General features: G+C 27.7%; 12 protein-coding genes across 18 annotated transcripts; 6 read left to right on the plus strand and 6 right to left on the minus strand.

The window, feature by feature from the left end:
* Positions 1-148: 148 nt before the first annotated feature.
* Positions 149-12923, minus strand: LOC112679321. 2 transcript variants are annotated; one of them, XM_025549091.1, is made up of 10 exons: positions 12196-12923; positions 11918-12122; positions 11661-11840; positions 3708-6638; positions 3442-3619; positions 3183-3377; positions 2856-3019; positions 2637-2778; positions 947-1282; positions 149-858 (listed from the first exon to the last, which is right to left on the minus strand). In XM_025549091.1, the coding sequence occupies exons 2-10, from the start codon at positions 12010-12012 to the stop codon at positions 355-357; spliced, it is 4725 nt and encodes a 1574-aa protein (XP_025404876.1). In that variant the 5' UTR covers positions 12013-12122; positions 12196-12923; the 3' UTR covers positions 149-354. The 2 variants fall into 2 exon arrangements, with proteins under 2 accessions (XP_025404876.1, XP_025404867.1); XM_025549082.1 differs by having other exon boundaries at positions 11918-12923.
* Positions 12924-23265: 10342 nt separating this feature from the next.
* On the minus strand, positions 23266-57980 carry LOC112679953 (IgA FC receptor-like). 3 transcript variants are annotated; one of them, XM_025549916.1, is made up of 13 exons: positions 57843-57980; positions 57591-57763; positions 56271-56380; positions 55969-56168; positions 55614-55814; positions 55395-55544; positions 53714-53810; positions 53331-53495; positions 32312-32572; positions 27210-27346; positions 26823-27066; positions 24202-26597; positions 23266-24135 (listed from the first exon to the last, which is right to left on the minus strand). In XM_025549916.1, exons 2-13 carry the CDS (start codon positions 57737-57739, stop codon positions 23293-23295), a joined length of 4953 nt encoding a protein of 1650 aa, XP_025405701.1. In that variant the 5' UTR covers positions 57740-57763; positions 57843-57980; the 3' UTR covers positions 23266-23292. The 3 variants fall into 3 exon arrangements, with proteins under 3 accessions (XP_025405701.1, XP_025405694.1, XP_025405707.1); XM_025549909.1 differs by having other exon boundaries at positions 57591-57980; XM_025549922.1 differs by having other exon boundaries at positions 55614-55802; positions 57591-57979.
* A 200-nt stretch (positions 57981-58180) lies between these two features.
* Positions 58181-62528, plus strand: LOC112679972 (protein pelota). 2 transcript variants are annotated; one of them, XM_025549936.1, is made up of 9 exons: positions 58181-58432; positions 58519-58611; positions 59626-59776; positions 59835-59948; positions 60005-60145; positions 60211-60433; positions 61953-62145; positions 62204-62310; positions 62365-62528. In XM_025549936.1, exons 2-9 carry the CDS (start codon positions 58553-58555, stop codon positions 62478-62480), a joined length of 1104 nt encoding a protein of 367 aa, XP_025405721.1. In that variant the 5' UTR covers positions 58181-58432; positions 58519-58552; the 3' UTR covers positions 62481-62528. The 2 variants fall into 2 exon arrangements, with proteins under 2 accessions (XP_025405721.1, XP_025405715.1); XM_025549930.1 differs by having other exon boundaries at positions 58181-58416.
* A 6920-nt stretch (positions 62529-69448) lies between these two features.
* On the plus strand, positions 69449-71412 carry LOC112679628. The gene is made up of 4 exons (XM_025549515.1): positions 69449-69585; positions 69661-69771; positions 70801-70921; positions 71023-71412. The coding sequence occupies exons 1-4, from the start codon at positions 69449-69451 to the stop codon at positions 71410-71412; spliced, it is 759 nt and encodes a 252-aa protein (XP_025405300.1).
* A 3645-nt stretch (positions 71413-75057) lies between these two features.
* Positions 75058-78978, minus strand: LOC112679333 (pescadillo homolog). The gene is made up of 9 exons (XM_025549103.1): positions 78867-78978; positions 78566-78799; positions 78127-78498; positions 77923-78061; positions 77729-77868; positions 77407-77669; positions 75653-75840; positions 75440-75591; positions 75058-75375 (listed from the first exon to the last, which is right to left on the minus strand). The coding sequence occupies exons 1-9, from the start codon at positions 78885-78887 to the stop codon at positions 75106-75108; spliced, it is 1779 nt and encodes a 592-aa protein (XP_025404888.1). The 5' UTR covers positions 78888-78978; the 3' UTR covers positions 75058-75105.
* A 482-nt stretch (positions 78979-79460) lies between these two features.
* Positions 79461-80578, plus strand: LOC112679635 (26S proteasome non-ATPase regulatory subunit 9). Its single transcript, XM_025549526.1, has 3 exons — positions 79461-79574; positions 79762-79861; positions 80448-80578. The coding sequence occupies exons 1-3, from the start codon at positions 79461-79463 to the stop codon at positions 80576-80578; spliced, it is 345 nt and encodes a 114-aa protein (XP_025405311.1).
* Positions 80579-88790: 8212 nt separating this feature from the next.
* On the plus strand, positions 88791-90774 carry LOC112679342 (ubiquitin thioesterase OTU1). The gene is made up of 3 exons (XM_025549115.1): positions 88791-89277; positions 90070-90392; positions 90464-90774. Exons 1-3 carry the CDS (start codon positions 88884-88886, stop codon positions 90677-90679), a joined length of 933 nt encoding a protein of 310 aa, XP_025404900.1. The 5' UTR covers positions 88791-88883; the 3' UTR covers positions 90680-90774.
* A 274-nt stretch (positions 90775-91048) lies between these two features.
* On the minus strand, positions 91049-92702 carry LOC112679349 (methyltransferase-like protein 23). Its single transcript, XM_025549127.1, has 3 exons — positions 91960-92702; positions 91580-91825; positions 91049-91508 (listed from the first exon to the last, which is right to left on the minus strand). The coding sequence occupies exons 1-3, from the start codon at positions 92506-92508 to the stop codon at positions 91152-91154; spliced, it is 1152 nt and encodes a 383-aa protein (XP_025404912.1). The 5' UTR covers positions 92509-92702; the 3' UTR covers positions 91049-91151.
* Positions 92703-94484: 1782 nt separating this feature from the next.
* On the plus strand, positions 94485-96221 carry LOC112679839. 3 transcript variants are annotated; one of them, XR_003148260.1, is made up of 3 exons: positions 94485-95071; positions 95631-96038; positions 96111-96221. XR_003148260.1 is itself a non-coding variant. In XM_025549776.1 (2 exons), the coding sequence occupies exons 1-2, from the start codon at positions 94749-94751 to the stop codon at positions 95647-95649; spliced, it is 342 nt and encodes a 113-aa protein (XP_025405561.1). In that variant the 5' UTR covers positions 94485-94748; the 3' UTR covers positions 95650-96221. The 3 variants fall into 3 exon arrangements, 2 of the variants coding, with proteins under 2 accessions (XP_025405561.1, XP_025405552.1); XM_025549776.1 differs by having other exon boundaries at positions 95631-96221; XM_025549767.1 differs by lacking the exons at positions 95631-96038; positions 96111-96221 and adding an exon at positions 95138-95535.
* A 3195-nt stretch (positions 96222-99416) lies between these two features.
* LOC112679703 lies at positions 99417-112514 on the minus strand. Its single transcript, XM_025549598.1, has 5 exons — positions 112166-112514; positions 111865-112100; positions 105020-105201; positions 99937-100143; positions 99417-99678 (listed from the first exon to the last, which is right to left on the minus strand). The coding sequence occupies exons 3-5, from the start codon at positions 105050-105052 to the stop codon at positions 99487-99489; spliced, it is 432 nt and encodes a 143-aa protein (XP_025405383.1). The 5' UTR covers positions 105053-105201; positions 111865-112100; positions 112166-112514; the 3' UTR covers positions 99417-99486.
* A 98-nt stretch (positions 112515-112612) lies between these two features.
* LOC112679692 (uncharacterized protein CG3556) lies at positions 112613-137605 on the plus strand. Its single transcript, XM_025549588.1, has 8 exons — positions 112613-112943; positions 134080-134400; positions 134533-134670; positions 134786-134946; positions 135753-135936; positions 136025-136298; positions 137102-137327; positions 137414-137605. The coding sequence occupies exons 1-7, from the start codon at positions 112628-112630 to the stop codon at positions 137316-137318; spliced, it is 1611 nt and encodes a 536-aa protein (XP_025405373.1). The 5' UTR covers positions 112613-112627; the 3' UTR covers positions 137319-137327; positions 137414-137605.
* Positions 113335-125845, minus strand: LOC112679715. Its single transcript, XM_025549606.1, has 3 exons — positions 125688-125845; positions 123113-123274; positions 113335-113660 (listed from the first exon to the last, which is right to left on the minus strand). The coding sequence occupies exons 1-3, from the start codon at positions 125736-125738 to the stop codon at positions 113475-113477; spliced, it is 399 nt and encodes a 132-aa protein (XP_025405391.1). The 5' UTR covers positions 125739-125845; the 3' UTR covers positions 113335-113474.
* Positions 137606-144179: the final 6574 nt, after the last annotated feature.

Here is a 144179-nt window from a genome sequence, read left to right on the forward strand (position 1 = left end):
TAGTTAACAAATTTCACCAAAACAATAATTTTGATAAAAAATTTGAAGGAATTGTGTACTAGAGGCAAATAATTAAGAGTATAATTTAAACTAATAAATAATAATAAAAACAAAAACAAAAATAAAATTTTTATATATATAAAAGAAAAAAAAGAACATAAGATTGTAGTTGTAATTTTAATGATTAAAAGTAATCTTGTTCATCAACATATGTGTAAAATGTATGAGTATTTAGATTATTTAGTAATGGTTGAGTATTTTAATTAACAAAACACAATCGCATATTTTTCAAAAAAATTAATAAATATATTTATCACCAGTATTTATGTATAATAGTACCCCACTAAAACCTATTTAACTTGTGATATCTTTACTATGCATAACAGTAGGTTCATCTTTACAAAATGTACCTGACCTAGATCCTATAGTGGGATGCCCATTTGGTAATAATTTGGTTTTTGGAGTAATAGTCTGTTTTTTTGTACCATTTAATGTTCTAGCATTGGGCAATATTTTAGCATTAAAATTCTTCTGTACAGGTTTTCTAGTGCTTTTAGGTGTGATTTTGGATGCAATGGATGATGTACGTGTATTAGATGGTAGAGGATCTGTTTTAGGCAAGATAGTTTTGGTTTTTAGTTTAGGAGTAGACAAAGATAATTCAGAAGATGTTTTGGTTACTCGGTTAGTAGACAGTCTTGAATTGGATACAGTATTTCGAATATTAGGAGATGATGTCAGTGATGTTGATGATGACATAACGCGACGGCCACGAGGTAAATCTTTATGAACAGTCAATATCTTTTGAGGTATAGGTGTAGTGATTTGTGGTTTTGGTTCCATATATCTTGATTTAACCTAAATAATATTATTTTAATTTGTATGATATTAATAAAATATTGATAATATAAATATAAAAATAAATATGTTATAATTAAATTAGTACCTCAGCAAATTTTCCAGAAGTTTTAATTTTGGTTATTGGAACATGTTCAACAGAAGATTTTGGCTTAACTTTATTTTCAAATGTTTTATTTAATACTTTAGTGCTAGTTGATATTTTTTTAATAGGACTTGATGTTATTAAAGTTCCATTAGCTGCTAATTCTAATCTAGATACACCTAACTCAATAGCAATTCTTTTAGCAAGAGCTTCAGACATACGATAATCATTTGGAAGACTACCCATTGCTTGTCTTTCTCGACCATTTCTGAAATCGGATGCTAGACCTTTAATAATCAGCTCCATAATAGCATTTACTAAAATTTCACCTCGAGCATGCTAAAAAATAACAAATAATAAAATAAGGTATACTGAAAATAGTAAAAAATAATATTTGTAAAATAAATAATTTTAACATAATAGATGTGAATCTGTGAATAATGCAAACTGGAATCTTAGCTACTGACCGTAATCAGAAAATACTAATTGACATCCTCTATAGATTTTCATACACTTTACATAAGCATTAGATATTATTTTTAATTTTGGCCCATATTATTGTAATTTAAAAAATTGGTAAAATATAAATACTCAAAATAAAATCTAAGAAAGTGTTTTTTATAAATTTCTCAAATTTTTTTTAAATACAGAAAATAGTTGCCCCTTGGCCAGTGATTGTGATTTTGATACAAATTTTGCCAGACTCTTATTTAGCTTAGGATTTTTAAATCCTAAAAATAGACTATAATTTTATTTCATTTTATTTATATAATTTACTTGTTAGTATTAGTAACCAATACACATTAATTTAATTTTGTCAAAATTTAGTTTAATATTAATTTTTTTAATTTAATATTTATTTCTTTAATACAAATAAATTAATAACAAATTAAATTGTTTCATTAAAATATATATATTTCAAATGTATAAAAGAAAGTTCACAAAACATACATCATTATTTATAATTTATTACCAAATATAATTTATCATCAAAAAAGTACACTAGTATTATGACTTGTATTATGTCATTAAAATAACAGCACATCCAAGGGATTTGTGAATAAAGACCTATGTTACTAATGCAATTTATTTTCAAATAAAAAAGTAATGCTAACTACATAATCATGCCAATGAATGCATTAACTATGGCAACAATCAATAGTTACACAATTTAAAAGTAATATAACTCCAATAAAATTAATTTAAGTAACACTGTAGTAATTTCAAGAGTACAACCAATACATGAATTTATATTAATAATATATTGATATTTACATAAATAAGCAAATAGTTTATATACAGAAATAAATAAATACTTGGTATTACTATATAATTGTAAAGTATGACCGATTTTGTATCAAAAATTTATGATCAGGTATATACAAAGTCAATAAAATTGTGACTATTATATAGTAATTATTTTATTGCCTTTAATATACTTGATAACGAATTTTTAATTAAAAACCAGCCATACTTTACAAATATAATAATATTAAACATTTATTTATTTATTTTTTAAATGCAAACTATTTGTTTATTTATTTATATATTAATTTACGAGTATTAACTATTTACGAATTTTTAATTTAATTTTTTATTATTTAATTAGAAAAATAATATAAGCTATCCCAATTTTCCAAGTTACATTTCAAATTAAATAATTATATTAAATAATTTAAAAATATGATTTTACCCAAAAATTATTTGATGACGACTTGTTTAAGTGATCATAAGCTTGCCGTATTTGATTTCTATTCGCACAATTACAAGAAGCTAACAAATGTGTAGCAAAACTGTCAGCAAATACATTTTCATTTTCAAGTATTTGTTTGAAACTATGAAAAAATATATTTTGTTATTATATTTATAATAATTATACAAATGTACCTATAGCTTATAGTAGACAACTTACTATTTTGAGGTGATGGTTGAGTAAAAATGTTTGGCTAAATATTTTACTACACTATTTGAAAGATCTGTAGTTAAGTCTACTAGTTCTTTGGCCCATTCTTCATTTGGTAAATTTTTTTTTATTTTTTCGCAGCCTTCTGTCACAATCAATACATCATTCAGATCCTACATATTTTAATTATAACAAAATTTATAGTTCTAAACAAAATGCAGTTATATGAGTCAACAAAAATATCCATTTTATTAAACTGAAAATTTGTACTAATTATAAAAGTAGATTCAATTATGTATTTTTGTTGACTATACAATAAACTATTTAATAAATTACATCAATGTGTGCAACTTTATGTTTGAAACATTTGACTTTTAAATCCTGAGGCAGTGATACAAAGTGGTTTGTAGGCCAGACAACTGAAAAGTTATCATTTATCCAAACAATACAAGATAAATAAAGATCATCAAGTCCATATGCAACACTTAATGTCAAACACTCAAGAATACCAACAGTACAACGCTCACAAACCTAAAAATATTTGATATCAATAATATGGTGAATACATAATGTAATTAAAAAACAGAATATTAACCTCTTTAAAAAAATGACAATATTCTGCAGCTAAATACAACATTATGTTATCTTTTAAACCTTCAAGACATAACATATCAGCTAATTTGGATAATTCTGCAACATTTTTTATCTCTGAGAAATTACATTCACCACTATAAATGTATCGTAATGTTAGATGAACAGTCTTGTAGGAGAACCTGAAAATATAAAAATAATTAATCAAATAAAATAGTAAAAAAATAAAAATATAAAAAAGTCACATAGTATAAATTATATTTATTTTACCCTTTTAAATATAATACATTTCCAGCACTTTGTACCCATCCACCACTGAACATGGCAGCAAAATATTGACATCTTGAAGTTAAAACACATTTATGAGCTTTAATTCGTCTTCCATTAACATCAATAGTTGTATCAGCACCAATTTCTTCTAAAAACATACGCAATAAATCTTTTCCAAGACCTGTTTTAATTTCTTCTTTACTGTTGAGAGAATGAGGTGGTTTAGAGAGTAATATTCGTTCTACTTCAGTACTTTTTAAATAGGGAAACATTCGTTTTAAACATCTACCTAACTCAGTATTTTTTAAATCTCGTCTCAATGACTCTGATTTTGATTCATTTTTATTCAAACTACTAATAATGTCTTGAGAAGGTGCTTTATCCATATCAGAAAGTCGAACAAAAGAGTCAACTAAACCTATTCCACTGTCCTTAGCTCCATTTACCGTAACTGAAACATTACATTCTACAATATCAAATGAATCTTGAGGTTTATAGAATTCTTTAGACCCAGTTTCTATATGACTTTGGGTCATCCTTGCATCTAGGTGACTTTCTTCAGATAAATTTATACTATGAGTTCTATGATGAGTTTTATGAACAACTGTACTATCAACATTCCAAGAATTTCTTTGAGATTTAAGTCTTGAACTCTGAGGTAATGATCTTCTTTTAACTGGGGTTGGTGAATCATTTTCAATAAACATAAATATACTTTGTTTTTTACATGATTCAGAAATGTCAACAGAAGAATTTTCTACAGTTGATGTCATTCGACTTGGAGGAGGAGTCACAGTATCTTCATTGTCATTACTTTTGGTATTACTAGCTTCTTCACTGTGCATTCGGACAAATCGATCAGCAAGCGTTTGGGGCTTACGATGTTTAGTACCTTTAGATGACGATTCACTTGATTCAGAATCTTCATTAAAATCGATAAACATTGAGAATATTTTTTCTTTACTATTAGAAATCGTACTAGAATCTAAGGATTTTGTAAGATTTTCAAAACGTTTTGGTTTATTTTTTGGCTTATTACCTTCATTGAAATCAATAAAAAATGAACTAGAGTTCTTTCGTTCGCTTTTCTCTTCTACAGTTGATAATATTTCTACATCAGGAATATAAGCGTTGGCTGTTATCACAGGAGAACTTTCCATATATTTCCTAGACAAACGTGGACTTTTGGTATCTTTTAATGGTGTTGATTCTAAAGGAACAAATTCTAGCTTATTAGAAACAACAGGTTTTTCTTCCAAACCAAACACTTCATCTTCATTTAATGAATCTGGGGAATTCATTCCTTTGTTATTCTCAAAAATTTCAAGATGTAAACTAAGTGTACTATCAGATTCACCAGTACTTTTGAGTTTTTCTGAATGCTGATAATTTAAATTATAACTTCTTTGATTATTTTCAGAAATAAAATTTAAATTTGTATTATCATTATCTATGTATAATTTACTAGATATTACTGCATCACTATTTTGTATCATGTTAGAACATAAGGTATTATCATTTGATGTTAATGAATCATTAAAATTATTTGTATTGAAAACTTCTTTTTTAATAGTTTCTTCTCCTTTAAGATCAATTGGATAATAAAACTCATTAAGTATAGAAATTTCTTCCTTTGCAGGAACAATATCATCATATTTATCTAAATTATACTCATTCTCACCATTCTTAAGACTTATAGATAAATCTTCTTCTTTAACTACATTTTTGTCTTTTTTGTTAAATACATTTTGGTTTGACGGTGATAAGAATGCCATTGCATTAAATTCAGATGGTGTATGAATTGATGGTAGTAAATCTAAATCTATGCTATTATTACTATTTAATGTTTTACTATCTGGTAAAATTGAATTAAATGAACTACATGGTTGATCTTGTAAAAGAGATACACTAATTCCATTCACAACAGTAAATGTTTTATAATCATTTGAAGTTTCAGGTTCAAATAGATCATTGTTTACAGTTATGTCATTATGAGATTCATTATCATTATCTATTATATTTTCGTTTATTACAGTAAATGTCTGAAAGTTATTTGATTCATTTTTCAATGAATCCTGCTCACTTTTATTAGTACTGTTTTTTATATTATATTCACAAGAAATGTTTCCGGTTTCATTATTTTTATTAATTACAGTAAAAGTTTCAAAATTATGTGGTGATACAACATCTAGATCATCATCAGTTTCTTGATTCATTTTATTACTTTTATCATTGTTATATAAAATATTATCTTTATTTAAATTCTTATTTAACAAACTATCAACATTTGAGATATTAGGTTTACAATAGTTTAAGTTGTTCTTTTCATTTTCAATAACTAATGAATTTATTTTAGGATTTTGAACATTAGCTGATGAATCTAATGTATTTTTGAATTCAGTAGCAAGCTCCAGGTTTAAAAAACTCTTTGTAACATCAGAAATATTTGGTTGTTTAACCAAATCATGTTTTAAGTCGCAAGATTGATTTTTGACAATTTCAACCTTAGTGTTGTCAAGTTCTGATCCACTAATTTTTACTGAACATTTTTCATCTACATAACTTTCTCCAGTTGTTTGAACATATGGCTCTTCACAAGTGCTATTAGTTTCAGATTTAATTAGATGAGACTCCACTGAATTATTTAAATTAATATTCATATTGTTCAATGAAAGATTGCCAATGATCAACGGATTTAAAATGACTGATTCAATATAATCTTGTGTACATTGTTCAATATCACTAAATTCACTTGAAGAAAAATCTTCATAATGACCTAAAGAATAATATAATGGATTGATATCACAAGATATTCGTTTAGGTTCACATAAATCAATTGATAGGTGTTTCTTTTTTTTTGAATTATCAATATTAATTGATTTAATTAGTTTTTTTTCATGTGCAGTAACATCACTGTCAGAATAAACACACCTATAAAATAAATAATTAACTATTAAATTTATACATAACAATATTTTAGACATGGAAACGATAATTAATAAAAGTAAATTGTACAGTAATTCTTTAAAATGTATAATTTTATTATCCTGAACCATAAGTAACTATTACACCTAGAAGTATAAAGAATTAATGAAAACTAACTTTGTCAATACATATTTATGAATATTTGTTGGTTTTAAAACGACCATATTTTAGGTTTTTAAATGCCATAATTATAATTATAAAAGCTTTAAGAAAATAGCACCTTAATAAAAAAATTAATTAAGTTACCTGATTACCAAACCATTTTTAGTAATTTTATTACATTTTCTAATGTTAAATTAAACTTATATTATTATCAAAAATTATAAGCTTTTGTCAACTTTGTTATAGATAATAGTTAACTTTAAATTTTTATTAATTAATTTTATAGTTAGTAATATTACAAGATTAGAAATTAATCAGAAGAAAATTAGGCTTTTAATTTTATCTATTAACAAGGTATCATTTAAGTATAACAAATTTAAATATAACATAAGAAACACTAAAATTGAATTAATTTATATGTAGTGGAAATAGTTCAAATTTTAAAGTAAAAATCATGCAAAGGGGTACATGCGATGTTATTCGCCAAAGTGATATTTATACAGCCCATATCTTACCTAGATAGTTAAAATATCATTTTTATGATCTATATAAATATCACTTGCACCCTTTTAAAATTGTATCACTTGAATAATTCTTGATTACATGTAGAATGCTGAAATATTTTATTATAAATTAACAATATATACATTTGTTTATTTTTTAATGAGATTTTAACATAATATTATAATATCTCCACAATTATGAACATTAATGTTTAAATAAAATATGAGTTGGTAAAGCTCACACTCTTAAATTTGGAGGCCTGATTGAAGTATAAAATTGATCATATGTGCAATTATGTGAACATTGTCAGTTGATAAAGTGTCAATGAGAAAAAGTTAATACCAAAAGTAGAAAAGAGTCTTTAACTGGGTTCTTTGGGTGGAGAAAGATGGACAATTTATAAGAAGATGTTGGAAGTAACAGTAATGTACATCACAGTTGGGTAGAGGAAAATATGTACTATTGTTGAGTTCCAATTTAAATGAGTAGTGTGATAGTAGGCTGTGACCAGTGTGTAATCTGGTGTGTTTGGTTATCGCAGCGCGGCTCAACTTAAGAGATTGAAAACATAGTTAAATAAGGATGCTTTTAAACATTGACCTATATTATTTATATATACCTATATTATATATATATATAATACCTATATTTTATAAAGCATAAAATTCTAGTAGGGAATCCCATTTCAGCTTCCATTGTTCCTGCATAGATGTGCAGTGAAGCGTGACTAAATCAGTATAGGGATACCACAGAGGACCCGAATAAGACTGGTTAGCGGTGGAGAAAACTAACGAATCGGCATGCTCATTGTAATTTATGCCTATATGCTCTGGAGCCCATAAGGAGATAGTGAATGACGTAATTTTGAAGGATAGTAGTTAAGCACGGATTTTTAGAATTATTGGCGAGCACTTTGAAAGGAAGGGGTTGTTGATAATTGCTTAAATACTGGCTTAAGAGTCAGATACAATTAGGAAATCTCTGCAAAGTAGAAAACTTATGTATGTGAGAGCTTCTAGGATAGCCCAGCATACAGCCGTGAATGAGGAGACGAAAGGAGACAGATTGAAGGATGATTATATATGTAATTCAGGAAAAATGTAAGCAAAAGCAACTCCTAATTGAGAGACTGAACCATCATTGAATACCAAGGTATACAAATTAAAATTTTCGGCAATAAACTATCTGAGTAAATTGTTAATTATGCATAGGGGCACAGGCCGTAAATTATTAGGGGTGTGGCCTAGGAGGTTGGATGAGTCCATCACGTCTGGAGTGCATCAAAGTTTATGTCATAAAGAGGTTATTTGTGGACTTTGTAAATATGGGGAAAGACCACTGAGAAAGCTTGAATCATGGATGAAAGTAACGGTGTGAACCTTTGAACGAATCTCCATTTGTTGTTAATTGAGGTCAAGATATTAATTATTAGAAAGTTTGATAAAGATGAGTATTTCTATATAAATTTACCAGTAATCCAACAAAATCTAATTGATAGAGGTGGACAGGAAGACTCAACATTCAGTACAGCAATAAGGGTTGAATTTACCTCCCTCCTCCAGCGCACAGTGTGTAAACAGTCAGTCTGTAGCAAATTTAATTTTTTGTGAAGGGACAAGGCGGCGGAGTCAAAAAAACAACAACCATATTCAATCTTTGCTTTAATGATAGACTTGTAAACTTGTAGTAGAAAGGAAGGATGAGAACCCCACCAACTACCAGTTAAAGACCTTAACAAATTCGCCCATTTGTAGGCAAAAGAAGTTATCTGAAAAAGAAGAGCCTTCCATCAGCAATTACTATCCAAATTGAGACCCAAGTATTTCATTTCAGAAACCACAGGTAATAAAGAGCCATCTAAAAAAAATTGAGGGGAACGAATTGACGTTCCTTGTAAAGAAAACTATCTTGCATTTGTGAGTCACAGCAGAGAATGGAAGTTGTTCAATTTGATAATTTATAAATTAACGAAATGTCTTTTAAAATACTAAATATTTAAACAATAATTAAAAATAATAATAGGTATTTATAATGTTTATTATCTAAATACTATAGATCAACACTTTTCAACCTGTGGTACGTGGAAAGTTTATTGATAGTAGGCTAAGAAAATCTCCTTTTTCATAAAAAAAAAATCGGAACAAATCAATATGAACATAAAATATTATATGGTTTATTTGATATTAACTGGTTTTATATATATCAATGGTATGGAAGCCGTTTGTAATACTTTAAAAGATTCTCACCATGCTTATTGATCTAAGATCGGAAGTTTTATTACTTTTGACTGCCATGCTGAAGGAAAGTCTAAATTGTTTTGTGATGGCGAATAGCTATCAAGACAAGCGTACATGGCTGACATATTTGACCTATTAAATGTTCTAAATATGAGTCTGCAAGGCTCAAACAAATACAAATTTTATACTAGTGAGAAAGTTAATGCATTTATGCAATCATGAAAAAGTTGGCTTTATTTATTTTTAAAGTACGCAAGAATGATTTTTCAGCATTTTAGATACTAAACAAATTTTGGGAAATGTAAATATTAAAAGGTTGAGAACTGCTGCTATAGATCAATAATTCGTTTTTTTTATTTTTTTTTTTTTATCCAACTTGAATTATTTATGTTCGTTATTATTTACGAATAAATAACAGTATAAAATGAAAAATTTATATTTTTAGATTTGAAAGAAATTGTCAAACAAAATATACTCATTTTCTAGGTATTTTGAATTTAAAAAAATAAGTGAAAAGAGAACTTTTTATCTATGTAAACCTATCATCTTAGGTTATCAATTAATAATGGTGATTATAATTTAATTTTAATTTTGTAATAAACCTTATTCTAATTTTTTATTTCTTCAAAACCCACATAATACTAAAATTAACGAAATAACATTAAGTACTGAATTATTATTTGGGAGGTTAACTGTAATCAACAACTTTCAATTAGAAAGAACAAAATATAAAAATGTTTAGAATATTTTACTAATACTAAATGAAAAATAATTATATTTACGTTAATATGTAAATATCACATTGAACTTGACATTACCATTTGGACTATGTATTTAAATTTCCTAATTAATTATACTTCATTTATTTTTTTCCGTAGTTCTTTTAACTAAAGTTTATCATTTGTAATAATAAAGGTCTAGAAAAATGTTTAGAATTCACAAGTAACTAGATTACTTGTCTAAACAGAATGTATTTTAATGTATTTCTACCTTGAGTTAAAAATGGCTAATTACTTATACATGAAGAGTTATAAAAAAATATATATATATAGTCTAATTGAAAGATTAACTGCCTTAATTTTGATTAAAAAAATTACAATTTAAATAAAAAGAAAAAAAATCATAGTAGTTAAATATTTACTGATCATATAAATTATTAGATACATAATCATAAATATAATTTAGTACTACACCTTTATTTCGCCTACTTGGTCACAAATGACTCATTAATCCATAATAGTCTACCTGGATTTGTAACTTTAACTGACAATTTCAGGTTATTAGTAAATCTAAATAAAACATGTAATTGGAATATTTATTTAAATTATATAATTCATAACAATTTTCTAAATTGAATTAGTATATTATTAACTAATCACTAATGTTATATACAAACAACATAATTTAATATAAGTTTATCATTTTAAAATGTGTTCCTATTCATACAGATTAATCAACTTATTACATTTTATTTATTATTATTTTTTTAAGAGAACTAATATTACAACTCTAAAGACAAAATTTGTTAGTTTATAATGAACTAATAATAAAATTGATTATTCAAATATATAGTATTTGATAAAAGTAAAATAAATAATGTTCAATACATAATAACTGCTAATAATAATTACCAAAATAGAAATTATTATAAATTATATAACATACTTAACGAACATATTTTAGTCATGAATCAATAATTTTCATTACTGATTTCTGGAGCATAAAATCAACAATTTTTACAAGAGAGAGTGATGATTAAATGATACACAAACGTCTCGGGTTAATAGAATAAGATAACAAAAAATCAACAGGTGGAAGTTAATCTTTTTAATGAGAACTGTGTTTATGTGCTTCAGCGAAGATGAGCCAAGTGAAAGTTAAGTTTATCTTGGTCACCATGACAACTTGTATATGATAATTGATAACATAACTATTTTACTGTCACCTACATTATGTTAAATCTACACAATGGAATGGATAAATTCAAATATACATCTAAGATTTACATAACAAACCAGCATATTAGATATTATACAAAATAACTTTAATATAATTACAGTTAAAAATAAAATAAAATAATAATCAAGAAATTATAGCAAAATATATTTATAGTAAATTCACTTACTTGATGAAATCTGAGATTTGTTCTAATAAATATAATGGCAAATTACCAATATTAACTTTCTTAATAACTTCATAGTAAAATTGTGGACAACGACAGCGTAATATACAAGTATTTGCTCTAATTGTGATTCCCTTCGATTTAATGTAAAAGTCAAAGGAATCTTCGCTGTTTGATAATAATCTACAAAACAAAACAAATCACAAGAGTATATAAAACACATATCGCAAAAGCAAGGTGAAAAAAATCAGGTTACTCACGAAAGAATATCTTGACGAAGCTTGTAGTGATCAGCTTTCCTCTGAATCAAGCTTATCCTTTCAAACCACCCATTTATGGATCGATCAATATCCATCAGTCATTGTAGCGGACCAGACGGAAATTAAAAACACAGCGTACATTACCAGCCCGTGTAAAAAACTAATAGCACCGCAGACGTCACTCACGCGGTACACTGAAGCATGTCTGAAAATCGCAAATATAGAACGTTCCGTGGTTAGTCGTGTACAACAGCAGTAGACGACAGTGCAAAGTTCACATTTTTTTTTAATCTTCTCCTTCATTTGTTTTCAACACGCCAAAACGATGCGGTCGTACCAGAAACGCGATTTGAATTTTGAACGGCGCACCAGAGAATATAAATTATTATTCTTGTTTTCTTCCGATTATTATTACTGTTTATTATTATTATTATTATTATTCGGAGTGCCACCACCTACTACTCATACAGAAGCTGCTATCGCACACGATCATTTGTCCCACTTGCGTGCATGCGAGACGGAGAAAGAGAGAGAGAGAAACAAGAGGAAAAAAGAGAACAACAAAACTATCGGCGTAGCCGAACTGTTACCATCAGACGATACGAAACACAGTTTGCTCGAACGCTACGTAGTTAGGACTAGAAAATATTGCTGAGTGACACGAAAATCATGCAACGGCCCATCCAGCAGATTCACTGTTTGTCGGCCACCGTCACAACAACGACGACGACAACGACGATAACTCAACCACTTAATCAATATTATACGTTATCACGGGGGGGAAGTCCGACGCGTTCTTCGGTGTTTATCAGTGAATCAGTAATAATAATAAAGTTTTAAGCACCTATTAATATTATCATTAATGTACCGGTTACGATCACATCAATACATTGCTACGATTAATTAATAATGTTGAATAAAAATATTGACCGCGTGTGAATTATGTTGTTTTGAGTTTCTGGAACGAGAGTTTGGACACCAACGTCTACAAGTGGCGCTAGACAAAGTTTAAATAATGTTATTATTTAGTACATTACAGTAGCGTATACAGAAAATATTTTCGGAGGGGCAACTATGGACAGAGTTAAATTACCACTGCTATCTTAGAATTACTAACAGGACACAGTAGGTACTTATCTATATTTAATTTACAGAATGTCCCAAAACGATTTGACATGGGACGCAAATTCTAAATAAGCATAAAGCACCATTAAAATATAACAAGTTTAAAATAATTTTTAAGTTTTTTAAAACATTTCGGGGGGAGGGGGGCTGTAGCCCACTTGCTCCCCTCTATATACGCAACTGGTACAGTATAACAGCGAAGTTTCAATATTTGAAAAGGAAATATGGCCGTGTAGGTATCGGGATCAAAGTTCAAATTGGACAATCCTTTAATTATGCTTTCGTTGATTTTGATTATGTTGTGATTTGGTTATTTTTTATTCTACGTAAATAATACAAACAAATTTTCGCTTTTTGGTAATTTAAGTTCTCTGTGCAGGGGCGTATTTAGACTTACTTCTAGGGAGGGGGGCGACTCAAATTATTTCTTTACTTTATGCTCAAAATTTACAAGTAAAATTTTTGATAATATTTAAATCTGGCGAATCATTAATATTTATAGTTTTTTTTAACACCTGTCTGTGTTTTGAAAGTTACGCTTTTGTTTTATTTGATTTTTCACTGAGAATGAACCCGACAAAAAGCCCAATTCATTACATTCAACATTGACCGTGATGTTACCACTAATTATTGGTACTGATACTGATAAAATTTAATACATACATCCAGTGGCGTATCCAGGGGGGTTAGGGGGTTATAATCCCCCCCCCGAAAATGTTTAGTGTATGTATATTGTTTATTGATTATAATAAAAACACACAAAATTCAAAAAAAATTTAATGTTCCATTTTTTATAACCCCCCCAAAAAAAAAATTCTGGATACGCCACTGCATACATCATCATACGCGTTCATTCGCCTTTAATTATTATATTTCAATATATTTTTCGATAATTCTTCTTATCACTCTTTTTAATGACGTATTTTATGACAAATATTTTTGTAGAAAATCAAAATTGTTAACTAATTTGATTTTGTTATAAAATGATACACATTAAAAAAATTTGAAATGAGCTTCTCACATATAATCAATTTCTTAAATACGGATTCAGGGAGGGCGATCGCCCCTTCGCCCCCCTAAAATATGCCCCTGTCACTGTGTATCTTCATTAATTACAATTATAACGGAGGCTTATTTTTAGTTACCCACAAATATTTTTCTATAAAATAATTATAATAATGTATAACTCATGTAAATGGTTTTTTATCCAATAACATATTCTTAAATATAGGTAGTTCAACTTAAATGATTCATTTTCTACTTTTCTAGAATATTTTTCAGGGGGAGGGTGGGCGGGTCATAATTCTAGAAATGCCCAAAATCTTCCATTATCTATCACCCATGATTGTGAATTATGACATCAGAATTAAGGCGACTTACATCTGAGTGGACTGAGAGTACTTCGGCCCGGGTGGAGAAGATTTGAGGGGCCCACATTTTTTTTTGTACTATCAAAAAATTTGCAGCTCGCTGTGCTCGCTTATCATAGACTAAAATCTCCTAAAAGGGTGTTTAGCACCGCCAATATATTCTAGAAATAAATAATACTTATCATCATTCATAATATTATATTATATCATTTACTTAAAATCTTTTATGTCTAAATTTAGATATTACTGAAACAACAATTTATTAGGTATTTATTTTTCAAATAACTAATAATATACTAGTGATCATTGTGCATTTGTGCTGTTTTGACCTACTATTATATAATAAAATTCTTGATTATATTATGTACCTATTATTATTTTATAAGTAAATTTTTATTTTCATGAATTTGTTTCTGTTTATTTTAATATTTGTTTTAAAGATTTGGTAGAGTATTTGAGATTTATGTGGAGTGCGAGTGCCAAAGCCCCCCACGGGTTACTGATAAGTTAATATTGGAGGGACTTGAGCACCCCCAGAGTACTAAGTGGATTTACGCCTATGTCGCTTATGTTTGGTCAAGCCCGGATTATGATAATTTAGGGCCCGGGGCCAAACAATTTTAGAGGCCCATAGCCATAATCAAAATAATGATGACCCTCACTTAAATATATTTCAAAGACAAAAAAAAAATTATATTCTAATTCATAAATTTATTTCTTGCTTTTTTTAATACAAAAAATAAAAATGTTATTTATATAAATAATTTTTCTTACTTTTTGGGAAGCAAACCCTTTAATTATATCATCGGTATTAATTACCTCTAAGACATTATTCTGAACACAAAACCATAAAACTATATACTATTTTATACTTGTTTTTTAGACGAACTAAAAAAATAGTTAAAAAACGAAAAAACCTACTATCCACCAGGGGCCTACTATTGTTTGATATTCGTTGGTGGCCCGGGACCATGGCCCCCTCTGCCCTCCTTAATCCGGGCTTGTGATTGGCAAATTTAACAGCCTCTACGTACATTTATAACGAACCTTAGATGGCTAGATTTAGTCTTTTTTTACGTCAAATATAATTGCAGCACCAAAATTCATCAAATACATTATTACCACAAAATAGTGAATTCCTTATTTTCGCATAAATAGTTTATAAAAATAATACGAGTATAATAGGTAACAAATAAGTGAATGAAATATCAATTACTTATTATTTAAATTTAAATTTATAAATTCAACACTTGATGCATAACGGTGGATGATTCTTTTAAATAGACAACGATTTCCAACACATCTATTTCATCCAACAGCTCTTTTTTTACTGACATTAAAAATAGAAACTCCAAATTTTCCTAATTTAAATTGGATCTTAATCTAGTTTTAATGAGTTTCAGCTTATTACATGTATGTTTACAGATAACTACTGTAACTGATAAAGTTAAAAAAAAATGCATACGCTTCGCATAGTGTAGTATAAGCAAACATATGTAAATTTAAATTATATATCAAACTTAGCATTATGCAAGCAATTTTTCTTGTCGTGGTTACTGTAATCTGCATTACCTGAAACCATCAACAACAATTTTATTGATCATGATTAAATAAACATTGTAAATAAAACGAATATTTACACTATCAATCTTACAAAGAATCATATTTTTATAGATCCCATAAACTTCTTTGTTTTCTATGTCACTTTTTTCTTAAGTTTCGGACTCTGAGTATATTAATTTTCTTCTTTTCTTTACTAGATTAGATATGTTTGGGCAAACTTGTGAAAAATGTTGAAGTTCCAGTTTTAATTGATCAAGATATATACTTGCTATAGATTACTAGGTATATTAGCAAAATGTAGATATATCTACGATATTACAAGTAAATAATAATACTATGTAAAAAAATCCGTGCCCCAGGATTGTGTATTTGTGTTTTATTATCAATTATTGTTAATTTAGTAACTATAGCATAATTTAATATCAAATTATAATATAGTATATTTTTATTAAAAGTGCACCATAACGAAGGGGCTTCTCACGACAGCGGCCCAGGTGGATTTCTCCACTCTCCATCTGGGCCAGTCCGCCACTGACTTATATCATTCATATGCGATTTGTAACATTTTCTATTATTATGTTATAACAGTTATTCGCGTACACGCGTACACGCTATCATGACTCGTGTCTAATCTCGATTCATCATAATTCGTTTAAACGTATAATCGTTATTATATTGAATCCCCCGTGGTTTAGATTACATGTATAAATGATAAACAGAAAATCGCAATAACAAAAAATTTTCAGTATCTACGTACATGTATAATATGTAATATTACTTATAACAACATTGTGTAAGCAGAATAAAGAGAAACGTTAGCCTCGCTTCACCTACTCTTAAAACTTTGAATAGTTTCATAACAGTTATGATAGTTCATAAATATTAAATACCTACACAATTTTGCCATACCACTTAATATATTGTTATGCTATCAGTAACTGCACATAATTGTTTTGTTTTAAGTGATGCTAAAAGTTGTTAAAATATTTGTTTACTTTTCCGCCGTTTAAATATACTTGTTAACAAAAAATTTAAACATTTCGATAAATAAAATTAATATAAACTCAGAAAAATAAATAAAATAATTTTAATTCCAATTCCAATACCTATGTAATATGTGTTATAATAATATAGTGTATTTTAATTGTAATGTTGATTTTTTTTTTTTTCATTGGCATCACAACTCTTCAAGAGTTTTTGCCGCCACCGACAACTCCCTCCACTCTTCCCGATTTTGTAATTTTTCTTCCCAATTTGATATCCCAAGTTTCTCTAAATCCTGCTTTATACTATCTATCCATCGCTTCTTTGGCCGTCCTTTTGGTCTCTTCCCCGTGGGTTTCCATTTGGCCACCGCTTTAAGGTAATCGGAGTTTAACCTTCTCATCACGTGCCCAAACCATTTTATTCTTTGTGTTTTTACAAAGTTGATTATCTTTGGTACTCCTATCAAGTATCGGATCTCTTTGTTTATTCTTCTTCTTTATTATTCTTTCATGTTCATTTAAATAAATAATTACAAAAATTGTGTACTACATTATATCATTATTTTTTTAATTATTTTATAGCTAAATAAATAATTTTAATTAAAACTAAAAGTTAAAATTAAAAGTACAATTTAATATTTAGATATGATATTGTATAAGGTTATGACATTTCCCTTTCATATCATATTTTAAGCAAGTTTATATTATATATATATTTTAGAGTTTTAGTTACCTATATAAACTGTTGCTGATATATCCACAGGTACTTACTTCATGTTGACTTGGGTTAAATTGTAAGTAATTATATTACCTATATTAGGTTAATAAAATTATATTAATATATATTAATTTAACTTGTCTAATATGTTATATTATATACCTATGACAAATTAATCATAGAAATAGAACATTTATTAAATTAAACATTTTATTAGACGTTTTAAAATGAATGAAATCAAATCACATATAATATGGCCAAAAAAAATTATTCGATTTCTGGCTTTTTATCAGTGGACCACTTACAGTAAATTCATTTGTTAGACCTAAGTATTGGGAGGAGAGAGTTTGAATAATATCTAGAGACACCATAGGACAAGGAGGAAGACGAAAAGTGAATGTTGTATAAAGTGATTTGAATTGGTTAACATTGATACGACATTTGTACACTTGATGAGTGGGTTTTTTTTTGTATGTACAAGGTTTCGACCAGAAGGTGTGCTCCAATCATTACAATAATAAAACTAGTAGGAAATTATGTCTAATTGGCTCTTTGAAAAGATCATTTTTTTTTAATTTCTCAACTGTTTTTCGAATAAATGAAAAAAATAGAGAATAAATTCCAAAAAACTTCAACCGAAATCGGGAAACTCAACACCGTCTAATATTTTTTTACGCACTAATTTCTTGGAATTTGTGTACATAATTTCAACCTGAAATATTGCTCCGATCAATACAATCAAATGAAGTTTCTGTTGGTAAATGTACTCTGGAGGTTGATTTATCAAGATTTTCAATAGGTTTTTTAATAATTGAAAAAAAATGACGAAAGGTAAAAAAAAAAAAATGCAGTATACTGTTTTTAACTAAATCGATTTTAAATTTGACCTAATAAACCTTATTAAGAAATTTGATTCTACTACTATAGTTATTATAGCTTGTGGCCTTTGCAATTGATCAACACTGTGGTGCGCCTGTCATAACAATCTACAGAAAGTAAGAATATAACAGTTGTGCTTTCTACTTCAATACTATATCGATACAGCTAGTTTTGATGTAATAATAATGCATGAAAACATACTGAATACCACCGCATTTGTGTGTGTAAATGATATATAATGTAGATGGTCGTAATAATTATTTTCATAAAATATTTACCCATTTATGAATAAAATTACGTAAAAATAGCGTCGTTAAAATCATTTGGTCCTTACGGCGAAAATACCGCTGGTAGCGTAAATCAAAAAGACAGTTTACCTGACACACACGCACAATTTATTGTTTTCGTCGATGTCTCGCTACGTACGATCTGCTGTGTAATGTCAGATGTAAACAAATTATAGTCAACAGGTAATCAATATTCATATTTTTTATTTAGTTAATTTGTACATAATATTTTGGTTTCTTATTAGTTATTTATAATTAATTCCGTTATCTGGTTGTCTTAATAAATAAGTAGTTAGTAAAACACAGTATTCCTATATTATAGGCAGTGGCAGCGTGAAATAATATATTCCCCAAAAAACTTTTCAAATAGTAAAAAAACGTCAAGCTCAAAATTAGAACAATTATATTCTTGGAACGAAAAAAAAACCTGTCCAAAAAATGCACTGATATTATACTAAGTTATAATACTAAATACATATTAATTTTATTTAAATTCGCTAAAAATCTTAATTTTATTACTACTCAAACCAAGTGAGTTAAGGGCGCTAAAACATGGTTTCACCCAAGGCGCCAATACTTCTAGCACCTGATTCCAGTACCATGGCAATTTAATTATTTTCTTTTATTTTGTACACCAGAACCTTTTAAACTTGTTCAGTTGCAGTGTTTAAAGTAGGTAGGTACTGTAACTGTTCACAAAAAAAAAAAAAAATGTACAAATATTACACAAACGTATGAAAAATTTTGAAATTTCACAGTGCGAATAATTAACGTTCTAGCTTCAACTGTATATAATGAGCGCGTGTAAGATTCCAAGAATTATTATTCATTATTTTTTTTAATTTTCTTTTTCCGGGTATTGTTTTTTTCTTGCGCATTTCACGCATTATAGATAAAAAAAAACCAAATTAAATGGTTGAATTATGTCACTGTTTGGTCTGTGTCGTCTTAGATATCATTCGGCACGTGAGCCAATTTACTAATTTATGTACACCAAAGATTTGTTAATATTTATCATATTTTTAAAGAAAACTTGTAAAAGCACAGCATAATTATACTTCTCTCACACCTTAAATTAGACTTTTATAATCAATGCTCGACTTATGGAGGGACGCAAGGGAACGGAGTACTCCAACTAATTTTCAGAAATTTTAACGTCCCCCTTCTATTATTACGTTATAATTATAACGCTTAACAAGTTTTGGGATGCTTTTTTTTTAAAAAAAAGCAAACAGAGTCCCTCTTCTTTTTTACCTAGTCAAATGCTACATATTATCAAATAAACTTACACTAACCGCACCTTCGGTATTTGTCATGGCATCGACAACTGGTCCCAGCGGCTCAAAAAATCTCAAATTCGGATGCCATTTGCAGTATAACCGTTCGGGTGGTACTTGAAATTTGTACCCAATATGATAGATAATTTGACGTATTTTCTACAAAATTTATATTTTATATTAAAAATGAGTATTTAATACTCATTACATGTATTGATATTGTTATCTGTTATATTGTAGTCTGCTAAATATTTAACGCCGTAGTCCACGAGGTTCTATAAAATGCACTGACTGTTAGCATTCCCACAACCACTAATAATAACGCTCATGTACTACCAGGCCTGTACTGACCCACCGGGCAACCGGGCAGATGCACGAAGCGCCCATGAAAATTACTATGCATGATGCGCCCATAAAAATTATGGCTACATTAAGATTTTGGAGAGATATTCATTGTTTCTCATTACCTAACAAGTAATAATTCGATGGTCTTCAGTAATACGTCATTGAAAAACGTTTATATTTTTGTGAAGATAAGCATTACACCTAAATTATGATTCTTTAATCTGTAATTTATTGGGCCATAGGTAACCTGAAGGATTAAAAAACAAAAGTTAAGGTGCCCTTAAATATTTTCGTAACTACCCCATAAGATCAGCCAGTACGGGCCTGTGTACTATTATATTTAGTACCGATACTAGGGATGGTCAAATAGGACTTATGTACCCCGTGCTTGTCTTACATGTTTTAATGGGCCTTGTGATTTTAATTAATATTTTTTATTATAAAGCATTGACCAGGGCAATGAAAAACCGAGCACCAGTTATATATATATATCTGTATAGAATTATATAATATTATTCTGTCTGCATTTTTCAATAATCACAGCAGTATTTATTATTTTTCCGGTATGTGTTTTGTAGTCATCAATTTATGAGAACTTGAGGAGGCATTCCGGTGAAAAAAAAAAAAAATTTTTTGGCGACGATCATTATCATTCATACAGGAAAGTAATCCAGTTTTTAGTTTTCCACTTTTCTTAGTGTCAGGCCTGTGGATTATGGTAAAACATCGTTATCAATTGTAATGGATTCCTCAAAAGATAAGATAACGTGGTACCAAAAAAAAATAACAAATAAGTTGTTTGTATTAATATAGAACTCAGAAATCGTTATGGACAATAATTCTTGCATAATTAAATAATAAATTGTTTGTGTTGACAATAATTGTTTCACATCGTTGATTTTCATTCGTAGAATTTAATAGTTATTATAACAAGTTTAATTCTCAACCCGACTGGAAATTCGTCGGGATCATGAGTCATTAATTACCTTAATTATTTTTACCAGCTATCAGCAAGTGCATAATTTAGGGATTTCCAAATGCTGTGCTGCAAAATTATTCAGGTGTGCTATATAAGTTTTGTAATTTTATAATTTTTCAAGCATAATTAAATATAATAATCAAAATTGTAATTTATATTTATGATAGCATTGACTTCAAAATTCCCTTGAAAATAAAAAATGATAAAATGTCCTGATAAAACAGCTATAATATTATATGGGATCCGATACTACCCGATACTGGTATTACAAGCAATTTCGTTGATTTTTACCACATACTAAAATGACTACATGAAAACATAGCCGATGCTCATTATAATGAAAATTGAGCGCCTGTAATTGTAATGCATTTTACTGTATAGATATTTTGATCAAGAAATATTGTAAGTTAAATTTAAAAATGGATAGATTTTTAAAAAAGCGTAAATTAACAAATGGCAGTGATGTTAGTGCAAATGACAATTTAATTACTGAAAATAATATTAAACAATCAGCTTTAATAAGTGATAAAAGTTTAAATTTAAAAATTAAACGTAAATATGTTGATAATTATTTATGTTTTTGATTTACGTGGATGGTGACATTGATTATCTAGTTTGTATCGTTTCAACTGTTTCACCCGTAATAGAGGAATTATGTAAAAAACACCAGTCTTAAATGTCAAATTAAATTTGTATTATATATATTATGTTAATATAATTATATTATATATAATTATGACATTATTCATTATTATTTAAGTGCGCTGTGAAAATTTTTAAAATTATCAAGTGTGCCATTAAGTAAAAAAGGTTGGGAATCCCTGGCATAATTCTTCTATTTCAGTCTTTAAATACCAACCAGTTAATAAAATACCAAAATAAATATATAAAATTATAAATAAATCAGTCTATAGGTACCTACCCAAATTTGCTTCTAATAGTTTTAAAAATCAGAGGTAAATGAATAAATGATTGTTTCTATTTAAAAATCCAAGTATTTTTTAAATAAAATGTATTTAATCAAAAAAAATTTTTAACCTTTATAATACTTATTACCATATAAAATATAGGATTTTATCATTTTGATAAAAAATAAGGAAAATAAAAACATGCTATTAGCGGTAAAGATAATATTGTTGATGTTATTAATGTAGTCTAAATAATATAATGCTAACATAACATTCATACTTAGTAAAAACTAAGTAATAATAGCTAAGCGTGGAACAGTCAGGATATATTATAATCAAAATAATAATCTAGACCAAATAAACATCAAGATGATAAATAATACATGAAATTGAAAATTTTACATTTATAGAAAAATATTTAAAAAAATAAAGGTGAAACTTTTAAAATATTATACATTGAAATAAATAGGTCATTTGTAAAATGTTTGAAAATATAGTATAATAATATTTGAAATAAAATATAGCACCTAGAAAAAAATTACATTTAAAGCTCAATTTTAACCTAGTTAACAGATTTTTTTTGGTACTATAGGTAAAAATAATTTTTAAAACAATTAGTATCAATAAAAATAATACTTTTTAACTAAAACCGTACATATAAAATGTTTGTAAGTTCCTTGATAAATAAGTATAAATGTATCACTTACATATAAAAATCATAAAACATACATTTTTAAAAATATTTATCAATAGTGTTGCTAAAAAGCGAATAACTTCCAATTTTTAAACCGCTAAAAGAAATTAAAATTTTTACAAATATTTAGTAGCACATTTTAAAAATCACAAAAAATAAAACATGATAAAAAAATTAATAATAAATCAAATTTTATAAAATAACTATAAGTTATGTATTTTTTTTTCAATATGATATATCAAATCTAGGAAGTGGCCGTCTCAGTCTTTTTTTCAACTTTTGGTCTTCTGATTGGCCCTGGCATCGCAGGTAGAGTTTCAGTTTTAGGCACAGCCTTTGCTTTAGGAGGCAACTTGGGAGGTGCCAAACTCATTCTTGTTGCTAAGGAGACAGGTGGTTTAGTTGTAGTTGATGTCTTGGATACAACACCATTGGTTAGTTTTGTAGTACCATTTGTTGTTACACTGCTTAAAGGTTTCTTCAATGGTGCAGAAATTGGACGGTTCAAAGGTTTAGGCGAACCATTAGTTAATGGCTGTTTAGTAACCAATGTAGATGTTCGCGGAGTAGTACTTGTTCTGGGAGTTGAAGCTGACTTTGTAGCTACAGGAGTTTTTGGAGTAGTAGGAGTTTTCGGTGATGATATTGGTGTTGTTTTAGTTAAAGAAGTTCGTGGTGTAGTTGATGTTGTTTTGGTTGATATTGGTCGGGATGCAGGAATTGTAGTCTTAGAGGCAGGTTTTGGAGCAGGTTTAGTTACAGTTGTTGTTTTTAAAGTAGAAGTAGTAGAAGTTTTTGATACTGTGGTTGTTCGAACTTTAGTAGTTGGCTTAAAAGTAGATGGAGCAGTGGATGGTCTTAATAATGGTTTTGATGTTGTCGTAGATGAAGTAGTCTTTTTAAGAATAGGAGCTGATGTTTTTGAAGCTAATGATTTTGTTGAAGTAGTACTAGTTTTAGTTGTGGCAGTTTTGGCTTTAGATACAGTTGGTTCTAATTGTTTAGATTTCTTGGAAGCTAAGCTAGATCCAGCCACAGCTGCTATAGCAGCAGTGCCAACAGCTGCAGCAACTGCAATTTTAGCAACCTAGAATTTAAAAAATTGTTTGTAATTAAATAAATGTAAATTCATAATATTATACTTATAATGTACCTTATTATTTTCATCTTGTGTATTAACTATTTCCATGGGAATTGATTCAGTTTTCACTGCTTTTGTGTCATCTATTTTTGTTTCAGTAACTAATTCAGATTTAGCTTCTGTAATAATTTCTTTTTCAATTTTTACAGGTTCAATATCGTTATTAGTATTTAATGATGACTGCTCTTCAACTTTGGTCTCATCTATAGATTTGTTGATTTGTGAAGTTTGTTGAAGTTCATCACCAAAATAATCTGAACTTGTTTCCATAACATACAGTGAATCACTCATGTTTCTGTTCTGGAAATTTTCTTCAAATGTCATGCTAGTACACATCATATCAGATTCATTAAGTAAAGTATCAGATGCTGAACAGTATGGCTGAGGCATATTGTTTTCTACATCAGAATGAATTATCATTGATGAATGCATTTCTTCTTCACTATCTGTTGTATGATTTTGAATTGATTCAACACTGTGGTGCTCTGGTTGTAAATCTAAATTAAGATTTTGTACGATTTCATTTGCATCACTTTCTTGTTTAAAATCTTCAACATGGATTTGGTGGATTTCAGTATTATCATACTTAATATTGTCAATATGATTATTTTCTGGTTCAGCAATCACATTTTGTTCTTGTTTCAAATCTTCGCTGATATTTTCTAACACTTCAGATTTATGTGTTACTTCGATATTTTCTGCTTGATTCTGTATTGCTGTTTCAACATTTTTTTCTGCATGCTTTTGAACAGCCTCAATATCAAATTGGTCTTCTGATTTCAAATCTTCTACAATTTTATCTTCAGTAATATGGTTTTGATACTCATGTTCAAAATCTTTGGTTACAAAATCTCCATCATGGTTTATAATATCTGTATTATCACTATATTTTTTTTTTGAATCTCTAGCATAATCATTCACACTGTTGGTAATATCATTGTTTTCTAGTTTAATATCTTCAATTTTTCGTTCAACAATTTCAAAATCTTGATGATCTTCAATATGACTTAGAATATTATCACTTACATCATTTTCTAGTTTGAAATTGTCTACATACTTTTGCTCATCATATATCTCATTATGTTCAGAAAACTCAGACTCTACATTTTCACTTATATTGTGTTCAGACTCAACATTTACATTTTCTTGTTTAATATTGCACATATTATCATAAAATTCTTGTTTAAGATTTTCTACGTGAAATTGAGAACCATATACATCACTAACATTCTGTTTTACATCTTCTGTATAGATTGGTTCTTTAACATCCTGGTTATAATCATCTTGTTCCAAATGTTCATCGACATTTTGTGATTCAACATATGCTTGTTTATTTTCATCATGAATTTCAACAATGTTGTGATCAACGTGATCAATATTTTCAGTATTGATACGGTCTTCGTGGTAATTAGATTCATTTTCAGAAGCATTTAATAAAGCTTCATGAATACTTGCTGAGAAATCAGATTCTGGCAAATATTGTTGTTCATATACTGAACGAATAGGCTTAGCTTTTTCTTTAATACATAACGGTTCTTCTACAGGTTCATGTTTATTTAATTCGGATACCTGATGTTCATCTGAAGAACTATTATTAGGGTTAACACTGTTGCTATTGCGGATTGATTCAGAAATTGTTTCATTAACTTCATGGGTAACATTAGGTATAATTCCAGCAGGATCATCAATTTGTTCAAAACAAAAAGGATCATGGTTTTCCTTATCGTTATTTTCATCATATTGCAATAATTGTTGCTTGAATGATTCTGAAAACTGATCATCATCATTTTCAGACTCAAAGGTTGATTGATTATCCATACGCATTGGTGTATGAGGTTCAGAACCTAAAATAGCATCTGTTGTACTTACACTATCATTTAATTTGCGATCTTCATACTGACCAAATTTCTCATTTTGGAAATTATCCATAAATTCATTTTTGAAATCATCAACGATTTTAGAAGATTCATCATCAAATTGTAATGCTGATCCAACAGTTGCAGTAGTTGAGTTGATTGTGTCATCAATATTTTTTGAATTCATGTCCAATTCATACTTTATATGTTCATCCATTGAATAATCATCATTTAACTTAATATTTGATACATTTGGTAATTCATCATCGCCGCTTATAGAATTAATATCATTATTTTTGGACGTTTCCATTATAGATAAACAAGGATCTATGCTGTCTACTTGAGAATCATCTTTAATATACTCAGATAAGTCTTGTACTTTGTTCAATTCATCCTTATCATCAGAAACAAATGGATTTTGATATGTATCTAAATTTCCATTAGTAATATGTTCATTTTGAAACACAAAATTATCAACTGTTTCATCATGATCAGTTACATCATCATTCAGAGATTTTACACCATTCAATATAGAAGAATCATCATTTGGCTCTGAAAAAAAAATAACATTTGTTGAATAAAAATTTATAATATTGTAGGTTATTGGAACAATATTAGATACATTTATTTTACTTTATGATTATAAATCATAGACAATACTAGTTAAACTAGGTTAAATTTGTATGATAAAATGAAAAAAACATGATTTACATAACAATCTAAAATTAATTTATTTAAAATTAGAATAGTATATCTGTTAAATAATAAAATGTTTACCACGTGGGTTGTTGAGCTTAGATAAGTCTCCTGCGTGCACTTTAATTTCATTGGTAAAGTCATTCTCATCAGGTACAGTTACATTGTCTATGGACTCTTTAAACTTTTGAGGTGACGATGATATAAAGTCATCATTGTCTATTTTCAAGAAACGCTGTGCTTGATTTGTAATGGACGATGTTGGTGAAGATACTGGTACAAACTCAGGTGCATCTGGATTCAGTTTATAATCCATGTCCTCAACCTGAAATAGTTTTACAGAAATTATATAAAAAAAAAAAAACAATTTTATTATACATGACAATTAATAAGAAATGTATGTGAATCACGACTACCACAGAAATATTTTTTTTTTTTTTACATAATTAACTATAAATATTTCTTTACATCAAAATTATTTTCAGCTTTGTCCTTTTGATGCAGATTTTTTTCTGTGCCTTCAGTTGATTTTTTATAATAGTTCCATCCACCGTCTTCTTCAGAATCTTCTCCACTTTCGTCAACTACGTTAGCTTCTCCTTCATCTATAAATATTATACACAGATAATATAATTAAAATGTACATATAACATTTATAAGTTTTTTTTTAAAATTTTATACACATTTTAAATCTTATTTTGTTAAAATTGTATAACAAACATTAATAGAAATCATAATGCTTAAAGTTTGTTTTAAATTGTAATATACAAATACAAAAAATAATCGTAAATTTGTTTAAAGACATTTAATATAAAGAGTATATTGTATAATAATCTACATCTGAAGATCATACATTTAAAATTACTTTAATCAAATAGTGTTTATAATAAGAATTATGAATTATGATGGTAAGTATACAGTTCATCTACAATTATATTGTAAATGTTGAATGTAAAAACATTGAAATCATGGAAAATAATAAGGATTCAAGTAAATTATAATAAAAAAAATATTTTCAGCATTATGAATACATTGTAATATATGTTATTAATAGCTTTTAAACTTCTAACAATGATTAATAAAATTATTTAAATGTTTTCATAGAAAAACCTGGGGGAAAACTATAAAGACTAGTGGATAAAAACAATAAAACGATGAATTGTACTCATTTGTGAATTGTACTTCATAGAATTAATGGTAATATAATATACAAACATACAATAAGTACTATTCAGTAATTACAAATAATATTTTTATTATGCATAATTACAAATATTATCTCTCGCAACAGTCATTGCTAATATATAAGATTTTAAGCAATTAATAGTCAACTTTTTGCACTTTTTACATTGAAAAATGAAAATAGTTTAGTTCTCATTTTTGGTCTTATGTGTTAATCACGTATTGATAAATTATTGAAAATGTAGATGCATAGAATTTAATTATAGCGTACATTTAATATATTATATAAAAATTAGTTAATTAATTTAACTAAATGTTAATAAACCAAAATCAAATATTAAATTAAAAATTAAGCTCCAAAAAAATGATGATAAATAGATAAATAATACTAAACATAGAAGTCATATTATGTATTTTTATATTCTGAAAAAAAAAAATAAAGTAAAATATGTCTACTATCGGTCACTGAAATGCACAAACAAAACAATTTATTTTATACTAAGGAATTTTAATCCATAATAATGAGAAATTATTTTTGAAAATCAGATTTATTTTATTATTTTTGATAGAACCGTAAAATTCTTAAATAATAATAACTTAATCTTGACAAAGGGTATACATTATTATTCAATAATATAACGCATTCTTGTAATTGAAAAATCATGGAATTGATGAATTAACAATAGCACTAGATATAAGAAAAAATCTTATAACAAATCAGTATGTAAAACGATAATAAAAAATAAAGCCACCAAACAATAACTAATAATTAATATATAATTCTATCATAGTACAAGAATCATTATCTAATAAAAAAGTTTCAATTGTTTTTATTAATAAAAGTAAAAGTAAAAATAAGGACAATTAATATAGTAAAATAATTGTAAATAACAACAATAACTAAACTTAAAAATCACAGAATTTTTTTGTATATAATACATAGGAGTTATCTATTTAAAAAAAATGTAATTGTTAAATATATTAAATTAATACTAAAAATACCTGAATATCAGCTAGCCATGTATAAGAGTAATATATATATATATATTTTAATTTTTCTTTGAAGAGTAATATTATATTACGCTTATTATTAACTTATTTTTTCAAAGATAAAAAGCGTTAATTTATTGACGATTTTTATTATTTCATAATTAAAAATGGAAAGTAATTAACATAGAAACGAGAATTTAAATTAAGAATAATTTTCAACCAGCAAGATAGACACAGTAAGGTATAAGTGTAATTGGGTAAAGGGCAACGACGCGACCACCACACGACTACGAATGGGCCAGAAATAAAATTAGAGATCGTTTTCTCTCACATTTCGTGTGTCAGTGGTTACCATTATTGAAGAGATATTCATAACTTTTTTGATTTTTCAAACAAAATTACAAACCACTTGACCAAATTTCTGATTCATATAGTTAATATTTATTAACTAGATCATTGTTATTCTACCACCTACGACTTAAGCCCACATGACGTACGAGATTTTTAAGTTAGACGGAGATTATTCAAAGTATAAAAAAAACTACAATAAATAATTAATGCACCTTAAAACAAGGTTTGCTTAATATGGACACTAATAAAATGTAATATGATTGAAATTTACGTTTTTTTCAATACATCAAATTTATAAGTAACGTCTGTGGCTTTTTTTTTTTTTTTTTTGTAAATATACTATTAAATATACACCCATGTAGGTACTATAGTATTCATATTAATAAATTATTAAACAAAATATTACATTTTAAACTTTTTGGCTATCATTTAATATAACAAACATATTTGCGAGTAAAAATAACTATACATTTTTATAATTTTAAACTTAAAAAGTCATATATATATATGGCCAACGAATAACTTTTTATTTAAAAGTTTAAAATTTTTATAATATCAGAGCTGATTTAAGAAAAATATTAAAACTAATTTAGTTTTCAAAAATATATACTCGTATATTGATCATATAGAATTAATAGTTTAATCTTTTTAAATCGTGTAATTAAAGTTCGAAGAAAAAAAGAAAAAACAATGACTGTATAGACTTGTTTTCGTAATACTTCCTTCCTCTTAATGAAAACAAGTGTTAGAAGTATTTTTAGAATATAATATGTGTTAAAGAGGGAGAGCCAAAAGGGACATTACACTATCCTATAGATGTCAATCGTTAACTGGTAGACCCTTATATTCACCACGCGGATGAAAAAGGGGAAATGCAATTTTTCACTCGTTACACCAACGATAACATCGCCCCGCTGGCGCCAGTTTTCCATTGTTAGGATACTGTAGAATGTGGCGAAAAGACAAGGGATGATTTTAAAAAAAGGATAACACATTAGTGAAGAACAGTAGCGAAAAAAGTACATAATCCTTATATGCAATTTTAAGTGTACGCATATATATATATATATATATATATATACAACTGAATCAGTATTTGTGCACACCGTGAAATCATTATGAACACAACTATATTATAGTAGGTGGTTCAACGACCCGCGGACAGGGGATATGGGGGCAATCTAAGGGGAGGGGATAACATTAAGGATAACAATGAGACCGAAACGAATTTCAATTGGAGCAGAGTTGGAAAATACTGACCATTGAGGAGAGAATATTATTCAAGTCGGGCATCAACACATACAACTACTACAATAGGTCTACTAGTCTCGTTATCATTAGCTAAAGAATGAAATGTGTTCATGATGCACAGGAATTTGGTGAAAATTCATGTGAACATACACTTCATAAAAATTACTTATGAAACAGTAATAAAACCTTGTACTTTATTAGCGTTAAACATCTACAATTTCTTTTTAAATATTTAACATATTTCGTTAGTATTGAAACTTAAAAACACTGGTATATAGGGATTAAAACCATAAGCATTAAAAAAAAAAATTAAGAAAAAAATAAGATGCTAGTTTAAACACTAAGTTAATTTAATGAGAATATTTTTATAGTAACTGAGAATTAGCAGTAATATATCTTAAGAAAATACAAATATTTAATTTTTATATTCTTTATATTTTTCATTATATTTTTATTTTTTTTAAATAGTTACTAAAAAAATATAATTACTATAATTTAAATATCAAACTCTAACATAGAGTATATATCATCACAATTAATAAGTTTTTGAGAAATATCTAGTGTATTGTAAGTTAGTAGAACTTAGTGATGTATTGGTAAATATATTTACGGGTATAGGTACGCACTAATAAAATATGTTTAATAATCCTAAAAAAAAGTTTTCCCTTCGTTCGACCATTTTTTTCTCTCGCTAAACTCGAATAAATTCAATAAAATCCTTACATTTTTATAACTTATAATAAGACAATAAAATACTACACCACAAGATATACTTTTGCTGCGCGTTATATATGGTTTGGTGCAGATTTATGAACTATAAGCTAAAAATCCATATTCTATATTATATTTAATAATATTTATTTTTCAAAATAATACTTACTAAATTGAACTTAAAATACATTTAACTATAAATAAACTGTAATTTTCAACATATAAATATTTAATTCAAACTTTTTAGTTTATAATAATTTTTCCAATGAACTATTAAATAAGTTTTTTTTGGTCTACGAGTTATTTTAGGAGCGTATACCCGTAAAATATTTTATTTTAAGGTACCTGTACACTGTAGAGAAAAATACAGCTAGAGTTAGATCGGTCTAGCTGGACTGCACTAGAAGCGTTTTTTGCTTGTCCCACACAACTGCGGCCATTGTACAAATAATTCCAAAAAAAATATGTATACAAAATAAAACAATATCGAAAACACTGGTGATAAATAATTCAAATATGTCCACGTACTCTATTTAGTCTATTCAACTGAACATATAGATCTAGACTGATCTAGCTATAGTGTAGAATCTCCGTGTACATTGTAGATTTTCGTTTACTCTATTTAATCTACCTAGACCCTAGAGTAGCAACCGCTAGAGCGCTCTAGATCTTGTGTACACTTCTAGACTGAATGTAGAGAGCTCTAGCTAGAGTAGCTTTACAAGAAAAAAATCTACAGTGTACAAGCACCTTTAGGTATATGCAAAAAATCGAAAATCTGCCGACAGGTAAATAGCGTATACGTACCAATACACCCATGGTAAAACTATGAAATGTAAATGATAATTTATATTTATAAGTAATAAAACACTACTCAGATATTACAAACTCTAATCCAAAATTAAATGATCTAAAACAATATATTTAGTATTTAAATAGTAAAATGTTAACAATTCACCAGTATTATATGTAACTCAACATTTCCTTTTAATATTTTGAAGTAATATATGAATTATAAATAAAATAAATTATTATTTTTATATTGTTATTTGCCAACTTATATTTCTTCAATATTATAAACATACCTTTAGGTTTGGCTAAACCAATTGGTTCGTCGGGTGTGTCAACATCCGTCTCGGGACCAAAATCAGTAGCGTCTTGACCGTATGACGCGAGCGTAGAAGTTGCATTTCTTTGTTCCATAGCTGTTTCCATTATAACAGCCCTTCTCTTGGCTACTAACTGCTTAGGATCCTGAAGAAATACCGTTATCACTGATATATTATCTTTTGAACCCTGTGCCTTAGATTTAAAAACAAGCTTTTTGGAAACCTCGGACACGTCACCTGAAAAAAAAAACTATTTTGAGTAAATAATTCAGAAAATTATCAAAATAATGTATTATAATGTATTATATAATGTATTATATTTGCTTAACCAAAACATGTGCATTTTTCGATTAAAGAAACAAACATTATTAGTAGGGCGAAGGACTTTTATCACTAAAAAAACACTAAATATGCAAGCACTTAAGCATTAAAAATATGTTCTTATATTTAATACAATGATTTATTTAATAAATATATAAATCATTTAAATTTTGCATTACATTAAGTCGCTTTTTATCTCCTACTTTAACGTCACAATACTTACAATATAGGACTTTACCGTCAGTCAAAACACACATGAGATACCGAATCCCGATAAATAACTCTTTAAACGACTGTTAAAAGACTTTATCTTTCGATCATAGGCGGATATTTGGTCAAATACGTGTCCCTCCACATTAACATTTTTGTCTTATCCATTAGCGTAAACAGACATTTTTAGACGCTTCAACCTACAAACTAGTGGCTACTCCTACTTTATTATAGTTGAGGCACCAAATATATACAGGTAATGGGAACATAAAAATATAAGGTATTGAATAACTACTCATTTTTTCAAATTTTAATTGTATAAATTTATTCTTTTATTTCCTATATTAACCACAAAATATTGTTTTCCCCAATAACGATAAGCCGTAAATATTCTAGACCATTCTCGCATACCAACAAAATAAAATAAAAATTATAAATGTCAAATATTAAAATATACAATTTATTTTAACGTCTGGTGTGGTTTGATTAAGTTTGGAGGGCTTCAGCCTCCCAATATCAACATATGCTTTCGAAATTTTAATATTAAAACAGTACACATAGATCAAAAGTTGACACAAATTACGAATAAACAGTAGAATTAGACTAAGTGATTAAAATATTAAATTAGTAGCGAACAACAATTGACATGTCGGTGCAATAAAATCTTTTGGTATCGTTTATGCAACCATTAACGCTTATCTAAAATGTTATGATGTAGACAATGTGTTTACCGTTTATAAATAAAATTAATCTAATCGGTGACCCTCCAGAAGTATTTCTTAGAACAATTTTTAGAAAAACATGCGTCTATAAACATATAATATTATATGATTGAAATATGAAGTTATTTTTGATTCAAAAATATTTTGTTTATATAATAAATGAAATAAAAACGTCAACGGAAAAGTATTGATAAAATTATACTTTATTTAAAATAGGCATTTAACAGTATAAAAAAAACTCGAACATGCATTTATATGCAAAATTTCAAAACTATCTTTAGAAATAATGAAACGTACTTGTTTCGTACTGGTATTTATGTGATTGAGCAAAACAAATAGCAAATGCTATAAAACAAGTTATAACTTACTAAAAATATAAGGTAAAGGGTAACTGTAAATGGGTTTAAAGATATTTTAAAAATTAAATTTTGTGCTTTTAAAGATAAATGTAAAAAGTAATTACTTTATTGTTTATAAACCCGATTATAAGACCTAATTAATTCCTTCAAATTTTGTTAATTTGAAGTTAACTATGTTTCAATAGTTAAGTGATATCAATGAAAGGTAAAATAAATTAACGTAATTTTTTAATTGGTAGATAATATTTCAATGAGTAAGTAGACCAACAATAATTTTTTTAAAGACATAAATTAGTCTGTAACATATAGCTTATTTTAAAAATATACATAATTAGTTGTACTTTATTATGATAAACATTTTAATGAACACATAAACCATTAAAAACATAATTTACCAAAATGAATGTCAAGAAAATATACGTAAATTTTTTAAACAAGTATAATAGTTTTCATCTTCAGCTAATGCATTAAAACATTTATTTTTAAAATTAGTCAAATTTTAATTTACTTAATCAATTTGAAACTGTATTGGTCGATTTTTAAAGAGAATATTTCAGAAAAATGTTTCTAATTAACGCAAATTAGAATAACAATCATAAACTCAATGCCTATGAAATTTTTAATACTTAGATTACTATTGGTAAAATATTGGAAAATAATATTAAATAATAAGATACACCTAATAATTGTGAAGATATTAATACATTTAATATATATTGCATTATATTACAATCAATAATTAAAATTAAAGTGATAGTATATTGATTGTTAATACATTTGTTGCTTATAATTTTAAACGAATATACATAATAAAATCAATATTTTAAAATATTGATGATAATAGTTTAGGCATTAAAATTCATCTGCTTAGACATATACTTTTTTAATTAATTTCAACGTTCAAATATAACAGAAATTACATTTTATATACCTTATCAAACAAAACTCGAAAGACATTTAAGATAAGCAAAATATGGTATGATAAGCAGAAAAAGTAAACTTGGAAAAATTGTTTACGTATTTATACTCATAATCACAGCCTTTTTTAACTTATCAGCGCATATGACTCACACATTATTACACTGTTTTATTACGAATACATTTTTAAATATATATCACATAGAATCAAAATCAGTAAATAGGTACATAAAATAAAAAAGGATGTGCAAAACAAACTTCCATGAATATTAATAATTTATCTTATTTTTGTTTGTTAACGATAAGAGAGTTAACAATACAAAATTTATTAAAAAGGGTGTGATATTTTATAGTATTTGAATTATTGTTTAGTTAACATTCTGTTTCTCTAGGAAAATTTTTTAATACTTCCCATTTTCAATTATTTATTAAAATAACGACCAAATTAAAAAAAAATAAATTTATTCCTATATAATAAACGAGTATTATCCTAATTTTGCATAAAATATTTTTACATATTATTTAGCATAACATAGTATGAAGGCCGTTCTTAGGGAAAGGGACGAGCAAGGCCCTGGACCTCACAGTTTTTGCTTAAATGTGGGGCCTCACGGATGAAAAAATTAGCAAAATAGGTTTTAAAAATAGTTTTATATACGTAGCATTTCTAAGGTTTATTTAATTCGTAAATATCAAATATAATATAAAAATAATAAAGTAGGTTAAACATAAATATATTGAAATAATCAATAAGCTATTAAAATATCAAATGTTATTACACTATCATAATCGCAATATATAGCGGGTAGCGGCCGTCGATCGAATTTTTTTCAGTAGTAATAGCAGTTACTACTATTACCGAAAAAGTAGCAGTGAAAATAGCATTGATAGCTACTTCATGTAATATCATAATATTCTGTATATATATCTAATATCATAAAATTATAGTATCTCAGTATCTGAATAGCAATTTGTGGCTGCTACTTTGAAATCATTATGAATTGGGAACGGATTTATATGTAAGTATAATTTATAAAATATATGCTTAAAACATCCAAATATGCGGGGAAAAAATTGAATTAAAAAAAAAATATATATATAATTATTAAATTATGAAAATGATTTGTTGCATTGAATGATTACAATATCTTTTAAATTATCAAATGTTAAATATCATCTATTAAATCTCAAAATATTTTTAAAACAGCTAAATGATCTTTCCACATCAACCGATGTAATTGAAGCATATTTAAAGCGCATAATACCAGAAAGCGATAATTCCAAATTTTTAGAAGGATGTTTGCACTTATTAAGTCATTGGTTGTTTTAAAATCAATATAGCTTGGACTTTTTTTTTGTAACAGCATAATTTTTTTTTTTTACATCTCCTATAGGTCTGCTCACGAGTTTAAATTTTTCAATCGTTGATTCGACAATTTGTATACTATAATTTAAGGACATATTTTTTGTTTCTAATTTTGTAATTGTAATTGTATGTGCAATAAAACTAAAATTCACTGAAATGAAAATTAAATTATTTTTCAATGTTTCATTTTTCATAATATTTTGAGCTTTTCCAATAGCGATAGAAGTTTCTGGATCTAAATTTGAAATAATTTCTTGTATTTTTGTACGAAGAAGATGTATGAATGATGAAATGATAAAATATATTTAAAAATATTTACAAATTGTTGAAATATGCAAAAATATACAAAAATATGTAATTATATCAGAATATGTAAAAATATGTAAAATAAAAGTATAATCACATTAATAGGAATGATTTAAATCATGAACATTACTTATCGAATTTGAAATATCTCGTTTATAAAAAAAATATGCATTTAAATATAAATCCGTTCCTTAAAAATGAAAAAATCACTGCTATTTCATGCCATCACCAGTTTTTATAGGTACATTTTTATAGGTATACAATAACATTATAATGAGTGGTCGACTACATGATAAATATCGAAAATTTAAAAGCAGTGCTGAAAAACGTAAACTTAGAAAAACTATAAAACATCAACATGAACATCAAATTCGAACTTTCAATTGAGTGATAGTGACGATATTAATTCTAAAAAAGTGGAAGTTCAATCCAGTTATATTGATACTAATGAAAATGAAGGATGTTCATAATATTAAAATATTTTTACTGCATGACGTGTAGAAGGATTCAGAGCCAGAAAATTAATAGTTAATTATCTAACTTAATATTAAAATTTGGGTAAAATGCATACCTTGATTGTTTCCCTAGGGTTTGATGTTTGAATACAATTTAACAAATAAAAATATCTTATTTTTTTTTTAAAAATTTAGTAAAAGTTAGCACCTAATTATTTATAATTTAAAAATAAATATGAAAAAAGGTTTTAAAGATTTTTCAATGAAGAATGAAATATGTCATCAACAACGTATTTGTTCAACAATTATTAACCATACTTAAATAATTTTAAATAATAATTTTAAATTAATTATACCTGAGATTATATCACAATTTATTTTTAACAAAATATAACATTTTAATTTAAAAATTTATAAATTTAATTTTGGTTCAAATTAATCATTTAAATACGTTTTTGTTTTAAAAAACTCAACAAAAATGTACATTCACAGTAAAAAAACTATCAAAATTACTATATTGTTGCCTTTTAAAGACAAATATTTATTTGTAGGAAATATCAAGAAAACATTTCATAAAAACATTTAAATTTAATTTGAACACGATATAATAAACAATTAAGTAAAAAAAACAATACTTTTTTAAACTCTTGTTTATTATTTATAAAGGCTTAATTATTTCCAACTATAAATATATAAATCAAATTAAAAGAAATAACTGCATTATTAATTTCCAAACACATTAGGTGAAACGTAATTCAGTAATTGGCTAGTTATAAAATCGAAATACTGGTAACTGTATTATCTAATTACATGGTTATTCCAGGTAACTCAAAATAACATACAAGACCGAAGTGCTGGACATACAGTGTCTAGCTTATTGCAATCTGGCGGCAGACCAACACAGGGCGTTTGCTTGGAAATATTGATCCTGCAGTCGTCCTGAATACTCGTGGGGGGCTACGCCCAGTAAACGGGTAGGTGGAAAATAATGACACGTTGAACCTTAAGATTAAAATTTTACTTAACAATTTTACTTGATAATGTTATATTTATATCGCATATTTGATCGATTATTCAGATTATTTGTATGAAATAAAAATAAGAAGTAAATATTTATCTGTAAAAAATTAAAATTAAGTTTTTTTTCAACTCGTGTTCTTTTAAGTAACAGATGTTCTAATGGAAAAACTTATTAACAATAATAATTAATATTCCATAAAATACTTATAAATTTTTTTATTAGCGAAAGTAATACTTAAATAAAATGTATTTAGATACTAGTAAAATGACTCCTAATTTTGTTTATTTGATATAATAGGTAATAAGAGTATTATAATATATTTACATAAAAATTTTATTAAGTTTATATTTAAACAAAATACTATTTTGTATAATTTGATGAAATAACAATTATTGTGATGTATAAGTTATAATTAACCGTAAAATTATTATAACTTAAAATTAATATCTAATAACTTTTAGTTATATATGGAAAGACTTATTTACAACACATTTGTATCTAACAGCAATACGACAGAAATTCTAAACAGCAAAGCATATTCTCACAAATATTTCTCATCAGTTTCTTTTCCCCTTTGAATAAATTGTTTCCACAATTTTAATAGCGCATTGACATATATGAACAATAAACCACGGAGAACGGAAAGAAAAAAAAACCTATGAAAAAACTAAATACCTACATATGGACTTAAGAGCCATACGCTTTATGTGTTGACCAATTAACGTAAAGCATTATGTTCGTAGCATAAACGATTAAAATAATTATTGTTAAACGGCCCGAAGAATATGAAGTATACTACAAAGTCATTTCAAGTGACCCGATACTCAAACCACCATAATCATACATGAATATGAAATTAATAATAATAATAACAATGTAGAGTTCTTAATTAAAAATAATAATTGTTGTACCTTATTTTAACTAGGTTTATGTAATGTACTCATGGATTACTATCATTGTTGGTGTTTAATGCTACGTTTCTATAACACAGGTTTATCAAGTGTTAACAAATAAAAGTTCATTTGCATTAAATTACCAAAAATTATATTTTCATATTTCGTGTAATTGGTTTATAATAAAATAACGAAAATATATCGTGTTAGTTTCCATAAAAACGATGGAAGTGAAAACATATAACTAAAATAGTATACACAAATGAATGCTTCAAATTGAATTACCATAAATAGAAATATAATTAATGTAAAATATTAAGATCTATAATCACATTCTAAATAATGTAAGAAAAGATAGTAGCAAGTGAACATAATTATAATTTTATATTAATATTTATTTAAATTACAACCAAAGTTATAGTTTGCTTATGTTTGCTGTGTATCAGTTTTGATAGACTGCAATTAATTATAAATTTAAATATAAATTTTACTTTAAATAGACATTAATACAAGAATTAATAAAAAGGTATAAATTCAGGTTTTTGAATATCCATGCCGTAAACTTGAAAGGAATGGATAAACATGTATATTTATTTCCCATATTAATTTAGTTTGTACAATTAAGTTATCTCCAGATAAATAAAACCATCGTGCATTATATGTTTAACCATCAGCATGCAAACGTTATATTAAATAGTATAATTTTCCGAAATAGTTACTTTTATATTTCTAAGAATTTTAATCTTAACTATTTCATAGTAAAATATAATATAAGTTATATTAATATATATACGTCACAAGCTAGAAACGAAAAAGAAAATATCTATTTTTAAAAATAGAATTGCATATTTTTTAAAAGAGGAAGAGAGTAATTTTAGTTTTAACGTGTTGTTAAAATTGAGTGCATTTTTTTATTGTATCATTTTAATAAATTCGCCCACCGAGTAATTTTATAGCAATTTTTTTTAATACCTACTGTTAAGAAAATTATAAGAACAAATTAAATACCAGTAGAAAGTAGAACAATACTCATTATTTAGATAGTAAAGATTAATTAATATATCTGCAGTGTTCCTGATACGTTGATAAAAGTATATTGAGTGACTTAAAGTTATTGATCGTTGTCCAAAATAATTAAACGCATCTTTAATTCAATTCATAAAATCGTAAGAATCGGCAAATGATCAAATGATAGCGGTAACGGAACATTATTTAAGCTATAATTACATATTTTTTTTTATTATACAACAATTCAATAATATCTAAAACGTATACCTGCGGAAGTCAAAAACCTACACAATTAAGATGCATTGTGAGATGAACAAGATAAGTGTTCAACTGCTTTCAAAATACGGTAGATATTAAGAGTCCGTAATCCTTTCACCATTATTATAAGTTGCTACACACCGAGAATAAACCATTGTTCTGCAGATTAGAAAAAAAAACGCTACCGCTACATTAGGTTCATTCCGAATTGATGTAATAGGTTGTTCTTCATATCGTTTTTTCTTTACTTTTTTCCATACCCAAAGAGATTTTTGTACAGTGAATTTCTCTGGCAAAATAATACGAAAATAAGTCAAGGGTTCTATAATTATTATAAAATGTTATTGCATATTTAAATATAATTTTATGATATGCATACTGGTGGTTCATACACGGTATTCTCGGATATTCCAATAAACCATAATAATAATAATAATAATAATAATAAATAATAAAAATAATAATAATATTGGACTTTGAATGTAAAATAATATCCCACCTCGGTGTAGTAACTGCTAAATGATGTGAAAAAAGAAAATCACTGCTCGGACGTAAAACAATATTATAATAATAGCATTAACGCCACAATTGGGACGGACACGCAAACGCGATCGAAAAACGTAATCGCCAGTATTAATGTAGTTAACACAAGTGTGCGAAAGTCGGATTTCAATCGTACAGCGGACGAGCGGATGGGTAAACGAAAAAAATTAAACCGTGAAAAATAAATAAACAACACACAACAATGCACAAGTAATAGGTGTACGTTCGGGAGACCAACTACTGCAGCAGCGATCGTCGTCGTGACGGCCAGACCGTTGCCGGCACTTTTCCACCGCCGCCACTACCAGGCCAGTGCTACCCACGACACGGTAATATTTGTCGCCGTTTCCCACCCTCGTAGCACTTACAGTTGTCGGTCACGTCGAATTATAATTATTATTTTCACCTCGAAATGTGCAACGGTACTGTTTTTCGCGCCCGCACTTCTAATCGGTAGTATCTGAACGTAGGAATTATGTAGCTGTAGCAACAGCAGTAGGCAGAAGGTGTGCATGCTGCACATTGCGATTTCGTTTTTTTTCTTTCAAGGCAGCGGGGGAGGTGGTGTTTTCTTCATCTTCTTCTTTCAATCGTTATTTTACGCACCGTAACCTCGAACACACCGTAGATTGTTATGGTATTTCGTGACAGAAATAAAAAAAAATTAAAAAAATGGTCTCTGTCGTTTTAGTAGAGTGTATGCAATGAGTCATCCCATTACCAGACGGCGCACGGCTGTAGCGGCAGCGCTGTCTTGGACGAATGCAACGCGCTAATATTGTAAACAACTTTTCTCGCTTCCCTCCGCCCGCGCCTACTTCCTCAATCATCATAGGGCCGTCGAGTGTCGGCTGTCGGGAGTCGGCTGTCGCGAGTCGACCGACGTCTGCACAACGACAAAGCCTTGTGCGTTGTGGTTTGCGACCGTAGACTTTATAATATAATATACGATTTATTATATATTACACTAACATGTGCTTACCAAGTGGTAATGATGTTATAATAACGTTAACGATTTATAATAATGTCTTAATTTGTAAAACAAAACTATAAATACTGTTCTGGTATATGTCAGATTAACAAAAATGTTGCAACACCCTATGAGTCAAGCTTGCGTACTGTAACTGGTAGGATGGGTTAGTTCGGTTTTCCAAAGGTTCACGCAATCGTTAAGTCTTATATTTTAGATCACGGTCAGCTTGCGTTATAAATAAAAATCGAAAAATGGTCGTACAATACCATATTGCCGTCATAACAAGGCATAATATGAATATCAATATGAACCAACTGTCGGGCTTTGGCTAGTAGTTCTTTTTTTACCGGAAATAACTCGCGTGTTCGACTACATGAAACTAATAACGTATCCAAACGAATATACGATTAAAGAAAACAAATAACTTTCAGCATTGTACATTAAATTTAAAACGATATTATCGAAAAATTTCACGTTCGATTTTCACTTCCATCATTGTTAATCAATTAGACATTTTTTCGACAGTGATATTTTAAATCAACGATAAATAATTTAAACCATTATTAATTCAGAATACCAGTAATATAAAGAAATAGATACACATTTACGTTAACCATTTTTTTAATATATTAAGTTTTAACATCTATAATGAGTAATTATACTGCAGTAATCATACAACATACAACAAATAAATGTACTAATGTACTAATTAAACACTAATTATAATTATAAAATTATAGAATTATAAGTAATTATAAAAACAAGAGACTGTGATAGTCTCTTGTTTTTATATAATATTATGAATCCGGTAACCTATACTTTTTTATTCAATATTTTAATAATGATATGACAGTCAAAAAGTTTAATTATTTTTAAACAAACAATATAACACGCAACTAGTAAATTATGTATTTTATACATGACAAAAATGCATTAAAAATGTCAAAATTATCACCGTTTCCTAATGTTATGACACGGAAGGAAAAACTATTTAAATTTTATTTGAGAACTATTTACAGATTAAAATAATTAAATTACACTGAACAATAGTATAATCTAAAAACCATACCTTATAAATAAAATAAACAAATATAAGAATTTAAGATTTTTGTTTTATTTTAGTAGAATTAAGTACAATATATAATACACAAGGGGAAATACACGTAGCCGTAACATAATATAGGGATCAATACATTCATAAAACTGTCCCTAAATAATGAACATGGATAGTATATTTTTTTGGGGGATGTATAATACAATTGTGCTTGGACAAGTCAATATTTTAAATAAATAAAATATTATTCGAACGTTAAATTGATCATTCGTTTTACTTTAATTAAATAGAAATTTTAATACAAAGATTCTAAATAATTTAATTAATGATAATAAATATATAAAGTGATCTATATTATTACCATCTTATTTATTTAAGGTTATAATAAATAATAACAAAAAAAAAAAAATATCTAAAATAATTGACAATTTTAATTAAAACGCATCACGTAGTGAAATTATAAATTATATAATGTACCTACAGGATTTTATTAAAATTAAAATTCCCAAATTCCAAGTTACTACAAATCTAATTAAGATGAAAAATTATTAATAAAATTAAAAATAAAATAGTTGTATTACAGATCATAAATCAAGATTTGTACAATAAAATATTAACAGAGCTAAATATTCTAAATATTTTTTTAAATTAGTTAAACATAGATTCAGGAAATAAAATACAAAATTACATAAACATCTATAAAACCATCAGTGTTCAATTCCCTACAAAAAAAATCCTAAATAAAATATATTTAATGCCTAGAAAAAAATAAAATCATAATAAATCTAATAAACAACTTGATTTTCTCAAAATCTAAAATGTACCAATTTTATATTTATTAAAATACATTTTTAAACAAATATAATGAGTAATGAAAAATTAAATTATTCTATATAATTGATTGCGCGGTTTATAATTTTGTTAACTTAAAAACTTATAGCAATAAATTAATGCAATCAGTTCTTACTCCTATTTTATGATCAACATTAAAGTGCCGAACATATTTTTACAAATATTTTCAGACCAAATTAGGTAAATTGCCAAAAAATTATTTTTAATGAAGTTTCTAAAAATGCCAACTTCAATTTTAAATGATATTGCTTATTTGATTAGTATTCGTGGTATTAAAAATTTTTAATTGACATTATATAATAGTTTTCACCTTTAAACTTACTAAAAATGAGTTATTTACTTCTATAAAATAATAACAGTAAGTATTATATATGGCGTATTGATCTTCTGGTGATTAGTCATTTGAGCGATATTTAAGAAAAACGCTCTAATTTATAATTGAAAATATTATTTAAAAATGTCAAAAATACGCTATAATCACCACATCTGTTTTTATTTCCATATTTCATTTAATTATGTTGTATGTATAATGATTAAAAAATATTATAAAACATAATACATAAAATTGTTTAAATTAATATAATATAAAGTAATTAAATGTACAAACATTACTGCCCGGTATTAATTATTAAAATATTTTTATAATAAATAAAATAAAGTATTAGATATTATAGATTAAAAATTAAAACTCAAGAACTTAACATACTTTCAAATAGGTATACAAAGTACCAAATTAGAATTTCACTCTCAATTTTCAAGAATATTATTCAGTATTGGACTGTGGTAAAGAAAAAAAACAACTGTTGCTAATGATAATACCTAATAAGACCAAACACAATATTTTAAATAATAAAAACGATGAAAAACAATCGGATGATTTTTTTTTATGGTTCATTTTACGAAATATATTGTAGTTAACGAATAGTTCTTAATGTATATGGCAGTTTTACATAAACATTTTTTCAATTTAATTATAAATAAGCACACCAATTGTATGATAATAATTAATCGAATATGTTTATCTTAATAAAAATTAAAAACATATAATTTTGAAATTTTTTAAAAAAACTTTGAAGTATGTGTAACAAATAGTTTGATTTTAAAATAACATAATCAATTTCGAAATAGAAATTAATTTTGCAATATGCGGTTGACCTATTATGTTTTGCGGTTATAAATGTTATTCATAGGCTAGCATCTAGTATAGTTATGAAATTAATACAATTTTAATATTTTTGAACACTATTAAAGGAGAAAGTTTTAAAAATACGTTATTTCAATTTTAAAATAAAATTAAAACTTCAAGGCGAATTGTTTCAAAATTTATAATTTCTACAATAAATATACAAAATCCAAGAATAGATATTGATATCCAACAAACATATTAAATATTAATGCATTAAATAGTGTACAAGAAAAATACGTTTTAGAAGTATATCAACGAGTTAGCGATAAAAATCATTATAATTTATAAATAATAGTCAAGGATGAACTCATAAAAATAGATTAAATAAATAAATAAACTTCAGAAGTCAATTAAGACAAAAAAAAATTCATGTTTATTGACAATAATTTTGTTTTTTAAAGATTTTATTTAACAATAACATATATAAATATACAGTTAAGCATAAAAAGTAATAATTATAAAGAGATTTTTTTAACAAGGAAATTAACACGATATAGAATCTATAGAACCTACTTTGAATACTAGAGAGGAATAATTTTAATAAGGGAGATCTCATTAACAATAATTAAGGTAAAATATATCAAATATATGTATTCAAATTATTTATATAATCCAAGCATAGTATATTGAACCCTTAGTTTTAAAACCCCTAATTTTGGTTTCCATTATTACAAGGGTGATTTGATAATTTAACCATAAGGTTCCTTTTCGTGTTTAAACCAAACAGTGACCACTGAGACCCCTCCGTCATTACATAAGGTTTCCATATCGTGTTTAGGTCGGTGTTAGGTTTCATGATACAAAAAAAAACTATCTACTGCATCTTAAGCCTAGACTAGTGGTGACATACGGCAACTAGTGTTTGAAGCATAAAAATGAGATGACCGACGACCGTTATATGCTTTTGATACGGTCTGGTTGGTATATAACGTCAGTTGTTATTATGATTAACATTTGTTAATTTGATTGTTGGATTGTGTACAGCCCGAACCAAATAGAAAATGAGAGAATAAATATTTACGCAACTCCAATATGAATATAAAAAACTTGGAGAAGAGGGAATCCGTTACATCAACTGTAACAGAGTATAGGCCGCAGTTATAACGGTATGTTAGAAAAAAATGTAAATCTATATGCATCTATATGTATAACCTATTATTTGAGTGTGTCGAATACCTATAATACATTCTATCAAATACCTATAATATAATAGATGCTTCAAATACAAGTCAAGGGCATTTTTAAAATACATTATTTACATTTTCACTTTTGTTAGTCTAAATTATAAAATTTTTAATTTTTATGTGATTTGAATGAAAATAAAATAACAAAGAATATATTTTTTTCTGAAAATAATACATTTCTAAATAAATATTTCAAGGAATATATTTTTATATACACGAATGTAACTAAAAAACAACAAATCAACTTATTCAATAATAAAATAGCAAAAATTATGAATCTTCATATACATTAATTTTAAAAGTATATTTCAAAATATATAATATAGAAATGGGAAAATAGTACAGAGTTATACATTATTATAAATATTATCAACGTTTATTTCTTAATGTACGCACATGTACGTTTTATGAGATATATTTATTAGATACATTTTACTGTTAATTAATGAACTTATAATCGGTAACAAATATAAAACTATTTTTAAGTGCAAATCATTGAATTATATCATTATTATTAATCATATTTTAATTAATATTTAAATAGATAAGAATAACTATTTATAAACTGATCACAAATATAATTAAATTCAACATTTTATTTTACTACTCTTAGTTGCAATAATTTATACAATATTTTATCTAAAATAACCATGTTATTACCTAATAACTCCAAGAATATACAATTATGATACCTATCTATACAAAAAATGTATTTTATCAAACAAATACATGCATACATATATTATGTGTGTCTATTGTGCGAAAATAAAAACACACATAAATAACCAAATATTTTAATTAAAACTATTTTAATGTAATTAATATTAAAATTTTTATTAAATTCGATAAAAACATTACTTTCCCTAATTATAGCTTATAAATTACTTTTTAATTTTAATAGTATAAAATTTTAAAGTAATATTTTTAAAACGAAAGTTTATTGCCTACATTCAGGAGCATTGTGCCGAACAAACATTAATTAAAACATAATTAAAATAAGTAGTATGTGTTTATTTACTATTTAATAAAGAAGTATTAATATACTAAAAATAATTTGTAAAATAAAATAATTACTTATTATACAATAAAAAAATTGTGTTGTTTTATACAAACTTATATTAATTATTTTATTTATATTTAAAAGCTAATAGCCATTATAACTATTCCATTCAACATTTTAATTATAACTTCTTTATTATTGTAAGATAATAAATGTGAAAAAAAAAATATATAACTTGCAAGTGCCATATCCATATTTTTTCTGTAACTAAACTAGTAATAGTAATATTTAAAATTTACATTCTGTACAGTGTCGTAGCAACCAAACATTGCGCCCGGGGCGAAACTTCAAAATGCAAAAATAATTTTAAAATATTACACTCATTAGATATTGATTTCAACGATTCCTTTAATTGATACAAAGGATGTTAAAGATTTTGTAAACAAAATATACGACATTGACCGTTGTAAATTTTAACATAAAATGCTAGATTTTAATTTTTGCGCTCTCGCAGGAATTGCGTCCGGGGCGTAGGCACCTCTCGCCGTCCCCTTGCTACGGGCCTGATTCTGTATAAAGGATATTCAATAGCTTTGAAATGTTTAATGATATAATGAAAAGTTAAATTACTTATAATTTAATTTAATTAATAAAATTAAAAAATAATTGAATTACCGATGGACTTTCGACAATTTTTTGATAATTATTTTTTATGCCAAAATGTATGAATTAAAATATATTATTAAATTATTTGTATGTTGTATTTGTAGAATAAAATTATCTAAATAAACAATAAAAAAATAATCGACAAAATATTAAAAATAATCTTATAATAATTGTATTTGTATATTTTCTATAATATTTAAATAAATTACGAATTATGCAAACCAACGTGTGTGTTAAGACAAAAACTGAAATATGGGTGTAACTTTCTCCTAATAATTTCATACTTAAAAATGTAGTAAATAAATTTTTTTATGATAATTTTATTAATATTATAATAATAATACAGGCCAATAATTATGTACTTTGCTTTATTTAAAAAAGAGAAAAAATTATTTTAATTTTCATACATAACTACACTGATAGTAAAAAATAGAAACTATATATTTTATTTAATAAAACCAATGATATAGGATAAATACTAAAAATAACGAATCTTAAAATTTAAAATGTCATGAGGTTGTTGTAGATAAGACCAAAATAGAACAATTGAACTGGAGTCGCTGGTTCATTTCTACAACGAAATATACGTATGTATGTTGGAACATTGCATTTATAACTACCGTCCATATACACCATATGGTACTAAAGTAACGATGTAAATATAGACGCGGAGGATTGAGGGAGAAATTCCATTCTGCTATAAGTTTTTCGAAAAGAAAAAAATAACCATAAAGATAGCATCGTCGTTTGAACCAAGATATTTGATAAAATGCCATGAACGTAACGTAAATAAAAAGTATGTAAAATGTTTAATCGTGTATAAATATTTACTTGGATATACTTAAAATTGAATGCATCATTAATTATAATAGTAAGTTAAATTGAACATTATTGATGATTAGTGAATTTAAAATATTAAAACTATAAGAACAAAAATATAATCAAATTTTAAGGTGTTATACAATTTAATCATTTAACTTACTAGAATAGTATTTATTAAAAATATATCTAATTCGTTACCACAGCAATAGTATAAGAACAAGTTAGTATAGTAACATTAAAATAATCAAGGGAAATAAACCTAGATGGCTAGATTTAATACTTTTTTTACATCACACGTTTTTCATTGATCAAACTATATATTTGTACAGTGGGGACATCCAACAACGACAAATTACACAGGGGCCAAGGGCCATTTGAACGGAAAAGTGACGTCACTGTTAAAAGAGAAAGAGGGTGTCCGTGCGAATGAGTCATGAATACTATTAACATGGATCATGAAATTGTTTATACTACGAGCGAATAATATATACATGTATATATTTGACAGTTGTTTTTCATTGTATACATAGATCGTATCGTTTTTGCCAATGACACATTATACAATCAGAAAATAATACTAAAAATAAAGAAACTTATGGCAAATGGTACTTAGTCAAAACAGTGTTAAGGTGTAGGTGGAAATGTGCGAGCGTTTTAACTTTAAAACAATATTAAAAATCATGAAGTGTCAAATAAGTAAAAATATAAGTATGATAACAATGTAAAGATACTATTTATAAATAATAATCGTTCGTTGCACAATTGAAAAAGTTCAAACAAAAGAGAAAGAAAAGAGAGAACGAAAGAAAAATGCAATGAACCAAAGATAGACTAGGTACTACAAAGATATTATACATGACTAGTATTTATTTATGTAAATTGTTTTATTGATTATAACCATAAGAATCAACACAAAAAATATTTAATAGATTCAGGCTGCACTATTGATGATAAAGAAAGAGAAATTTCAAAAAATGATTGCTTATCGATGAGATTTAATAATAAATATGTAAACTATATATAATGCATGATAATTTTTCGGATAGAAAATACTTCATATTTGGTTAGTTTTTTTCCAAATTTTTCTAAATACACAATGTAAATATGACAGTTATAAACTTATTTATAATTATAATGCGTTGCCTTAATAAATATTACGTGATTATAATTTTGAATTTAAATTCCTATTATACAGCTAATATTGTTTTTTTTTTTTAAACACAAATTACAGTTATACACTACTCCAAAATAACAATTTGAATTCTATTGAAAAATTGATGATAAAATTTGCATCCTAAAACGTGCTTAAACGCGTGTTGAGGTCATCTACCGAAATAAACAATATAGAGTCTTAAGTACGTGATATCCGGGTTAATCTTTGGAATGCGGCGCCTCATAAAATGTTTGTCGTTAGTCGAAGTATATAAAAGGACATCCATGCACATAAAGGAGTACACACAGTATACAGCACTCGCAAATACTGATATACAAATACAAAAATGTACAGACAACAATTTTCTCAAGTTAAATATATATATAATAATATATATTTTAAAATATAAATACTTAATGTATGGTATTTGTTTTTCAAAACTTCGAAATCGATAAATTATAATGTTTTTACTTCGTCCATTGTTTATCAATATTATTTTATATTCAGAAATAGTAACATGTGTAGTTATATATTATAATCAAAACTAGAAGCTAAAATAAAAATTGAAACATTTTAAATTTAAATTGTGCGATAAAATGTTCCTAAAACTCTACGTAGGCGTGGGCGCAACTAGAGCTCAAATATTGGGGGTGCTGAAATTGCTGAAAATATAATAAAATGGTAGTATTTAACTGTAATTACTATAGATTATATAGATCTGAAAAAATAAAACAGGAGTACTACATTTTAACTCAGGGGTGCTAAAAACCCTATTACGCCCCTCTAATTACGCCTATGTACGTAAGTAAAAATAAAACAGGTATTATGAGCTTAATTGTAGTTAGTATTGTCTATTGTAGTTTTAATATATATAGTAAAATTAAAAATTATTATTAAATAAATTATTATAACATAAGTAATTTACAAAATTGTTAAAATCTATCTGCTATCATAGTAAAATGTATAATGTATAAATGTAAAAATATGTTTGATCTGAATTATTTTAAAAAATTGTGTTTTAATAAAATATGTTGTAAAATTTAAGAGCTTCGTCAAAAAGAAGTAATTAAATAGCAATTATAAATGCCGAAATTGATTGTCTTTCATTGGTTATGGCATTTTTATTTATTTAAATCATTGATCTTACTAATAAAAATAATTACGCCTTTTTCTATCTCCTCCCATCTTTAGCTAATCCATTATAAGTTATAATAATTATAACTAGCATAGTTTCCAAACTTTTTAATTACCGTATTTTGTTATAACTAAAAATTTGGTATAGTTCATAACATGTATCAAGCAATAATACATTTTTTTTTTGTAATAAAATATCGTAAAATTTAAATGTTTTAACTATCGTGTTTTTAGAATACATATTTTAAAATAAATTTTTTTACTAGGAAAAAATTATTAATATTTAAAATATTTAGACTATAAAACAATTATAACTGACAATTTGTCATAAAATTGAAATAATTAAAGTAATTTTGACTTTTATGAATATGATGAAAAGTTACTAGTATCCAGATTTTTCTTATGATGACCAATAACCACAAACCACTGTCTCCTTTAGTACTTATACATTATACGGCTATATGAATAGTCACAATGCGCACTTCCTGTGTTTGCCAGTGGTATACAATAAAATACTGATAGTATCAATCACGGTTGGAGGACATCCTGCCAATTAGGATACTACACAGACTTTATAAAACAAAGTAGGTACCTATATTGGTAGTCGTAATTATCGTTATTTAATTTTAATTTTTAAAAATTCAATGTGTTTTAAATTATTTACACAGTATATCAATTATTGCATACACTCTAATAAAAATGCAGTATTAATTGTATGACAAAAATTTTATAAAATGTAGTCAACTCAATCATTTTTAATTGTAATTTCGAAATATTAATATTTTTCTATAAGTACTATAAATATTAGATTATTAATTAGATATTTATATTATAATTATATAGGCGATTCAGCTAATACAATCAAATTAATCTATAATAATTATTAAAAAACTGATAAACCATCAAAATCAAACAATAATTGTTATATGTTTGTAAATAATTAATATTTATGTAACATCAACTGGAATCTACTGAAAAATTAATTTACGACTACTTAGTTCAAAAACATTAATTTTTTCACAATTCTTAAATTAATTTATGAAACCAAATAAATAGTGAAAAAATTGGAATGAAATCAAAATATGTTTTGAAGGTGGATATTAAGATTTGTATAACAAGAAGGTTATACACAAAGTATAAAAGAAAAACTACAATACAAATGATGCGTGACCAATTACAATAGAGATTTGATGAAAAGACCTTGAACATATGTAATTTTCTCATGATGCCCTAAAAATCGTTTAAGAGTGGACGACTTAACGGGTCGATAAAATCATGTAATAAACATGTTATTTTGAAGAATCCAGGAAATTATAAGTAATCGTAAACAAAGTGATTGGTATACGAAGTATCAACAATTAGAGTATGGTTCATTATTTAATGATAAAAACATATTATTGTTCTCGTAATTCATGAAGATTTAAGATTATAATGCACTATGATTTGAAAAATGTGTGGAAAAATAAACATACTAAAAACAATAATTTGTATAAATTTAATCACGAAAATAAAAAGCTACTTACACAAAATGACAAGCACACAACAATTATAATACAGTTATACAAATACAATTTTTTTCTCGAATATATATAAGACTTTATGAATACTTAATCTATGGAATAGATACGTAACAGAAGTATAAGACGTTTTAATTGCCTGTAGCTTAAAAATGTAGGTAAACATTTTTTTATAATATTTTAAACATTAAAAATAAATATTCAATTTCTCAAGATAATATAGGTATATACGATAACAATATATTATATTTTTAAAATTATATAAATCTAAATACAAATCTCTGACAAGATTAGTTTTAAATTTTCATGTGCTTAAAATAAAAATTACTAACCCGGTCAAAAATCAAATCCAGTGAACTAACTTAATAATATTAATTGAATCACAAATTAAAGAAAAATATCACGTAGTTATTGGAAAATGTAAAAATGAAAATCCAAACAAAAACACTCTATGATAACATTTGATCAATGTCGTATTGACGAAAATTAATGTAAAAACCAAGTGGTAAATAATGCACACCGTGGTGGGAGATAACAATAAAAATATTATATTCTTTCAGACCTCAGTCTTCATTTAAGTGGAAGGAAAACGATCGACATGACTGGTGCATAGGACTTAATACTTTCTGAATGCCAGCCCCCTTAATAATCAAACAAGGACATGCAACCAAGGTTATTTGGAGAAAATTCTCAATATCAATATCAATAGAGCCTTTTAAAAAACCACAATCTATTATCCAGTTATTTAGATTTAATTATGAAAAATATAACTAATGATTAAATAAATAATACAGAAATTGTTATAAAATAATGTTTAATAAATACTAGAATAGTTGTAAAGAACATGTATTGATTTTTATAAGACATAAAGGATGGACCCTTCTCAATTAGTCTTTTATTACCAAAGAGCTATTTTGTGGGGAAAACAAGTCAAAAATGACTATTTATCTTTTATGTAAAAGCTTTAACATTTGACTAGGGTCACTTTTATGTACTGACATTAACATGGCGTCCAGGGACAGTAGAAACTGACTAAATTCACCCTTATGAGTATATAAAATTTATTTCACTCACCATCAGTTTCAAGCAATTCATTGTAAATAGTTTCTGATACATCTTCAGGTGTTGTACTCTCCCAAAGGCCATCACTACACAAAACTAGAAATTCTTCATTCCCATCTAAAACTAATGTTCTCATTTCTGGTTGACATGTAATATGTGGCTTATACTTGACATCTCCTATAATAACCAATAAAAACTTTATATTTATCAATTGCAAAATAGTAGATTTTGGGACTTTAAAGTGATATAAAAACTAAACTAATTTTAATACAATAATATTTCCATTTCAGATTCTTAGTAAGATTTTCATTATTAAATAATATAGATGGCATTATTATATAACACAACGATAAACAAAAAATGTATAATATATTGAGTTTAAAAATATTACTTACCAATAGCTCTGGATACTGCCAATTGACCATCAACACGCCAAATACCTTGACATTTAGAAACTATTCCGCCTTCGTTTTCAATTCTTTGAGTTTCATCCTAAAATTATTTTGTAGATAAAATTATTAAATATTTCTCATTTTATTAAACAAGTTTACATAATAATTAAAAACTACCCTATTCTTTAACTATTTCTATAGCAATACATGTTGTTTAATGAGTAAGTTTAACACTAAACTAAATTAAAAAAATAAATGTTTATAATTTTATTATATTGCCCTATTATCATGCAAAAATTATAAAACATTGCTAATTATAAAATACTGCTTAATTCAGTATTATGTACGAAGAACTTTTGGTTTTTAACTTAAGAGGACGCCACACCCGCATGTATTGTCTCCATCTGATATATGTACAACATAGTAAGTTTGCGTTCAGTAGTTCAAATGTAGTGAAATTAGCTTTAATATTAAAGTAAATTGACCTATAATCAAACTTTTAGGAAAGAACATTATCTGTGTTTTGGTGGTCAGTTTTTTTCCGATATTTTAATTTTTAAGCATGTTATGAATATGTAAAATATACCATAACTCGCTAAAAAATTAAAATATAAGAAAAAACCGACCAACAAAACACAGATAATGTTCTTCTCTTAAATTTTGATTATAGGTCAGTTTACTCTTATACTAAAGCTAACATCACTACATTTAAGTCACTGAACGCAAATTTGCTATGTTGTACGTATATCAGAAGGAGACAACACATGCAGTTGTGATGTACTTTAGCTAAACTCTATAACAAAGCAATATTCAAAAATGTTTAACAATTTTTTTTTTGTTTATTATAATAACATCTCTAAATGAACTACACAGATCTATACGAAAGAAGTTTTGAAAATTTAAAATATTTTATATTTGAATGTTTACAATAATTATTATTTGGATTTAATTAGCAATTATTTATTATTTAAACCTATTATGTCTTAAAGATTAATGACACAAAAATAAAGTTTAGAAACTAGTAAAGGATAAAAAATCGATAATAAAAAAATTGACAGCTATTTACAATACAATATAAATCTTATTTAATTATGCTAGTACTTTATTATTATTTTATGATTCAATGAGTTAAATACCTACTCTAAATATAGTTCTAATAAAAAAATTAAAATTGACATAATGTAGTTAAAAACATTGTTTTCTTTTATGGATTTGTTCATATTTTATTATTTTTTATATTTTTTTTTACTTAAACTGATAACTTTATGTTTGTAATAATAGTCAATTATTATTTATAAAAGTGCTTCCACTTTACTCAGATATAAAAAAGTAAGAACAAGAACATTTTTTATATATAAGTGTTATAAGTTATATATATGTTTCATGAAATATTAATAGTAAAATATAATATATAATATAATATAATATATAATATAGTAAATATTTTTAATTGTCCTTAAGTATTCTCAATTAAAATCTAGTCGAGTTTAAACATCTACAACAATAAAATTACACTACATTTCAATGAGTTACATTTTACCACATGAACATTTTAATTTTAAAGTAATGAAGACTTACAAAAAATTTATAGATGAATATCCAAGAATTACAATATTTAAAAAAAATAGGAAAATATACAATTTTTAATAGTTACAAGTTATATTAAATTAAATGTATAACATACATGTCTTTCAGGAACATGTTTATTTACTAAACATAAAGGAGTTCCATTCTTCCATAGAGTTGCAATTGAATCACCAACCCAACCCACAAAAAGTTTTTTCTCTTGAGGTCTATGTAATGCACAAACAGCAGTTGTTCCACTGACTAAATTCTAAAAAATTAATAAAAAATAAATTATTTCATAATAAAAATGTTAATAAAAAAGAATTTAAAAACTAACATATTTTTCAGTTTTTTGAGTAAAACCATTATCTGTAGTGAAAAATGCTTCATATAGGGCTTTTTCAGGATCAGCAGGATAATGCATTGACTGTACTAAATGTTGATGTAAATACATGGAACTATAAACAGCAGCATCTAAACCATTATGACCATCATAAACTGCATAAAAAGAAGCTTCACCATAATCCTGTTGCACATACTTTCAATATTAAATCAACATTTTTATCATATACGAAAAAAAAAAATGTTTTAGTATAAATTAAAGCATAAAATAATAATTAAAATTTTTCTCAGTTAATCTATAAGTATAATTGTCAGTAAGAAGGTTATGAATTATAATATATGAAACATACTTTAACTTCAAACAATGTGTGTAGATAAGGAATAACTGATATATAATCTTCCATTTGTCGTCTAGCATTTTTTAAAACAAATGATGACCACCAAATAGGAAATGATATGGGTTGATGATATGGAATAATTGTAGCATGATTCAAACAAACTTCATTTAATTCAGCAATTACCCGTTGCATTAACCATAATGCTTGATAATCTAATATAACATATTTCATTATAATAGTATTTGATTAAATTGTAATAAATAAAATATAATATTTTATAATTTTCAATTAAATATGAGATAAAAATTGCAAACCTTCTTTTTCAGATCTATATCCAAATAATTTCCGATCTACTGCCCATTGTACTCTTAAATTGTTAATGGTTTTCTGAGTTAAAAATGTAATAAGATCATAGGGGCATTTTCTAAAAAATAATAAATATAAAATAAAGCAAATTAAAGATCAAATGTAAACGTACATGTTTCCTTTGCATTATATTTAATTTTCTCAATATATAAGTCACACAAAAGTATTACTAATCAAAAAAAATGTACCTGTCAATAATACTGTTCATAAGGTTAGATTATGGTTAAAGGCTACGATTAAGTTTGTTTAATTTGTCAGGATTTTGGAAGTTGATCCAATTTTATACATTTAAGATGTGTTTCACTATGAATTATTTAAATAAATACAGATTTGAACTAACATTTTTTTTAATTCTACAACTTATAAATTATATTGTTTTTAAAGTTTAAGTATAAATAATAGAAACAATCAGTGGCGTCTAAGTCCATGTTCATGTATAACGGTCATCATACATATAACATTTTATTTCGAGAGTGAATATTCTGTGGCCAGGATAATTAAATAAAGTAGAAATCTATGAAAGAATATTCCTTGAGAAAATATTAAGTTAAGAAAACAAGTTATAATTGGTACCCTTCTAACATCTGATAAATATACTGTATACTAAGGAAATAAATTGTTTACATTTAGTAGAAAATTTCTACATTTTCTGTTAATAAGTGAATGGGTGAGTAGGTGACTCACCGGACATATAAATTTAGATTTCGATACCACTGGATTCAATACATATAATATTTTCAATTATTTATATTATGGTTATTAAATAGTGAAAATTTGTTAAATTAAAAAAAAAAAATGTGCTATTAAAGCAATAATTAAACTATCAGAATTTATAATATAAAACACAATTCAATAATTTTATTTAATTATTCCAATAAACTAATATGTTTTGAAGATAGGCAAAAATTTCAATTTATGGATAGTTATTAATTAATCAATTAATTTTACAACAAAAATAGAGTGACATAAATTACTTTGTCAAATTATTGATATTTCTAACATATTCAATATTAAAAAAAATTTCTAATAAAATAAAACAAAAAATTTTAAATGTACCAATCTACTTCTAATATAAATACTAATTTAATACAATGAGATTGTATTAATATTTTATTGGAAAATAAAAAGTTTGTAAAATATTATTGATATTTAATTTTTCTATTCTTTGCTTAGACATGACGATTTTTTTATATCATTCATTAAAAAAATTATTTTAGAAACTTTCATGATGGATTAGATAGATGGTTAATGATATTTATATAAAATACCTGTCTTTCAAATACTGATTACACCAGTCGGCTGCAGCTCCAGCTAAATCACATAAATCCAAGTCAAATCTAGGTAATTTTACCGGCAACTGTTCAGTAGTCACTGTATCTGGAAATTTCTCAAAAAAAATTTGCCAGCGATCATCCATGGTAAAATTCAGTGTGATTTATCACTAGAAATTAACATTACTTTTAAAAAGTATATTTCAACTGTCAATGAAAAAAATTGCACGAATTTTTAATACTTCCTACTTAGGAAACTAAGAGTGTCTGTTAGTTGATTTCCTTTTTGCAAAATGTGCGGTAAAAATAAGAAAATAAAAAACCAGGGCTTAAAAAAGTAAATCAGTGCATCCAAAACATTTGTTGATTACAAGTCAGATTTAATAAAAGATCTTCGATTTATAAACAAAAATACATAAGATTATACACGTACAATTTCAAATATATTTCAAAGTTTCAAAATGCATGGATTAATATATTTTTAAAGTATAATTTATTGACAGTCTATTATAATTAATAATTAATGAACTTTATCTTATCACTTATCATGTTGCATGAAATTATCATTTAACTATTATCCTCGTGTATTATCTTTTTCTTAACGTTAATCGTTCCGTCAAATTATGTTCAAGGGTTAACTTGTTTAGTATTTAATAATCATGATAAATCTAAGTAAAAAGCCTCGCAAAACATTTTTAAGAATAACATGTAACGTATTGATTATATTAATTGTCTTGTGATGACTGATGACTGTTTCCAATAAGAAATAAGTGAATAACAAAATGAAACTTGTTCATAAAGACATTGAAAAAGATGGCAAAGGGTTTGTATTAAAAAAGGTTCCACGCTAACGGATTTTATACCGATAATTATATAAGAAGCAAAAAAAAAGAAAAAGAAAATGCATTTTGAATATATTTTGTAGGGTTGTTGTACTTATACCTGAAGAAGCTGAAGATATGTGGCAGGCATATAATATTATTAGAGAAGGAGATAGAATAAGAGCATCTACTATAAGGTAATGATTACAAGTATTTCTAAACTGATTATTGTTACAATAACAAGATCAATAATGATTGAAGATATGATAAAAAAATTACAGAAACTAAAAGTATTATATAATAGCAGTAGCGGATTTTACATTTTTTCTGGAGGTGCCCTTTTACATTATTTTATAATATATAAAAACAAAAAAATTTCAACCCATTAATAATTTATTACTTAAAGTCTTAAAATGTAATTCTTACACTAACAAAAAAAAAAAAAAAAAAATAGCATAGCATTATAGTTACAAGACAAAATATATAAAATGTAATACATCACAACTTTAAGGAGACATACATGCATGTGTTGTCTCCGTTTGATATATGTACAACATAGCAAATTTGCATTCATTGATTCAAATGTAGTGATGTTAGCTTTAATATTAAATTAAACTGACCTATAATCAAATTTTAAGAACATCTGTGTTTTGTTGGTCGGTTTTTTCCGATATTTTAATGTTTAAACGTGTTATGAGTATGTAAAATATAAATTTAAAAAAACATCATAACTCGTTAAAAAATTAAAACATCGGAAAAGAACCGACCAACAAAATACAGATAATGTTCTTCCCTTAAAGTTTAATTATAGGTCAATTTAATCTAATACTAAAGCTAATATCACCACATTTAAATCATTGAATGCGAATTTGCTATCTTTTACATATATCAGACAGAGATAACACATGCGGGTGTGACGTCCTCTTAATGTATGACTTTTAGGGGGATCCAGACCCCTGAACCCCCCCCCCCCCCCCCGTAAAACCACCTCTGTATAAAGTTGTAGTGTATCAAATTTAAAAATAACCTTTATGAAATTTATAGTTATTAATTGAAATTAATATGAAATTAATCAAGGTTTCATAGTTTCTGTATGTAAAGTTAGAGTTCAGATTTTTTTTTTTTATGATATCTTTTATGCTTTGACAACAAGGGTAATTTCAGTTAACCTTTGTCTACAAAAATATATATTCAATATTAAATAATTATAGAAAAGTACAAAATGAATCATCTACTGGATCATCTACTAGCCATCGAGTGAGAACAACATTAACTGTAAATGTAGAGTCAGTAGACTTTGACACCCAAGCTTGCTTATTGCGGTTAAAAGGCAGAAATATCGAAGAAAATGAATACGTCAAAGTAAGTATTTTTTCTTCTTTAACATGTTTCATAATATATTTTTTTATTTTTTATGTAGATGGGTGCCTATCATACCATTGATTTAGAATTGAATAGAAAATTTACACTTATGAAAGAAGAATGGGATTCAATTGATTTAGGAAGAATTGAAATGGCTACTGACCCGACTCAGGTTTTTTTTTATGCTTTATTTTTATACTTTAACAAATATAAACTAAGTAATTTTAGACAGCTGATGTGGCAGCGGTAATAATGCAAGAAGGTTTAGCACATATTTGCTTAATTTCTGGAAGTCGGACAATAGTACGTGCCAAAATTGACCAAAATATTCCTCGGAAGCGAAAAGGAGATATTAAGCAACATGAAAAAGTATTTAAAAATTTTTTTCTTCTGGAATACATAGTTAATGACTAATTATAATCCTTAAAATATAGGGAATTTTAAAATTTTTTGACTTAGTAATGCAAGCAATTTTGCGTCATATCAGATTTGATATTGTTAAGTGCACAATAATTGCAAGTCCTGGTTTTGTAAAAGATCAATTTTATGAATATATAATACAAGAAGCTGTTAAAAATGATAACAAAACCATTTTAGAAAACAAATCCAAATTTATTACAGCTCATGCATCCAGTGGGTTTAAACATTCACTAAAAGGTAATTTCTAACAAGTTTATTTTTTTTTTTATATTTATTTACACATGTAAAAGTGTCATATATTCCATACATATGATTCCAACTGTTTCCATAATCAATAGGATTAAATAAAAATAAAAAATATTAACAAAAATAAAAAATTATTAAATGGTTAATACTTATAAATTAATACATAAATAAATAACTAAATAAAAGCATAGTCTGAAGTATTATTATATTTGTATAAAATGATCGGTTTCGAATTAAAAAATCATCATTAATAGGCTTAGGGAATTCTAGCATTTGCATACTTTTTTTAATTATTGTTAAATATAGCAGAGTGCGAAATAAATTTGTTTCTCGTTGCTATGGTATCAGATCTAAAATTTGAATGTTCATATTTTTGCATATTTGATAAATTTTGCATGAGAGTGCATATTTTAAAATTTTTATGCTTATTTTGCATATGTTGACAAATTTTTCAAATTTATTATTTAAAATTAAAAACTTTAGATACATATAACATATATACATATTTCAACCGATTGAAAAAAAAATGTATTTAGAGGAACTAATATTTCCAGTAATATGCTATCTGCAAACTACCTCTCATATTTCTTTATAATTTTTGTGTAAATATAAATAATACTATAAACTCTTATCTACTATATAACCCATTAAATATCGACCAGATTTCGATAAAGATAATAGTCGATAAAGAATAATAGATTATTTGTTTAGTATTCAGTTCAGTTGATTATTATTTGTCTTTGTTTTTGTGTCTCGCAACCACACAACGTCGAATCATACGTAAAACATTGTACGCGTATATTTTATAACATTGTGTAATGCCAAAAGTACAACAAGTCTACGAGTAACCGATTACAAAGTTTTGTTTCGGAGTTTAAAGATACATTTACATCCGATGGACACGTTTTATTTTGTGTATCATATAGTCTTTTTTTTTTTTTTTTTTTTTTTAATCCATATAAATGCATATTTTAGTAATTTTAGAAGCATATTTGTGTAGGTTTTAGAACTATAAATCCCTAAACCTAATCATTAGTTATGTACAAAGTTAATAAATTTGTGACTGAATATGAAAAAAATTAAATCACCACTCTTTAAGTCTTAAGAATTATTTTTATTTCGAAACTAGTCATACATTACAATTATAATAATACTCCAAGTTAAGCTTTTATAAATTTATTTCTACACATAAACTATTTGTTTATTTATTTATATATTAAAAATAATTGAATTCTATTATCTTTCTTTTATTAAAATTTACAATTTACCATCAACACTACACAATATACATCCTCTATTCAGATTTAGAACAAGTTAGTTTGTGTACATTGATCAAGTTCTAGAATATAATTAATCTCCCATGTTGGCTGCAATATGATCATGTTTTAGTTAAATGCACTGACTATAATTATTTTTGGTTGATTGTTTAGTGAGTTCTTAATTATTTGTAAATTTTGAGTATGTTTTAATTTTTATTTAATATAATTTCATTATGGTTTTAATTTTTTAGAAGTGCTTACAAATCCATCAATAGCTTCTAAACTTGAAGATACAAAAGCACTAAGTGAATTGAAAGTATTAGAGAATTTTTATAAAATATTGCAGTCTGAATCAACTAGAGCTTTTTATGGAATTAGCCATGTGGAAAAAGCCAATGAAGCATTAGCAATTGAAACATTACTCATCACCGATAGTCTATTTAGGTTAGAGTACTCGATAATGTTGTTGGATATATGTTTATAACATTTTTGATTTATTTAGGAGCCAAAATATTGCTGAGCGAAAACGTTATGTCAAACTAGTAGATAGTGTTAAAGAATCTGGAGGTGATGTCAAAATATTTTCAAGCATGCATGTTACCGGAGAGCGTAAGTTATTATATTTTCAAGTGTTTACATCTTATAATTGTTTTTCATTTTTAGAATTATCTCAAATTACTGGTGTGGCAGCCATACTCAGATTTCCAATGCCTGAATTAGAAGATGACGAAGAGGAAGATGACGACTCTGATGAATGTATATCACTGCCACAAAGTTGATCAATTGTATATTTTAATTAATTTTTATTATAAAAAAAAAAAAAAAAAAATATGAATTATGAATTATTATTGAAGTTATTGTTAATTTATTTATATTTTTTCTGATTAATATATTTATTTAATTTCTTGGCATATTGTTTACCATTTAAATTCAATCCTTAAGCAATTGGATGTGGAAATGTCACTATTTTGTAACATAATTATCTGTAACTAAGGCTGCGCAGTTATTTTATTTCTATATAATCGATATGTAGAAAATTATTTAGGTTATAATTGGTTATTATTTATACAAAAATTACAATCAATATTAATTGGTACATAAATCATAATCAATTAAAATTGATAACATTTAAAGATATATAATCTGAGAATCAACTGGAATAACTAAACTGAATATTTGATAGTTACATATAATTAAGAAAACAAAGAAAATTCTTAAATTTTCCTTGTAAAAGGAAACAGAAACAAATTAAATTTTATATTTATTATATATTTATGGTGACTGGATACAAAAATCAAAAAAAAAGTACATTTTAAAATTTTGCTCCTCTTATAAAAAAAACCTTGAGATAATTGAACAATGCTACCTAACATATACTATGCTTAAAGCCACATCTAAAAATTTTTTTCGGGAGGGTCCAAAACATGTATATTGTAATTTTATTGAATTTATATTTTAACTTTTGATATTTGGTTAAAAATAAGACAGAAAAAGATTTAATCTTCTTTTATTAAAATTAATATCATATTTTCATATGATATTATGATATAAAATTAAAAGCAGTCAATGATTAATTGGAGCTTGAGTCATTTTTGATAGAAAATTTATTGGTATTAAAAATAAATAAGTATTTGAAACATTTGTAAAATATTAAAGAAATTTCGGGGGGTCCAGGGTGTCTGATACGGGTGCCAGATACGGCCTTGACTATGCTACCCATTTAGCGCATAGGTTAAATTCGTATCGACAACTAATATTATTTAACCATCTCTACCATTGCCGGAAGTAGAGTCATTAGCACCCTGGGCCAGTGGCGGCATAAAGGCGTTATATTTGAATCACATGATTTATGAAAAAATGGGGGTAGGTGGTATTTGTAAAAAGAAAGCGAAGGAAATAATTATTACGGTAAAATACCCATACTCTGAATATGTTATAATAATAATATGAAAAATATATATATATATAAATAATATTGGTGAGTGATCCTTTGAAATTGGTATTTGAGTGTAAAAAACTTGCAAAACTGTGTAAACAAAAAATGAAATCTATGAGTAAATCTGAGTGGGGAGCAGTTTGTGAAAAAGTAAAAAACTTAGAAGCAGAAATGTGAAAGAATGAAAGTTATATGAATATCGAAATCGATAATTTAATAGTAACGTACAGAGAAGATAATATAACTGAAAACAGCGACACAATTAGTAATTAAGATAAAGACTATGATTTAGGTGTGACACCATTAGAGCCATAAAAAACTATTTTTATTTAAAATATTATAATGTATGTAGATGTTATTATTATTTTATTTTTATTATAATTATTAATTAATACAATTTTTATTTTTTATTATAAAATAAAAGAACATTATCAGGATATATGATTTTAAGTTAATAATGTAAAATCAGTTTTAAAATGTTTTACAGCTATTGTTGGTTTATCTCTTTTCGGCACGGTGCGATACAAGTAATCCCGCAAAAAAAAATAACCCATTCGACACGGTGGGAAAAATAGCATACCACCCATAATCCATTTTTTTTCAATTTTTTAGTCGTCTGTTGGTTTTATTTAAGAAATTTAATATGATTTCCATTATTTATAGCTAATTCATTTAAATTATTAAAAGGCTAACATGATTAAATATAATTTAATTAACGTTTTCAAATAATTATTTTTAAATAAGACCTAATGTTTAGTTTTCTTCTTATTGAATCGATCGATTTGCTTGATTATTATTTCATTGAATTCCAAATATAATATTATTTATTTTCGTTTTAACTTGAATTAGCTATTTTAAATATATAGCCTAATATTTGTGTAAAAGTGAGCATCTATTATATGTCTCACCATGCAATAACATGATATTCGTAGTAGACACTATTGGTGGTACATGTACTATGCAAATTCGTTTATTGTTTATTATACGTTGGAGTGTACGATTTTATTATTTTATTACAATGGCTAAACGTTATTCAGACCACGAAAGTAAATTAAATGTTATTCGAAGATCTACCGTCAGATGACGAAAGTTTGTCGTTAGTTGACGATATCGATGTCAACGAAACATATATTCCCGAACCTAATAATCATACATTGTTCATAACGGAGTCCGATTCAGAAATTGATGAACATGTATACATTTTAATTATATATAGAAGAAAATGTTACTTATATTCATCCAAGTTGGTAAAAAAATCGTTCGTCAAATCGTCGAAAAAATCCAAATAAACGCACACCAAATATTTTTTCCAAGTGTCGTGAGCTTTTTCCTAGTATTGAAAATAATCAAACAAATGAAGAACTTGCAGTACATATACTGAGAGAACATAACAGCAAGTGAAGTATAAAATTATGATACAAACTCAAATTTTCAAAACGAGTTCATAGAACTTGTTTGGTTGTCTAATGAAAATATAAATATTAAAATTACTTCATTTTCAGTTTTCAAATTTTTACAGACAGACGAATTTATTACGTATATTACCTTTCTTAATTTCTATGCAAATCAAAATTACATGCGAAACGGAAAATCATACACGGAAACAAATAATAACGAAATAAATGCATATATTGGATTAAATCTACCGATGGGGATTAAAAACTATGCAGTTATAGAAATTATTGGTCAACTGCCCTAGATTTAAATGATACGTACATTAGTAGTATTTTGCTATTAAATTAATTAAAAATTAATTAAAATTAAAGAAACAGAATCCAACTAAAACAATTGTTTTAGTTGGATTCTGTGTCTTTGCATTTGAACGATAATTTGGCTATTCCAAAGAGAAGTAAAGTAAACTTTGACTAATTGTTCAAAGTAAGACCGTGCATAAATTTTATTTTATAAAATAGGCATTATTCTAATCGAATAGTGGATATCAATGTATGATTAAATTTAAAGGTCGTAATTCATGTAAACAATATATGCCTAAAAAGCTCATAAAAAGAGGTTACAAAGTATAGGCTTTAGTTGACAAACATGGATACTTATGGAACTTCGATGTGTACACAGGGAAATCTGGTGACATGGCTGAAAAAGACTTAGATGCTCTAGTGCATCGGTTCTTAACCTTTGTGTAGTGGCGACCCAAGATATTTACCAAATTTTTCCTGCGACCTTTTTATAAATAATATTCAAATGCAGAATAAAAAATAACTATTTGGTACTCTTAATTGAATAACATTTTTTACTCATATTACTTGTATTCATAACAAGTCATAATATTAATTACATTATATTTAAAAATAAACATTTCTTTTAATAATATTGTATTGTTTTTTAAATAATTTTTAATTTAATGACTTCCTTGGTCTTGATGTTGCTTTACCAATGAATCAATTTAGAGTTCTTCTATGGAGTTAGTAAGTGAAATACGCATCGTGGGTTCGACATCAAGCTTGTTTCTTGATTTGGTTTTGATTGTAGTTAATATCTTTATTATAACAAGTAAAAATATTAGTTAATGGCTTTTGCATACTCAAATTTAACTCATTTAATAACGAAAAAATATCTGATAAATACACAACTTTTGTCAACCAAATTATATCTTGAAAACGGATGGATAACATTACATTTTTTTCTCTTAAAAATACTTCTATTTCAGTTCTTAATTCAAAAAATCTCGTTAAAATTTTTCTCCATGATAACCAACGTACATGAGGTTTCATTTATTATTTATAAGACTTAAAAATAAAAATATTATACTAATGTTTTATATTTTTATCCGACCCATTTAAAATTATTGGGGACCCAAAATTGGGTCGCGACCCTATGGTTAAGAACCGCTGCTCTAGTGGTTAAAAATTTGTTCCACTTCAAAGTAAAAATTATTTTTTATACTTTGATAATTATTTTACAAGTTGTCCACTAATAACTTATTTAAAATTAAATGGTATTTATACATGTGGAATATCCCAAGAAAACAAATACCAAAGTTCAAAGATGACAAATTGTTTAAACAAGGAGATATATTGATCAATTTCCAACATCGTTCAACTAGGCGCGCACTCAGGATTTTTGTTTGTTTGGGGGGGGGGGGGCGTAATCATTTTCTTACTTTCTTTACACACAAGTAAACAATTGCCATTAATTTTCTATTAACGTATAACTAACATAATAATAAAACTTGAAAAAAATTTTACCTTTCATACCTATCATTGTAATACTACTCTTGTGATGATATGATATAATGTATAATTTAATGTAAAACATATTTTTTGGTGGGGGGGATACAGCCCCAAAGCCCCCCCCCCCCCTTTGGGTGCACTACTGCGTTCAACAAATGGAAAGAAAAACGCATGGTAAGTCTTTTATCAAATTTTTATGACCCAAAGGATACTGAAAATGTTCAAAGGCGAGCTAAAGATGGAATGATGATTTTGAATGATGTTTCAATGATACCATGTCCAAAAGTTTTGAAGATTATAATCAAAATATAAACTGCGTGGAAAAACTGAATTAAAATAAGAAATCATACCAAATATATCGCAAAAGTAAAACATGGTGGCATAACATTTTTGAAGTGAAAACTTCTTTAGCCACGTTGGGCACCCCGTATAAGAAAGCATTTGCGAGTGAGGAAAAAAGTATGATCTCGCGACACCGCCACCGCCACCGCGAGTAGATATATATACAGTGGTGTATATATTTGCGAGCGAGGAAAAAAGTATGATCTCGCGACACCGCCACCGCCACCGCCACCGCGAGTATATATATGTACTGTGGTATATACATTAGTGTATCAAAGCTGCGCGCAGCAGATGGCAGTTACGGGAAAACAACAACGCCCGCCTGCGTTAGTATATACGTAGTTCACGCAGTGTAAGTACGTGATTTTATACATACTGTTAATATTCTTCAATATAAAAATAGTTTATCCAATTTGGGTAGCCGCAAGCATTGTGCCGTATCATAGCCACTCAACAGAAATAAAACTATACTCGCAAAAAGAAAACATTTTCCGTTAATTTCCGCTTTGGCAATGACAATTCACAAAGCGCAAGGAGGTACTTTCGATGTTATCGTTTACGAATACGACCATTGTCACTCAAGAGAATTGGTATACGTTGCATTAACAAGAGTTATTAACATAGAAGGTTTATTCTTAGTTACTAAAGAAAACACAAAGGAGAGCTGGATATTTCATCATGGCAGAGTAGGAAAAGCACAGGTAGAAGATTCAAATGCAACCAAAAAAAAGAGATCAACAACTCATCGAGATGATTTATCGATTGAATTGAAACGTTTGCATGAAAATCCTCTGCAAACCATCACCAAAACATTTCTTGATTTCATCAATAAGAATAATAGATTGTCTATATTTTCATTCAATTGTCAAAGTTTACGTGAGCATGTGAATGATTTAGAAATTGACGCTCTTGTTAAGAAGATTAATGTATTAATATTATCAGAAACTCATATGGGTAACGACGAAAAAATTGACATTCCAAATTTTAACTTTGTGGCGAGTTTCAGAAGAAATAATCGTCCAGCAGGAGGAGTAGTTATATATCAAAATACCGACACAGTTCATTATTGCACAAATTATATGGATGTGCATGCCAAATACGTCACGATGTTTAACACTTCTACTTCTGATATCGGCGATATGTGTATAAGTCGTTGCCACTGCGGCGCTAATCAATTCATCATTATGGTTGCCGTTTACATTTCTCCTAATAATTCATTGCGTGTTATACGAGACTTCTTTTATGAAAATTTATTTATTTATTCTCATGGCGCATCTGCATTGCTTCATCAAAAAATTGGAAAAAGATTCGATGATTTGCCAATGATTTTGATTGGGGATTTCTATATAAATTTTGCAGACGATAAAAATCTACCATTATTGGAATTTTTCAAAAATGAATTTGGTTTGAACATGCCAAATGATCGCAATCTTAGCACAAGATACAAAACTACTATTGATGCGATCTTTACAAGATATTTGAATAAATTCGAATCAAAATTGTTTGTATCATACTTTAGCCACCATTAACCGATTGTATCAGTTTTAGAAATTGGCGATGATGCTGGCAGTGATGATGGTGCAAGAGTTGGTGAAATGATGGATGGAAATTGATTTTTCTAAGTTTACTTTTTGTAAAGCATTTGTAATAATTTTGATATGTAATTTTTTTTTCTTTTATGTAAAATAACTGAAATAATTATGTATAGTATTTTATATTGATAAATAAAACAATTCGTGGTACATTATTTCCTAAGCATTACAAAATTTTTAAAACCGAAGTGAAATTGTTACAGTATATATGTCGTAGCCACTTAGTGAAATTAACCATTTCATGAAATGGAAACGACTTTTTAACACTTCGTGAAATACGGAAATATTTCATGATATGGTCACTTTTTCATGAAACGGTCGTTCCAATTTGACATCGTGTAATTTTTTTCACAATCTGGTCGTTCACTTTGTGTACCGAAAATATATTTAATATTTATCATGGTCTTATAATCATTTTTATTGGTAGATATGAAATATGTTATAAGTTATAATTTATAACTATTGATTTAAGCACGAAATTCCTTTACCACAAATTCTATTATACAATAATATCTATTAAATAAAATTACTTGGTTATCTGAAATGAGCCGGTTATATTTTATTAATTTTGATTTATCATATTAGATTTTTGTTCAAAAGTGTATAGTCGGTGAACGGATTGCATTGTGCTCGAACATTCACGCATTATAGATATTTACTTTAAAATAATTTTGTATAATTTTAATAATATGGAAAATTTTAATCCAAAAAGTGAATTTTACATTCGAATGAACAAGTATTATTTGGACAAACCGGGAAAAAAGCCATATACAAATATGAAGATTGAGACAATTATAGCCGAAATTACTGATGCTAAATTAAACAAGTACCTACAAAATAGATAATTTGACCACCCATTAATCGTGAGTATCGGTAACTAATTTAAATTTAAATTTCACAGAGGTGCAAAGAAAATACGTGATTATTATATTTTACAAAAATATGATGTATTAACTGTGGCCGAGAAGAAATATTTAATTCATAAAAAAACGGACGACAAAGATGATATCAAGTAAAATATATTTATATCTATAAAGTAAATAAGTAATTAAAAACAAATTGCGTACGAAAACCATACTGCGATGACCGCGGCGCGACGGTCCAAGAGCGATCACTGTGCTCGACTGAAGGCTTGCCAATAAATATTACGAATGTGCGCTACAGAAAGTGGAAATCCGACGCTATGGCACGTTGCACGTGAACATTTATACGTGTCGTAGCGTCACGTAGATAAAATAAATAAATAAATGATAATATACAATGATAATTAATTTATATATTTTATAGGTATGTTGTGTCATACGAAGACTTGTTCGAAAGACTAAGTAATTATCATATACGTACTGGGCATGGTGGTGTGGGGAAAATGCGTGCGGCACAATTAATATTCGATTCCAAGACCAGCTATTGAAAATTTTCTATCAATATGCGCAATCTGTAATAGTAAGAAAGGGTCAAATCGTAAATTGGTTATCAAACCAATTGTAAACAAAGACTTCAACGAGAAAGGTCAAGTTGACTTGGTGGATTTCCAGTCATTACCTAACGGAAAATATAAATGAATTTTAAACTATCAAGACCACCATACAAAATTTATATCTTTATTTCCACTTAAAAGTAAACGAGCGGTCGAAGTAGCATCTAATTCACTCACAATTTTTTTAATTTTTGGTGCACCGAAAGTTTTACAAAGTGATAGAGAGTTTGTAAATTCTGTTATTAATGAAATTAAGGAACTTTGGCCGGAATGTATTATTGTACATGGGAGACCAAGACATCCTCAGAGTCAGGGAAGTATTGAACGTATCAATCAGGATGTCAAAAATATGCTTTGAGCATGGATGAAGGACAATAAATCTAAAAAATGGTCTGTGGGATTGAAGTTTGTCCAATTCCAGAAAAACTTTTCACACCATCGCATAATTGGCCGATCTCCTTACAAAGCATTATTTGGTTGTGAGCCTAAGGTTGGATTTACAACATCTAATTTACCACAAGAAGTTTATATACAAGAATAAATAAATGTTAAACGATATTGCAGAATTTGTAAAATTGAATCCACAGAAGACTTTTGTGATTTGTGTAAAACAAATCAAAAAATAGAAGAAGAACGTGAAGCAGCGCATATAGGTCAAAACAAAGCCGCCAAAAGAATGTTACAGGTATCTAATTATTTATTATTTATAACAATTCGACATACATAGTAAATAAATTGGATGTGTACAATATATTTAAGTAATTTTTTTTTTGTTATTTGTTATAGGTTATAATTCCTACGTTCAATATTAATGACTGTATCACAATTCCTGTTCCAAAAGTCGATAGAGGGCCTTTGGACCCAACACGCATAATTGCTGTTATAGTTGAGAAAAGAAATGAGTTGTATAGAGTAAAAACTGAACATGGTTTAATTAAAGGATGGTTAAGTTCTGGAAATATGCAGCGTACCACATCATATTTCATATCTGCTAATCAAGTTGACAAGCAAAACGAATTAACTTTGCGTGAAACAGTTAAAATTATATCTGGAGGTCAAGGATTTTTGAGTTGTACATGCAAAAGTGCTTGTCAAACTAAACGTTTTGCTTGTTTTAAAAGTAGTATTAAATGTAACAGCCGTTGCCATAATTCATTGAATTGTTTAAATAAATAATTATTAACTATACGATAAATTATATTATATATAAGTTATTAAAATTATTATATAATTTATTTAATTACCTACATATTACTACTCGTATTATTAATTATATCAAAACTAAACTTAATATAATATACTAACCATATTACACAATGTAACAAACAACAATTATTATAAAATTTTGATAAATATAAAATATTTTTTCGGTACACAAAGTGAACGACCAGATTGTGAAAAAAATTACACGATGTCAAATTGGAACGACCATTTCATGAAAAAGTGACCATATCATGAAATATTTCCGTATTTCGCGAAGTGTTAAAAAGTCGTTTCCATTTCATGAAATGGTCAACTTTTCATGAAATGGTCAATTTCACTATGTTGCTACGATATATATACACATACACGTTCACACTTAAGTATAACAGTACATACCACAGTATATATATACATGTACTCTCGGTGGCGGTGGCGGTGGCGGTGTCGCGATTTCATACTTTTTTCCTCACCCGTAAATGCTTTCTTATACGGGGTGCCCAACGTGCTTAAGAAGTTTTCACTTCTACCGGCAGTCCCCCGACTGGTTTTTTTTATTTTTTTCATTTTCTTGATATTACAATTGTAAATTCATATAAAGTATATACACAAGATACCGAAAATAAATGACAATGAAAAACTTTAGACGAAAATTACGAGACAGCTACCAAACACAACAATTGTTAATAAACGTAAATAAAAAAACACAACAAAATCGCCAACAGAAATAAGAAAATTCAAGGCATCATTTCCCGATTATATCCAGCCAAAATTGTCGACTAGAAGATGTACTCGATGGACCACAAAACAAAAAAAAAGTTAGAATAGAGTAGAATTGTTCAATATGCGATATTCCCCTCAAGTTACATTAACTTTTTTAACCATTGGAGCCATTTTTGAATTAATGCAATTTCTGTGCCTCCGATTTATTTGTTAATTTTTTGACATCAGCTTGCAAAATTAAGGAATTTTAAATATTTCTGGTAAGGGAGGCACGTGCAAATCGGTTTAATTGATTTTATGAACCAATGGATAACACTAGAGGTTTAGGATCGGCTATGCAAATACATGCTAAATATTGACATAAAAAAAAACATTTAAATTAATTATTTATAATAAGGGGGGGCTGGAGACAAATGTCTCCAGCCCCCCTACCTTTTTTTTTATACCAGGCCTTTATAAAAATCATGCAAATTACAAAAGTTAGCATGCAAATTAAGGATCTCATACGTTCCGTATTTTACAGGATTATCCCGTATTTGAATAAAGTGTTCCGACACAAGTATAAAAATAACACTTTTGTCCTGTATTTTGTATAATCAATTTCGAATGTACCTTATTTTATAAATTAAATTTTTTAATATCATTAAGCTTTTTACATTGTATATTACTCATAAGCTATAATATTTAAAATCAAATGATAATTAATATTTATTTGAAGTATTAAATATTGTGAATAAGTTTATTTTATTGTATATTTACTAACTGTGAGGAAAATGAAATGTTAGATCGAGACCAAATGTAATATTAGCTCCTAAATGTTTACAAAGAATTTGTAAAACAAATATCATATATTTCATAATCATCGTAGTCAGGGCCGCATTTAGGGGGGAGCACTGGCTACAACTGCCCCGGACGCCAAAATTTTGTGATCGGAAATTTGCTCACTTGTGATTTATTGAACTTTTAAAATTATTTTGAAATTTTTATTTTTTTTTTTGTTTTTAATAACAGTATCATAAATTAAAGATAATGTATTTAATTTATTAATATATATTATTAATGTATTTATAGCAATATAGCTATCAGCGATCCAGAATATTAATAATATACCTAATATTAGTTCCCTAATTTGTTGTTGTCGCGTGCAGCGTGCGGTGGCGTGCTTACTACACAAAAATAGCATTGATTTTAGAATATCTAAAAGATTCACGAGAATCTATCTCCTATATTTTCCGTGGGTAGACCCCTTAGAGGTGAGGGGCACCAATTTTTTTTTTTTTGCGCCAGGGCGCAAAATATCTAAATACGGCACTGATCGTAGTTAACATAAGTCCACTCACCCTCATCACAAATTAACACCAATATGAATTTCAAAAATAAGTATGATTTAAAATGTCCCATATTTTTAAAAAATAAATCTAAGATCCCTAATGCAAATGCATACTAAATATTGGCAAAAAAAAAAAATGTATAATTCCAATGTGGGGGGGGGTCGAGGTTACGTACGTAAAATAATTATTATATTCCAATCATTTTTTTCAGTTTTAACATTTTATTTTTGAGGTAACCCCGATTATAGATAGGATCATGTTATCTATAATTGTTCTTTCAACAAGTACCCATCTAGTATATGTATAATATATATAATATAATATAATAATTTCATTGTATATCAATTTATTGGTTAGGTGTTTTTTTGATGAAAAAATTTAACTTTAAGTACAATATGTTATTGAATGTAAAATAGTTTCGTTACTCGATAGTCGTTTTAATCATTGGACGTCACCATTGTATTAAACTAAATATGTTCTCAAATTAAAAATCAAATGTGTGTCAGTTTAATTAAAACATTTGGGAAAAGAATAACATATTTATGTATAATAATTTTGTCAGATTTTAAAAATAAATACAGAACTCAACTCTTTCATCTTCATATTATTTTAATAGAGGTTAAAAAAGGCTTTAAAGCTATAAATATAAATATTTCAATAACAATACCGAGATTCAATGTCTGCTACGAGAACATTTATATTCATAAAATATTTTTCAATTATATAATGCATGGGTCTCCAAAATTTTTTACTCGAAAGCCACAAAAAATATCAAAAGCTCTTAAGCAAAATTTGTATGAACAAATGTAATTTTTTAATTTTATAGAAATATAAACAACCATAAATATTAAAAATTGTTTGGATACTACACAGATTCTATATCTTCACAGATAAACTATTCACTTTGTTCTCAGACCATAATTTGGATATCCCTGTATAACGTATAAATATTTTCATTTATAATTAAAATCAATTAATAAACGACCTTTTGATATTTTCAATTATATAAAATAACAATGCGTCCCTTTCTATAAATATTGCAAATTGAATGAAATGTAAGCCCTAAAAATTATATTCATTTTTTTATTCTTTTCTCTTCTTTGACTATTAGATTTAAAACAATTTATAACTAATAATTATTTTAATAATATTGAATCATCGAACCAACTTCATATAGTTAAGAATAAAATTAAGATAAAAATCATGTTAACTATCTCCAGGAAAAATACATATTAGAATAATCAAATCAGTTTTATGTACCTAGAGAGTGTTTAAAAAGAGTACTAAATACTTCATGGTTAAAATTATGAAAAATACCTAGAGAAGATAAAAATAATTTTTTCTTACATAGGATTTGCAAGATACAGCACCTATAGGCTATAGTATCTGGTATATTATTTAAAAAAAGTGAAGGATTAAAATCATAAGAATCAAAATAATCATATGCATATGATATCTGCTGAAACTATAATTAACAAATATATTATAACTAAATAAAAATTGGGGTTGAATAAAACAATAAAAATCTTTTAATTGACAAAATTGACTTTAAATTTATTTATAGTAAACATAATCAAAAATTAATCAAATTTTAAATTAAAAAATAATATAACATTTACATTAATGTTGCTGCTTGTGCTCTTCTTGCTCTTATCTCAGCACGTTTAGTTTCCAAATTTGTCCTCTCATGAATACGTCTTTTGTACTTGAGTAATTTAATTTCCTTTTCTCTCTTCATACGACCAGATTTCATGCTTTTATAAAGATTTCTGTACTTCTTTTGAATCATTTTCTCTTTAAGAAGTTGCATTTGATGATTTTCACGTCGTAATTTCCCTTTGTTTATGAATTCTGGTGTGCCAGATTCTACTTTCATTTGTTTTCGCTAAATAATGATCAATAATAGTTACCATTTAAATTATAATAATATAAAATAAAATCACTCTTACTTTAATTGCAGCCAATTTTTCTTCAGTCATTTCACCATCGAATTCATCTAGATCCTCATCATCAGCATCCATTGTTTCGTCTTCAGATTCTTTTTTGTCATCTTCAATGTCTTCAATTTCATTATCGGAAATTTCATCCAATAATTCTTGATCTTTAGAGAATAACATATATTAGTTTATATTCATTTTGATTAACACAAAAAAACATTTTACCTTTGTTAACTATTACAGTTGGGTCAGTTAAAGCTTTTTCTTCTGGTGGCACATAACGTTGTGTACGGTATTCAACAGTGAATGGAGATAAATGAGGAGGTAATGTTGTACCAATAAAATATTTTTCTACTGGTAAAAGCTCTCGTGCATTAACACAATCAAACACCCATTGTGGTTGAATATAATATCTGTAAGTTAATAATATAATATAGTGAATTTTTATAACCAAAAATGGATTCAAAGTTATTTGTATGAAAACTGATAATACATTTTTTTGCCTAATATAAAAATTATTGAAAAATAAAAATGTATCATAAATTATTTGCTCATCTTTAAAATAAAATGAGCCTCTACTTTGAATTTACATAAAATGGTTTTGTACTATACATTAGTTTTCTGCCGAAAAATCATAAATAAATGATTATTTTATTTATAAATCCATGAATACATTTCACGTATACACATGTATGGATTTCTATATTTTATTGCATATTGTTTATTTAAAAAGCATTAAACCTGGGGCACACTTTGGATATCACTGGTGATGGGTTGAACCCTGACTTTTTAAATCGAACCGAACTTGAACTGAACTTAAAATTATTTTTTCGAACTTGAACTGAACCGAACCTTTATATTTTCTATCGAACCGAACCAAATCTATTATGATTTTAAGTAGAACTCAAACTCAAACTCAATACTTTTTATCATGTACATTGTATCTACCTACAAATTAAATCAAACATAATTATTAATTACTATTGTATTTTAAGTTTTTGTATTACCTATTCTACATTTTAACTTTTAAGTCTAAGTAATTGTCTTATTTACAATACACTTAAATTTTAAATAATTTCTTAATACTATTATTATTTTTCAAAACCAGTATTGTGCTCTCTCGTGTTGTCTTGTAGCTTATAAAATATTAATTGAGTATCGAGTGTAATATGACAATACATCAGTACATTTTAACAATATATAAAAAAAGTAGTAATAATAACTATAATTCACAAATATAGAATGATTAGTAGAATTTATAATGTAAAACGTAAGTTATAAACATGATTTTATAAACAGCACAGTCGCGGTATCGGAATATTACCATGGATTTACCCAAAATAGATTTTAACCTCTACAATAAATATGATAAAAACAAAAATAGCTAATTTATAAATGTAGTGTATATAATAAACTGCCTTTATTGGTGATAAACAACTTATTAATGTTTTGGTCGGCGGAGGGTGGATGTGTAACATGCGACTGGAAAAATAACATTATTATAATAAATAATGCATAACGTGCCCTTTACAGATTACCACTTTCTATCGCCAATAGTCTAATTATTTCTAAATAATCATTATCAATTTTTATTTTTCAAAATAAATTTTGAAGAATTGTACAAATATTTGGTTTTCGAACTATAGTGGCCAGTAAGTCTGGTTTGACAAATATTTTCAAGTTCGATTTTCGAACAGTAAAAGTTGCTTGATAGTTCGGTTCGATTTTTTTTCATGCAAAGTTCGAATTTCAAACCTAACCGAACATCAAGGGTTTGGTTCAGTTCGGTTCGAAATTCGAACAGTTCGACCCATCACTAGATATCACTCAAGTATCACGTCTTCTTAAAAAATTATTTTATAGCTATAAAATTATTTAAATAGAGAGAATCTATACTTATCATGAGAAGATGAATATTAAACTAACTAATTAATAATATTGTTAAAATTATGCAAAAAAAAAATTTTAATTAAATTTACCTTGAGATATATTGTTTATTGAGGTCAGGTCTGTCCACTATTTGATGAGTAATAGTTTCATCAGTCTCGGCAAATGTAGCACCTTCAGGGAAAGTGGTCTCATCCCAAGACACTTGAGCACCAAAACATCGAAGGGCAAATACTAAAGGCTCTCTAGGTACTTCTCTATTTAAGAAAACTTTAAGGCCTTCAAATAATTTCTTTAATTTTCTCACTTTTTCATATTCTTTACGTGCTTCTTCAGCTTTAGCTTCATCGCCATCCTAGAATTAAAATAAAAAATAAATTTAGGTTCAAAAATAGATTAAAATGTATAGTTTACAATGACAAAAGTATCCAAATCTAATTCAGATTCAGATGGGTCTTCAACACCTTCTGCAGTTTTCAGTAATGGTAAATTTAAGGCAGCTACTCGATCACTTGTTTCATTTTCTTCCAAAATTTCTTCTTCAAGTTTCTCAGCTAAAAATGTTTAATTCTAATAATTTTTAACATACAAGAAAAATCTATAATTACCATTATATGTGCCAAGTCGAGGAGGGTAGTACAAGTTTAAATTGTTATATAGACGGAAATTAACAAAACCTAAAGCTGTTGAATAAAAATCTGCAAAAGTAGCCATAGTATAGAAATCAACTTCTTGCTTTTTTTGTGGCTAAAAATATTAAAATACAAGGTTATAACTATTTAGTAGCAACAAGAAAAATATCAACATCTTACTTCATGTGGATAATTATGAGGAATAACCCAAGTAATGGTTTGACCTTTTATTTCAACTTGAAAATAAATGCCTTTAATAGATATAAATACTTTGCGTAAAGCACGTGCAGCAATGCATACATGCATAAACTCAACTGTAAGACGACGACATAAAGCAATTAAATTTGGAGGAATGCTTTTTAATTTTGGAAAAGTTGAAAATAAACAGCAAAGGGTTAGAGCATCGTCCATATCACGTAATGCATCAATGAATGTTGGGTATCGTTCTTTCACTACATGATCAATGGAGACTCTTGGAATAGTATTTGCATATCGTTTTATTAAATCTTTTTGATGCATGCCTTTTGCTCTACGTAATCTATTTAGGTGGACCTAGACATAATTATTTAACAATATGAGCATCTTATTATATTTCTAGATTTGTTAAATTAGTTCTTACCTGAAGATCACGTAATTTCCATATCATTGGTTCATGTAACAAAAATAATATGTCTTTTTTCAAATACAGAATATGAATACCACTTTTTCCTTTTTGCGCTTTGCGTCGATGAGCCGGTTCTCTCGGATAAATTCCTTTGATTATACATAACGTCCGAAAATCTTTCAATGACAACTGAAGTTTGTTCAGCGCTGCTCGCCTGGTAACATATCGAGCACCCTCTCCGGATTGGAACTGTACAAAAAATACAAGAATGATGAAACATATAATCAACACACAATATAAGTGTTTTTATACGTACCTTTTTCTTCTGCATAGGCATTTTAATTGTGTGTGAATATTCTTAATATGGTTCAATTGGAGTCAACATTTCCAAAACGTGTTGTTTACAAAATGAACCATAAGTGACATAACCTTAAACCTTAAGTTTATTACCACTTCCCACTTTAAAATTATGTTCAATTCTACTACCACAAAACAATAACCATAAATAATGTTATCTTATTTAGTGAACTTATCAGATGTTTCCGCATAAATGTTGTTTTTGAATGCACGGCATGATTACAAAGCACTTATTTTAATTTTCTAAGTTACAACTTTAAGGAGTTTTATTTAATCGTAGCCTCGTTTAATATGAACTATAATTTATTGTTTATCCGTTTAACAACAATTTGACATTAAAAAATCTGATCATTTTAGTCAACAATTGTATTAAATTGATATTGTAATTTAAAAACATATTTATACAATTTACAATCAATTTGTTGATTTTATCTGTTCCTCAGCTATTATATAATACTTTGTTTGTTTTTTTTTTAAAAAAAGTTAATTAATTTACCATTGAATTTTAACAATTTATGATTCCTTGTTGATTTCAGTTAACAAATATATAATCATGCCTTCTGCAATTGAAAATAAAAATGTTACCAGGAGAGAAATCCTTGATATGATGAATGAAAAAGAAAAACTTGAACAACAGTTAAAAATTCTCAGTGAACACTTGGACTCTGTAAGTACATAATTAATCTAAATTATTTAATTAATTTAACTTTTTTTTTATCAATGGTTTGGTAATAATAATATTCATTCCTATTAAATAGTTATGAACAGTAAGTTATATTTTATTTTTGACTTGTTATTTCATGTTTTTCAGCAATTAAGTGTAGATGTAATGTTAACTAAATTTTTAATTTTAGCATGGAGTGGGTATGAATGAGCCATTGGTGGATGACCAAGATTTTCCTCGAAATGATATAGATGTACATCAAATTAGATTAACAAGAAATCGTTTTATTTGTAAGTATAAATATTATATTTATTTTTAAGTGGGATAAAAGAAAAATTTATTCTAATACACTGTAATATATTAATATATAAAAATTTATTAGAATTTAGAATTTATTAGAATTTCCTTTCTTATTTTCTATCTGTGAAATTGTATTTTTATACTAACATTAACTATAAACAAAAGTACTATAAACAAATGTCATAACCTATATATGCAATTAAGATGCATATGTCAACCCTTTAAAAATCTAAAAAAAAAAATATCAAATATATAGTTAACATCATAAGTTAGGAATATTAGTTACTGTATACATTTTTTTTTCAATAAAAATACAAATTAAAGTAATATTTATTGTTATTATATCGTTATTGTATGTTATTATACATAATCATAGTTATTTTAAAGTAAATCAACTTATCATAACCTTGATAAAATCAAATTTGAAATATATCATACAGAAAATATTTCAAAAATTCTTTATTTATAATTTATTTCCAATCATATTCTGCTATTATTGACTTTTTTTATTTTGAAAAACTATTTAATTTTATTATATGCTATTAAAGTATTTACTTTTATTCTGTTTTATTCTAGGTACCCGTAACGATTTAATAGCATTAATGGACCGCATTGAAAAAGGTTTAAATGCTTATTTTACGCAAACCAACCACAATGAAGCTGAACATACAGTTAATGGACATTGCAGTTTAAAACCAGATCATTAACATATCATTACGTATATATTTTAAATTACTTTATAATTTTTCAATACATTTTATTACAACAAATAGATAACTTATGAATTAAATTTGATAGCAATTTAATATGGGTTAATTTTTATTAAAAATACCAATGAAGCTCATTAAGGGGACTCCAGTTGACCATATTTTAAGGAAAATAGCATAGGCAATTTAACATTATGGTGTAAATTTGCTTGTTAGTATGTGGAAAGTATATACACATTAGTATGTGTGAGATTAATCTGAAATCTTTATCAGCATTATCGTCCATTAATTTTATTGATTCAGTAGAAACCGTCCCCACGTCGACACGTCGTACCAAATATCATAGTCACAAATAAAATGAATTGCATATATATAATATAATTGAATAAACTATAAGCATTATAATAATAATAACATTAATCCTAGCATAAATTATTTCTAAAATTTATTCTCGATTTTTAACTTAAAATTTTTATAAAAATGTATTCTGTAATTAATGATTATTATTTATAATAATATAATGTACGTCATATGAACAATTCTGACGTATATTACCGTATTATAATCAATTATTCGTTGTATGAAAATGTGTTAAAATGAAATACGTTTCATTATATTATTATGTTACAAAGATGTTTAAAACTATTGTGAAAGATATTGGTTGAAAATTATTGCAATCCAAATATGAACACTGCGCTGTCATTTTTAAAATTATATTTAAATCCAAGTATATATTTAATAAATAATAATATAATTATATAATTTATACAATTTAAACTTCAGTTGAATATTATATTAATAATATAGATAGTAAATACTAGAGTGCCTCGAGCTTTATCCTAACCTAACCTATCGAGGCACTCTAGTAAATACTATTTGACTATAACCATACCATTAATCCTGCAAACTAAGGTTTTTATCCATTCTTGAGTCAAATAACTCCGGCAACATCGCTTCAAAATAAAATTTTTCCAATGATGATTTCATTTTTAAACATTTTTTGAAAAAGTATACCTGTATAAGAGGTAAACAAAATATAAAGAAAAATTTAACAATACGTTTTCAATATTATGTATTACCTTTAGGTGACCATATAAAATAACAAAATAATCGTTGAGTTATTTTTAATTGGCCCATAACTTGAAAATAGTAGTTGTGACTTTGTTTTAATTGCAAATTTCCTTGACTGTGTAGAGTTGCAAATTTTAATTTCCTAGATTCTATAGCTTCTTTTGGAGTTAATTATTTTATTGTTGTGGGACATTTTATTTTAATTATACCATTATTATCTATAAGTCCATCAGGACTTGGTACTAAAAACGGTTGATGCTCGTCTATGAAAAGTCCAGATTCTTGAATTTTAAATCCTGTTAATTGTTTAAACTTTGCCTTTGCAAAAGGTCCACACTCAATACCATACCTCGTATGCTCATTACCACAAAACGTTTTATACAATATTGATATAACTGTAAGTTTACAAATTTTTCCAAAATTCGATGCGGTTAATCGAATTTTTCTTTGTTCCATAATTCGCATTCCGATTGAAGTGTAGTCGATTTTTCTATAAATTTAATTTCATCGATATTTTTAATTATTATATTGTTCATATATTCCAATTTTTTTTACTTCGTAATCATTTCCATCCATATCCAGTTCTTCACATATATTTTTTCGCATTTTCCATAGTCATTATTTGGTAAGTTATTTTTAGTAACTCGTCTACTTCTTGGTTCAAATAAAAGTTTTCTTTTCATTTTACATATTTTTTTTCTTCTGTTTTCCACTTATAAAACGCTTCGTAAAATCACCAGGACTAAATTGAAAATCTTTTTATGCAAAATTCTAATACATTTTGGTCCTGTATTATAAGATAACACTGCAGCTATACATCGCGCTTGGTATTACCCTTTATGAGAAAAATGTATTCTTTTACCACCTACAAATTTAGCAACAATACTATTATAACCATCGACCAAATTACTGTTGACATTATAAATTAAACTTGAGGCATGATGAGTTAATAAATTTCTCCCATATAAAATATCTGTCCAAAGTCTAGATTTTTCTATGTCTAAAACATAATTTTTATTATTTTTTTTTTATCTTTTTTTTTACAAAAGTATGTTGCACAATTTTCATGATTTCCAAAAACATGGTATGGGTCATTCATAATATCATGTTTTAATAAATAATTTTTTCATTATGTGTTCCATCACTATTTTTTCTATATTCAATTGCCTTAGTAACTGCACAACGAAGTTTTTGTAAATTATTTCCCAAGGTGTTTCTTTGATCTCCGGATTTATATAGTTACGCAAATCATGGTTTTTGCATTCAATTTTTTGAATTAAAACATCAGGACCATAAGGTTTAGCGAGTAGTAATTTTTTACTAACACTGCTATCACCATCACCTATTAGTTTATTATATATAATATTATGCATTGCTATTCTTTCTTTGAAGCCCTCAACTATAATATCAGATTCTATAGAAGTAGAAGTTGAAGTCCAAATTTTATAGCACTTATGTTCACGAACTATATGGTTTGTTTTTAAGGCTCTATCACATATGGCACAGTACTTATTGCGGACACTCATAAATAAATATTTTTTTGTTCTATACCCAACAATTGATGCTACACCAGACGAAGCATTGTAATTGGATTTATAGGATCTTTTAGACCAGGCGCCATCAGCAACAACAGTTACAACCTTGTTCATCTACTTCCCCATTTTGAGCAGCGAGTTTTGCCTCCTCAATTCCAGCAAGTTTCATTTCATCTAACGTAACATTAAGGGGGCTATAATAATTCAATGTAAAATAACCCGCTGGGGTTTCGCCCCCACACCCAGTGACGGACTGGAATAAAAAAGCCCGGGGTGCAAAAACATTTTTAGGGCCCTATCAACATTCTATAAAATAAAAAAAACATATAATGCACTTTCTATTTTATTCTCAGCAAATTGTTTTAATGTATTCATTATAGTACATACTTATTTTCTGAAATAAGAAGAATTTCAGTTTTTAAACAATAGGACTGTATAAACTTAATCTTAATAATGTAAAATAAATTTAATTTTTTTTATAATAGTTACATTTTTATCTTTTGAAAACAATTAATAAACATCTTGTATTATATTTGTGTATATAAAATGTATAATTTTTAAAAATGTAATAATTTTGAAAATGTTGTAGAAATTTCTGAAATTTTATCAATTATACTTTCTGTATCAGGCAAATAATCGTTTTCTATACTTAGAAGAAGTTGCGCGTTTAATAAATCTTGTTCCATTGTTGAACGTAATCTGTTTTTTATAATTTTCAACTTGGAAAATGCCCTTTCACAATTTGTTTGTGTGCATGCCAGAGTTAATATATATTTATATAATATATATAAATTTGAATACGCTGCTGAATGCAAATTATATTTTTGTAAAAGTTTAAAAACGCATGGTATGCATTCTTCACAATCATTTTTTTTAATTTTAGATTTAGAAAAGTCGAAATATTTATCATCGCCATTGTTGTCATCACTACTTTCATCTTCGATTTGTTCACTATTTACTGGTTTATTTATCGATTGTACTATCGGTTTTTAAATGTGTTGGTCTTGCAAAAAAATTAAGTTTTGTTTGTTTTGGATCTCTACTCGATAATTGTAATTCTTTCTCAGACCGAATTTTACGTTTTTCAGCTCCACTTTTGTGCTTATAATATTTGTCTGCCATTATAAGCGTATACTTCAATACCAACTCTAAAAAATGAATGTTTCAAATTTTTTAATTTAAATGCATCGTATTCAAAGTATCACAAAAAATAAACATCGTTAAGTTAAAAAAAAAATGTTGTGGAAATAAAAAAGAGTTTTTTGTTTTTATTTCATTAGAATCATCTGTTGGAGTGTAAATATAAAATATAAATGCAAATATAAAACTTAGATATACTATTTCAGGACAATATTTAATACTAATATAATAATTTGATTTCGATAAAAAATAATAATTTAAAACATTAATGGTTTTTTATATAGGTTATAGGTAGTTAAAATAATGTGGACTAACTTTATTTAAAACAAAATATGAACATATGACTATCGTGTCGTCACAGACCTGGATTAAGGGTCAATTAATTGTACGAGTATCATATCTATTTTTACTGCGTCGTTGGTATTGATTGTGGTCGGAAGAATAACAACAACGATGACGACCGTTAATTTTATTGTGATTTTATTAAACACTTATGTCATAGAATAATAATTTATTATAGAAATGTCAGTGATCACCGTTTTGTGTTTACTGTTTATGGCAAATTTTTAATATTTGAATTCTCGATTGCTGAAGTGCTGAACGGCCAACGCTGGTATATTTAACCCTTTCAGTCCCGAATTATAACCTGATGGAAAAAAAATATTTCATGTGTTCTTTGCATTAAACAAACTCAAATTAAGAGAAATTTCGAGTTTTGAAATTTTTAGACTACCCAAACTTGAATTTTGGTGACTTATCATTATAATGGCATTTGGGCGTTAGATAGAAAAACTTACGTTGCCAATATAATGGCATTTGGGATTTAACATATAACACACTATATAATATAAATAACCTAATTAAGCTTTATTCATACTTTATCATCACTAAGCAACAGAATATTCAAAACGAAATAACGAGTAGGTACCCGACGAGATTCGGATAAACAATAAATGATAACAAATTACGAAGCGGCGAAACGCACGTGCACGGTGCACTATCACAGAATAATATAATCAGTTATTATAAAAAATTTGTATAATTTAATACGTATAATCCGGGCCTGCCTGCCGACAATATCTATGTATATTATTTCATAATTATTAATAAATAGAAAAATGTATTGATAGAAAAACTTTTAAAAAATGAATATAAGTACCTGTTTTTCTAGCAGACAGCAGTCAGTACTTTAGCAAGTCAAACGAAATTGAATAGTTATCGGCGAATCGACGTTATCGTCACTCGTCAACGTTGTCGGTCGTAATAATATAAAATGTGTGTGAGTGTGTCCATACGAATATAATAATATGATATGCTATATATATCTTTATAGCATGCGGAAATGTCAGACGATAATAATTAATAATAGAAACATTATATTATCTTAAATTCCCAAAATTATATACCTACGAAATACGAATTCAATAGTTGGTTATGTACTTATGTCTATTTTAATCATTTACAATTTATACTTTTGTATTATTTATTTTAATATTATGTTTTGATAATAAATACAATTAATAATAAGAATAAAATGTGATGGTGGCAAATAATGATAAAGTAATTATTTTCAATATAAAAAACCTTTTTTGTTTTTCTATGGGCCCGGGGTGCGATCGCACTTTAGCACCCCGGGCCAGTCCGCCACTGCCCACACCCCCTTCTCATGCAAAAGTAAAACTTATTACTATTAAAAATATAGATATGTTTAAATTTTACTAAAAATAACGTATATATAAAAATAATTAATATTTTATTTTAATAATAAATATCTAATTGTATCAGTAAAAATATTCAAAATATCATCGCTTTTTATATTTTTCGATGTATATTTTTCAATATATAGTATTGAAAGATCGCTGAACCTTAGCCAAGTTTTTATTTTTTTCATTGCACTGAAACTTCTTTCGCAAGTAGCCGAACTAATTGGTATTGTTAATGCTATTGTATTTTTATTATTTCTTATTTTACGATTTAAAAAAAAAAAACCAATAGATAATTATAAAAACAACGAAAAATATTTCTAACAAAGTTTCGATTTAGGGGGGGCTATTAAAATATTTGGGGGCTTAGCCCCTTCTCTGATGTCCTTCTGTGCATACCAGTTATCATAAATATGATATGATCGTGACATTAAATATGTTCAATTTGTAAACTAAAACGCATCCATTAGAGAAGTCACTTTACAGGGCGATATTTTTTATTTTATTATAAGAATAGAAGGCATGCCCCGGAGTCCCAGTGGCCTAGTCCAAACCTGACCGCTGCTAAACGCCGCTTTACTACCTACTTATTATTATATAAAATTATTCATTTTCCAACATTATGTTAGATAAGCGAAAATTGAAAATTAAGACTTAAAAAAAAATTTTATAGTAATAGCTATAACCAGCTGTTTTGTACTTGTTTTAAAACAAGGTATTGTTGCATTTAGGTGGTAAAAATCACTCACAATTTAATTAAAATAAACACTATATTACATAAATATGTATGTACATTAATGTGAAAAACAAATATCGATACTCGTTATAATTACGGATGAATCGCTGAATATATCGATACCTTAGATCATATACAATATATGTATATGATCTAAGATCGATACGCGTTACAATTATGGAGTAATTGCCGAATATATCGTGGAGAATGTCGCGGATTGTACTCACGAGCTTACTGACTTATTGAGCGTTTGACCAGCCGTTATGTATAAGCCTCGATTGTTCTGGAACATTTTCGAAATTACCCTAACGAGATAATCATCGAATATTCTAGAACATGGGATTTCCACTTATCCACTAACAATATTGTAAACAACTTTGACGACTCGCGGTGCGTTGTATACATCGCCACAGTATGTTAAATATCAGAGGGGGCAATGCCCTTTCTGATTTATTCTAGGGGGGTAATTGCCCTTCCCCCTTGCCCCCCCCCAGTTTACGCCTATGTTTTTGTAATTTCTCTTAACTCTCTATTTTTCCTTCTACTTTTTCTTTAAAAGGTATGTATAATAAGTAAATATTGCTGTATAATTTATAATTTATATTTAATATTAGTTTTGTTTGTAGATTAATCAGAACACTGATTAACACCTAGTGATTTCAGCTAAATTGCCAAGCCAATTTTTCAAATGTTTTATTGTGTATAATTATTTTTAACAAACAGTTTAGTGTTTCAGTAAGCTTTTTAGAGAAACATTAAAGGGGACACTTTACAAGTACAGTGAGAGGTAGGGGACTGAGTCTCTTTGCACCCCTACCACACTTAAAGCCCCGATTGGAAAAAACTTGGAAATTTGAATTGTAAAAACTCATTAGTTTCCAAAACAGAGTAGTTGAGCTATAGAATTGATTAATTCTTGTAATTTCTATGGTTGTCTTCAGCGATTGGATTTTAAGATACTGTAAAAGAATCCGATGAAAATACATGTACATAGATATTAAATGATAGGTCATACTTTAAAGTTTAGCCAATTGTAGGCCAATTGGATGGATGCGTTTTAGTTGTATTTGCTAAACCTAATCGAGTAACTGCTACTTACGTAAACCTTGGGTACCATCATGATGTAGGGAAATTATCTTCTTTATACCGTGGGTATTATGATATAATAAATTTATTTATTAACGATTATTATGGTGGGTACCGGGGTCGGCGTTACCTTTTGCGAGACCCTGGGCAAAACTTATTTTACCCATAACAATAGTCACCTGTAAGCTGTAGGCCGCATAGAGTAAGATAGAGGCGGTGTTAGCTATCAAAATCATAAATCACAATTGAATCCAATCCATCGGTCATTGACCCCAATTGAAGAGTCCAAGTAAGATAATTTTCTCCGTTAGTCGCGCTGTTTTCAACGAAAAGTATGTATATACGTATCACTTTTCATTTATTAAAGACAGCAAAACTAGTGGAGAAAATTATCCTACTTGGACTCTTCATGGGGGCAATGACCGACAGATTGGTTTCAATTTTGATAGCTAACGCCGCCTCTATCTTACTTTATGGTAAGCCGAAATTAAAGGCGATAACATGTAATCAGACTCTGTGACAGCTGTACGCAATATCGGGTAATGACTGATAAAATTTAAGAAATGCCATAAAACAAATGTCCTGTGTCCCGGTTTCTATACTGTACGGCGTGCCGTACGGGTCGTCGTTGGTGCATACATGATATGTTAAATATGAGATTTCCGAACAAAATATTTTTCAATGAAAATTTTAAGCGCGAGGCTCTGGATAAATGCCCCGTGTTGCCTTCCCCTAACGCCGGCCCTGGTAGGTACCATATTCAGCAGCTGTTTTATTCGATTATGAAATAGTTTTTTTATCATTTATAAATTTCCTAACGTTCGTAACGTAATATAAAAAAAAATTTTGGTCACACTGTACTCGTTATCATAATTACCAAAGGTTTTTCAACTTTCTTTTTGTCAATTATCATTAAATATACCATATTTTAATGTTTGATGTTTAACCATTAATCGACAGTTTTAGGTTTTCTTGTTGTATAAATATTTTTCTTCTATTATTAAACAATGTCCTGTAACAAACGTAGTTGACCAATGTCGGACATAGTTATTCGGCTAAAATGCCGTGCGGGGACGTTTCCGTTGACAGTTCCTTTGAATTGTGCAATATCGGATTTGATAGAGCAAGTGTCGGCACTAAGTGCCATACCAGTGTCCAGCATTAAAATATTGTTGGGTTTTCCACCGAAACCAATTCAAAAGTGTGATGGTACAGTCGAAGATGCAGGATTGAAGTCTGGTGATACGATTATAGCTGAGGTTAACTCGAGTGGTACTGATATTCAACAAGGCAAAGTGGAGAACGAGAATAAAGTTCTAAAGCATATCACAGAGCAGGAGGTTGGAGACGGATTGCCATTGATCTTGCGTAAAGTTGTACCAGCTGATAATTCTTGTTTGTTCACTAGTTTGGGATTTGTGTTGGGAGGTAATAGTCATATGTTATTCATAATTGTTAACTATATTTTTGTCAAGTTTTTGGAATAGGATATTTTCTTGCTATATAGACACTAGTTATATCACTCAGTTTATCTAATCTACACCTCTATAGTTATTTTTATTTTATGAATCTTTTTTTTCAATATTATTAAATCTTTGAATATATCATTGTATTTGAGCTTATGATATAGAATATTTAAAAATTGTAGATTATAGTTCTCTTACTTTTTTTAACTAATGACTATATTAATTCTCAACAAATGTTACAGTACTTTGTTTTTACCATAGAACATGTTTATAGTAAAATGGTAAAAGGACGTTTCGCCCCGTCTATTATTAAGATAGGACATTTGGTCTACAGAAGTTATATAGATTTATTTATACCTACCCATAGAACGTTTGGTCCCTGGAATTTTAAATCACTAAATTTAAATCTTTTATTCTTTTTAACTTAAAATTTAAATTATTTTAAAACGCACAATTGCACAACAAATTTAAATCCAAACTAACATAATCGGCAATGGCTACAGGCACCCACCAATAAAAAAAAAAAATAATTATAATGATAATAATAATAATTTAGTTACAATTATATCAAGTAAACTTAAATTATAAAATTTATAATATTATTGAATAATATATGATTATTATATATATATATATATATATATATATCATTATTCAATGAACTGTCACAAATTTTATTTATTTATCTAGGTTTGAGAAAATTAAAAGGTTTTATTGTTTTAATAAATATTAAATATTTGATAATATTTTTCAGGTAAAATTGATTTGACTAGTGGTAATTATATGCGTGAAGTAATAGCTAATGCAGTAAACAGTGACCAAGCATATTTTAGTGATGCAGTACTTGGGAAATCAAATGCAGACTACTGCGAATGGATAAGAAATCCAAATTCGTGGGGCGGTGCTATTGAAGTGTCTATATTGTCAAATTTTTATGGTATAGAAATAGATGTAATTGATACTCAAAGTGGTTCTATTAGTAAATTTGGCGAAGACAAAAGCTATCCTCATCGAGCATTTCTCATTTATGATGGTATTCATTATGATCCATTATACTTGGAATCCTCTAATTTACTTGTTAGTATCATTCATTTTTGTTATTTTTACTAATTTAACCTCCTATAAAAACTAATTATTTTTCATTTCAGCCTGGAGATGTTATTCAAACATTATACCCAACAAATGATGATCGTATGTTAGAAGCTGCTCAAATGTTAGCTAATGAAGCTAAATCTAGTAGACAGTATACAGATGTTAATCGATTTACTTTAAAGTGCCTGGATTGTGGTTGTATTATGATTGGACAATCGCAAGCACAAGAACATGCCAAATTGACTGCTCATACAAATTTCAATGAATATTAATACATTTATTTGCAATACTAAATAGCGTTCACCTATTTGTTTTTAACTTTTATTACATTTTAGTTCATAAATTACATTTTGATTTGGTGTTGTTATTTTTTGGTAATTTTTAAGCAATTAATTTCACGTTTAATAGATTTAATAAAATATATTGTGTTATCTTGGTAATAAATATTAGTAAACAATGTTCAAACATTGTACATTTTAACATTTAGCATTAAAGACTGGATTTTCAATTTGATTACATTTTTGCATGTTATTATGATTTAAATTAATTATAATTTCAATACAAAATATTTTTGGAAAAATAAAATATTTATTAAAACAGTATAATATGTAATTATTAAAACATGATTATTTTTTTTTTTACATTAAAAAACAAATGTTAATATGTTTCTTATAAATTGTACCTAAAGGTAGGATGCAGTTCAGTATATTACTTCTTTTGATATAAATTAACTAATATTGAGCTTCATTTTTTTTTCATTTTTTTTTTGGTAAATTCTATTAAATGAATATCGTTACCTTTCATAAGTTCATATATATCTAATTCATTGTCTTGTCCCAAATCTTCTAAAGATTTATGTATACAATTAAGTTTCCATTTGGCAGCAAGTTCTTCCAATCTAAATTCTGGGTTTCTTTCATGATATGTGGTCATAAACTTGGCCAAAGGATTTCGATCTAGTAAATATGATACAGTAACTATTAAGTCCTCATACAAATTTGGCTCATAAAAACAATCTGATCCAATAATGAGATCAAATGATCCAACTTTTTCTGTAAGGTCACGGAAAAAGTATCCCCATTGCAATCCAAGTATTCTGATCTAGTTAAATTCAATTGATTATAAAAATGAATTAAATTATTAAAAAATGGCATGAATTCTATAATAATTACTTGTTCAGGATACAAGCTGTTCATATAACAACATTTTTGAATGTGCTTGATAGTTCCGGGTATAGAAGGGTCATCAGTTAACGTAACAATAGCTCCACATTTAGCTGCCACTATACCAGGTAGAGAAGTTCCGGATCCAACTTCTAATATTCTTTTGCCCGGTAATTCTAGTCTATGTTCCCATATTATCCATGCCAACACGGGTGAAGCAGGCCAAACATAATAATGATAATCTCCTTCTAGAGCCTGTATAGTTTAAATAGTAATAATAATATTTTACATTTATTGAATTATTTTTTAAATAAAAAATTGTTTGGATTATACAATTACATAAACAGCAATAAGATTTTTTTTACAGAATATGAAAACTGGTATTATACCTGGGGAATGGATATTAGCAAAGAGTCATACTGATGAATTTGGCTGGCACTACATGCTTCATTTGAATTTCTAATTCTTTTTGTTGAAAACATAAAATTTTTAATACTATACTGAAGTCCTTTATCACCCTCCATCCAATTTTCTGATATAGTTGAACTGTACCCTAAGGTGAATAATGGTTCTGATGTGGTTTTAAACTGCGGAGGAGGAGCTTTAATAGGATTAATGGTCCAATCCAAACAATTTGGAGGTATTTGTTCAGTAGATGGCAATCTTAAGCTCGAAGTCGTTGGATATATATATGAGGGTTGTTCAGCGTTTACAGCCATCGACATGTATGTAGGAAAATTTGGGGTGTTCGACCAGACAGACAAGGGCAACGGAAACGTGAGTGATTGTCCGGAAGATGTGGAAGGTTCTGCTGCAACCATTTCGTAATGATAAGGAGGGAAATGGATTTGTTCATCCACATTCGTTGGTGGTTTTTGATCATCACTTTTCGACGTCGACGGTCCGGGTTGGCAATATGGCGTTAAATTTGAATTCATAATGATCACAATTGTAACCCGGGTTCAGTTCATAGTAAGCAACTTCGTGTATCTAAAAAACGTTTTCTCAATTGATTTTTCGAAGGTAAATAATCGTTCTATTCTTGAAGCAAAATTAAAACACGGTGTTTTGAAAAAAACAAAAGTTCTTTACAATGCTTATCTTCAGGCGACCGTCGTAAACATTGATTCACGTTGATAAAAGTATCATGATAGAGATTACCAGAGCGCGTTACAATGGACACTGATAGTGGCCGGTGGCATACCTGTGAACCACTTTTTGGGGGGGGGCATAAATTAATTGTACAATTTTTTATGGTTATAATGTAATCTGAAACTTCATTATAAATTATTACTAAATATTTAAAACTCATATTGATCACTTGATATCAATAATAACCACATTATAAAATAGTGACTATATGTGACCATCACTCCTAATTCCAATTCGGTCGAATATTGATATTTTATATTACATTGATAAGTGATATTAAAAACTTTTGATATCAAACACGATTATAATCAGTGAAAATTAAAAATATTTATAATTTACACTATTTAAGTTAAATAATTAATTTGCATTATGGCATCAAAAAACTTCTCGGGGGGGGGGGGTCAAATGTCTCTGTTGCCCTCCCCACAGGTACGCCGCTGATAGTGACATTGATTAAATATACATATATATTTAGTCAATGATAGTGGTTACGGGCCTTGTGCCGCCCAAAAATAAAAACTAATAAACCTCTAGTGTCCAAGCTCCATACGCCGTTCCAGTGGCGCAGCTATGATAGGTTTTCGCGGGGGGGGGGGGGGGTAAGAGGTTGTGAATTTAGAAAAAATAAACAGATGTTTGGTGGGGATAAGGAAGTAAGATTAAGTTAGTATTATGAGTAAAATATTTAAATTACAAATTAAACTGTTTAACTTATATTTCATATTGTGATACCACAAAAAAAGTATTAAACAATCGACTATCGAGAAATCGTAGTAGCAAGGTTATTGATGTTTTAAAGTTGATTGGACCGTGACAAAACGTCATGTTATTATTATTTATTGTTAACAATATATTCTTATCTATCATATTACGAATAATATTCATATTTCATATCAATCAGCCGTTTCGCGTGTTCAAAATGAACCATTTTTTTTTTCTACATAGAATTTGTAAAAATCTCAGAAAAATTTTGAGGGAGGATTATACTCCTAGTTGCGTCACTGCGCCGATATCATTGATCTCATTAAATTTCGTACCAGCGCTATAGTATTTTATTATCATAGACATACCTATAATATAATAATATAATCATGAACATTAAGAACTATAATTTAAAGTACGTACTCTAATGTTCACGAATATAATATTATATATCAAGGGCTTAAAATATATATAGATACCTATATCTTCTAAGACCGTGATATATATATATAAATGATAATTATGGATACTAGTATATGTTTATGTTCATTATCATCATTCATTTCAGATATATAAAAATTGTATTTTTAAATATGTATCTGTGATTTCGACTTCAAATCTTATCAATTATTCAATCATTAATATTTTAAATTACGAAATTTTAGAATATCATTTATAATATTTGTTTTGAGTTTACATAATATGTACTTTGTACTTTATATTATGAAGTTATAGTAAAATTGCAATATTAAACTTCTTAAACCCCATTTTATGATTTAAATTTAAAATGGAAACTCACGTTTTTATTACTTCTGATTGAAAAAAATTTGGTGAATTAACTGAACAATTATTCAACTATGAATGGATTAAACATAAACCTTATACTAGAGTTAAGGTTATGCCTAGTTAAGGTCTATGGGATTAAATTATTTAGTTGGGTTTTAAACACAAATTGGTTAGTTTATCAAGAATTAGTTAATCCACAGAAGTATGTGTATTATTTTACAGTCAATTTTTTCTATTCATAAAATGGTTCTATGGATAAATGATATATTTCTACTATACGGAGCACCCAAAATTTCGAATTTTTTTTAAGTCAACTTATAAATTTTTTAACGCTGAAAACGATGGTACTTACGAAGATTGGCGCAGACGATTATTTTGGAAGTTACAGCCTATTGAAGACATTATTTATAATTCGAGAAAATAATTTATTGTAAAAAAACTGTTGTCATATAGTATACGGTCTACCTGCCTTTTTTTACATAGGCTTAAGTTTATTTTTAATAGATACACTTTAATCTTTTTCTTCGGTCAACACTTTATGTTTATTGCCTTATACACAGATAACAATATTTCGAAATGTTGTAAAAGTATGGGCTCAATAGCTCAGTACGTCATTAATTGCGCAACACAATTTATATTTTACACATTTAGTATGTTGGAAAAAGATTTTTATTCAATTATTAGTAGTGACGAATCAACCACAAATTTTTTAATTAGCAAAAATATTGTGGCAAATAATGAAAATACCGAATGTATTAAGTGTGGAAGTGCTATGAATTTATACCTACGCAAGGAGATGGGTAAGGAAAGAAGAATTTTACGTTGTAAGAGAAAGGAATGTCAAACAACACAAAGCTTAAGGTAAGAAAATTATTTTCTTATATTCATTTAGCTTATTTAATCATAATTGTGTATACTATTATACAGGCCCGGCTCAAGGAATAGGTGACATAGGCCCACGCCTAGAACGGCATTTTTCCTGGACAATTTTTATGTATAAAAAAAATGATTGATAAAATATTTACACGTAAGGGACGGCAAAAACTAAATTTCGCCCATGTTTGTTTAAATACTTGAGCCGAGCCAGCTATTATAGGAAAGATAATGCTTTCTGGACTTTTATTGACAAAAATGGTCGTCTAAATAGTGGACTAAGCCTCAGTCAACAGTTAGAACTGGTGTTCTACTGGACTCAAGGTTTATTCAATAAAACAATTATGACATTAACTGGGAGATCGTCCAACACTGTATATGACAGGATGAATTTGTGTTGGAATATACCAGTGAAAATGTTTGAAAAACGTAATAAATTTGGAGGACCTAATATTATCATATAAGTCGACGAATGTTTGTTAAGATGATCCAGAAAAAAATCATAATTTATACAATCATTTATATAATCATCATTATGTTGTTACAGGTCGATATTGACTTGTTGATTTGCCGAGTGAAAATATCGAAGACGAAAATGAAGACCCTCTTGAAAATGGAAAAAGAAATTATGGTAGACGAATGAACGGTCCTTGAGTGTTTGGATTATGCGACAATAGTGAGAAACGATATTTTGTTGTCGAAAAGCGGGGCAAGTAAACTTTGCATGATATTATTAAAAAGGGGTTGTATTGAGTTTTATTAAATACTCTAATGGGTGGCCAGCGTATAACGGGATCATCCAATATGGTTGAACGCATAATACAGTTAACCAAAGCGAAAATTTTGTTGATCCACTTACACAAGCGCACACTCAACGGATCGAAAGTTTATGGAAACCATCACTTTTAAAAGTAGTTAAAAATATGTGTGGTACAAGTCCTGATCTCCTTCCAAGGTAAAATTATTATAATTTATGTAAAATAAATTTAACGTAATACGTATAATACAATGATACATATTATTGCAGATATCTCATGGAAACATGGTGACGTGGCATAAATAAATCAGATTTATTTAATGCATTTTTGTATAACATATTACATTTTATTTATTTATACTCATTGACAACAATTTTTTTGACAAACTAATTTTTAATTATTAATTTTTTACTATTACTACTACAATAATTATACTTTAATATTATGATATAATTTTTAATTTATTTATTTGCGGTAGACCATATACAATATTCGTAAATCGCCGGTAAATCGCATACTATACTCGTAAATTCACCGGTAGACCGCATACTATATGACAGCCAAAAAAACTATTTATTTACTAAAAATTTATTATATTTAGTAATTTTAGATTCTGAATTAAAAAACGAAGATAGAATAAAGATATTGGTTGTGTGTTTTTTTAATAATTTTAAATTTTTTGTGCCTGTGTACAAGATTTTAACCAGAAGAGTTTATCCAATCATGAGTGGTTTCTGATAGGAAATACTATCTAACTAGTGATTTAGAAGAGTAACTTTACGAAATTCCCTAGAGTTTTCTTGACACATAATTGCCAAAACTGACAAAAAAAACTTCAATATTTCAGACAAAATGTATTTTATTTTTTCAAAACAACTCACTAGGTAGATATTGATTATAGGGACTTGAAATGTTGACTGAATGCTTTTATCACCGTTCGCTATGGATGGTACAATTTTCAGTTAATTTCGACATTTTTTGAGCTATTTATTATTATTTGAAAATTTTATGTTTTCTCATTATATTTCATAAATTGTCAATTAAATTCACTGCTAGTGTAAGTTCATAACTAGGTTTCTAGGTATCCAAAAAGCTAAATGTATAAATGTATACTATTCATACATTATAAATACGCTATAAACAATTTTATTATTTCATTATTATTTTAGGGTACCTGTGCTCTATATATTTTTTTTTGAAAGTAACTCTAGGATCTAGAGTGTAGGTAAAGCTTTTTTTATTTTAGTTTAGATTATGTTATGATTATTCTATGTTTATTTTGACATAGGCTGTCTAGATAATTTGTATTAGCTTTGCACAATCTACGTTCTACCATTGATTATAGATAGTATAATATCCATAATCAATGGTTCTACTATTAAGATTTTAGAGCAAATTTTTTCAAAAATTTTCTAGTGCATTATAGTATATAATTACCGAGGGTCATAAAAAAAAAAAAATTCTTAGTGGGTCAAGAATTTCAACTTTTTTTTTTAATTTAATAGAATATTAAAGAATATTAAAAAATGTAAGCACATTTTAATATATGTACAGTGATAAATTTAATTATTTATTATATACTGATTTTTATAAAACTTTGGATTAGTACCCCTACTCAACTCAAAACTACTATCGTGGAAAACGAAAATAACGTTATACAAAGTTCTGATAAGACCGGTAGCACTATACGCTAACGGCACATGGGCAACAGTAAAGACGGATAAAAATAGACTAGCTACGTTTGAACGAAAGGTTCTTAGAAGAATTATTAGGGCCAAAAAGAAACATTCTTGGGGACTTCGAATTAAGAAAAAACCGAGAAGTAGAAGAACTATATGGTAAAACAAATATAATTGGAGTCCTTAAGTTTAGTAGACTTGGATGGGCTGGGCATGTGTGGAGGTCCGAAGGCTCAATAGGATTGGCCAGTAGCTGGAAGCCGGACATAAGAAGGCCAAGGGACGACCCAGACAGCGTTGGAAAGACAGGATTATAAAAGATACATCGAAATTTAGAGTAAACGACGGAAAAGAACTAGCTCATGATAGAGATAGATGGAGGCAGTTGGTCGTAGCGGCAATGGACCTAAATGGCCCGTAAAAGCTAAAAGAAGAAGAAGATTGTTATAAATAAGATAATAATATAAAGTATAAACATATATTTGTTTTTAATATGAATAATAATATAATTTTTGTTCAAATTTATAAGATATTTTGATTGCTAACTGCCGAACGTTTGATAAATCTTCTTTAGAAAAATTTGAATACGAGTATAATTCGACAAGATTTGCAAGGCTTGAATAAAATTGAAATTGTGTTTTTAAATAATTGTTAAATTGAAGTTCTATAATTTATAATTGTAAAGAAGTTACAATTTTTTCTGAATACATATTAAAATAATTTTAAAATAAATCAATAAACTTTTCATTTTCTCGAATGTTTTAAATGTTGATGAATCATTGTCTCAGAAGTACAACATAATCTTTTTATTTTTAAATAGCACATATTTTTGAAATGGCAAAAATCAAATTTTTCAATTTAATTTGATACTTTGGCGGGTTTACTAATAAATTATTGCTGGTCGTAATAAATCACTACTAATCTAGGCCAATCTAGTTCAACCTACATATTTCTCTAGAATGTACAAATTACCTTTATTAGTATATTTTATATTCTAATAAGTCTTGTCATTTAAATATGATTTGTACATTAGACATGTTGGTTTTACCTCTACAATAATAAGAACCAGAGATGGAAATAGGGACCTAGGAATTTTTACGCCTGGGTAAAATGTTAAAATTACGCCCTATCCATAGATTAATAAACAAATACTCAAATAAATTGTGTTTTTATAATCAATATACAATCGTACTTATTGAGTTTTAACCTAATATCAGTATTTAACGAAGTTAAAAATATCAAATTAGTTGTTAATAATTACGAAAATTACACCCTCTAAAATTTTACGCCCGGGGATAAATCCCCGACTTTCCCCCCCCCCATAGATCCGGCCCTGATAAGAACAAATGATGGGTAGTTATCATAAGATAATATTATACAAATCACGTGGCTTTGTTCAATCTTCAAAGTGTTAAGAACTTAGGTACATAGTATATAATTTATATATTTCTAATAATAATATATTATATTATAATAATCTATCTAATATATTATTCAATAGAAATAATAAAATATTTGTCTATATTTATGTAATTATATAGATTTTAAGGTTAAAAACACCATGACTTATTATGTGTATAATTAATTATAAAAAAACACGTCTACATTTTTATTCAAGCAAAAAAAAAGACTTTATTTTTGGAGATAATTAGTATAAATATATTTAATTAACAGCCACACTTATCTAGACTTACAATTTACACCTTATTGAAAATCAAAAACAATGTTTATACAACCTACTTAATCTCATTATTTTATTCAAATAAATTGGTTACATCAGATGTTATGAATATATTGTTTTCAGAAAAATTATAAAGTTATATGTATCTATTCAAAAATGTGTAATAAGTTATAATTAAAATTTGATATTTTTTAAATAAAATACATGACATAAAAATGAAAAAGTAATACTTAAGAACTATAACTTAATATACCTAGGTAGTATAAATATGTATGTATATTTTTTTTATGCGTGTGGGCGTGAAAACATGATTTGTTGAAACGTAATAATTGCATCGATTGTAAACAGTAGCCCATTGAATCCAATTGCTGAAGAACAAAGTATAAATAGAAATTTGCCCATATCTTTATGAAGTATTAATAAGAAATAAGAAGATACTAAACATAATAGTACTTGAACAAAAGACCCAATAAGTATCTGTAAAAAAGTTAACACATATTTATAAATATATTATGAACAAACAAGCAAAATTATCAACAAAAAGGACGTTTGATATTATACATTTAAATTATCATTTCGGTAATTCTATTTAGTTTTTTTTAATTATTTTGTTTAATCTCTTATAGAATAATAAAAAAATTTAAATACCTTACCTTGATCAAACATGATACCTATTCAAATCGTTAAAATTTTAAAAAACCTTAAAATTATTAAAACGTATATTTTTTAACATACCAATTTTTTTGGCATCTGTTCTTTTATTAGTACTCCACACATAACCATCAAGGTGAAAAATAAACTAACATATATTGTAATTTGAATAAAAACAATTTTGAAAAACCAATGTGACTCGTGACTCTGTAGTTGTAACAATTTGATGTAATCATTAATAGTTTTATTTCTATATCCCATCAAAGAAACCTCTACCACAACTGGAATAAGCTGAAAATAAATCGTATAATATAGTTTTTTGAAAAAAAGATATCGTTATTCGTTTAGTATAAATACAATATTAATCACATTATTTTGACATATGTACATTATAACACAATGGTTTATTATAGATAGAAAACAATTTATTTTTTATGTTCGTTGTTCAATATTGCCTGTGGCAGAACCCTACTCGTACTACCTAATAAAATAGGTGGGTGGGTTAATATTATTAAAATTTTAAAATATATTCGTATAGTACACATCATGTTGAAGAGAAATGAATTTACCATCATTTTTGATTAAAAAAGTTAAGACAACAATGTAATAATAGAGACATAGTTGAACTTTTAGAAAATATAATATATTTCAGCCTGTTTTTGGTGGCAGAATTGGTGGGTGGTCTTAAAAGTCATTGAACTGGTAGTTGAAAAATACTTTGGAGCCACTGGCATAAGGCTTGTTAATGGAAGAGTATCGATTAATTAAAAGTGTTATGAACTGTAATATTAAAATGTGAGTATATAGTTTAACGTTTCTTTTAAATGTTTTGAGTTTCATAATTAAAATTAGATATTTTACTTAACTAACTGAAATTGTGTGATTGTTATTTTTATAAAAAAAATATTAAATAACCTATATATGTATAAGTTATAACCTACACAATAATAATTTGAACGGCAATTATTAATAATCATTTATGAAAGGATATATTAGCTATGTACCCATTTTTAATCATAATTCATAATTTTCGTAAACATCCAAATAAAATATAAATATTGATGGGAGATTAAAATCTTGTATTGTTACAAGCATGGTACATTATAATTTACTATGATTCAAGCAAACAATAAAGTACATATTCATTTTTATATTTTCTAATATGCTAGATATTTTGTTAAAATGTAAACACGTTACAAATAATTCATAATATTATGTATATATATGTGTGTATGTTACGTGCAGAGGTTGAACTAGGAATTTTTAAGCCCGGGGAAAATTTTAAAATTACGCTCTATCATAGACCAATAATCAAATACTTTTCTCGAGAATTTTTTTCTAATAATTAATATACAATCATACTTATTGAATTTTAACCTAATAACAGTATTTAACAAAGTTAAAAATATCAAATTAGTTGTTAATAATTACAAAAATTACACCCTCTAAAATTTTACGCCCGGGGATGAATCGTTTTCCATTCCCTAGTTCCACCCCTGGTTACGTGCAATATGAATGACCGCGAAATGTACACATTGATCGGTTAATTTGAACCTCCAATAGAAATAAATAATTGTTATACTAATAATAATAGCTATACAATATTTTACTAATAATTCATTATAATTTAATTATAATACGAAACCAAGTATAAAACTTTATTATAATATTTCTTACTCACTATTTTTATTTTTCTATCTTATATTTATTGTTTTTCTAAATAAGACTGATATTATTATTAATTATAATACTAAAATGCTTTAATTATATTTTTTCTATCATTATATAATTATTGTTGTCGAAGGTATTTTTAAATATTATATGAAAAATCAAAAGAATATTTATTATAATTAAGAATATAATTATACAACATATTGCACAAATAAAAATCATTCACTGAAAAAATCATATTTATGCATATATATATTTAAAACACTTCATATGTCTTCTGTATCGGCCTTGTCCGTATATACATTGTGATTTCTCTGGCCGTTGCCGTGGTTTCACTCACTCATAGTTTCATATACCATTGTTGACTTCATACAATTATTATATACCTAACAATATTTTTTGCTTAGTTTGAAATTATAACATTTTTTTTTAAAAAAAGGAATATATTGTAAGAATTTGTCACTTCTTTTAAAGTTGAAAAACTCGTGGAATTTTAAAATAATATTTACTATAATATTGTGTCATAACCGTAGTATTATTACGTTTTATTTTCATTTGAATATTTTCATTGTCACATGGTGTAATTGTTGACCATGGTAGGTAAAAATAATTGTAACCAACCATTGATTTCCAATCAAATATAGATTTTGTTATAACTATATGAGAATATAATGCCGAGCGGAGGTTTTGCGGGTCTATACAATTATTTTTTGTAAAGCATATTTTCTTATTTTATATAATTTATGTATAAACATTTTTCCTTAGTACGGCTAATATATTTTATCATCAATGCATCAACAATATATTATTTTATTTTGATTATTATTGTTATACAATTTATACTATAATATAGGTATTTACTAAAAATAATATTGAAATTAAAGATTAAAATATTACTTACATTTCATATGACAGGAGGAATTTGTTATTTAATTTTAAAAATAAAATTATTGGCTTTATTAAATCCTATACGGGCTCGGGCGCGGAGCTCCTAATATACCAAACCATGGGCAGCTGCCACTTTTGTCCTACCCTTCCGTCGGCGCTAATATATATTAATTTAAAATTTAAAGCTTAATACCACCAAATCATTTTTATTATATTGGATTTGAAACTATTAATAAATCACCATTTTTGACTACTCGCAGTTCTTATATTATAATAATATCGAAATTTATAAGGTGTCACGTGTGGCTCATCATTTTTATAATTCTTCTGCCATATCTGTCCTCAGAAGATAAGAATATCTTTTTATTTCCTATTTTTTTGAATGCATAATTTTTTACATACAGCTTCGTATTCATCATAACTGATAATTAAAAATTAATAAATTACTCCATAATATGAGACATAAGTTTAAATTGAACACAATTAAAGAATTAAATTAAAGGAGGATTAAATCTTACGTTTTGAAAAAAATATCTGGAGTTATGCTTTAACTCCCTGGTTAAGTATATTTTATATACAACTCAGATTTACTGCAACCTTAATTACATTATTTACATTATAAAAAAACAATGTATTCACTTAAAGTAAGACACTGCAACATTATTTAAAACTTTAATATTATACAATAATACATCTATATGTCCTTTGTTACCCAAACCGCAAAATATCTCTTGCAAAATCGTTGACCTATTTGTTATTTGTCCATAATAATATTTACAATAATATTATTTATAAATATACACTTTGTTCTTTTATATTGGTTTTTATTTTTATTTTCACTAGCATTATACACGTAAGTATACAAATATATTATTACTATTAAATAATTAATAACTATAGAACATATCCTAATGATAATTAAACCATTTTTAGTTTAATTTAAAATTTGAATCAAGTGAGAAATGTATTAATTTAAACAATAATATTTTTTTGTGAAAATATAAGGTTATTTGAATGATTAATAGTTAGTCCTATGGTAAAAATATCTTGTGAATTGTGAACCGGATATTTTTGGGGTACACACAAATTGCGGCTCAAGATTTTTTAGGGTACATAAAAATTACGGCCTGAGTATACGAATATACCAACTTAACAATTTTTTTAATGTAAAATGATAACGAATGTCTAGAGACAGCCATGAGCAAATCCCTCATTAATTATCATAACGTAATTTCTTATCAAATAACATATAATATGTATCAAATAATTCAATAATATGCATAACAAAATATTATTAACATGAACATATAAAAAAATATTAATAATATTGTTTTCAAAATAATGAAAATAAAATAAAATAAAAATTGCAATCAAAATGTAGTTTAAAAGAAATATATTGTTTTCGAAATAATAATAATAACAAGTATATAAATGTAGGTAACACATTGTAAATAGCATATTATACTCGTATGTCTTATTTTCCATATGCATTGTCAAACCACAGAACAGTAACACAGAACAGATTAAACTATTCTGTAGTTAAACATCGAATCAATATGGACATACGGAGACCCATCTTTTTCGTTCAGGTCATCTATTATTTATTTTCTTACGTTTAATGTTGGTTTATTTAATTGTTTTACTTCTGATATTCTTAACTGAAGTTTTTTAGTTGAAATAAATTTCAACTGTTTTTAACAACTGTTTTTATTGGCTGGTTCTTGACCTACATTTTCATTTAATATAAAAAGAAAATTAGATTCTTGTTTAAAAAGCATTTTTAAATTTGAGTCTAGGGATAAATTAATTTTATATTATATTTGTCCATTATTTAATATATCTGCTTGTGACACATACATTTGAATTAATGTGTCAAAATAAATTTAGTTTTTTACCAAACTTTTTATTGCAATATACGCATTCTAAAATTATATGATATTTGATAAGAAATTACGATATGATAATTGATAAGGAATTTGCTTGTTGGCTGTCTCTAGACGCTCGTAAAATTATACATTCTAAGTAAAATTAAATTAAAATTAAAATATTAAAACAGTGTTAAGTACATGATACTACAGTTTTTTCGATTACAACTTGAAATAATAAGCGTATTTAAAAAAAAAATTCTCCTCAATGCTTTGTGTGTAGATTCACATTATTACTAGTACTCGTATGCAGTGGCGTCGAACCTTTTTTATATCATTGGGGTAAACCCTACTTATGGGTACCCACCTAGTCACCAAAAAATCATAAATAGCAAGTATTGTATATCTGTGAATTACGAGTATTTACTACACATCTAGTAATTACATAATATTATGGAATATTTTACCGTACAATTATATATTTAGCACTCATTAAGTCTAACCACCCATCCACCACCTAAACAATTTCTGGGGTATTCACCACACTTGCTATACGTTTTCGGTGTCACTGCATGTATGAGTGAATGTTAAAATTAATAATTACAGATCAAGTTTCTAGATATATTTTTTACATCGACAATGAAGTACGAATGCAGAAAATACTGTTTATTAAAATACTATACGAATATATATATATATATTAATATAAATTATGACTATAATATGATGGAAAGGATCCTTACCATTTCGACGATTCTTAAGAGTATAATCAACATGTTTGTAGATGTTTGGTGACAAAATATAATTAATGTAATAATAATTATAAATTATTTGCATGCAATACAGGTTAGTATAATACGAGTGTATATCTTGGCTCTGTGAAGTAGCGCGGTCATAACATCAAATCTAATTCAACACTCGTTATCTGTAAAAGTTACAAGGACTAAAACAATAATGACACAACGATATTATATTTTAATATTATATAGTCTGTACAGTCAAAATACTTATATAATCTTAATATCACGCATGCGTACCTAATTGATAGATATTCCACTCTTCTATGATACGACAACCATACAAATATGTTTATGTTTATAACATTTTTTTTTTTTTGAGGTCAATTATTTTATTATTCTGGACACTGTGGTCGCCACGACCGCGATGTAATGTGTATCGACCTTGTTCAGGGGAAATGTATACACCAATTTTTATATATTTTAGAGATGTGTGGACGTATGTTGAAAACTTTTTTGATTTACATTGCACAAATCGAATATATAGCGTTATGAAATATATGTATCATACCTAGTATAATGTTCAATTTATTATATCCTTTCGGACATACGCCACAAGAGATTGCGTGAACATTTTATGCTATGGACATCCGTATATAGCCCATAGTATGAAGAAGTTATTTGTCATCGTTATATTCATAATTAATGCTGAAATGTCATTTGGGAATAAAGTGTATGCAACAATGTAGATATATTATATTCAGGCTCGACGATATGGGGGGGGGGGGGCTTGAAGGTGATTCCCGCGGGGTCCGGGATTTTACTAGAGGCCCGGTATGTGAACCAAGAAGGCAAAAAAAATGGTTTTATGGAATTTTGAAAAATCTTGAAAAACCAAAGTGCATAGTTGTATTATTTGAATTTTGGAACAAAAACTACTGCGACCTTACTACGAGTATCATACATCACGTGTATCGTACGTTGGGTTTTTCAAATAAATAATGATAAAAAATACACAAATGGTAATTATTCTTAAATATTCGTATTTCTATTTAATTTAACAGTTTAAATGTATTTTAATTTGATGTACCTACGTCATGTTAATGAGGGATTTAAATATTGTCAAATTAACACATATTTACATGTATATAATATTTATTCATATTTAATCATTATACTTTTGATCGGTTGTCGAGAGCAAAGTTATGATAACTATAGTAATATGAGAGGTAAATATAAAGATGCACAGTTTTCTTCTTCATAAAAATGAGTATGCAGAATATTCGTCTTGTGGATTTCACACGTTAAATTTAGTTGGAGTCAATTCTGTAAGATCTTGTCCCCAAGCGATCACTTATTTTTATGTCGTTCAGAAATACTAACATTTTTAGAAGCATTACACAATGCTTAAAGATTTTGAAATAAAAAATGTCGGATTTACTTTCATCTCTTTCTTATACAAAGTGGATTGCTAGAATTAATGCTGCCACACTATTCAAAAAAAAATCTTTGTATATTAAAAAATGCTTTAGAAAAATGAAGAAACTTAATCTGACCACGGAAACTTATCGAGACACCGATAGCATTTTGGATCAATTGAACATGTATTTAAAACATGAGAAAAATGAAGTCCTTGGGTCACTACCCCTGGGCTCCGATTTACTCTACATGGTCCTAATTATGTTTATGTACACGACCGTCATTCCATTGAGAATGGTGTAAATATTTCCACGGTACACTTTCTGTCATTTAAATATAAAAAAGAAAATCGATGTCAAAAACGAGGGGTCTTCTGTAATATGTATACGTTCAAAGACCTACGTATATGTATATATTACTTTTTGGTACGAAGTACAAAATTTTATGGGAAAGCCCAGACACCAACGGCGCAATTTGTATTTGCCATTTCAGATGTTGATGGGATATCGCGTATAACGTCTAAAGTTATAACTTATAATGTATTTCGGTAATACCAGATGCGTATAAATTAACGTTAATTCTCCTAACAAAATATAGGATGTGTTACTCGCTAAAAAATAAGAAAAATTTTCTTCGTGAATCTCGTTTTGTTTAAAACTTTATTGAAATCATAAATCGTGAGAAAGTACAGTATTATATTTTAATATAACATAATAAGTGTACTATACTAAATACTTATACATTCATACCTTTGCGTTCATTTTTTGAACGCGCGTATGGTTTATCTATTTTGTTTTCCAATATTCTACATTATGTTTTTTTTTTTTTTTAAACAAAACAACTTCTTTTCACAAATACCGATATGCTTCAGCTACCAGTAAAACCTAAACAGTTGAGTTTCATAAACATAAATTAATCACTTTATAATCAAATACTTTATGTGTAGTGTGAAAAATTTAAAAAAATTTATAGTAATTAAATTACACTCCCTACATTACATTATATAGGTCATTAAATCAATGAAATCGAATGTAATAATAATTACTGTTATTTAATAGATACTTCTTGTTTTGCAATAATTCCAATAAATAATTGTCAATTTAATAGTAACATATTAATAATATGCAATATACCTACTTTTTCTAAATCATTTACTAAGCCATTTGAAAATGTTGGTTATAGATATTAAAATTTATATAGAATATGAGTGATACCTTTATTTTAATTAGTTTTGTGAAATAATTTTAAAATATTTTTGGATAGGTAAGTAAAATATTATAAATATTACAACAATATAGGCATACAAGTACAAGTTACATTATACAACATAAATATTATAGGTATAAACAGTGGTTGCTATCCTATGTCCAAATGTTGCTTCAGTAGCACATACAAAAGCTGGTTCGTGGGTGGGTAATTGATTGAATTTTGAATTGAATTTTGGATGATTTAGATTGCTAAAATAAGAACGAATCTGTAGAATTAATATCCAAATAGTGGTCGGCTGCTTGAAAAAGTGGAAAACTTTAAATACTTAGGAAACTCAACTAACTAAGATGGCTGCATCATGGAAATAAGATCCAGAACCTCACAGGGAGCTCACAGGTAGTCAGCTTTCGTGAATAAGAATAAAATGTCATGCTCCAATAGTATGAGTAAGAGTTACGTATATTTATTAAACATAATTAGATATTATTATAGTGAGGCGACGTGACAGTATAAAATAGTATGAAAGGGGACATTTACCTCAAAAGGTTGAGAACCTTTGATATCTGGTATTACGCCAAAAATTACTTAGGTATAAATATGTATGCCCATTCATTATACGTCAACATGCATTTTATCATAAGGCAAACATATGAATTCAAACATTTTTAGGAACAAAGGTTTGATTTGTTAAAAATAAGTTATTACTGGAAATGCATCATTTACCAAGTTAATTTATTTATATGAAAGTTTAAAGAAATTGCCATTTGGACAAAAGTAATTTAATGTAGAGATATAGAATATTATACTTAAGATCAATCCTCCGTTACATGCAGCTTACAGTTGTACAGTTGTAAAATATTTTGGACAAATTGTTCAAAGCGTATAACAAAAAGTTGGAAAAGGCTGTGAAAAAAGTATAGCATAAAAATACTCTAGAAAAATACTTATGAAACTCCTGTTTTACATCATGTGAACCTATAAGTTAATACAAACTTTTACGAATGATTTAAAAAAAGTACCCATGAAAATGAATTACTGACTGTTTTATACAAAAACCATTAAATTTATTACCGTGGTAAAATTTTAATCAATATTTTACTATTTAAACAGCGGTCTACTGTTATTCTGTATACGTATTTACTACCTATTTGGCTACTATAAGATAATTTTATGAACATTAATGTATTTTATATCACTGTAATTTTCCAGACATAAAGTAAAATATAATTATGTCACGTTGTAAAATTATACTGTTGAAATTAATATATTAAAGGTCATTGGCCTGTTCATGTTTTTGAACTTTATAAAATAAAAAACAACAATATTTGTTAATATAGTATACTTTTAAATTATTTTTTACACATACGCAATTGGAGATTAAATTATTAATGTTTTTTTTCATTTTATAAATTAATATTAATATTTTTATATATTTTTTTTATATTATTATGATAATAATAATATCCACAGTATAATTATATTTTAAAAATAAGCAAGGGATATTTTTGTCGTTTCTTACATTCAATATTTTATAAAAATGTAAATAATCATTTGTTTTTAAAGTTTTATACTAATAACTAATATAATAATTAATACTAATAAGAATACTAACATCAATGAATTACTTGTAACTTTAACATTTTAAATCTTTTTATACATTATCAATTATAATATAGTTGATGTATAAATATAATTTTTCCAAGTGATATGACTAAAATGACATGAATAAATATTTGTGAATTTTACTGTTGAAATAATTTTATTTAAGAGAGTAACGAAATAGGATTTGTATATCTTTCAACAACGAATATACTAAATTGTCTCATGAGTTATTATTTTCTTTCTCATATTACTTTTAACAAAATTACTTTTGGTCGTTACGCATACTTTAGTTGTTATAATTTATATTAATAATAATTCCACTATTTTTTAGATTTTATATAATATTTTAAATTTAATTATTAACAATCAGATAATTCTGAAGTGTATACATTTGTATATTATTGTTTCATTAACTATCTTTGGTTTTAAAATAATGGGAAAACTACGAGTCTACTAAGGGTATGATGTTGATACTCAAACTCAAAACGTTTCAATGGCCTAAGCAAATTACACATACTGATACTATTTATTTTAAAAAGTTTTAGGTAATGTATTATATATAGTATATGTTTTGGGTAACAATAAATAATTTGTTTTCGATCCCCTTTCAAAGTCTTAAAGCTGACTCATCTGTTTCGTTACACTTGTTCGGGACATTTTGGCGCCACATTTATAACTGAGTCAACATATACTATGTACTTTATATAACGACAATAGGGTGTTAAAGCCTATGCAATAATTTTTATTTATTTTTTTTTCCTTGTTTATAAGAGTTTGACTAAAAATTATCCACTAAGATTTATTTGTTCGATATTATATTTACAGTCACGCACACAAGAAGAGGTTTGGGAGTCATTTCCCTCCCTGAAATTCAACGAAATAATTTAATACATTTCTAAGTATTTTATATTTTTATCTTTTTAGTAATAGTGGTATTAAGATTATTTAAGTATAAAAATGTACAACTTAAACCTTCCCCCCAGAATATTTTTTGTATACTTGCCTGTTCACAGAAATTTAAAATTTACGAACAGGAACAACATATAAGGTGAATACCAATAGTATTATTTATTTTTTTATAATTTCTTTGACATTTTGTATAAAATCAGTATATTTTACAAGAACAAACAACAAATAAATACGTACTATAAAATACTATTTTGGAGTAATGCAATAATTATTGTTTCAGAAACCCTAACCATAGAAAAATTAAGTAACCTACGATCGCAATTGGGACATAGTTATAGTAGTGTGTTATCTAGATTAATATTATTACTAACTTTTAATATTCACGTGCATTTTTTAAATCTTACACAACACGCGACCACTATATAACATAAATAATAAATAATAAGTTGTGAGTACTGTGGGTATGAATGAAGTATGAAAGTTTAATAATAAGTTCTATAATACTACTTTAAAATAATTTTGAATGATAGTGGAATTATATTGAACTTTATAAGTCTTAAATTATTCAAAAAAACGCATTATTATTATTTCCACGAAATACTTTCTTGTGATTATCAAACGTACCTATCTCCATAAATATTAAATATTGTCGTTAATGTTAAATTAATTCATAACCACATATTTCCAACACCCCAGACTCCCCAGTAAAATCAATTTTTAACTATCAAATACTTTACTCGTTATACGTATAAAAAATTGCAATAAAGTATACATGCAGGCAATTTGTTTTTCGTGATTACGGTTGAAGTACAGTTTAATATTTAGATTTTGTTTCACTATTAGCAATTTCGGTCATGTATATATAGGTATATAATATATACCATATAAATAAATAAAAGTTAATAATAACAGTATAACAGTATAATATACAGTATAACAGTGATCACCAAAGGAGGTCTGCGAACAAATTGTATCTGGTCGGCAGACATGAGAAAAAGTGAAAATCGATAACAAAATACATACATTGATTTATACCAGTCGAAGCAAATATTCTACTAGTTGTCGAGCATATTATATCGCTTATATTTTAAAATTTGAATGGGTTAAGTTCTGACCATCTCTGAATACATGTCTATACTAGTTCGTCAATTCACACCAACCTCATTGACTTAATTTCCGTTATATTACGTTATTACTTGTTTCATTTTAATTTATATTCGTAATTATTTTATTTATTATTTTATTATGTATAAGAAAAGAATTTAAAATGTTGAATTGAAGTTGAATTTGAAAATAGATAGTTTTTGTTTGAATAGATGGAATTCTTTTGTTTTATTTATCAGATCGCTTAGAGGCCTTGCCAAGTTTTATTTGCCACCAGACGTAGCTGTTTTTTAATGTTTTTATATTAAATGTCATTACGGTATTTAATGTATAATTTATATAATTTGCCAAACATTTTTTTTGCATTATAAAATATGTGTTAAAAATATTTGTTTTAAATTTTGATGACCCCCGAAAATGTTCAAAATTCACGATTAGGCACTCCAAAAATATTAATCGGTGACCCCTGCAATGTATTATATGGTAATCAATATTCATTATACCATTGATTATAATTTATAAATAATATTTATAATCAAAAATTAGACGAATATTAATTATACCTCTTAGTAAAAATGCATATAAACTATGACAAACAATATACTTACATCGTTAACCATTTTAAAGCTTGCACCTAATATTGCATTCTTCTGTAATATATTATAATGACATTGATAGAAGTAAAATCGTACATAATATAATACGGTGTAAGCGCAATGAAGATACTATCATATTCGTTGACGATTATATTCTTGTGCAGGTAAGCTATGGCAAAGTTGCACGTTCGTTTTATCCGCTGTGTACGAGGTGGAGAAACAGATGATGACCGGCAATTCACGCACTCCTAAAACGAAGGAAATTCTGTACTGAAAGTCGTTAATATCACGTTAAAGTAGAGTAATGTCATACCTTAAAAGATATATCTCCTCGATCATATATTTCCTTAATGTTATATTATATGTACCGTCTCACCACACTCATATATATATTTATATGTATAGTTCAATAAATGGAATATCGTATTAAATGTCTTATTATTATTTTTCAATACATTATATTTAGCATTTCTCTCTGCTGCTACCATATTTCTGTTGCCGGGCCGGGATAAATTGATTTTCAATCATGCTCAAAATATGCCGCCCCTACAACTATGAGGTCTACCACCACCGTCGCCGCAAGCAAGTCGAGCTGGATACTGCAGCAAACAGGGATATTATTAAATTATATTCTCTCGGATGTGTAGCGGAAGAGGGTGCAGCATGCTGGCATGACAGTAGTAGTGGCGGCCACACGAAGGGAAAATTAAAAAGTAAAGCGATCTAACCCTCGTCGATAGGTCGGTCGGCGGCGGGCGACGTACAGGCGCCACAGATGCCTCTCGGTGGCGTCGCGTTGACTGCCGGTAGGCGTGGCCAGCAGCGCGTCGGTGACTTATCGAACGCGCACGCGGCGCAACTAGTCGAGAGCTCTCGACGCCACACCGCACCACCGGTGTCGCGCACAGTACGTCGCCCGATGCCCAAATGGCCGGGCACCGCGTTGTCGCACTACCGTAGTCATATGGCTACACGACGACCACGGTGGCCACCGGCTGCCTCGACACTCATCATCACTTTAATTGTGGTCTCGACGACGGCGGTGACTGACAGTCTGGCCGGCGTTTCAAAAGCAGTCAAAGACAAATCAGGTAAGGGTCCTTATATAGCAGCTATTCACCGTTACGTTAAACGCGCACCCTTATGTTTGTACCGATCTCGCAGCTTATCCTATCACGCCTAATTGATCTTCACAAAGTCGGTGTACGACTAAGATTTTTTTTTGTTTTAAGAATCTGCGAAACGTCTCCTTAGAGGTTTCATAAATGCGATTTACTTACCCGTAGTTGAGTAGAGTTCTGAGTTCATACGAAAAACACATTAGAGGATAATACTTCTAGTGAAGTGGGGCCATGGGAGAGGGCGATTAGATGTAATACAATTTGGTTGACGACACAGGTGCTGCGAGAAATGATAGTTGCGAATATTTTTTTTTTAATAATCAAGAGCCATACTATTAATAAATAATAACCACTATAGAAATATTTCTAATAAAAAGTACATTGATAAATTATTTAACAATTATAAGCCCTTACAATATATGTTCGAAAGAGAAAGATAACACTCATTCGAAAGCGTTATTCTTATAAACATTGACCGTTTCTTAATGTTTAGCAAAACTATTAATGATGGATGTATTTCATGATGTACAACACTTCCCATCCAAAAGCCACTGCATTAGCTCCAGTACACAGTCCGCTGATGACTCGAAGTCCCCACATATACGAGTCTTGACCAAACACGTCTTTGATGATAAACACCGCAGATAATAAATGTAGGAACACAGCCATAGACGACGAATATAGAGTCTGTAGACAATACAAAAAGACATATTCTTATAATAATATGGTAATAACATACCTAATATGAACTGAGTTTGGTACCATACGACTTGATTATAGCTATAATAGTATAATATTATATAAGAAATCAACGCAAAATTGCAAACTCTATTTTTCTTCTATGTGAATAAGCATATATTATATATGAAAGACTACAATTTACAAATTATATTACATTATCATTAAGAGTGATTAGCGAAACAAACACGAGTATATAGATAGCTGGTGATAAGCTGTAGTTTGCAAAATATCTAGGTTAAACATGATGACGTATAAATAGTTTTGGCTAGGCTATTAAAGTTTAATACGAAGTTATCAATTAGCAGGGTAAACATATGTACTTTCGAAAATTATTTGGATGAAGAGATAAAATTATATGGACAGTACAAATCCGGAGGGGGGGTATTTACTCCTAATTTCCTTGTAGTCATCTATATTATAATAGTTTAACACATGATAATTTAGGTACTAAATTTATATAACTCATTAGAAAAAACAATTTAAATTAAAATCAAATACAATAGGTATATAAATTAAACTTTATTGGAGAAAACATTTCATGTGACTGTGATTAATATACTTAAATAATCAATTTAATATTTATTATTATAAATAAAAATTTACTTTGTTTTACCAAATATTAATTCATTTAAAATTATAAAAAATTATTAGACAACATTTTTATATTAAAACTGTAATAGGTAATTAGACATGTATATAATTTTTTATATTTTATTGATTTTTTTTATCTTCCTGAGAATATAACTAAGAAGGATCTACCCATGGACCCATCAACTAGTTAATAAGTCTATGGATCTATCACATGTACAAGAAGAAATCAGTATAGTGAGAAACAAAAAATAAAGTATATAAGTTTGTATATATTTAAAAATCTGTAGCTAATTACTTAAAATCAAAATTTGATTTTGCATATGTTAAACAGTATTTCACTACCAATATTTTTATATGAAAAACATCTATTTCCACATTTACAAGATCCTAAAAATAAAAATTGTTTGGCAGCTTGTAATGTCTTATATAGTAAATAATAATATAGAAAAATTAGGCTATACTTAATATAGGATACTAAATATTTACTAATATTGAGAAGCACTAGATAAGTTAGACTAATTAACTCTGAAAAATTACTGATTTTCTTCCACGTATTTTGATATTTATTTTTTGACCGTAATGACTCCAAATCAGTGGCGTTCCCATAGAATATATCATATACATATACGTCTTATACTCTCAAAATATATCAGTCCTTGAACGTATTAATACCCGTAGCGCCGGTGGAAGGGCAGGGCAGAAGGGGCAGTTGCCCAGGGCCCTGCACCTTACATTGAATTTAACAATTTGTAAGCTTACCATATAATATCATTTTTAAAATCAAATAACAATCCCCTCTAGCATGTGAAAAGGTACATGGTATTTTAATCCCTAACTTTAATATTATGTTTAGTAGGTACCTTTATTGTAGTATAAATAGTATAATAATAATAAATTAATAAATAATAATATATTTTTGATGCTTTGATGATAAACTATAATATCCATTTTTACATAATTTATGTATAATAGAAAAACATGATATACGAGTACTAGAGCGTCTAATGAAATATATTTTGGCTTAACGAAAAAAATTTCCAGGGCCCCGTAAAACCTCCCACCGGCGCTGAATACCCGTATAATTTTAATAAAATCTTAAAATTATAATAATAAATCTGGATAACGTGTAATTCACATGCAACTCAAGAATTCGTATATCTGAAATACAGGTCCATTTAAATTTTAAAACTATTCTATAATTAATATTTTTTAACTATGTACTTTGTAAAATCATTTAGTATATTTATTATTGTCATATTTAATTATTTTTATTAATATAAGTTTTTTTATGTTGTGTGTAAAATGTATAAGTATTTATTACTTATAATTAAAAAAACTTTATTTGTTTAAATCAGATGATATATATTAAAAATTAATAAAAGGATCATATATACCAGAAATAAAAAAATGTCGATATGTTGCATACATTATTTTTAACAATTAACTTCTCGGAACAATTCTTATCTACACGACGGACAAAAAGGATAGGTTCCAGGTAGCTGATACGTTAATACGTTAATACGTATTAGTGGTGAATAATAATTATTAATTAATCCATTTAAATGCAACATTTTTTAACATTTTTTTCTTATGGCAGGGTTAAAGTATCAGAAGAACCATTTTTCCAAATTTCTATTTGGTACGTTATATAATTTTTGAGATACTGCGACCAGTGAGTGAGTGGTATTTGGCTTTTAAATACATAGATTTAAAACTATTTTAACAATAACACGGATACAAAGACCTAAGCAAATACACGGGTACACGGATTTCAACATTTATTTAACAGTGTATTTTATTTACACAGACTAATAACATCATTTAATTAAGAACACTTGTACCCGTATTTTAATACACGTGTAATAGGAAATTCTGGTGTATTACTACCTCACTAACTCAATGATAGCCTTACAATTTAGTTTAGTAGTAATACAATTTTTTTATCAGGCAATTCCAATAAGTATTACCCAAGTCTAATTATATATTTTTATATATTTATATATAATTATATTGTATTATATATTTTAATACCCAGGTTCAGTACATTTTATATCATTGGTGGGGTGGGAAAAATATTTATACAATTATTCTAAACAGTTTGAAACTTAGAAACTAAACAAGTTCCCTATATTAATGATAAATCAATGCACAATGTTAAATAGTATAAATTATTATTTTTTAATATTAAAAAATGTTACTTTTACTAATTGAAACATGTCTAGTACAACTAAGTTTATATGATATGCCATAAAATAGGTATGATAGCAGGATATTCAGTTTGGGTTATTTGCTTTGTATCGTTAAACCTGATACATTAATTTTGTTGAAATTTTAAATTACACTTAACGAAGAATTAACGTTCTGTTTTTGAGGTACATTAATAAATCCTAAAAATCTTTTATATATTACAATTTATTTAGTATAATATACACTACCTAATTGTTGATTATTCTTCTCTGAAACATCTTAAAAAATAATAATGTTACAATTAATACTCATTAAAAATATTAAAATTATAAAATATTCAATTTAATATTAGTTTAACCTAGCTTCATTATAAATTACATTAAAAAAAACTATATTTATAAATTTATATTTGAAAGAATTTTTTTTCAATTTTTCTATTTTACAGTATGCTTTATCAATTGTGTATTCATATTTAAGAACTCATTTTATACCAATTAGTATAGTAAGTTTTCTTTTTGTTTAACATATAACTAAAATCTTCATTTCATTTTGATAATAATATACAAACTCCTTAATGTTTTTTAAAAAATATTTTCTAGTTTTATATAAGTACATGAAAATATTTTATGTCATCCATATTCATGAATATTTAACAATTATTTTAAAGAGACAATCCCAATTTTAATCATAGAATACATTATTAAAAAAAAAAAACCTAAGTGATTTCCTAAATTTATTTTGATTAATATTATGTTAATTATATCATATGATTAATGAACCGTTGCGTCGACGAGCCAATTGCGATAATATCCATAACATTCATATTCTTAAAATAGCTAATGTGCGATGCTTCTATTTTATACTTTAATTTTTATTATTATAATGGGATGGATTATTAGATATCTGCACCGTTTCTGTTATATAATGATGTATGTACCAGATCATGAGTTATAAATGGTATTATCTTCTTCTTCACCTTTCTTCCAACTATTTGGAGTCGGCCACCTTTGTCCTCATATCATTGTCATTTGTATCCAATCTCTTTTTTGGTCTTCCTTTTCCACTTTTCCCTTTAATGTTCATTTCATAACCCGCCTCACTGCTTTTGTTTCCTATTAGCTCATCACATGCCCAAACCATTTCAGTCTCTTTTCTCTCATCTTGTCCACTATCGACATTACCAATACTACCTCTCACATATTCGTTCCTTATTTTCTTCTTTTTTATTTTATTTGGTTTTTATTAAATAGGTACTAACAATATACACTGTATAATTATTATACTAATAATTGGCGAATATAGGATTTTTTTTTTAAGAAGGGGTACCCAAAGTTTTTAAAAAAATTATAAAATACCTAGAATTTTTTTAAAAAAAAAAGCACAAAGATGAGATTATTTAATTGTACTTATAATATTGGTGATAAAATAATCTAGTAACTTTTTAAATTATTTTTAAATTTTATAAATTTCTAAAATTTATAATTTTTACTTTTTTACAAAACCAACCGAGATCCTGGAACAATGGGTTGAGGGAAGGTTAAGGCCTTTATTGCCCTTTTAAATTTGCCACTGACATTAATCATTCGGCAACATGTTTTTACACTAATTATTGGGTTGGCTATCTAATCCCATATTTACTATATTTTTATTCGACCATTTTATAATATAATTAATATATATTTAAGAATGAATATAACTTATACTATATAACTTAATAATATAAATATAATTAAGAGGACTAAAATAAAACTATGCGGAAACAAGTTACTCTAATCCCCCTCAAATTGTGCCTGTGAGGATGATATCGATTGTTGCGCATCCATGTGTGCCTGTATGTGTGGGTCGCGGGAATAATTGGGTACATTCGATTTTCCGCCATGCCGGTAAATTATATAGAATCACCTTTCTCTTGTTTTGTCACGCGAGAAACCCTTTCTTCTTTCCCTCGCTCAATAATTATAGCAGTGAATTATAACCTCATTACTCATTAATTTTTATAAAGGGTTCCTTGTCCCTTTTCCTTTTTGCCCATTTCCTATGCAGTCACATTGCGTGCACTTGGTATTATTAGTATAGTACTAACATATATGTTTATGGTTGCTGTCCACTGTCCCCGTATCCAAATTAGTTAAATTATTGAAGGGAGATTTTCGATTAAAAAGTTATTTTAATATATATTTATATATGTACATGTATATGTATTTAAATTTCGTGTTACTACCAATAAAACATTAAAATATATTCCTCTTTTCACTTAGTATCTAAAAAAACAGGTTAAGAAATCGCATAATAGTCGTATTAGTCATATTAGGTATATATGATTATTTAAGACAGCGGAGAAGTTAATATGATGAAAGATAAGACAATAATTTGGAATTATGTTCATCTTAAAATTTATGGTTGGAAATACTGTATACACCACACGTTTGAAAATATTTTTTTTCTCTTATTTTTAAAAAGTGTAAAACTAAAATACTCAAAATTATAAACGGTAACTATTCAAATAACTAATTATTTTTAAATATTTTCATGGATTTTTTAATATTTAACTACATATATAAAAAAAGGTTATCGAAAAATTTAAAAATTTGAGCTATACTAATATTAGTATATTCAGATGCTTACACAAAAAAATATTTTTGAGGGGATTTTTGGTTATATAGTTTCATACTTATATAATCTATATACCATTTATGCTCTACTAGCTGAATTACCCGGCTTCGCCCGTGTGTAGTTTTTGCTTTTTCAAAATGAAGTTGTTAAATCAACATACATTTTTGTATTTTAAAGAAGAAAAAAATTTATTTTACATAATGCTATCAAGTGCTAATAGTAGTAGTAACTGAATTATAATTAAACGAAAAAAAATAATAATAATATTTACAAATGACTCTTTACGTAGTTGCTCAATTCTAATATGGCTTAATTCAAAACCTCTTGGTTAGGTTAGGTTAGTTACCATAATCTGAGTTTTATTTTGTGGTGCATAAACGTAAAAATGGTTAGGTCTTCCAACTTTAGACAATGCCACATACAATTGCTCATATTAAAAACAGTTATTTTCCAAATCTATACCACAGTAAGTCTGACCTTAGGTTTTGTTTTTTGTCATTGCAAAACAGACTTTTATTGGAAATTGAACTCTTCTAAACTTAACTGGAAAATCGTTGGGATATAATGGTATTTTTGGTAAAAATATTTTTTCTCCCTTAGCACATCCGGTCAAAATGTCAGTTTCGATTATAATTTTTGTAAGAGAGATTACACAGAGCCTAGTCCCATTAAATAATCTAGTAGAATTCAAATTTCTCAATAATATGATTGGAACTACCACCTTCAGTGATTTTTTAAGAGACATACCAGATGGTGTTTGTGAATTTAAAAACTCGGTAGAAAAATGTACCGATTCTTCACTATTAATAACTATCGATAGAAAAGTAATCCATTTCTAGTGCTTGAAATCCACTAATTATTAGCGAATTTATTGAATCAGCTCGGTTATTTGTGTTTGTCAAAATAACGCGGTTTTCCATATAATCCTACACAAGTCAAAACAACCGTAATCGGTTAACTGTTATTATTATATGAATATAGATATACAAATTGCATGTAAAAAATTATTTTTACCGATTTCAATCCTTTAAAATCAAAATTTTAAAAATCGGGTGACGTAGTGATACTTAGGAAGTTATTTGGAACAATTCTGTGAAAAAAATTGGAAAAAAGTTAAATAGCTTCGTCATAAAATGGGTACGTAAGAAAGGCCTGTTCTTTTATATATATATATAAGGATAAGGATATTATAATAATTTTCCTGTATTTTGGGAGAGAAGGTTTGACCCCCTAACCCCCTCTCATGTGTACTTGCTGAAGTATAATAATATAACTTCAATTATAACACTACTATAATAAAATATATTACTGAGCTTTATAGTACATAGTTATGAAAAATGTTAGGAATTTAACTGTCTAAGTGGCGGTAAAAATTGTATAGGATTTTAAATAATACTGAAAAACTATGCTAATAATATCAGAAATACATTTTGGTAGAATAATATATTTTTTAAAAATCGAATAAAAACTGATATATCAATAATGATCTTTAAATTACAAAAATATTTTATATTTATGTTGGCCGCCTGAATAATTTATGCTGAAATTTAGGTGTTTGAAAAAAATCGTCAAAAATCATTAAACAGAACTCCAATTAGTTGGAAGTTAAAACACATTATTATAATAATGTACTATAGTATAGTTTGCTTCTCAAGCTTTGAAATTATACTTCACAGAAGTATAATTCAACCATTAATCACAGATATTGTTTTGGTCATTTCTGTATTTATTCCATGCGCTAATTTTATTAGCATTTTACATTACTAGTAAAGTTAGCTTTATAATATATTCTAATAGTAAAGTTTGCTTAACTATTTTAAGCAAATATTATTTACAATTATTATATAGTTTCCTATTCATATGAATTTGAATACATTATAATTCAATTTTTGCTTTCATATATTTTATAACTAAAAAAATCTTGAGTTAAAATAGTGCCAAACTGTGTAAATATGTTGATCATGTCAATCGTTTTAGAAACATAATACTAAGAAAATTTTTCTTATAACAAAATATTAATCAAGCTTAAAATGTTTTAAAGTTCAACATTGAAATTAATTAGGTACAAGTGCACTTGGCAATTATACTACATACCATTATTATTGTTAACTCATATTTGCATGAATAAAAAAATTAATTACAACTTCCGTTAATTATGTATATTATTTAATGGAAGTATAATATTTAAATGATGTTCCTACACAATCATCGCCAACTCTCTACCAGTAAATTTTGTTTTAACATTTTATATTAGACATTATTGTAATTAATAAAATAGCTTTCCTCAAAATGTGTACACATAAAAGTCTTTAAATTTTTTGATACCATCAGTTATTATCATTAATAATTCTTTATAAACAAGGTTTTTTAGTTTAAATATAGGGCAAAACCTTGAGGCTATTTTACAGGGGTTATATGTATGTTATGTTATAATATGTAAACTCCGCCACAAGTACCTTTTTTCACTGTAAACTCCTCCAAAAAGAAAAAATAGGTAAAATTGGTTTCGTGTAAACTCCACCACTGAAAAATAAGGTAAAATTGAGTTCATGTAAACTCTCCCAGTGAAGAAAATCAAGTAATAGTATAAAATGAATATGGTATATTATAAAAAAAAATTATAATATAATATCATATCGTCCTCATTAAATATTTAAATCATAGAAAAAAATTCATATTAAATTATCGTTATACCTAATAATCCAAAAATATATAGTTATGTCGTGTGTGTAAACTAAAATGATGTGATGCAATTTGTAAATATTCTAATTCTTGTATTACTCTATTAGTGCAGTGCTTTTCAATGTTTTTTATTATAAGACCCCTTAAATTTAATGTAAAACTTTCAAGGCCCTCCTTAATCAAAATCTTTAATTATTTATTGTTAATGATGTACTAAATTTATATGCATTATTTCACACAAATAAATAATTAAAATGTAAAGAAAATTAATGTTTTTTAATATATCTTTGAAATGTAATCTTATAATTGTATTTAACTTAAAACATATATAAACAAAAAATAATCGGAACAACTATAAAGCAATAAAAAAATATTCAGTCATAATGTTGATTTGGTTTCAAACAAAAGCTAGGTTAATAATAATAAATAAAAAAATTTATAATTATTAACATGATGATTGGCTTATATATTTTCACATAATATATTTGTCAGGTGTGATATTTGAAACTGAAATACGCAAGTTTGGTTCTTAAAACTGTTGTGAAATACATGATATATGTTTGTTTTTTATAATTTGAAGTTGTGAAAATGCAGTTTCACAAAGATATGTCGATACGAAAGGTATTAATATAAGTAAAGCCGTTTTCGAAATAACAGGATACTCCTGCTGTCGTTTTAAACAAAATTTAGTAAGTTCTTTTTCATTAAATTCGGTTTCAAGAGTTATAAATTAAATTAATATTTCACGGCCCCCTAGTTATATAACCACGGCCCCCAAGTTGAGAGCACTGCATTAATGTACCTACATACATATTTATAGTATCCTGTAACACTGTGATTTTCTTTTATTTTAAATTTTTTAGCTTATTTACTTGAGATATGCCATTTAGTTTTATACAAGTATGGGTTTGAAATTCAGTAAGAACTTTAATAAAAATATGAACATTCGGTTGACTTTTATAAAATGAATTTCTTAGATGACTATGAAAGGATTCACATGCAAAACACAAAAAAAAAACTGGCGAAGTTTACATTAGACCAGTTATTACCTTTTTATCTTAACCATATTTTGGTGGAGTTTACAATCGCCCATTTTACAGAGTAAATTCGAACTTTTAACTACAAATATAAAACTGAGAGAGAGATAACTAGAAGTAACAATTTTTACTAGGTTTCTATTGAGGACCATTAATATTTGTGACGACAGGCATTTAACTATTCATATACTTTCAGGTATTTATAAATAAGCTTTGGCCTTTTGAGTTCATTCAACACATTGTGGCATTTTAGGATGAATAATATGTACATATATGTAGATCATTTACCACTTTTTCTGATACAGGTTCTGATATACATAAACTCGCTAAAACAACTATGCCGATTCCTAGGTACCCGTATAATGTTAGATGCACAAAATCCGCAGTCAACAACGAGAGAGTAACATAAATCTCACTGAAAACTGGTACAATACTTCCAAGAGAAAGAATCTGAAAAAAATAATGATAATTTATAGATCTCGATTGTATTTAGTATATAATTAATTATTTTTTTTAGAAAAAAATATTATTGTCAACTGACAGTATCAAGATCATAACTGAGAAAGATTTTGGAAGTTCAAATTACCCCTACCGACATATTTTTTTTGTTACCTAATGTATAGGAAACCAATTTATTCAGCGTAGAATAATCAATTAAAATTGTTGGTATACGTCAAATAAATAAATTTAATGGATGTGTTCGTTTAGCTATTGTAGACTAGAATGTATAATATTTGATAAATTTACTTCTGTACATCAATTTGATTTCTTGATAATATTTTATAAGGTAAATGTCGACGCTGAAAATATAAAAATTACCAATGGAATGCAATTGGAAAATAAAAATTAACAGGCCTAGTATTACCAATGTACATAGAAATTCTGACGTCAATCCAGAATAGGTTAACTTGAATATATTTTTCAAATAAAAAACGATGAAATAAAGAATTTTTCATACAAATAATTTTCCTAGTAAAATACTTGGAATTAAGATGAACAATAATTTTAAAATTTAGTAATAAAAATGTTTAAATGTGAATTTAAGTACTAAATATTATTATATTATTAAGACAGTATTATTTCTGCGCTAAATGAAATTATATATTTAATATTTTAACAAAATTATAACGTATTCATTTTTAATTCACAACCCTTTCCCCTCTTAGAAACGATTACCCAATTATGATCTTAGTACATATAGTATAAAATACTTAGTATTTGTTAAATCTTTTATATAACAACTTTATTAAGCCCACCATGTGGGTCATCAAAAGACATAGTATACAAATTCAATATTGATATACACAGGATTGTTACAAAATTATAAATTGTAGTAAATAACTGAGCGTAATGCGTTGAGGCGAATTACCTTTTTTCTCCAATAAAAAAAAGAAGTCACGGACAGTCCTAAGTCTGTTAAAATGAAAGGGAAAATTGATTAATAGTGTATTGTCCAAATGCATTGCAAGATATTAAAAAATGTCACCTAAACACATAACAATATTTTAAAATAATTCGCCCAAAAACATTATGATAAATGGCTCAAACACCGCAATTTTTAAAAACTTGCCCAAATACATACTTCCCAAATAATTACACAAATATAATTATGATTATTAGAAAAGATAAAATATTTACTTGGCAGAAATGATGAAGATGTAAAAAGAAAAAAAAATACAGATTTAATATAAAATATAAGAATTGGCGAAAAAAAGATAAAAATAAAATAAAACATTATATTAATAGAACTATTAAATAAATATTTTTATTTTACTTAATTTCATCACTAAAAGAGGTAAAAATAATTTAGGCGTGTAAATAATTGATATAGTAGCTTTTGTTCAAGTTAATTTAAATTTTTTTTTTCAAATATATTTACTTTATAAAAATAAAAATAAATTAATTTTAATCACAATTTAACTTAATAGGTTGTTTATAAAATATAATATTATTTAAAGTAAGTTTAAACCCAATTATATTCATCAATATTGAATTTTTAAGAAAACATTGCACGTATAATGTTTCTGGAGATAACATTTTTTCTTTAAAGCAGTAGGCTTTAATAAAACTAATAGTTATTTGTTTTAATTATAACATTTGAATTTTTTTGTTTATTAAAACTTTTATTTACATTTATCATAACTTGATGGATGAGAAACTATTACTCACATAAAATGTCATCAAATTTAAACTGTGGTGATTATGTTAAATTTAAGAAATAAACTTTACTTTGAGTATATTGAATTAAACATATTATACATATGAGAAAATTATTTTCAATTAATGTAAAATAAATTACTAAGTTTATGGATAAAATATTTTATATCTTTCTCCAATTCACAAAGTTGAAAAACTTAATCTCGAACATAAATGTCAATAATGATAAAAAAAACATTATGGTATAATTTGAATATAAACATTATACATAAAATTACCGAATATATATTTAATAAGTGTAGATAAATAATATTTTAAATGCTTTTGAAATACTATTTCTCAATAGTTAATATGGTTCAAGTTATTAAAATAACTTAGAATAACTTAAATAAAATATTAAGAACAAAATATATCAAAATATACATACAATACATATTTTTAAATTACTTAAATTATAATTAACAAAAATATATTCGAAATAATAAACCATAAGTATGCTTATTGAGAAGAATTGACAAGAAATGTATAGTTATAATTATACCTTTTATATAATCAAATGCTTTCATTTCCTTTCCCCAAATGATGCGATTGAATACATTACCAATCTAACACAATTGGTATATTTCCATACGAAATAAATAAATAACATAATATAATATATTGTATAAGTATATACTACATAAATGTTAATTAAATTAATACTTACTACTTGTGTCAATTTAAGCCGGAATATAATAGAATTTAATAATGAAGACATGATACTTAGATTATTTTAACATAAATATTGATGTAGAAATACGATATAACCTTACTGTTATAGTCTTAGATTTATAAGCGACTGTGGACTAATGATTAGTAAACTGGCACACCGATTATGATAACTTATACATCACTTATCTGTGTCGTTTATGGGCGAGGTTTCAGACCATATGAATAAATAACGGTAATAAACAATAATCATAATTATTTTTAATTTAAAATTAAGTTATCACTCATATAATAAAATTATACATAGATATTATACATTAGATTATTATTTCTGATTTTAAGAAAATATTTATTCATTATCAGATGATAATTATACTTTTTTTTCTTTATATTATTTATAAAATTAGAAAAATACACTATTGTATTATTCTCACTGTTTTTTTGTTTTTAAATAAAAATATGTGATATTGTGAAGTGAAATGTGATCATTCGTGATTTTATATTGACAAAATAAACCGAGGCTTGATTTTATGTTATGTTTATATTAATAACTTTTTACTAGTTATTCGTCAGTGATGAATCATCATTCACAAGATTTACTACATGGAAAATGACAGGAGGAGTGATTTATGTATGAATTTGTTTGGGTAGATGACGGTTGATGGAAAATTTGAGAACCACTAAATAATTACGCGTCAATGATGTTGGCGTGGTTACGATACGTTTCAAAAATTTGCATTAATTCAAAGATAACGTTACCTTTTTTTTATCTATATGAGTTTAAGTGGATGATATCATGTAACATAAAGATAGACTAAGTAAATATAGGTGTATAATATAAACTGAATGATGTGTAACAAGTTTTTACAAAAAAAAAAAAAATAATAATTTTAAGCAATGATGCAATTAATAATTAATAACAAATGCACTATAAAAATGCGTAAAAAAATGTATTTATTATAGTTTAAAAATTATATTATAAAAATAATTTTACCAAACATATTTAATTATATTTATTTAACATAATAATAACAAAATAAGTACTTATTTGATTAATATTTACATTTTATTTAACTATATTTAAATTAAATTTATTTCATTAAACACGCCCAAACAAAAACTCCACTCCCCATGTTCTTCGCCGACCTCGATCCACAAGGAAGCGACAGTGATATCTTCTCCATCACTACATTACTTCACACAAAAGTAAAAATAGAAGAACCTCATAAAAAACGCCAAATCCCTCAGTGTCAAAACTGCCAGTCATATGGCCACACTAGAACATATTGCGCTCACAACCCAAAGTGTGTCAAATGTGGAAACGACCATCCCACTTCTTCCTGTGAAAAATCTCCAGACCTCCCAGCAAAATGTGCCCTGTGCGAAGGAGCACACCCTGCTAACTACAGGGGATGCACCATATACAAACAACTATCACAAAGACGTCCCAACATCTCAAGTATAAAACCCAGCCTCCAGCAGCCATTCAACTTCAACTCTACACACCAGACCCAACACCAACAATCAAATAAAGAACACCTACCAAATCAACGTACGTACGCAAATGTAACAGAGGGTCACCCTCCTCCCAATAATATTCCGGCTCCAACAAATAATAACGAACAATCCTATTCTAAATTCATAGAAGAATTTAAATCAATCATAAATCCTCTTATCTCCCTTCTCACCACTCTTATCTCAAGTCTCCTCAATAAAAATGCCAACTAATAAAATAACTTCAAAATCCCTCCTCATCCTAACTTGGAACTCAAATGGTCTAACAAACCATAGAGACGAGATACTAGCCATCCTACAAAATAATAGAATAGATATCGCCTTAATATCTGAAACGCATTTTACGCATTCATCTCACCTCAATCTCCCAGGTTTTAATATTATTAAAACCAATCACCCAGATGGCACTGCTCACGCAGGAGCTGCTATTATAATAAGAACATCCTTGCTATTCTATCCCCTGCCACCATATCAAACAGATTACTTGAAATCGTGTGGTATCCGCACAACACTCAACAATATTCCCATAAACATCCATGCAGTGTACAGCCCGCCACGCCACACAATCACCAAAACCCAATATGAAAACTACTTCGACTCTCTTGGCCAAAAATTCATTCTCGGAGGCGACATAAATGCTAAAAATACACAATGGGGCTGCCGCGCAAATAACCCTCGCGGAAATACCATTAACACCCTAACGCAATTACGAAACTACAAAATACATGCTCTGCCCTCACCAACATACTGGCCCATCTCCCGAAGGAAAAACCCAGACATTCTCGACATATTCTTAACCAAAATACCAAACAATCTTCACAGTATAGTAACCAACTTAGATGACCTCTGCTCTGACCACTCATCGGTTCTCCTCACAATCGACACTATGCCACCAAACAAACCAAGTAAACCTACTTTAACTCAAGGCGCTATAGACTGGGTAACCTTCAGATCCTCCCTCGAGAACAAAATAAACCTCAACATAAGTTTAAAATCCCCCAATGATATTGACGAAGCAGTTAACTTCCTCACAAAATCCATACAAGAAACGGCATGGTCCTATTCTTCCCCTCCCACTCCTAAAAGCACCATCAAAAACCTCCCCCTCTATACCAGATCCTTAATAGCGGAAAAACGAAAAGCCCGAGCCACCTGGCAGAGAACAAGATTTCCATCCGACAAACGTGTTTTCAATAATCTCACGAATAAACTCAAAAGGCACCTTGCCCAAATTAGATCCGAAAACTTCACTAAATATCTAATAGGTATCTCCTCAAGGGACAATTCACTTTGGCAAACTACCAGAAAAATACTTCGTAGTCAACCCCCAGTTCCGCCCTTGAGAAAAGCAGATGGAACATGGGCAATAAACGACATAGAAAAATCAAATATATTCCGTCACCATCTGGACTCTACATTCAAACCGCACGCCGATATTCTATTCACTACCCAAATTCACAAAATAAATCACTTTCTACTCTGTCCATTGCCAATGAGTCTCCCTCCAAAACATATACGACCAAGCGAAGTTAAATATACTATAGACAAATCTGTTCGAAAGAAAACCCCAGGCTTCGACCTAATAACCGCTGAAATAGCTTCCCAACTACCCAAAAAAGTCATACTTTTATTAACTCATATATACAATTCTATAATAAGACTAACTTACTTCCCTGCTCTATGGAAATTTTCAATAATAGTGATGATACCAAAACCGAACAAACCTCCTGATACCCCCAGTTCCTATAGACCTATTAGCTTACTCCCACTCTTCTCGAAAATTTTCGAAAAACTTATCTTAAAACGTATTATTCCAACTATCGAATCAAATACTCCAAATAATCAATTTGGCTTCCGTACAAACCATAACACCATACACCAAATCCACCGCTTAGTAGACAAAATCTCATTCTCTCTGGAAAAAAACAAATATGTACAGCCGCATTCCTAGACATGGTCCAGGCCTTTGATAAAGTGTGGCACCAAGGCCTCCTTTTCAAACTGAAATCCATATTCCCTCCCTACTACTATCTATTATTCAAATCATACCTCGAAGACAGGAACTTTGCTGTACGCTCTGGTTCAGCCTTATCTGAAATAAATCCCATCCACGCTGGAGTACCCCAAGGCGTCGTAGTAGCCCCACTCTTATTCAACCTATACATCTCCGACCAACCAACAACCAACCATACGATCACAGGTGACTTTGCCGATGACAAAGCTATTATGGCGCTTAACTCAGACCCTGAAATAGCCTCCAACCACGTTCAAGTCCATTTAAATCTCCTCCAAAACTGGTACAGAGATTGGGGGATAAAAATAAACGAATCAAAATCAGCCCACTGCACATTCACTCTAAGGCCTAGAAACTGCCCTACCATATCCCTCAATAACATACCCATTCCACCCACACAAAATGTCCGGTACCTTGGACTCCACCTGGATCGTCCATTGACCTGGGCCCACCACATCCATACCAAACGTATTGCCTTGAATAACTGATCCCGTCAGCTACGTCTACTCCTTACATCTAAACACATCAATCTGAACAACAAAATACTTATATATAAACTGCTACTTAAGTCCGTATGGTCATATGGTATACAACTTTGGGGTTCAGCCAAACCATCTAACATAAATAAAATTCAAATATTCCAATCTAAATGCCTTCGACAAATTACCAAAGCCCCCTTTTACGTCTCAAACGATATACTCCACAAGGACCTGTCTATTCCAACAGTTCAACTCGTAGCCAAAACTCTGTATAAACGATTCCACTCAAATCTCTCCAACCACCGTAATCCTCTAATCTCAAACTTATCCACCCTCAGCATTCCAGGTGACCCTGGACGACGTTTGAAACAAAAATGGTGTCGGGACCTCCTGACTGAATAAAACCCATCCGCAACTCCAAAGAAGTCCCATCACTGGATGGGTTCTTCGCTCAAGTCTTCAGTCTTTTTATATAAACCTACTACAACACTTACACTTATTGTAAAAATAATATATTTACAGATTGTGTAATAAAATAAATAAAAAAAAAAAAAAATGTATTTCATAACTTGCTAATATTATCGTTGGACTCATGTAAATAGTAAAATTTCTTTCGTCTATATAAATTTTGTTCTATTTTTGATAAAATAAGTACTTGGGTCGATTGCTCATAATTATTAGTTTATCAACTTATTAGATAACAAACCTTACTTAATGGTACACTGTACTTAATATGCAAATTTTGAGCGAACAAACACTGAAATGCATAATCAGACACCCTAATATTTAAGACTTTATAAATAAATTCTGAAAAATGCTCTAAAAACATGAATACTACTTTAAAAACAGTAATGTATATCTTAAAAATGCATATAGTTAAATTTGTCATAAAATGCAAAAATATGCAAAATTAAAACTACAATAGAGTAATCAGTATCACTTGAAATCAGTGGCGGTGCGTCAGGGGAAACTTTGAGATGGCGTCTCCCCAATAATTATAACATAGGAAAAAATTAATTTGTTTTAATTTTTTTAAATTATTTTCAAGTATTTGTGTAATCTATGTGTAAATAATATACTGTTGTCGACTATATTTACTATATATATGTATGTGTGTACTATACAGTGTTTCCAGTATTTCTCAAAAGGAGAAGGTCGTATAGGAGCTTCAAAATGATCGTACTTTCAACGAAAATATCATATAAAACATTTGACTCGGACCTACGGTCCTCGCTATCAAACCGTGATAATAAGAACAAGTCTAAGATAAACCTTATCTATATTTGAATTTTTATTACAAAATAACAAAACTAAGAACGACGTAATTATTTTCAAATCAAATAAAAATAAAATACAAAATTAATAAATACATAGTTATATTACGAGGGTTATTCAGAAAGTGAGGAACGTTTTGTAATAAAACAAAAACTATGTACAGGAAATTTTTTTTTATTATACACATCTGAAAGAGTGACTGAAATGCTACTTTTCTACATAGTCACCAAACAAATTAAGGCACTTATCGTAACGCTGGACAAGCTTCGAAATTCCTTCGTCATAGAAATCCGCCGCCTGCGATCTCAGCCACTCAGTGATAGCCAGTTCTTCATCTTCGGGAACAAGTGAAAATCATTTGGTGCTAGGTCGGGACTGTAGGGTGGATGTGGGAAAATCTCCCATTTGAATGAGTCAAGAAGTTCTGAGAGATTCATTGTTAAAAATTCAAATGTGAACCACTTGATGAATAAATGAAAGTAATTAAAACAATTTTTAACTAGATCTAATATTTATACTGAGTACTGACAAAATTTAAAATTGACAATAAAAATCGGATACTGGAATACCACACACGCGAATACACAATACATCACTGATAACCATACTTTATAAATATTAAATTCGAAGAATAAAAATATTAAAAATATCTATAAATAGGTAGATTGGTATCATTATTGTTAACTTTTGAATTATTCTATAAAAATCGTATGTTTCCCACTCTATCAATAGTTCTGGTGGGGGATCGTATAGAGGCTCAAAAGATCGTATTTCCCCATCAAGATCGTACCATCTGGCAACACTGGTATTATATTATGTCCATCGTGATATGAATACGTATGATTCAATGAAAATACGTTCTGAGCTATTTTCGAATTTAGCGATAACGACGGACGACGGCATCGTAAAACGATTGAGACTCGAACGACAGTCTCAATTCTAATAGATAGGAGGTAAATAAAAGTTCGGGGGGACCATTATCGATAATGGTTACTGTACGGAGTACGAGAAACTATGTAGTCTCTGACACGTTATTCCTTTCGTATATTTGTGTAATGGGTTATTTTGTACATAAGATTTTGTAGCGTTTTTGATTTAATATTGAAATAATGGAATCAAAACATTGTACATTAGATGAATTATTAAACAATGATTTTCATTAATTTACGTATGATGAAAAATGTAAATTAAAAAACAAAAAGCCGACTCCATATTTATCGAGTGTATAGTTGGTATGATAAATTTACGTGGCTTAGTGGTTGTAATAAACACAACAAACTTTTTTTGTTTCATTTGTGTATTTTTTCGAGATGAAAAAGAATGAAGTTTTGATTGAATATCAACTACAAAAAATATAATAAGAAAAGCAGATAAACATGTTATTTCAAAAATATACTTGTAAAATCAAGAACAATTTCATCTTTTGGGAAAAATTCGTATTGAACATGTATTAATATTAATAACATATTAATATTTATCTATGAAATCTATATCTATAAAATAAATATTAATTAAAGTTTGAATTGAATTACTATGTACCTAATATATATATATATATAAACCTATCACAATATTGTATACAAGAAACTATGAACAATAAATTTTTCAGTATCTATTTAACTTTATAGTTTAAATTAAAAACTTAGAATGAAGTAGAATAATTTGATATCAAAAATTTAATAATAACCAATAGTTATACAAAAATTAAGTGCCCCGTAAATTTTATTCACGCACCACTACTGCTTGAAACACATTTATTTCTTACAGACCTATGGGTCGGGACATCAGAAAAAAAGATGCATATGCCTCAAAAACCTAGTTCTAATAATGGTTAATAAATCAAGCTTTACTCGTATATCAACATTTAAAATTATTTCAAAATTCTCGGCAATTTTTCCCTGCGATTATATATATAATAAAAACAAATCCAGGTTAATAATTTAATTTCTTGTATTGTACTACAACAAAAAATAATTGCTATTTAGTACTTTAATTTACAACAGCACGGATTTTTTATTCATAAAATATGGTATTGTTATCATTAGGCTTAGGGACTTATAGCTCTAAAAAATACATAAATATGCTTTTAAAATCATTAAAATATACATTATAATATGCATTTATATGCATTAAAAAAAAAAAAAAAAAAATGACCATATAGTACACAAAATAAAACGTGTCCATCGGATGTAAATGTATCTTTAAACTCCCAAACAAAATTTTGTAGTCGGTTACTCGTAGACTTGTACTTTAGGCATTACACAATGTTACAAAATATACGCATACAATGTTATACGTATGATTCGACGTTGTGTGGTTGCGAGACACAAAAACGACAGATAATAATCGACTGAACTGAACACTAAACAAATAATCTATTATTCTTTATCGACCATTATCTTTATCGACATCCGGTCGATATCCAGCGGGTTATACGGTCGATACAGGTTTATAGTATTATTTATACTTGCACAAAAATTATAACGAAATATGAGAGGTAGTTTGCAGATAGCGTAATACTGGAAGTATTAAGTCCTCTTAGTACATTTTTTTTTCGATCGGTTGAAATATGTATGTATGTTATATGAAACTATAGTTTCTAATTTTAATAATAGTAATAATACAATTTGAAACATTTGTCAATATATGCAAAATAAGCATAACAATTTTAAAATATGCACTCTTTTGCAAAATCTATCAAATATGCAAAAATATGCACATTCAAATTTTAGATCTGATATCATGGCACCGAGAAACGAATTTATTTCGTACTCTGCTATATTTAACAATAATTAAAAAAAGTATGCAAATGCTAGAAGTCCCTAAGCCTAGTTATCATTCTATATAAAAAAGTCACCAACCAATTAGGTTGGTAACCAAATGTAAACTAACTTTTCGCGGATAAAAAAAAAGTAAAAATATTAGTAGTAGATTTTACAACTCATTGAAAATTGAACGTATGATTGATTATAAGCTTTGAATAATTGATAATTTATCTTCGAGCGATTACTATAATACACAGTGAAAAACGTTCTGTGAAAGACATTCCCCTCTTTTCAAATGACATTCATTAGTTTGAACTATATAAGTTTTATATTGTTTTACAGAATTACAACGAGCCATCGACTGGTTAACTTTACAGCGTGGCAAAGACTGGGGATGGGGAATCGGAACAGACACCGCACAGGCGATCGTGGCCATGGAAATGACGAAAACCGGAGGCCGCTTAGAACGGGAACTGAGTGCCAAGCAATTGGAAATCGAGCTTTTAGCTAGACTATGGCAACACCATGATCCAGATTCGGATACCCTTCAACAGCAAGACGACGAAGACGAAGCGCTAACCGTATCCAACATTGCGACGTACTCAATGGCGTTAGCCAGTGCTTGTCACGATCCGAGGCAGTTCCATGGACACGATCTGATCGGTAAAAATTACATATTATAAAGTTTTAGTAATCAAACGAAAAACGGTTTTAATACCGTTGATTTTTATTAATTGCGTCTATATATTTTTTGATTGGATGTCGGAATAAATCTATGTATTTATAACTATTTAGGTTCATTACTACAACACGATACTATATCCGATTTAGACTTCTCATACAGCAGCCTGGTAGCGTGTGAATCAGGTACACACGTCAGAAAAAGACATATACGAAGACTAATGGAGATAGCCAATTCGAAACACACAGTGGGTTAGTTATTGGTATAAGGATTGAAATTATGCCACTTGAATAATGAAATAATATAATAATTACACGTAAGATGAAACCAACTGACACACGTGTGCGATGTATATTATGTTTGCAGATTCATTGAGTGTTGCTATCTTAGCTCTCCAGTGTGTTGAACACGACCACCGTAACCGGAACGTGAAGCCATTACTGAAGAAACCGTTAGCCACATTGATAGCGCTCCAACAACCGGACGGAGGGTTCGGCAGTTTGCACACAACCGCGTTAGCGATTCGGGTAAGTATGCCTACTGAACCGTTGTTTAGACCAGTGTTTCTCAAAGTGGACGATATCGCCCCCTTGGGGGCGCTAGAGTTATCCAGGGGGCAATGGAAGTTATAAACTTAATTGGGTGACATTTCATTACAAAAAGAGGGTGGTATTCTTAAAATGGGCATATCCAAATGTTACCCCAAATGGGTTTTAGATCCATTTTCAAATATAGAAACCATAGATTCTGCAAAATAAGAAGAATTTATAAAAGTAACTACAAATGAGGAGTTAAAATTGAGGTTCAAGAAAGGTTACCAAGTATTGTGGCTACAAAAGAAGATAGGTACCTATACTTTATCCTGGATTGTGGGCTGCTGTACAAACATTTTTGATCGCATTTCCATCATTCTACTTGGTTGAACGTGGATTTAGTGCAGTAACCAATCTACTAACTAAAAAAAACAACCGTTACAAACAACTAATCGTGGGTACTTAAGAATGCTGTTTATGAAAATCAAAACTAATATCAACGAACTTCTAGCAAAACACCAACCTTATCCATCTCATTAAGATATTTTTTTTTCATTTGTACCTATACATTATATATATATATATATTTATAAATAATAAATTTCATTTTTCATTAAATACTTTTGTAACAATATTTTTTTAAGGGGACGTCTGTCGAATTTTTTTTTTTTGAAATTGGGCGGTAAAGATAAGAAGTTTGGGAAACACTGATTTAGACTAACAGCGCACATGGTTCCGCCGTGCGCATACCTACCTATATTAAATATGTTATTAATTCGTCGGTGGTGTTATCCGTTCAGGCGTTGCAAGAAGGAAAAGCCATATGGAACCGGACAAATGCTATTGACTGGTTGTTAAACCATCAAGGGCCCGATGGGGCTTTCTTCGATGTCGCGACAACGGCCGAAGTAATAATTGCCTTGGCACGAGTCTCTGGCGTCGCAGAAGGTATAGCAGATCACTGCGAAGTTCGGCCCGGAGCTGGTGAGTGTTCAGCATTCCGCGTTCGTGAATATCAAGTATACCCGTGTATGAAATAGCTAAAAAAAATCTTCGTTGGTCGTATATGTAGATAAAGACAACGTAGGCACTGCAGTGATCATACCGCATCCGTCGGCTGTCGACGTCAACCGTCCCGTGGCTGTGAACATAAGTGAACCGTTTGTCACGGACGAATACAAACCACCACCTCAGATGTCGGACAGTGGTAACAACGTTACAGTCAGCTATTCGCTGTGGATCGGCAGTAACATCACGGAAAAACGGTCCATCAACATCACGGCTGATCATAACGTTACGTTTTATGAGATAATGCAAAGGGCGTCTGATCTGGACAGCGCTTTTACGTATGCTATTGAATTATTTTTAACTACGTAAATTATGCCTACCTACCCAGTGGCGTACGCAGAATTTTACAATGAGGAGGGGGATTGAAAATAAATAATAACTCAGTTATAACAGAAGCATTGGCTTAAAAAATAAAATAGTTGCTTTTTTATTTCTTATTTAAATTAAGCATTAAATAAACAAAAATATGTGAAAAAAAAATGAACAAATAATAAAAATAATGGGCAATAAAATACATTTTTATTTAGTTCAGTCTAATAGTTGTAGTCGCTTAGGTGATGTTTTTGAAAATTGTTGTAGAACTTTCAATTCAGTTAGATTTTCTTTATTAATGATATTTGCTAAAGTTTATCTATTAAGACAGTCCTCCGTCATGGTTGATCTTTGGAATGTTGGCTAGATTAACGATGTATGGACTGTTGCTAACAGTTATGATCAGTTTTAATTATAGATTATAAATACCCATCTATGGGTTATGTTCGTAATCACAGACTAAGATATGTATAATATTTAATAATATTTAAGTTCGTGATTCTAATAAATCGGTAAATACACGCTTTGAGATACTATATTATATATCGTTGGTAGATTTAAAAACTAAAATAATAATATAGGCAATGGGGAAGGGGCTTCAGCCCCCCCCTTCGTACGCCACTCTACCTATATTACATCTTTCAAAAATACTATAGTGCTCTGTGCATAAACGTTGTCCGATTATGTTGATTGATTTTATATAAATGGAACTACATTATTTTATTTAAATTCAGATACTATAAGGTAGATAAATCTTTTTTTCTTTCAGATTTTCAGCTACAGAATGGCCAAATGGTCACTATGTACATACTTTATCAGGACTTAAGGAGGAGCCGATGAGTTACCATTTTTGGTTGTTGTATAAACTAAGATCCTGTCCTGATCCTCAAAATCCTCCGAGCAATCAACTAGTAGCCCCGACTGGTGTTGATGATCTAATCGTGCAAAATGGTGAACACTACTTATTTTGGTACAAGAAGCTCTAAATGTTAAAGGTTCGTCTGATTTGTAGTTTATAAATGCTATGTATTGATCACTACTTTTAAAAAATGTATTAAATTACTTATTAATATTGTTTCAGGATTATAAAAAAAATTTTGAACGTGCATAATACAACGTTAAACTAAAGGTTGACAATAATTAACAGAAATAATAATTTATAAAAATATCTTTTTTTTCCTAGAAATTAAGTGATATTCATTTTTAGACTTGTTGAAAACTATGTGTCAAAAGTTATTTTTTCCGTACCAATGCTTAAAAAACAAGACGTTTTTTCATGCTAATTTAATATTGTATTAATTGTTTATAAGCTTCTTATATAAAAATGTTAGTTTGAATATTAATTGCATTTTGTCCAATATGACTTACTTATATCTTAATATATACTGTATTATAAATAGATTATTTATCGTTCTCTACGTCATCACTGATATTTATTTGTAATACTGTACAAGCATATAATATTAATAACTAATTTATCGTATTTATAATAATTGAAATCTTTGAAAAGCTGTGGAAAATAATATCTTTTAAATAGATACCACTTTCTTAGAAATTATTTTTAAATATTTATGATAAATATTATTACTCCAAAGTACACATTTGATTTTTTATTTATATCGATTGAAAATATTTTATCAGTTGTGAAAATTAAAAATAATTGTTAAACGTTTATTTTCAACTGTGTATAAATGTTAGGTTGAATAATAATTTAATTCCAAATAAGGGTGGATCTAGAAATATGAAATGGGGAGTGGGAATAACTTGTATTTACAGAAAGACAAAATATATAGTTTCAGTAAATATATAAGCATATTAGTTATAATATATTTTTAAATTATAAAATACAAAATAATTAATAAATTCATTAGTCGTTCGACCAATCTTCAATTAAAGGCATCTATTAAGTATTTATTATATACTTATATAAAATATAACACATTCAAAGAAGGAGCTAAAGCCCCTTAGCCCCTTTAGATTGATTTCAAAGTATTAAACTAAATTTTATTCGTTTAGAATGTTTGTAATTATGAACCATTGTTTCTAACCACTGTGAGTTTAAACAAAAATTAATTGTTCTATAATATATTAAAATGTAATTTAAATAAATCTAAAGCATTGATCCTTATATTATAATACAAATATAAGTATCCAATCAAGTAAACGTATTATGTATAATATACATAATACGTTTACTTGATTGGATACAGTATGTAGTATAGTATATATTGTATATAGTATATATATATATATACACACATAAATTTAAAAATTTGAAAATATAATTAAGGATAAAAATTAAAAACGCTTTCCAACTAAAAATTTTAAGTAGAATCATATCGCGATTCCTAATCTTTAAAATCTTTCCACCTCAACATAAACTGAGCGCACTTGATCTTCGCGAATATTTTACTTCTCTATGAAATATTTATCTTGTAGGAGGCGATTTCAATTCCAAACATCCCTTATAGGGCTCTAGACTAATAAACACCAGGGGTCGTTCCTTAAATAATTACATTATAAATAATAAGCTAAAAATAATTTCCCAATATAATCCAACCTATTAGACCACACATATTAACGGACTCCCAAACATCCTTGAATTTTTCATCACCACCCTCCCAAACCACGTTGCATTTCAAATTTATGATTCATTAGATCTCTCTTTAGACCATACTTCTGTTATTCTAACATTAAATTATATTTCCTATACAACCAAATCTTATACTACCTTAACACCAGGTAAGACTAACTGGACGAAATTTCGCAATATTATAGAAACAAAATCAACCTAAATACATCACTTAAATCCCCATCTGATATCGAATCAACTGTTCATTTATCTACTTATCTTATTCGAAAAGTAGCCCTTGACTCATCCACTATTACCAGCGATATCCAAAATACTACTAAACATATACCTCAACACATCTCCTAATTAATTTGTGAAAAACGGCGATCCCACGCTAAATGGCAAGCAACCCACTTGCCTAGTGAAAAATGAATTTATAATAATTTTTCTACTTCCCTTAACCTTAAAAATATATTGCGTAAATTTAACTCAAATAAATTTCATGATTACTTAAATTCTATTAACAATTCTATGGAACTTCACTATGGAAAGTAACAAAAAATATTCTCATAGTAAAAACCAAAATTACTCCCTTGTGTTACCCAGACAACTCACTAGCTGTCTCTAACTTAGATAAAGTAAATTTATTTGCCATAGATCTTGAAAACAGATTCACGCCCCATCTAAATATTCTAAACAGTGATTGCGTGTTGCATTTAGAATCCTTACTCAACCAAACTCTTCTTATGTCTCTACCAACCACAGTGAATTGCGTTGTTTCTTTTGAACCGGTCGGCTGCAGTGATGGTCCGAAGAGCAATGTTTTGACAGCGTTGTATAATATCGATGTTAGACTTACTGGTACAACCCCACAATTGAATACTATATATCCAGATAGGTTTTATAATTGCTACATATAGTAGACATTTGTTTTCGATGGTTAACTCGGAGTGAGGTCCGACTAAACAATAAAGTTTTCGCATTTTTTTCTTTAATCTGAATTTTTTTTCTGACGGACGTGATGTTTCCAGTTTAGACGAGAGTCAAGGTGCATTCCAAGATATTTTGCTGAATCTTTTTGTGGGATTGGTGATTGATTCAGTACTATTTGGATGTTTTTGGTTTTGCGTAACGTATAGTTAACGTGCACCGATTTATCACCATTGTTCTTAATATTCCAACGTCTTGTCCAGGCAAAGATATTGTGAATTGACCTCTGTAAGTTATCAGTTGCAATGAGTTGACTATTACGTGTTGACAGAATTGCCGTATCATCGGCAAACATAGCTAATGTTATGTTATCATTGTTTGGTATATCAGCCGTATAGAGTAAGTACAGTATAGGTCCTAAAACACTACCTTGCGGTACTCCAGTTGATATATCTTTCCATTCGGTTATCGCTTCTTCGTGTATGACTCGAAATTGACGGTCGGTCAAGTATGATTCAAGAAGTGCACACCAGCTATGTGGTAGTTGATCACGCAGTTTGATGAGGAATCCTTTGTGCCAGACTTTGTCAAAAGCCTGGGCTATTTCAAGGAATACTCAGTACACTCAGAACAAACTTTTTTTCTTCAAGAGCTTTACTAATTACATTAGTAACTCGATGTACTTGATCGATTGTTGAATATTTGTTGCGAAATCCAAATTGATGTTCTGATATAAGATTTTTTTCCTCTATAAACGGTTTTAGGCGTTTAAGCAGAAGTTTCTCTAAAAGTTTAGATAAACTTGAAAGGAGTGATATCGGTCGGTATGATGGGACATTTTCGAGTGGTTTTCCTGGTTTGAGCAACATGATAACTTGTGCCCTTTTCCATTGTTCTGGAATGTATTCCGTGCGCAAAATTGCGTTGTATATGTGTGTGAGATGAATGATAGCCTTCTTTGAAAGTTCTATCAGAATTTTTGAACTAATTCCATCATATCCTGATGATTTTTTTTTTTTGGGTTTAAGTTGTTATCTATTTCTTTAGCAATTTCTAACGGCGAAAAATGTTTGATTTTTTTACGTGCTGCATTAAGTGGTTGGCATTGCAAAATGTCGAGCTCAGAGTTAATAGTGTTTAACATAAATACATGTTCAAGGTACCGAGTATATATTTCTACTTTTTCTTGTTCACAGCGTGCCCACGTGCCCCTTCCTTACGGAGGGGTGGTACCTAAACACGGGGCCTCTTCATAAGTCTTGTGGCTTTCCATAACAAATAATAGGTATTATCTGTCGCAGAGAGAAGTATAATTTGAATGTTTCATTTTTCATTTTTTTTATTTTGTCATGAAGAATTTTACTAACTCGGTTCCATTCCGTTTTATCCGTTGGGTTTCGTGTACTATGCCATGTTCGTCTCGCTCGACGTTTATGTTGGACTAGTTTTCTTATTTCTAGTGGGTAAGTTAACTCGTAATTACCATTGTTAGCTACCGGAGTTGCTATTTCCGTCACACTAAAAATGTCATCGGTTATTTTTTTTACTGCAATTTTAATATTTGTTATTGTTCTTAATCGAGTTGAAAGTATTATGTTTTCTCCGAGGGTATTTCTGAATAATTCCCAATTTGTTTTTTTGTTTGTTTAGAAATTTTTTTTTTTTTTTTTTGTTTCATTATCACATCAGAGCTTAGTGAGAGAAGAACAGAAATGTGATCGGACGTAAGTTCCAATAGTCCTATTTGGGTCAGTCGGCCAATATGTTGGTTTTCTAGTTGAAATGAATTGTGCTTTAATTATATTTGCTGATTTGAACAATTCTCGCCATTTGGTGGTAATCAATTTTAATCCCCAAAAGGTGTGTTTGACATTATAATTTCCTCCAGCAATGAATCTGCTACCGAGTATTTGGAAGAAATCAATAAACTTTGTCGTCTACTTTATGTCTTGGTTAGGTTAGCTTTTTCTATTGCATTTTTATAAGTAATGCATCCTTTCCAATTTGCAGTATGGCCTTCACCACAATTTGCGTATTTCGTCTTTGATTTCTTAGACTTAGGGAAATTTAGTGAAGTGTGTCCTTCACTACATTTTACACACTTTGATGTTTTGAAACAGTAGTTTTGAGTGTGACCAAATATTTGGCAATTTTTGCATTGTGGAACTTTTTTATTTTCCCTTGGGGGTTCCACTTTTATTATATGATAGCACAAGTTTTTAATATCATAAATGTCTTTGTTATTTGCTTGTAGCTCCAGATCTACAAAGAATAATGGAAGCCTTACGATAATTCGATTACTAAGCTTGTTGTTAAGATTGACTTTTTTTTTAAATTTGAATGTTCGTAACATTAAGTACAAAATGTCCTAACTCAGATAATTCGCTTTTATTGTCATAGGGGTCAGTTTCAGGTTATAATCCATCAATTACCACCCGAAACTTTTTTCTGTTTTAAGTTGATATCTGTGATACTCAACTTTTTGCTCTTTTTTAGTTCGTCGCCTGTTAGTATTTTAATTTCATCATTAGCCAAAGTTTTTATTTGTTGCTCATATCCTTCAGCTTCTTCGAGTTTTAAATTAAACATTGATTGTTTAAAATCATTTACACCATATACTGTTATTGGAGATTGTTTATGGATTTTTACGGAAGTTTTCGCTACTTCTTTAGTCACTTTGAGAAGTTTTTTTTGTCGAGCTTAAAATTTCTCTGGAGCTCCCAGCGTTCATTTTAGAAATCTGAAGTTGTAACTTCTCATTGTTTAACCGCAATTCCATCACCATTTTTTTCAAGGTCGTGTTGTCGTTTTGTATTTGTGTCCAAACACTAGCATCAACTGCTATATTATGCGGTGGATTTGAACCGACGTCCATATTAACATGCATTGTGCAATTCGGTCAGTTTGAGTGTGACCCACTTAAAATATATTTGTTTATAAAAACTTACCATACGTCTGACAGGCCGTGGTTTGCATTGTAAACAAAAAAAAAAAAAAATTGTAATAACTTAGTCAGCACTATTTCGCGAACTGCGAAAGCGAAACATACGTGTTGCTTGTTCGGTGTGCAAAACACAACTAATTCTACATATGATAAAACAATTTCACAATAACAAAGCACCAGGTCATGAATTTATAACTATTATTACAAAAACCTACTTAAAAAATCCATAATACTCTTCACGTTCATCTACAATTCGATCCTTCGATTATCCTATATTCCACCTTCATGAAAGCATTCAATCATTATACTAATCCACAAGCCAGGTAGCGTATTTTGCAAATGTAGGTACACTCAGAACCGGGTTGCTCTGATTGGTCCGATTTGAATTCCCGCTTTTTTTCACTTTATTTCAAATGTCATATTATCGTTTAATATCATATCATATCATGTCTAAACATCGTGATTACAAACATAGAACATAATGTTGTTATATGTTCTATGTTACAAGGTGGATTGATATCAATCCACCTTGCGTGATTATATGTTAATTCCCGCTTTTTTTTTATCACTATTCCAAATATATCGTTTCGTATCATGAAGTAATAGTAAATAACTAAAATCATAACAGTGGAAATCTCGTTTACGGTGGACTTTTACCGATTTTACCGTTTTTTACTTAGTTTTTCTCGATTGCTGGAAAAACTATTTTGAGATTTTGGAAAAATAACATTTTTAAAGTAACATATCAGTCCAATTTCGAATCTAAAAAGTTGCTTGGCGTAACTTTTGAACCAGGATTTCTATACGAAAAAGTGTTTACAGAAAGAAAAAATAAATATCATTGTAAAACCATAAGATCTTTCGCATCACTCAGAATCTAAAATATATATACTTAACATAATTTACGATGAATTTGAAATAAAGTGATAAAAAAAAGCGGGTATTAAAGTATAATCCCGAAAGTTTAGACATGATATGATATGAAACGATATGATATTCGAAATAGTGAAAAAAAGCGGGAATTCTAATCGGACCAATAAGAGCAACCCGGTTCTGAGTGTACCCACATTTGCAAATTACGCAGCCAGGTAAACCTAAAAATCTTCCCTTCGACTAATTAGCCTACTACATTTATACTTAAAAATACTCGAAAAAGTCATACTGAAAAGAATCTACTCAATCATAAATATTCAAAAGACGATTTCAAACACTCAATATGGATTAAGAAAGAAACATTCAACCCTCCATCAAATCTATAGAATTGTAGATAACATCGCTTCTTCACTAGAAAGAAAACATTTCTGCTCGGCTGTATTTTTTAGCCTCCCAGGCATTTGATTGCGTGAGGCACAAAGGATTTCTCTACAAAACCCGATTTCTTCCTGCTCCTCTCTATCTTGC

Source organism: Sipha flava, unplaced genomic scaffold (genome assembly GCF_003268045.1).
Source record: "Sipha flava isolate LNK unplaced genomic scaffold, YSA_version1 100_pilon_pilon, whole genome shotgun sequence".
Classification (NCBI taxonomy): domain Eukaryota; kingdom Metazoa; phylum Arthropoda; class Insecta; order Hemiptera; family Aphididae; genus Sipha; species Sipha flava.

Coding starts and splice junctions, on each gene's coding strand:
- LOC112679321 (XM_025549091.1), bottom strand. CDS start 12,012: ATGGATATTGATCGATCCATAAATGGGTGGTTTGAAAGGATAAGCTTG. Junction 6,639..11,660: donor CAAATCTCAGATTTCATCAA/GTAAGTGAATTT, acceptor TTTATTTTATAG/GTGTGTTTATTCTGACAGTG. Junction 859..946: donor CTTCTGGAAAATTTGCTGAG/GTACTAATTTAA, acceptor AATATTATTTAG/GTTAAATCAAGATATATGGA.
- LOC112679953 (XM_025549916.1), bottom strand. CDS start 57,739: ATGGATGATCGCTGGCAAATTTTTTTTGAGAAATTTCCAGATACAGTG. Junction 56,381..57,590: donor AATCAGTATTTGAAAGACAG/GTATTTTATATA, acceptor ATTATTTTTTAG/AAAATGCCCCTATGATCTTA. Junction 53,811..55,394: donor AACATGTTCCTGAAAGACAT/GTATGTTATACA, acceptor AAATAATTTTAG/GATGAAACTCAAAGAATTGA.
- LOC112679972 (XM_025549930.1), top strand. CDS start 58,376: ATGAAACTTGTTCATAAAGACATTGAAAAAGATGGCAAAGG. Junction 59,777..59,834: donor AAGAAAATGAATACGTCAAA/GTAAGTATTTTT, acceptor TTTTTTATGTAG/ATGGGTGCCTATCATACCAT. Junction 59,949..60,004: donor TGGCTACTGACCCGACTCAG/GTTTTTTTTTAT, acceptor AAGTAATTTTAG/ACAGCTGATGTGGCAGCGGT.
- LOC112679628 (XM_025549515.1), top strand. CDS start 69,449: ATGGAAAATTTTAATCCAAAAAGTGAATTTTACATTCGAATGAACAAG. Junction 69,586..69,660: donor ACTGATGCTAAATTAAACAA/GTACCTACAAAA, acceptor TAAATTTCACAG/AGGTGCAAAGAAAATACGTG. Junction 70,922..71,022: donor CCGCCAAAAGAATGTTACAG/GTATCTAATTAT, acceptor TATTTGTTATAG/GTTATAATTCCTACGTTCAA.
- LOC112679333 (XM_025549103.1), bottom strand. CDS start 78,887: ATGCCTATGCAGAAGAAAAAG. Junction 77,670..77,728: donor ATTTGGATACTTTTGTCATT/GTAAACTATACA, acceptor TTTTAATTCTAG/GATGGCGATGAAGCTAAAGC. Junction 75,592..75,652: donor AACTGTAATAGTTAACAAAG/GTAAAATGTTTT, acceptor TATTCTCTAAAG/ATCAAGAATTATTGGATGAA.
- LOC112679635 (XM_025549526.1), top strand. CDS start 79,461: ATGCCTTCTGCAATTGAAAATAAAAATGTTACCAGGAGAGAAATCCTT. Junction 79,575..79,761: donor TCAGTGAACACTTGGACTCT/GTAAGTACATAA, acceptor TTTTAATTTTAG/CATGGAGTGGGTATGAATGA. Junction 79,862..80,447: donor AACAAGAAATCGTTTTATTT/GTAAGTATAAAT, acceptor GTTTTATTCTAG/GTACCCGTAACGATTTAATA.
- LOC112679342 (XM_025549115.1), top strand. CDS start 88,884: ATGTCGGACATAGTTATTCGGCTAAAATGCCGTGCGGGGACGTTTCCG. Junction 89,278..90,069: donor TTTGGGATTTGTGTTGGGAG/GTAATAGTCATA, acceptor AATATTTTTCAG/GTAAAATTGATTTGACTAGT. Junction 90,393..90,463: donor TGGAATCCTCTAATTTACTT/GTTAGTATCATT, acceptor TTTTCATTTCAG/CCTGGAGATGTTATTCAAAC.
- LOC112679349 (XM_025549127.1), bottom strand. CDS start 92,508: ATGAATTCAAATTTAACGCCATATTGCCAACCCGGACCGTCGACGTCG. Junction 91,826..91,959: donor TGCTAATATCCATTCCCCAG/GTATAATACCAG, acceptor TAAACTATACAG/GCTCTAGAAGGAGATTATCA. Junction 91,509..91,579: donor ACAGCTTGTATCCTGAACAA/GTAATTATTATA, acceptor GAATTTAACTAG/ATCAGAATACTTGGATTGCA.
- LOC112679839 (XM_025549767.1), top strand. CDS start 94,749: ATGTTTATTGCCTTATACACAGATAACAATATTTCGAAATGTTGTAAA. Junction 95,072..95,137: donor CAAACAACACAAAGCTTAAG/GTAAGAAAATTA, acceptor ACTATTATACAG/GCCCGGCTCAAGGAATAGGT.
- LOC112679703 (XM_025549598.1), bottom strand. CDS start 105,052: ATGTTGATTATACTCTTAAGAATCGTCGAAATG. Junction 100,144..105,019: donor TCTTAAGAATCGTCGAAATG/GTAAGGATCCTT, acceptor ATTTATTTTCAG/CTTATTCCAGTTGTGGTAGA. Junction 99,679..99,936: donor AACAGATGCCAAAAAAATTG/GTATGTTAAAAA, acceptor ACTTTTTTACAG/ATACTTATTGGGTCTTTTGT.
- LOC112679692 (XM_025549588.1), top strand. CDS start 112,628: ATGCCTCTCGGTGGCGTCGCGTTGACTGCCGGTAGGCGTGGCCAGCAG. Junction 112,944..134,079: donor AGCAGTCAAAGACAAATCAG/GTAAGGGTCCTT, acceptor ATTGTTTTACAG/AATTACAACGAGCCATCGAC. Junction 134,947..135,752: donor CAACCGCGTTAGCGATTCGG/GTAAGTATGCCT, acceptor TTATCCGTTCAG/GCGTTGCAAGAAGGAAAAGC.
- LOC112679715 (XM_025549606.1), bottom strand. CDS start 125,738: ATGTCTTCATTATTAAATTCTATTATATTCCGGCTTAAATTGACACAA. Junction 123,275..125,687: donor GGCTTAAATTGACACAAGTA/GTAAGTATTAAT, acceptor TATTTTTTTCAG/ATTCTTTCTCTTGGAAGTAT. Junction 113,661..123,112: donor AACCTGTATCAGAAAAAGTG/GTAAATGATCTA, acceptor TATTGTCTACAG/ACTCTATATTCGTCGTCTAT.